This window comes from Aristolochia californica, unplaced genomic scaffold (genome assembly GCF_029961685.1).
Source record: "Aristolochia californica isolate CCGP_79_NKW_82.1479 unplaced genomic scaffold, dmAriCali1.0.hap1 SCAF_8, whole genome shotgun sequence".
In the NCBI taxonomy this organism is placed as follows: domain Eukaryota; kingdom Viridiplantae; phylum Streptophyta; class Magnoliopsida; order Piperales; family Aristolochiaceae; genus Aristolochia; species Aristolochia californica.
The window spans coordinates 31,566,998-31,701,366 of record NW_027182279.1 but is presented as its reverse complement, the minus strand read 5'-3'; the positions used below and the strand labels follow the sequence as shown (position 1 = coordinate 31,701,366).

The 134,369-nt window shown below is 35.3% G+C and overlaps 1 protein-coding gene and 2 pseudogenes across 1 annotated transcript; all 3 read left to right on the top strand.

Moving 5' to 3' along the window:
- LOC137938410 (general transcription and DNA repair factor IIH helicase/translocase subunit XPB1-like) overlaps positions 1–4,619 on the top strand; it is a 5,980-nt pseudogene extending 1,361 nt beyond the window's left edge.
- A 9,048-nt stretch (positions 4,620–13,667) lies between these two features.
- On the top strand, positions 13,668–93,490 carry LOC137938409 (protein transport protein SEC23 D-like; annotated as a pseudogene).
- A 13,123-nt stretch (positions 93,491–106,613) lies between these two features.
- LOC137938408 (uncharacterized mitochondrial protein AtMg00860-like) lies at positions 106,614–108,029 on the top strand. The gene is made up of 2 exons (XM_068783373.1): positions 106,614–106,664; positions 107,718–108,029. The coding sequence occupies exons 1-2, from the start codon at positions 106,614–106,616 to the stop codon at positions 108,027–108,029; spliced, it is 363 nt and encodes a 120-aa protein (XP_068639474.1).
- Positions 108,030–134,369: the final 26,340 nt, after the last annotated feature.

Sequence of the window (134,369 nt, the reverse complement as noted above, 5' to 3'; positions counted from 1 at the left end):
TTTTTCTGAGGTGTTATTCTGAGTTGTGCCTTTTTATTTTTAGTCTGTTCCCCATATCTTTTTGGTGAATGACATAAAATTTACATAGGAGTTTCTATGGATTCATCTATATGCCTATTCCTTACATATTTTACTATTATTCAAAATGGTTGCATTTACCATTTAAATCATGAAGTTGTTTGCTTGTTACAGTGGAAGAAAATAACTTCTGCTCTTTTTCTTTTTCATAGAAGGGAAGTGGAGTTTGAACATCTCTTTTGAAAAAAAAAATTGTGTTGTTAAATAATTTAATCATTTTTTGCCTGCATAGTGAATCAAAACTATCATCTCCAAAGCCACTATCACACTGCAGCATGGAAAGATTATTTGTCACTATGGCTAAAACTTCAGATAAATGGTTAAATTTCTATGATAGGTCATGAGAACTTTGACACAATTCTGATGGTGATGCAAACTCTTGATCTACTGTTTAGGGTTCACAAGGAAGTGATGTATTTACAGTTAGCAAAGCTTTGAGTGAAATGGATGGTGGTGGTCATCAAAAGTTGTTCACTGGTGCTGATGTGGCAGCACTAGCTGAAGAGAAAGAAACCCATTCTTTTGAAATAGATCCTGCTCAGGTAGGGTGGTCTATGAATGATGATGTATATTTAAGTGATTAGTGGTTATAATTTGTTTGACCTAGCTTAAACATTTACAGGTTGACAGTGTCAAGCAAAGGTGCTTACCAAATGCATTAAATTATCCCATGTTGGAGGAGTATGACTTCAGAAATGATACAGTAAGCTTTATTTCTCACAAATGCTTGATGTTCTGCCAGTTTTGTTCCTTCTCACACATCATGGGTATGTTGTTGACTTGATGTTGCTAACTGCAGGTGAACCCTGACTTAAACATGGAATTGAAGCCTCAGGCTCAGCCATGCCCATACCAAGAAAAGAGTCTTAGTAAAATGTTTGGAAATGGTGAGGCCTATTGTAAGACAATATTTTTCATGTCAATATAACTCTCCAGCAAAATAGTTGAGACTCTTGAAGACATTGTGCAGAATTCTCAGAGAGGCTACATTGGCTAGTGCACTAGAACTGGATATTACACACATTGGTTATCCATGATTTCTTCCAATTTCATGTATAATCTTACTTCATCTTGGTACTGATTGTCACATAGGCCAAACATAATCATGCTTACCAGTGGACATCTCCATCATGATAGGTGCAATTTCAACTGATTTTTCTATTACCAAAAATTTAAAGAATCATGTAGTTGGAAGTAGGCTGCTCTCTTTTGTAGTGTGGAATACCAAATGTCTAACATGGTCTATTTAAAGTAACTTATCAGGAACTTTGGTGGTGATGCTATTGGATGAAAAAATTTAAATTTCAGAACTTCCGTTGTGGTTGCCAGTCATTTGGAGTTGTTGTACTGACATAGTGCTTGGTGATATCTTATATCGCAATCTATATCATATAAGATTCTATATCAAGAATATATGTTAATGAAGCATAATATTATCATATCCATTCTTGATAATCCTTTTCTACATTTGCTTTCATTTTCTCCTATCAAATAGTCTGGTTGTTCCAGGTATTTCTTAATAAATTCTTTCTTTTTACTTGTTGTCGTTGAAAAAAAATTCTTGTTGTGCCTTGGTTTTTGTGTTTTCTGCCACAAATTAGTTGAACTACATTTGACTGATTGGTGTTCTGCATCTTGTCCAAGCATATTGATTTGTTGTACGTTTATATTTGAACTTTTCTTCTTATATTACTTGACCTTGTAGATGCAATGTCGAGAACCTATGTGGCTAGATTATTTGCTATTTTGAGGGTGCCAGCTTTGGATGTACCACCCAAGAGGTGGCCTAGAGTTGGTTGGTCAATGCTACCACATGCATGCACTTGCAAAGACATCATGCTGCTGAGTTATGTAGGAGTTTGTCCTATGTAGAGGATTGAATAATGTGGCAATGATGAGGCTGTCAATTTGCTCTAACATGAGCGAACCACTTCATGGTATGAGCCCTCAATTGGTGGGTGCAAGCTGTCGATTGTCAGTCACTTGTTAGAAATAATGTTGGTTTTGAAGAAGACCACCTTGGATGTGTATACCCAGAGGCTTTCATTTAAGAAATGATCTCTTAAATTGGATGCTAGGTTCACACCTTTCTTTAAACATTTGTGTATTAAAATTGAGATTTGATTATTTTCTTTACTTCTCTGTGTAGCTTGGTCTTTTCTGTTTCAATTATAGATTTTTCAGCATGAGGGTGAACTTGTAGTAAAGTGCAGGAAAAGCAAGATCTGGAATTATAGTTCTTCCTTGTGGGGCCGGGAAGTCTCTTGTTGGTGTCTCTACAGCCTGTCAAATATGAAAGAGTTGCCTCTATTTAGCAACAAATGTTGTTTCTGTAGACCAATGGGCCTTCCGATTCAAGTTGTGGTCTACTATTCGAGATGATCAGATATGTCGTTGCACTTCTGATAGTAAAGAGAGATTTCGTGGTAATGCTGGTGTGGTTGTACAACTTATAACATGGTTGCTTTTGGCGGGAAAAGGTCTGAAGAGTCTGAGAAGATAATTGAGGAGATAAGAAATAGAGAATGGGGTTTGCTTCTCATGGATGAGGTACATTTCTTGTGTAAAGCTATATTTTAGTTATGTGTGTATGCTTTGGAATTATAGTAGGTGTTTAATGGAAGAAAGGAAAAATTGATGTCAATGGCAAAAAGCGACATAAAATATGAAATAGAGTATGGGCTATGATCCAAAACTCTCACCTATTAGATAATTTTAGTTGTTAGACCATGAGGGAAAACGATTTTGAACTATGACCTAGACCCTCTTGCCTAGTACAGGTTCTTAAGTGGATGATTTTCGGAGCAACTGCTTCAGCGTAGCTAAGTTGTTTGTTGTATATACAAAGTGCATTTATGCAGCATCATTTCTTGATCATTTTGGTTAGTGAATTGTGTGTTGTCACTATTGGACGTGGATTGCACACTAGGCTTGTGAGGTTAAGCAGTTCCTGACATGGATATATGATCTTGGTGTTCTTAAATAAAGATTTCACTAAATTTAAACTCTTTCACACTGTTGATTTACACATTCTTTACTTTGGAGATTATCTACCTACTTCCTGTGCTTTCTAATTGAATTTTTCTTACTATTTCCTTTTATTTGGGTTTCAAACAGTGTTTTCAGGTGCATGTTGTCCCTGCACATATGTTTCAGAAGGTCATTAGTATCACTAAATCTCATTGTAAACTTGGGCTAACTGGTCAGTATTGGTATTTGATGGATTTTGGATCTGCCCTTCTTAAAGAATGTTGTCTTCACTCTTCATATTTTCTAGGAACTGACTTTTGAACTTCATACCACAGCAACCCTCGTGAGAGAGGATGAACGTATCACAGATTTGAACTTCCTTATTGGCCCTAAATTATATGAAGCAAACTGGTTGGATCTTGTAAAAGGAGGGTTCATTGCAAATGTTCAGTGTGCTGAAGTATGGTGTCCAATGACAAAAGAGTTTATTTTAGAATATTTGAAGAAAGAAAATTCTAAAAAAAAAAATAGGTTAGTTACATATGCTCTCTGCACTTGTTTGTATTTTCACCTTTCTAGATTATTCATAAATTTGGTTATGTAAAAAAACAGTTTCTGATTTTGATTGCCTTAACTATGAAATATGTTATGTCCTATATTTCTTTTTGACAGCTGTTATGCATTGTGAGAGCTTGTGCCTCTTAGCATATAGTAATTTTACATCTTTAAGTGTATATCAATTGACAATGCAATTTTTAGTGACATTACAATTTTCCAACAATTTCGAGGTGAAAATAATCCTGGTTCCTAGACTAATTTAAGTGAATTTACATTTTAAAATGACTAGCTAAATGTACTTTATTTTTTCAAGTGGATGGGTTTATTAATTTAATCTGCATGAAGCTGACTTCGTTAATGAATTGCCCATAGTGTTGAAGTAACTTGATTTTGACTTCAACCAACTTAGATCTCTCTTTTGGTAGGAGTCAGCATATGTAGAAGTTCACCCTTCAGATGAGTATGCCATGATTTTGGTATTGAACAAGTACAATCTTTGCAGTTTTATTTGTTGTATTGGGGAATTTCACACTGAAATCATGGAAATGCACCGTCATAAACTAATTGGATTGTTATTAAAAAAATACATTGATACTGTGTTTATGTCATCATGCACTTATTTTTAGGATGTTAACAGTCTGCTTCACCCAAAGAGTATTTCTATTAGTTACTCTTCTTTCCTGCTTAACTGTTCTTATATTTTATTTTCTGAATAAAATTGTGGTCTTATTTATTTCTTTGCAACGGTCTTTGTTCTTTCAGGCTTTATATGTAATGAACCCAAATAAATTCAGGGCATGTGAGTTTCTTATCTGGTTTCATGAACACGTAGTGATAAGATCATTGTGTTTGCTGATAATCTTTTTGCACTTACTGAGTATGCTATGAGAGAGAGAGAGAGAGAGAGAGAGAGAGAGAGAGAGAGAGAGAAAGAAAGGAATTTCAGAAGGGAGCAGACGGTAGAGGTGGGGCAGAAGAAGAAAGGGACAAGTCCCCCACCACTGAAAGCCTAGGGAAAAGAGCCATCACAAAAGCTAGCTCTGCATATTTTGGGTGAATTCTGCAACTGGATCAAGAAAATCGACAGTTCAACTTTTAGGGATTTTTAGTTCTTCCGATGAAAACCAAAAAGAAAACTTACATCCCAAAAACTCACTCTCCAGTCAAATTATGCGAAGTAAAGCCCAGAGACGTCTCAGCTTTTCAGTTGCAGAAGATTTTAACTCTCAGAGCAGGGGCGGGTAACAGATAATTGATCAAAGTCTCCTCTCGCTCTTGTTCTCACCCTCTCAGCCGAAGAAGAGGAAGAAGAAAAAAAACAAGGAGAAGAGGAGAAGATATAGGACAGAGAGGCTGCAGAAGAGGGGAAGATATAGGATTGAAGAGACTGTAGAAGATTACAGAGGAGGAGTCTGGTTTTGTTTCTGGTTTTGGTGGCAAGTGAGGTGGCCGGCCTTGCAATTGTCCTGATGTGGATGTTGGATTTTGTCTTGTAGTGAAAGGGAAGAAGGGGATTGGAAGTCTGTTTAGCTCACGGGCCAGGCCATATCATGAGCAAATCATTTGTAATTACTTTTAAGACACTTAGGGTTCCGCCGCTTTTGGGGCTGGATGGAGTTTATTCCACCATTTTGGAGTCTTCCATCTTTAAGCTCGTTTAGGTATCAATAGAGAAATCAGCCTCCCGTAGCTTGATTCAATTTTTTTTATTGACTAATCATATGAAGATGAAATTTATTTATCTAAATATACAATTCAACCCTCTTAAAATGTCATGTTGTAAAAAATCAACTTTGTGCATAAATAATTGATATTGAAATAATCAAGACCACATGTAGGACTTACATGAAATAGAGAAGGAGGTAGGCCCCTCCTCTCTTTGTGTGTTGACGAGAACATTGTCGATAGATGGGGTTGGCCTTCCCCTTCCTTATTTGAGGGTTGGGGTATGGGAACCCCCCCTAATGCTCGTTTGCATCAATAAAGCCAATTGGAGGGGAAGGCCTCCTTTTTTGGAATGTGATAATCAAGTAACATAACGGAATTTATGAGAAAATAATTTTTTTTCTTCTAAATTCCATTAGTAAAGTTATTTTAGTAGGTATATTATTTTGTTATCATATTCTTGCAATATATTTATTTCTCAAGACTAGAAATTCTCCTTTATTTTGTAAGTCAATTTATTATGATTTTGATTTAAAAGCTTCAAAACACATTTGAAATGAGTCAAATATTACTTTTTATTTTAACATTCTTATATTAGATGCATATTTGAAATGTGATACTTATCTCTAAAATCGGTTTTAGAGATAAGGCATGGTGTGTTTAGGGAGAACGAATGAACCATTGGGCAACCTAGAAAGAAAGTTCCCAAGGAAAATTGAATTCAGATAAAAACTCCATAGAAATCACTTATGATTGTTTATCATTATAAATAGGGGGAGATTGTAGATCTCAAGATCTTCATTGAGATATTTTTTTATTATAACAAATACTCAAGTTACTAATGATATACATAAAGTATGCCTCTTACCTCAAAAGGCCTCAAAAGAGATTTCTGGTAACATATCCTTTTGACCGGCCATGGTCTTCCCAAATGGCTCATACAAAAAGGGTTAGCAAGAAGTTCATCGTTAAACAACCTGCAACACCATTTGTCCAAATAAGAGAGAGAAGAGACTCTACTGAGGAATGTTTGCCCAAACTTCAGGATGACCAACCCAAAAGAGAGTAAAAGAGTAAAAATGATCAAAAAAGTTGACCACTGCAAAGATCAAGTTTAAGGTACAAAGGAGTCAAATTCTTCAATAGGAGGAAGTGAAAACATCATAAGAGGTCAAACACAATGAAAGAAGTTGGCCACATTCTAAAATTGTTGTTGTGTTGCACAAAAAATATATTCTACAATATTTCAAGCTCAGTTTTAGGAGCTTTAAGTTTCAAAATTTTACTAGTGACCTATTATTGTGTTCAACATCAAAAAAATAATTTAATATATTTTTTAAAAAAATTAACCTTTGTTAACCCATTATTTCTAAAATACAAAAAAAGTCATTTTCTAGCCATAATAACTAATTTTTTGAATGTTGGAACTCGTGCTATTTAACCCAAACACACCCCAAACAAACTTTCTCTCTCATCATAGTGAAAACCAAACCTCCTAAGCCCTCCCGCATGATTCAAGGAGTTTTTTACCTTCTCTAAAGCATGAAAGGAAGCCAAACTCGATAATTTTTTTCATTGACCTATGTATTTTTTTACTTGATCATTTAAATCCTTATCGAATGCTTATATTTCAGCTTTTTAAATGTGTGCAATGTAAGTTTAAGTTCATATTTGAATCAATCATAACATCGTGAATAGCTGTGCGGTTGACAACCATTTGAAATCAATTTTGGAGCATCAATAATATCAATACATGTTTGTATGTTGTTTTAGTGGGGTATTTGAAAGGGTCTTTCTTAAGTATTAAAATGTGGATCAAATCTAAGTATTTGACATGCATATACTTTGAGATATTTCAATCATTACATTAAGTAGTTGTATGTGCATTACCTAGTTTGCAATTAAAACCAATCTCGAATTTACATGGAGACTACACTTTTTAATCAAGTCATTGAAGATTATACTGACTTGATTATATTTTTAAATCTATCATTAATGGATATTTTAAGTTGCTAAGTACATGGGTAAGTACTTAGAGTTGGTGTACTTATTTGCTTGTGTTTAGATTGTTAAAATCTATCTATTAACATGTAATTTACATTGGACTATATTCTAAGCAAGTAATCATTTGCAATTGGGTCAAACTTTGAATAGGTAAAATCGTCCTAATTCCAAAATTATTTGAGAAAAATTATCGTGGTTGAGAATAGAAGTTGGAAAGTTGTGTTTGTTGTTGTGTGAGGCATAAGACCTTGTAGGTAGGCAGTGTTGAAAATCTTTTTGTAGGTTTAAGTTGATGTGCCTAGTGAGTTGTTGCAAATTTGTCAAAGTCTAGGCTAGACCACCCTAGTTAGCTATTGGAAAAACCCTTTGCGGGTTAGGCTAGTGAGCTTAGTGAATTGTTGTAAGTTCTTGCATGGATAGTATTATAATTGGCCTTAAAGACGATTTATTTTAAATATCATAGGCCAACCCCAACTTAACGGAGTTTCAAGGTGCTAAAACATCTTGGGAGGGGGACTAGCAATCTGTGAAAGAATTATGAACTACCTAAAAATATTGTATATGTGTACTTTCTATGTGATTACTCCGGCTTGTACCTTGATCACTATGCATAAATGTAAACTGTGAAATTGGTTTTAAACTATATATTTAGTTTTACACATTGGATTAATTGAAGAAACAAATACATACATAGGAATTAAGCAAAACCATTTAAAATTAAAAGCAAAAGTTAACAAACTTATTCACCACCCTTCTAAATTTGTTCCTTGTCAACCTTACAAACTATGCCTAATATATACAAAGCATGTGAGAGCATATAACATATTGTGGCCTTTTATCTCCAACTCTGTTTTTTTTTTCTAAATTTCACATCTATTAAAATCCCAACCCCAAAGTTAGGAGTCTCACAATGAGAATCTGCACCAGATAGAAAAAGGAACTATTGGCCATCTCTATGTAGGATCCCTTTTGTTCCAGGTTCATAATTGACTACTCAATCCCTCCCCCACCCCCCACCAAACACAAAAACCCTAGTTTCGATTCATCGTCATCTTTGATATCATCTGCGACTGAGTCCTGGGCCCAGACTGACATCTTCTTGTCGCTATCAGCCACCATCGCCAACCAGTGCCTGCATGCCTGGCCATGTGTGCGCCAAAGGGCACGTCCATGTCTTCTCACAGTTCTTCATTTCAGCTGCCCATAGAACGAATTAGACACTCCATCTTCAGTTGTTTTAAGTTCAGTAAATCCATATCTGAGCTCTCAGTGAGGTACATCTATGTCTGCATGGATATGGTAAACCTTGGGAATTGACGTAGTCAATACAACAACCACATGCAGAAGCAGCATATACTGATCAACAAACCCAGACGCATCACTAGCTCTGACTCCTGTGAGGGGTTCGGTTCTGGCATGCCATGTCCATGTCAACGATTCTGCTTTCACGGTGGGGTTGTTTCCAGCTCTGTTTCAGTTCCCCTCTACCTCCATTTGCAGGCAGTAGAGTTACTGCTACGATTCCATTCTTGACCAGTTCTTACAATGGATGCCTGAAATAGCATCGCTCCTTGCTCTGCTGCAGTAGGTACATAGACACCTCTGTTGGCATTTCACCATTACAAGAAAGAGAAAAAAAGGGGTCTTGATTCCATTTCCATGGAGATTACATTTTCCTTCTTTTGAGTGGCTGGTTTACAGTTCTTTCAATGAAGATCCAAGTATTGGAGGACGACAAAGGACAGAGATGTTGTTTTCTAACGTGGGTTATTCACACTGTAGAGATTGGCATCTGTATCAAGTCGAGACAAAAAGCCAAAATAAGAATGGTCAAGGAAGACAGGATTTATTGATATCTGAAACGCATGGAGCTCAAGGACAGTATAAGAAGAATCTCAAGCAACGCATATAATGAGAACGAGGTAAGTTAAAGCTGGAGAGTTTTTTTACTCTCTGTGAGAATTTTGAGGGTTTCTAAGCTTTTAGAAACAAGAGCTATTCTGGAGTTTCTTCAATGGGATTCTCCTGAATTTTATTTTAAAAGCCCCTGATGGGAGTAAGGAATGTTAGCATGTGCTCTCAGGATGCCCTTACTCAATTTGAATTGTGAACAAACTCGGGGCCTTATTTAAATGTGTTTTTGGAGTTCAACCAGTAGAGATGAAAGCCAAATAGTAGGACGTTTTTATCAAATTTTGAGCTTTTAGGGTTTGGAGAAGGAGACATTCTCTCTCTCTCTCTCTCTCTCTCTCTCTTTTTCCCGACTATATTTGTTTTAAATTCATGCAAGTTAAAATGCCAGTGAGGAGAACCCAATCATTGCAAGAGATTGGACTTTCTAATGTGGGTAGGAGGGGCTGTTCGAGGCACCTGAGGGTCCCAAGGAGGTGAATTCATTCCAAAGAATCTCATGTGGTACTAACTTAAAAGGCTCTATTCTTGGAAAGATTTTTTTTAATTGGTTTTCTGCTGTTAATTTTGCTGGCATTGGGCTAATTGAGGCATGGCTTGTTAATGGGCATTATATTTGGAAAAATTCAGATGACAAAATAAAGTTATGATATTTTGTTAATTAAGAACATAAAAAAATAAAGTAAGAGAGATGAGGATAAGAAAAAAGAAAGAAGTAAAGTAGTAGAAGACAAAGGAAGAAGAAGAAAGAAAAGAGAAACATTTAAAGAGGGCAAACTTGAAAAATTCGACTACACCTCACTCATGCATTGCATTTACTTAAATATGAGAGTGATTAAATGATTACAAAATTACCCCCAAGGTTCTCAATAAACTACACTCATACATATTTTAATTAAGTTTTAACACTCCTCCTCAAGCTATGAAATATGCATCAAATAATACCAGTTTGGAGCACGAGGTATCACACTAAGCTCCATGCAATGCCTTAGTAAATATATTTGTCAATTGATGTTCAATTCTCATATGAGGGTTATGATTCTTCCACTTAGTACACTTAATCTTTGGTGAAATGACCATATAATTTGATGAACTTCGTTCGTTCATAAAAAACAAGATTATTGGCTATAAAGATCAAGGCCTGATTATCACTTGATAACTATCAATCAAATTTACCTCCACACCAAATTTTGACAAAAGAGATTGTATCTAGATCATTTCACAAGTGATAGGTGCCATAGATTTGCATTCAGTCTCTGTACTTGATCTTGCTATTACTTTTTGTTCACTTACTTTTCAATGCTTCAAATGTTCCCAACAAAGGTACAATAACCAGTGCTTGACTTCATGTCACCTTTTATCCAACATAGTCTCTAGCATAGTAGTCCATCACTTTTATGTGATGCTAATACTTACAAAATATTTTCTCCCTGGTCCTCCTTTTAGATGCTGAAGTATTCAATGAACAACCTTTGCATGAACTTTCCCATAAACCTACTAACTAGTCCCACAACATACAATATATCGGCCTCATCACCAATAACATATATGAGCTTTCCAACTAAGCATATATAAGAAGTTAGATCTTTTAAAGGAGGAGAACTAGCATAAAATAAATCAAGATTAGGTTCTAGTGGTGTATCAACTAGTTTAGCTCCCAATAATCCAATTTCACTTAGAAGATAAATTATAGATTTCCTTTGAGACAAAATAATACATGATTTGTTTCTTGCCACATCTATTTCCAAAAAAAGTATTTAAGAATCCCAAAGTCTTTAATTTGAAAATGCTTTTGAAGATAGGCATTAATCTTAACAAGTCCACCTTTGTCATCTCCAGACAAAATTTTATCATCTACATAAAGTACTATCAATATCACACAACTTGTTACTCTTTCCAAAATAAATATAGATTGATCATAGTTACTTCTATAAAATCCAAACCCTAGAACAACACGATTGAATTGCTCAAACTATGATCGAAGGGTTTGTTTCAACCCATAAATGGCTTTATGCAATTTGCATACTTTACTTAACTCTCCCTAAGCAACAAAACTAGGTGGTTGTTCTATATAGACTTTTGCATTGAGATCACTGTATAAAAAATGTCATCCAATTGTTGACGTAAGCATCCCTTTTTCACAACCATAGATATCAAATTGGTTTGAATTTAATTTATCAACTCGGAAAAATCTCACATGATAGTCAATGCCATAAGTTTGTATGTAATCTTTAGTTACCAATTGAGCTTTGACTTGAATGGTAAAGACCCATATCCAATCCACATTTTTGGCATTTAGGGGAGGAATATAAAGAGATACCAAGTACTCTAAGACACAAGAGCAACACTTTCATCTTCAATTCTAGATTTTCGATGAGGACTCAAAAAAGCTTCGACACAACTAGTGGAACACATGAAACATCAAGAGTAGACAAAACAAACCTTATAGCAAGAAGAGAATCAATCAAATGACGACAAAAACATTGAGATGGGAAATCAAGTACATTGTCTAACTCCCTTCCTAATAACAACAAGCAAATGCAAATTAGGAAATAAGGAAGAGGAGCACTCTCCTCCGGAAGAAATGACTACAGGGAGCCTTGAAGAGGAGCATCACAATTCTCAACTCTGTCATTATCTGTATCTTCCAATGCATTCCTTGGTAGGACAATAAGTACTTCCCCATGAGAATGATCTTTGAACATGTTGGGCCGGTAGTTAAGGATTATCTTAAAAGAAGGAAACAAATGTCGAAACATACCAAGTTCTACTTTGAGGGTCATAACATCTATATACCCTTTCTCAAATCTAGGGTAACCCATGAAAAACACTGAATGGATCAATAATACATTTTTTTCTTGGATGGACTTGAATTATTGTTAAATTCCATGGTTTAATCCATACGAACTAGGTTTTATAACTTTTATATAAAATTTGACTTTTACAATCTTTAAGGTCTTCCACTTTACTTGCCATCTTCATAATAGTTTTCTTTCAATTTTTCCTTTGGGGTATTGACTCAACAAGTTAAATCTTCTATTTTCTCGCTCCAACTCTTACCATAGACCACTAGAGTGTGTTATAAAGGGTATGTATCTAACAACATCAATACTTTTCTTCACTTCAATTTCCAATTTAATGCACAATTGATGGCAATTCAGCTATTGTAAGAGATGATTTAGTTAATTTTGATAGTTGCATAAGACATTAACATCAACGCTTAAGGATCTTTTGTGTCGACTTAGGAAAATAAAACGGTGAGAAAATTATTTTTTCTTTTACTAATTTTCTCATTGGATGATGTTTTTATTGACAAATTCTCTTAGAAAATTTTCTTGCATTTGTGACGCCATTGAAAATAAAATAAAATAATAATTATGTAGCTGTAGTGTTTAAAATTGGAACAAAATAAGAAATTAAATATAGAAAATGAGCAATCAACATAAATCTTCTTGGCTTAATTTTCCCGTGATATCAGATTAAGCAATAAGAAACATAGTTATTTTTTTTAAAGACAAGAAGATCAAAAAGAAAAAAATTTCTATTCATTAAATAGTGCAAATATTAGAAAAACATTCAAAAAATAAATTCCTCTATTTATTTTTCTTATAATGTTCTATCGGCATATACACACCCTTAAATTTTTTATGACTCGTTACATGTAATCTCCATAACATAAGTAAAATATGTGCTAGCTAGGGTATACTTTGTTATGTTTCAATCATGTTTCTCATGACCTCCACAAACCTGAGGTTACATTGTCCTCATCAAAGACTCAGGTCCAACACATAATCAAAACTAGGAGTGTGCAAAAAAAAAAAAAACTTAAATTCACTCCGTTGGGTGGAGAAGGGATAGAAGGAAAGAACCCTAAGTTCTGGTCAAGTTTGGGACTTGAGGTCCAACACATAATCAAAGTTAGGAGTGGGCAAAAAAAAAAAAAACTTAAATTCACTCCGTTGGGAGGAGAAGGGATGGAGGGAAAGAAATCTAAGTTGGAGGTAGGCTTGGGTTTTCCCAAATTTGACCTAAACTTGATGGAAATACCTTATTGATATTTTTTTAAAATTAAAATAACATATATATAAAACTTATCTATTTTTTTATTTTTTATTATTTATATTTTTACATTGTATAATAATTTTATGCATTGTATTCTTTAATTATTTTTATATTTAAAAATTATTTTAATTGGAGAATTACTAGGTTGACTTGGGAATGAGACAATGGATAATGTTTGATTTCTAAACCGTTCGGTTTCCGAGTTGGGGTTTGGGTTCTCAAAACCCAACCCATGCTTTCCCATCTGAATTATCCCGCTTTTTCTTTGACCGGACCAGCTCAAACGGCGTTTACTAGATCGCTGGTTTAGACGAATCGAGCCAAGCAGGGTAAGAAGTTTGTGTGTTTTTTTTTCTCCCTCATTATTTGGGTTTTTATCGACCTCGCGACTCTGCAACTCTGTTGCTGTCTTCTCGTCGATGGCGGTTAGGGCGACAGTATCTCGTTTCCCGACCGATCCCGATGCACAGGAAGCCTTCGGCCTCCTTGGGGAGTCACCAGTTCCCCATTTTCTCCAGTTGACGAGCTTGGTAACCCCCCTGTTTTTGGGTCCAACGGTAACCTTGTTCCTCGCTGCGATAATTGTTGGGCTTATTTCAATTCCTACTGCGAGCTTGAACAATGGGCTTGGACTTGTTCTCTCTGTGGCACTCTTAATGGGTTAATGTCGGAAACAATCGCTCGTTACTCTTGACCGGAATTATGTGCAGAGATGTGCTCTTCCTTCATAGATCTCGAGCTACCTAGTAGAGTTCCGTTTTATTATAATTGAACCTGAGTTTTACTAGATCATTTAGCTGTGAGAATTTAAGTCTAATATCGTTTGATCTTACCAGATGACGGCGAGGAAGTTGTGAAGGCTCGGCCGGTTTATGTTGCAGCAGTGGATCTTGCATGTAAGATCCGATAGTCTTTGTGATCATACCCTTCATTTCATATGCGACCTTTGCTACATTTTATCTTTATCGATGTTACTACTGCATTTTGCTTTTTTTCGAAAGTGTTTATTAGTACCTTATATAGAGTTTGTATTTCCTAGATCGAGGTGTAAGTGTTGTAGGGGTGTCTTCTTTTGTTATTGTTAAATGTTTAACCATGGTTTACTGATAAGATGGCTCATGTATTGAGGTGATTATGTTGCTATGTTTGTATGTGTTTTCCTTGTCGAATCTGTATTGACTTGTACAATGGTACTAGTTATGCACTCGATGTATCCGAGTATTCAAATATTTTTATTGTATCATGTAAAATTTTTTTATGGTAAACAACGTGGGCAGGATTACATATTTATCCAGCCAAGATAAATGACGAATTCTTGATTCCCACTTTGGAGTGTTGTGTCCAGACGGAGTAATGGTAACTTATGCAATTGATGAAACTAGTTCAGTCAAGCTGCTTTATGTCCAATCATTTCCTGTATTACGTTACCTGTTAGGAGCCAAATGTTGCCTGAAGATTTATTGGGAGAAAAGATAATTGGCATTCTTGTTTTTTCTTTTTTGGTGTCATCAAGCATTAACAAATGGCTACTTCATTAAAGATACTGTTCATGTTTCAGGAACATTGTATAGTTCAATCAATTGAATGCTCATCCACTAAATAGTTATGAGGAGTTTTTGGAGTTGATCAAAAGTGCGCTACTGGCTGCTTTAGAAGGTGGGCAATTGTTTATCTCAGTATTGGCCTTCATAAGGTGATCAATATTTTAGACGATCACCCTCAGCTTTTCACACATTTGTGGTTGCATTGGTAATTATTATTCTTGTTTATGATAATGTTTTAATACCAATTACCTTTTACATTTGCAGCACTTGGGCCAGGTTCTCTGTTTGGGCTTGTTACATTCAGTCATAAGATAGGCTTATACGATGTGCAAGGACCCATACCAGTTGTCAAAAATGTCTTTATTCCCCCCAGATACAGATGCTTCATTTCCCTTTGAGCTTGAAGATGCCATGCCATTGTTTTCTTTCTTGGCTCCTGTATGTTTATGATGGACAATGTCAACATACCCTTGACTTCAAATTGTTAAAAAAAAAGAATCTCTACCAACACTACAATTAATTGGAAAATGGATTTTAATGAAGATTTGGTTCATTCTCCAACAGGTAGATACTTGCAAAGACCGAATAGCTGCAGCCTTGGAAACACTGAAACCTACAACTTCATGGGAAAGAACTATAGCTGTTGGACAAGGACATGATGGTATATTATTAGGTGGCAGAGGTTTTGAAGCTGCAATGGAGGCTCTAATTAGCTACCTCAGATCAGAATACGGAAATACATTTGCACTGGGTATGGTAAAGTCCAATTCTTACTTCCCTGTGCTTCTTTTACACTATCATGGACCAAAATAAATTAACTTATGTTTCTTTTATAGTCATCTTTGTTCTAACTATTTAGTGATGTTTGTTGAAAATCAAGTAAATGCATATTACCTGTAAATGGATTTACAAAATGACATTTTGTTTCTTAGGAAGTGGTCTTGAATTGCAAAGCCTCCATCCTTGGATGAGAAAAGGCTTCTGATTCCCATTGAGGATGGAGCAGTGCTATGAGGAAATTTCGGTTAATCTTTCAACTTATTGACATCTGGTGGCACCAGATTTAGATCATCAAACATTCTTGCAGTTACTACCACCAAAGTGTGTCATCCATGTTTGATGTCTTCCTCTTTTCTATGCACAAGATATATCTGGTTCTGTTTTCCTTATGGGTAGACTTATTCTTTCAACTAAAATCTATCATTAATTTTTTTTTAATAAAATCTTTTTCATTATTGAAAAAATGGCCTGTACCCCTTATTTCTGGATGCTCTCTCTTTAAAAAAGTTGAGTGTTTTCATTGTTCTTTTCCCATTGATGTTCATTAGTCATATGCATGCAACTTATTGTGAGGGATAAATCTGGAGAGTCATTCCTTGTTTTTCTATTCGTATTTTTGAAGATTTCTGCTTTGAATCTAGGATTGTCTTTATCCCTCACTATGAAAAGTATATGTTAATTCTATTAATTATGTCTTGTGAAACCATAATGGCTGGAAATGAGCTAAATGTTGCCAATTGAAAGAATTGGTTTTTCAATGGTTGATTATCGGTTTCCTGGAAAAGCATTGGTCACAATTTTTTTGGATACTTCCTCTTACGAGGTAATAACATGTTCTTTTCCTTGGGTGGAGTGTTTCCTCTCAAGGGCGACAATAGGGGCCTGGAAGAATATCTTGTCTCAATTTACCTTTTTGAATTTTGTTTTCTTAAAATTGATTGTACTAATTGCATTAGTATTTGTAAACATTCGTTTATTGGTTATGTGGCTCCAAAATCGACTGCATTAGTGACTATCAGCATTTGTTTATTAGATATTTATGTGGGTCAAAAATTGATTGCAGCTAGGGTTTTTACATTTTTGTCTGGTCCTCCTGATTATGGAGCCAGTCAATTAGATACAAGGCGTTATGGTGAGCAATATGCCAGTAAAGGAAAGGATGCAGACTGTGCACTGCTTCCTGAGCAGACACCCTTCTACAAAGAACTGGTAAATTGCCTTATGCCTCTATATACACCCAAGTGCTGAAATGGTTGAGTTTTGTAGAATCTACAGATCTTTGGAAAAATAATCCATGATGACTTTGCACAGGCAGCTGTTGCTGTTCAATCGGGGGTTTGTGTGGACATATTTGCTGTTACCAATGAATATACAGACTTAGCTTCATTAAAATTCCTTAGCATCGAGAGTGGCGGCTCACTGTTTCTGTACTCTAATACTGATGACTCTACACTTCCTCAGGACATGTAAGTTGATTTGCTTATATCCATCATTTTGAGAAATCATACTTTTTTTTTTTTTGTGAGTGAACGTGGAATCACTTTTTCTGAATGATTGAAGAATGACATTTTTTTTTAAATGATGTAGAATGACATTAACTGTTCATCTGCATTGAAGAGTAAAATTCACTCTTAATTACTCAGAAAATATTTTTTGAATAGGGATCATTTTTTTTTAAATCGATTTTGGTGAGACGACTTGGCCTGCTCATTCATTCATGGGGTGCCATACTGTGAAAAGATCATGCTTGTAATGTTAGAGCTTAGGTGTTGCATGGGTTCAGTTATGCAGTGGAAAGTTGAATTTACTTTTACCTGTGTCGGCCAAGTTGCATCCTTGGGATAACCCACACTAGTCAGCCTCCCTTGCATACAAATAGTTGGCACACAATAAAACTTTTCTCATATACACAAATCTGTCTACATACAAGATATCCGAGCACTCCTTTGAGTCTCTATGTCAATGTCTGATTGATTGGCACTCATCCAGCCCCCCTATATATAGTTGGGGAAATTGCTGGCCACATGCCTCTTCGAATGGTCATGTGCTTCTTGGCGCATGCCTCCTCATGTACAACCGCCCCAGCTAACACCCCATGGCCCACGTGACTAGAAACCATTTAGGAACCATTATAAGCTGAATTTTGATGGTAGCGCCTTTGGGAACCCGGGTTTGGATGGTTTTGGCGGGGTGATTTTTGATCCGGGCGGCACTGCCATACTCTCTTACTGTGGCCCTCTCGGAATTGCTGACTCAACCATTGCTGAGCTCTCAGGTCTCCTTCACGGCTTGTGTATTTTTAAGGATCGCTTTAGTGGCCTCCTTATCATGGAGGGAGAGTCCAAGGTTGTCATCGGATGGTGCTCCACCTCATCCTTCCCCTCGTGGCGTCACTGGCAGATTTTTCTTGATATTTTGGATATTGTATCCACCATTTCTTGTACTTCGTCTCATATACTTATCAGCCATTTCGGTTGCTGATTTGTGTGCCTAGGTCCCCCCTTCAATCTCTTATTGTTAGGGAAGGTCTCCCTTGATGTATCTTCCCTTTCTTTGAAATAAGTTTATCATCATTAAAAAAAAAAAGTTGGCTGCCACTAATCTGACTTGCCTCCATGCCTTGGTGTTCAGGCACTAGTCTGTATGTGCCCAGCCTATACGTGCAGTGCCTAGGGTGGCATCGAGTCGAATCGAGCCGAGTTTGAATCTGCATATGTTCAAGCTGGGCTTGATTTAAATACTTCGAACTCAAGCTAGAGCCGAGCCTAGCCTTAAGCTTAAAATTGGAATTGAGCTTGAGCTGGGTTCAAGCTCCAACCTACATTTAAAACTTTGCATAAAATACAAGTCAAATAAACTGTGCATAAAATTATGCATAAATTTTACTTAAAATTGGGCATGACCTTTGTACATAAACTCTGCATAAAATTGTGTATAAACTCTGCATAAAATTGTTTATAAACACTGCATAATATTATGCCAATGTGACTTATATAAAAACATGACCTATATACAAAATGTGACTTTTATATACATTTCCCACTCTCTTGAGCCTAGCCAAACTCGAACCTATATATGTTCGAGCTTTGCTTGATTTGAATACTTTGAACTTGAGTTTGAGCTCAAGCTTAGCTTTGAGACTAAAATTGGAATCGAGCTCAGGCCCAAGAATTTTAACCAAATTTGAGCTCAAGCTCGAGTCGGGTTTGAACTTTAACCTACATTTAAAACTTTCCATAAAATACATATTTAATATTAAGTTCAAAGAATCCTAAAAGTATGGAAAACAAATAGAGATAATCTTGCATATCAGAGTTATTAAGAAATGAAATATGACTAGATCTATAACTCATAAAGGATCTCAAAATAATTTGAATTGCATAAATTCTGTACTACATTGCATGGAGAGAATAAGGATGAAGGAGATCAAATGGGAGAAATGAGCTTACCTGTAGCTGACATATATTCCGTGACTTTCGTCTGCAACGCCCAGGTCAGCAATGTCTAAATGCGGTTGTGCGATGAAGAGATTGAAAGCGCTGATAATGGAACATGGCGGAAATAGGTTAAGGACTGAAATACGAAACTTCCCTAAAAATCTGAGCATGCATATTACTTGTGGTTGGTAATATGCATGCTCTATTTTCTTTTCTTTTCCATTTTCCTTGTGCATCCAAACAAGAGAAACCACATTTCTCTTTTTTTCTCTCTTATTTTTCATGGGCATCCAAACAAGAGAATCGATCTTTTAGTCCCATTCCTCTTCTTGGGTAAATCTTCCTCAACGTCTGTCATTTCTGAATAACTGGTGCGCCCAACACTGTCAATAATACCATACGGTTTGACTTTGTGCACAGCCCCTTTAGGGAAAACCCTCGCGGAAGGGAGCCAATCCTAGTTATGAAAAAGTTGAGTCTCATCCCGTTCCGACCACAGATCGTAGCCTCCAGAAAACTGAGACCTGTTAGCCAAAGCCTTCAACTGCTCGTCGGCTTTGATGGAAAAGAGAGTTGGGGCTCGCTCAACAACCTCCCACGGTCACTCAAGCTCAGAAACTGCAGCTCTAAGTTCTGCCCTCTGCCTCATTTTGTAAATCTGGCACTCACGGCAAAGACGGGCCTTTAGGAGCTGTTTGGCTTTTTTGGCCTGCATCCGCTTCCACTGCCATTTCGAGACTCTGCCGAGGTAGGTACAAGGCCCCCCACCTAGTTCGTCATGAGGTCAGATGAGCCTAAACTCACTTAGGCTAGCGGAACTCCAACTCCCGTGATGGCCTACCTTCAATTCGTCAAAGGTAGTACAACCTCTCACCCCTTAGATCAACGTTGCAAACTCCTTCCTCTCAAATGAAGCATGAGCAATGAAAAGATAGAAAGACAATGGAATAGGAAGAGAAAGTAACCTTGTATTAATACTAGAGAAGATTACAAGGAGTGACCGTCCAAGGTGGATGGCCAGCACTCTACAAAAACTCTCCCTCTCGTCTATGCTGAATGAATGTACAACGGTTGAATGCCTTGGTATTTATAGGCTTCAACCCCTCCCTTCTCTCATGCTTCTGTCCAATGAGAGTAGAGATCCTCCCTTATTAAATCTCCTTGATTTGATCCTCCATTCAAATCCCTTGATTTGCTCCTTTTTCTTAAAATTCGTCCTCCCCCTATCCAATTTCCAAGAAAGGACACCTCTTGCAACCCAAAGGAGCATTTCTCCTCCTTGACATACAACTGATTATTTCTCAACGTTTCGAACACCTTTTGAGGTGTTTCTTGTGCTCGTCCATACTCTTGTTGTACACCACAATGTCATCCAAATAAACAACGACAAACCTGTCCAAGTATTCGGAAAATACCTCGCTCATGAGAGTGCAAAATGTTGCAAGTGCATTGGTTAGGCCAAAGGGCATAACCATGAATTCGTAAGCCCCATATCTGGTTAAACAAGTAGTCTTCCCCTCGTCTCCTTCAGCAATCCGGACTTGGTAATAACCACTTCGAAAATCCAATTTGGAGAAAACTTGCGCCTCTTTCAATTGATCAAAGAGATCTGCAATAAGAGGAATAGGGTACTTATTCTTTATAGTTACCTTGTTGAGCGCCCTACAATCGATGCACAATCTCATTCTTCCATCCTTCTTAGTCTGAAACAGTATAGGGGCCCCATAAGTTGCTTTGCTTGGCCTTATGAACCCAACGTCCAGCAACTCACTGAGCTGTCTTCGCAATTCGTCCAGCTCTTTGGGCGCCATTCGGTATGGTGGTTGTGTTGGCTTTCTTGCTCCGGGCTCAAGCTCTATGCGATGGTCCATCCCTCTCCTATGTGGTAACCTCGTTGGAAGTTGTCCAGGCATGACATCTCTATATTCATGCAGTATAGCTTGTAGCTCTTTAGGGGTAGGCATGACCTCTACCTGCTCTATAGCACAAATAAAAGCAATGTAAGTAGAGCGGCCCTGTTTAAGACCTTTCTTAAGCAGGAGGGCTGATAGCATTAAGTCCTTTTTTGTTACATCTTTGTTGTCAAGTTCAGAAATAGTACAAGGACTTTGCTTGTCCATAATCCCCACTACCCCAACATGCGGCATTACAAATGCCTTACAAACCGTGAAAAACTCCATTCCCAAAATCACATTGAAAACATTCATGACAACAATAGTAAAATTCAGAAATCCAACCCACTTGCCTATCTCCACCGGGACGTTCTTGGCAATGCCTTGGACTTCACAAGCAGCAGAATTTACAGCTTTAATTTGGCTCCCATCTTTCTCTCCTCGTATATTTAGGCGCCTAGCCTCTTCCTCCGAAAGGAAGTTGTGGGTGGCGCCAGTGTCCACCACTGCTCGAACAATACGTCCAGCAAGTGTTAGAGAGATAAAAAGAAGTTCTCTTAAGGGTCTTACCGTAAGTGGAGCAACCTTCTCCTCCATTGAACGGACAACAACATGGAGAAGTGTTAAGGAGCCCAACCTAGGCTCAATTCCTCCATTGTTCACCTTAGTTTGAGCAGCATTGAGGAACCTCTTTCTAAGACAATCCCTCGCATATGAAACAATGGACCTTCTTTTTCTGTTTGTCCCCTTGTTTCTTCTCTTCCAGCCTAGCCTTGGCGTCCTTTGCCCATGACTTCTTCACCCCTTTCTCTTTCTTCTTAAAATTCGTTTTACCATTGTTATTTTCCTTAGGCACTTTGTTAGCCGAATAATTCTTTCTCTCATATTCGGTTAACTTTTCAGCAGTAGATAAAGCTGAAGCTAATGTCTTTACTTCCCGTCTTCTCAATTCTTGCTCAGCCCACAGGAAGTAAAGACATTAGCTTCAACTTTATCTACTGCTGAAAAGTTAACCGAATATGAGAGAAAGAATTATTCGGCTAACAAAGTGCCTAAGGAAAATAACAATGGTAAAATGAATTTTAAGAAGAAAAAGAAAGGGGAGAAGAAGTCATTGGCAAAGGACGCCAAGGCTAGGCCGGAAGAGAAGAAACGAGGGGACAAAAAGAAAAAGAAGGTCCATTGTTTCATATGTGAGGGATTGTCTTAGAAAGAGGTATACAATAATAAATTGGAAATTATGGGCAAAAAAATTTAAAACTGTGAGGCAGAAATAACTCTTCTCAAAGATAGATTAGATACAATAGGAAAAGATTCTTATGATGGTATCACTGTAGGATTAGAAGAACCAGAAACTTCCTACGTATGTAACCAAGATAAATCTTTTTCCAGTATCCTTGTTAGAGCAAAGATTATTTTCCCTAACAAAAAATCCCTCGTGTTAGATGCTTTAGTAGATTCCGGCTGTACCAAATGTATTATCCATAGAAGATTAGTTCCTCCTCAGTTCCTTAAGAAAACCAATAAACAAGTGTTTAGCCAACAGGTAGATGGTACCTATAACCCATATACAACCTATTTTGATGAAGGCAAAATCCAGTTCTTTACCAACTGTTCAACTTTTTCTGGATCTTATCCTTTACCTTTAACATGGGTTAGAGATCTCAAACTCAAAGTAGACTTAATTTTAGGTCCTAATTTTATTCATCATAACAATGGTTCTCTTTACTCCTTGTTTGCAATCTCCTTTTTACAACTATCTTTAGAATTAATGTTCTGTCTTTTAGGGCAAGTGTTGGCTAAGTGTTCTGTCTGACAGAACATTAAAAGACAGAAGCATTTTAGGAACTACCTTCTGGAAGTTTTTACAACTATCTTTTCCTTCTCTTACGATTGCTTTCATGCATATACTTTTCATAATATTAGGCATCGTTCTTGTTACCTTAATACTTACTGCTTTTATTGTGTGTTGAGTATTTTCGTTTTTGTTCATATTTAATACTTTATTTTAAGACGTTATTACAAAAACGTATATAAGGCTGGAAACTACTGGGTGAGGGCTAAGCCCTGACAAACGCCTCTCTCTCATTTGAGCCAAGCGTTACTCTTGGTTGTCACAACGCCGCTGTACCTTTTTATGTATATTTGGTTAATTAATAAGATAATAAAACAGTTTTTGAGACTTGTTTTGCGAATATTACCTATATATTACATATACTTAGGATTAATATACAATACCTTAAGAGATTATTATGCAATATCATATGAACTTATAACTACATATTGTTCTTGGTAATAATAACATAAGAATTATTTGGATATTTTATATTTCTCCCAGAACAAGTAGATAATCTTTTAGCCTATGATATATTCTTACTCCTTAATATTTTGGCCTGAATCATAGATAGAACCTTAGATACATGATTTTTATCTTTATAGCTTTAACAATAGTCTTCTGTAATTTTGTTATCTTTAGTTTTGTCTATTTTACCTTATCATTATATCCATAATGAAGATTTGTAGAGACTCTAGGCGAATATTTATACCTAGAAGACAAGTAATTAGAAAAACCCCAAATAGTTCACCTCTAAATACTCTAGATTAAAGCAGATTAAAGTAGTACCCCTCCGAATTGGTATCTAGAGGGAGGGAGGGAGGGAGGAGGGGAGGGTGGGAGGGTAAGGGTTTTGACAGAACATTAAAAGACAGAAGCGTTTTAGGAACTACCTTCTGGCTAAGTGTTCTGACAGAACATTAAAAGACAGAACTATTTTAGGAACTACCTTCTGGAAGTTTTTACAACTGTCTTTTCCTTCTCTTACAATTGCTTTCATGCTTATACTTTTCATAATATTAGGCATCGTTCTTGTTACCTTAATACTTACTGCTTTTATTGTGTGTTAAGTATTTTCGTTTTTGTTCATTTTTACTTCTTTATTTTAAGACGTTATTACAGAAAGGTATATAAGGCTGGAAACTACTGGGTGAGGGCTAAGCCCTGACAAACGCCTCTGCCTCAATTGAGCCAAGCCTTACTCTCGGTTGTCACAACGCTGTTGTACCTTTTTATGTATATTTGGTTAATTAATAAGATAATAAAACAGTTTTTGAGATTTGTTTTACGAATATTACCTATATATTACTTATACTTAGGATTAATATATAATACCTTAAAAGATTATTGTGCAATTTCATAGGAACTTATACTTACATATTGTTCTTGGTAATAATAGCATTAGAATTATTTGGATATTTTATATTTCTCCCTGAACAAGTAGATAATCTTTTAGGCTCTGATATATTCTTATTCCTTGATATTTTTGCCTGAATCATAGATAAAACCTTAGATACATGATTTTTTTGTTTATAGCTTTAACAATAGTCTTCTGTAATTTAGTTATCTTTAGTTTTGTCTGTTTTACCTTACCTTTATATTCATACAGAAGATTTGTAGAGACTTCTAGGCCAATATTTATACCTAGAAGACAAGTAATTAGAAGAACCCCAAATAATTCACCTCTAAATACTCCAGATTAAAGCAGATTAAAGTAGTACCCCTCGGGAGGGAGGGAGGGAGGGAGCCTAAGTGTTCTGTTTGACAGAACATTAAAAGACAGAAGCGTTTTAGGAACTACCTTCTGGAAGTTTTTACAACTATCTTTTCCTTCTCTTACAATTGCTTTCATGCTTATACTTTTCATAATATTAGGCATCGTTCTTGTTACCTTAATACTTACTGCTTTTATTGTGTATTGAGTATTTTTTCGTTTTTGTTAGTATTTTCTACTTTATTTTAAGACGTTATTACAGAAAGGTACATAAGGCTAGAAACTACTGGGTGAGGGCTAAGCCCTGACAAACGCCTCTGCCTCAGTTGAGCCAAGCGTTGCTCTTGGTTGTCACAACGCTGCTGTACCTTTTTATGTATATTTGGTTAATTAATAAGATAATAAAATAGTTTTTGAGATTTCTTTTGCGAATATTACCTATATATTACTTATACTGAGGAATATTATATAATACCTTAAGAGATTATTGTGCAATATCAAAGGAACATATTGCTACATTTTGTTCTTGGTAATAATAGCATTAGAATTATTTGGATATTTTATATTTCTCCCAGAACAATTAGATAATCTTTTAGACTCTGATATATTCTTATTGCTTAATATTTTAGCCTGAATCATAGATAGAACCTTAGATACATGATTTTTATCTTTATAGCTTTAACAATAGTCTTTTGTAATTTAGTTATCTTTAGTTTTGTCTGTTTTACCTTATCTTTATATTCATACAAAAGATTTGTAGACACTCCTAGGGAAATATTTATACCTAGAAGACAAGTAATTAGAAGAACCCCAAATAATTCACCTCTAAATACTCTAGATTAAAGCAGATTAAAGTAGTACCCCTCCGAATTGGTAGCTAGAGGGAGGGAGGGGGGAGGCTAAGTGTTCTGACAGAACATTAAAGACAGCAGCGTTTTAGGAACTACCTTCTGGCTAAGTGTTCTGAGAGAACATTAAAAGACAGAAGCGTTTTAGGAACTACCTTCTAAAAATTTTTACAACTATCTTTTCCTTCTTTTACGATTGCTTTCATGCTTATACTTTTCATAATATTAGGCATCGTTCTTGTTACCTTAATACTTACTGCTTTTATTCTGTGTTGAGTATTTTCGTTTTTGTTCATACTTACTACTTTATTTTAAGACGTTATTACAGAGAGGTATATAAGGTTGGAAACTACTGGGTGAGGGCTAAGCCCTGACAAACGCCTCTATCTCAGTTGAGCCAAGCATTGCTCTCGGTTGTCACAACGCCGTTGTACCTTTTTATGTATATTTGGTTAATTAATAAGATAATAAAATAGTTTTTGTGATTTGTTTTGCGAATATTACCTATATATTACTTATACTTAGGATTATTATATAATACCTTAAGAGATTATTGTGAAATATATCCTGAACTTATAGGTACGTATTGTTCTTGGTAATAATAGCATTAGAATTATTTGGATATTTTATATTTCTCCCAGAACAAGTAGATAATCTTTTAGCCTCTGATATATACATATTCCTTAATATTTTAGCCTGAATCATAGATAGAACCTTAGATACATGATGTTTATCTTTATAGCCTGTAACAATAGTCTTGTGTAATTTAGTTATCTTTAGTTTTGTCAGTTTTACCTTATCTTTATATTCATACAGAAGATTTGTAGAGACTCCTAGGCCAATATTTATACCTAGAAGATAAGTAATTAGAAGAACCCCAAATAATTCACCTCTAAATACTCCAGATTAAAGCAGATTAAAGTAGTACCCCTCCGAATTGGTATATAGAGGGTGGGAGGGGGGGAGGGAGGCTAAGTATTCTGACAGAACATTGAAGATAGAAGCGTTTTAAGAACTACCTTATGGCTAAGTGTTCTGGCAGAACATTAAAAGATAGAAGCGTTTTAAGAACTTCCTTCTGGAAGTTATTTCAACTATCTTTTCCTTCTCTTACGATTGCTTTCATGCTTCTACTTTTCATAATATTAGGCATCGTTCTTGTTACCTTAATACTTACTGCTTTTATTGTGCGTTGAATATTTTCGTTTTTGTTCATATTTACTACTTTTTTTTAAGATGTTATTACTGAAAGGTATATAAGGCTGGAAACTACTGGGTGAGGGCAAAGCCCTGTTAAACGCCTCTGCCTCAGTTGAGCCAAGCGTTGCTCTCGGTTTTCACAACGCCGCTGTACCTTTTTATGTATATTTTGTTAATTAATAAGATAATAAAACAGTTTTTGAGATTTGTTTTCCGAATATTACCTATATATTACTTATACTTAGGATTATTATATAATACCTTATGAGATTATTGGGCAATATCATAGGAACTTATAGCTACATATTATTCTTGGTAATAATAGCATTAGAAATATTCGGATATTTTATATTTCACCTAGAACAAGTAGATAATCTTTTAGCCTCTGATATATTCTTATTCCTTAATATTTTAGCCAGAATCATAGAAAGATCCCTAGATACATGATTTTTATCTTTATAGCTTTAACAATAGTCTTCTGTAATTTAGTTATATTTAGTTTTGTCTTTTTTACATTATCTTTATATTCATACAGAAGATTTGTAGAGACTCCTAGGCAAATATTTATACCTAGAGGACAAGTAATTAGAAGAAGCCCAAATAATTCACCTCTAAATACTTCAGATTAAAGCAAATTAAAGTAGTAGCCCTCCGAATTGGTACCTAGAGGGAGGGAGGGGCGAGGAAGGAGGCTAAGTGTTCTGATAGAACATTAAAAGACAGAAACGTTTTAGGAACTACCTTCTGGCTAAGTGTTCTGACAGAACATTAAAAGACAGAAGCGTTTTAGGAACTACCTTCTGGAAGTTTTTGCAACTATCTTTTTCTTCTCTTACGATTTCTTTCATGGTTATACTTTTCATAATATTAGGCATCGTTCTTGTTACCTTTATTCTTCCTGTTTTTGTTGTGTATTGAGTATTTTCGTTTTTGTTCATATTTACTACTTTATTTTAGGACATTATTACAGAAAGGTATATAAGGCTGGAAACTACTGGGTGAGGGCTAAGCCCTGACAAACGCCACTGCCTCAATTGAGTCAAGCATTGTTCTCGGTTGTCACAACGCCGCTGTACATTTTTATGTATATTTTGTTAATTAATAAGATAATAAAACAGTTTTTGAGATTTGTTTTGCAAATATTACCTATATATTACATATACTTAGGATTATTATATAATATTTTAAGAGATTATTGTGCAATATCATAGGAACTTATAGCTACATATTGTTCTTGTAAAAGTAGCATTAGAATTATTTGGATATTTTATATTTCTCCCATAACAAGTAGATAATCTTTTAGCCTCTGATATATTCTTATTCCTTAATATTTTAGCCAGAATCAAAGAAAGATCCCTAGATACATTGTTTTTATCTTTATAGCTTTAACAATAGTCTTATGTAATTTAGTTATCTTTAGTTTTGTCTTTTTTACCTTATCTTTATATTCATACAGAAGATTTGTAGAGACTCCTAGGCAAATATTTATACCTAGAAGACAAGTAATTAGAAGAACTCTAAATAATTCACCTCTAAATACTCCATATTAAAGCTGATTAAAGTAGTACCCCTCCAAATTGGTATCTAGATGGAGGGAGGGAGGGAGGCTAAGTGTTCTGACAGAACATTGAAAGACAGATGCGTTTTAGGAACTACCTTCTGGCTAAGTGTTCTGACAGAACATTAAAAGACAGAAGCGTTTTACGAACTACCTGCTGGATGTTTTTACAACTATCTTTTCCTTCTCTTATGATTGCTTTCATGCTTATACTTTTCATAATATTAGGCATCATTCTTGTTACGTTAATACTTACTGCTTTTATTGTGTGTTGAGAATTTTTCCTTTTTGTTCATATTTACTACTTTTTTTTAAGACGTTATTACAGAAATAGGATTAGATACAAGGTGAAGGATTTAATATAATAGATAGAATAACAGGAAGGAGAAGTGTAGACCAAAGAGATATACAATTAGACTAAATTATAGATATAGATCAAGACATTACTATATTTAGCAATAACCAATTAAACCTTCTTAACCCCTGACAATTATATAGAACTGGACCTTTAAACTTTAATACCGGATTATTTAGACATTACTGAGAAATCCAGATTAGTTGTGTAGGACAAGATTCTGTTAACATTAACTTAATAGCAGAACAAACCTTTAAAAAAATAGGGGTAAAATGATTCATTTAGGTCTGATTGTAATTGGGGGTAAAAGGATTCATTTAGGTCTGATTGTAATTGGGGGTAAAAGGATTAGGACGAAAAAATCTAGGAACTAAAACCTTACTTAGTATCTACGATGATAGATGGGCAGATCCTAAAAAGGCAATGTTAGGAATCACTGAGGTACATATGAATCAAAACGGAGTAATATTTTATTGCTCCCCAGACTTCCTTATTGGACTACAAGATTTTAGAAAATATATCAAAATAGGTATTCAGACAAAAGGATATGAATCCTTTGTAGGAAACAATCTTTTATTGTGTATTGAATTCTGAGGAAGGTGTACTTGTTCTAGCACTAGTAGATTCAAGGTTAAAATAGATGATGTAGTTAATTTAATAGGAAACAAAGGAATAAAATTAATTAAGCCTATTAAATATTCTCCAGACATTTTAGCAGGATTAGAATGGAACCTTAAATTTAGAGAAGAAAAAATAATCAGTCTTGAAGAAAGTATCATGTACACAGATACTAAAGGTAACATAAATATTATATTTAATAGTTATGAACAAAAGAATATAGAAGATACGGAATCAATCTGTAGTGAAAATTATGACCTAGTCAATATAGAATTAGAAACAGATGAGATAATATATCCTAAAGAATTATATATATATATATATATATATATATATATATAGAGAGAGAGAGAGAGAGAGAGAGAGAGAGAGAGAGAGAGAGAGAGAGAGAGAGTCTGGTCTGCAGCTTCTATACCTAGAGCTTTTAGACAAGGGATGCAAGCTTCTAGGGAACACAGATTGCATTTTAGCTCTTTGTTTTTTGCTAGGATACCAAGCACACTTAAAACAAGGATAACTATCTAACCCTGTATTCCATGACCACGCATGTACACATTCTGAAGTAGTGTCCACTCTTAAGGTTCTTAATTACTCAGAAAATATTTTTTTAATAGGGATGATTTTTTTTAAATCGATTTTGGTGAGACAATTTGGCCTGCTCATTCATTCATGGGGTGTCATACTGTGAAAAGATCATGCTTGTAATGTTAGAGCTTAGGTGTTGCATGGGTTCAGTTATGTAGTGGAAAGTTGAATTTACATTTACCTGTGTCGGCCTAGTTGCGTCCTTGGGATAACCCACACTAGACCGCCTCCCTTACATACAAATAGTTGGCACACAATAAACCTTTTCTCATATACACAAATCTGTCTTCATAGAAGATATTCGACCATTGCTGAGCTCTCTGGTCTCCTTCACGGCTTGTGTATTTTTAAGGATCGCTTTAGTGGTATCCTTATCATGGAGGGAGACTCCAAGGTCGTCATCGGATGGTGCTCCACCTCATCCTTCCCCCCGTGGCGTCACTGGCAGATTTTTCTTGATATTTTGGATATTGTATCCACCATTTCTTGTACTTCATCTCATATACTTAGATCAGCCATTTCGGTTGCTGATTTGTGTGCCTAGGTCCCCCCTTCAATCGCTTATTGTTAGGGGTGGTCTCCCTTGATGTATCTTCCCTTTCTTTGAAATAAGTTTATCATCATTAAAAAAAAAGTTGGCTGCCACTTTTCTGACTTGCCTCCATACCTTGGTGTTCAAGCACTAGTCCGTATGTGCCCGGCCTATACGTGCAATGCCTAGGGGTGGCATCGAGTCAAGTCGAGCTGAGTTTGAATCTGCATATGTTCAAGCTGGGCTTGATTTAAATACTTCGAACTCAAGCTAGAGCCGATCCCAGCCTTAAGCTTAAAATTGGAATTGAGCTTGAGCAGGGTTCAAGTTCCAACCTACATTTAAAACTTGGCATAAAATACAAGTCAAATAAACTGTGCATAAAATTATGCATAAATTTTACTTAAAATTGGGCATGACCTTTATATATAAACTCTGCATAAAATTGTCTATAAACTCTGCATAAAATTTTTTATAAACACTGCATAATATTATGCCAATGTGACTTATATAAAAACATGACCTATATACAAAATGTGACTTTTATATACATTTCCCACTCTCTTGAGCCAAGCCAAACTTGAACCTGTATATGTTCGAGCTTTGCTTGATTTGAATACTTTGAACTTGAGTTCGAGCTCAAGCTTAGCTTTGAGACTAAAATTGGAATCGAGCTCAAGCCCAAGAATTTTAACCAAATTTGAGCTCAAGCTCGAGTCGGGTTTGAACTTTAACCTACATTTAAAACTTTCCATAAAATACATATTTAATATTAAGTTCAAAGAATCCTAAAATTATGGAAAACAAATAGAGATAATCTTGCATATCAGAGTTATTAAGAAACGAAATATGACTAGATCTATAACTCATAAAGGATCTCAAAATAATTTGTATTGCATAAATTCTGTACTACATTGCATAGAGAGAATAAGGATGAAGGAGATCAAATGGGAGAAATGAGCTTACCTGTGGCTGACATATATTCCGTGACTTTCGTCTGCAACGCCCAGGTCAGCAATGCCTAAATGCGGTTGTGCGATGAAGAGATTGAAAGCGCTGAAGATGGAACATGGCGGAAATAGGTTGAGGAAGAACTGAAATACGAAACTTCCCTAAAAATCTGAGCATGCATATTACTAGTGGTTGGTAATATGCAGGCTCTCTTTTCTTTTCTTTTCCATTTTCCTTCTGCATCCAAACAAGAGAAACCACATTTATCTTTTTTTCTCTCTTATTTTTCATGGGCATCCAAACAAGAGAATCGATCTTTTAGTCCCATTCCTCTTCTTGGGTAAATCTTCCTCAACGTCCGTCATTTCTGAATAACTGGTGCGCCCAACGCTGTCAATAATACCATACGGTTTGACATTGTGCACAACCCCTTTAGGGAAAAACCTCGCGGAAGGGAGCCAGTCCTGGTTATGAAAAAGCTGAGTCTCATCCCGCTCTGACCACAGATCGTAGCCTCCAGAAAATTGAGACATGTTAGCGAAAGCCTTCAACTGCTCGTCGGCTTTGATGGAAAAGAGAGTTGGGGCTCGCTCAACAACCTCCCACTGTCGCTCAAGCTCAGAAACTGTGGCTCTAAGTTCCGCCCTCTGCCTCATTTCGTAAATCTTGCACTCACGGCAAAGACGGGCCTTTAGGAGCTGTTTGGCTTTTTTGGCCTGCATCCGCTTCCACTACCATTTCGAGATTCCGCTGAGGTAGGTACAAGGCCCCCCATCCAGTTTGTCACGAGGTCAGATGAGCCTAAACTCACTTAGGCTAGCGGAACTCCAACTCCCGTGATGGCCTACCTTCAATTCGTCAAAGGTAGTATAGCCTCTCACCCCTTAGATCAACGTTGCAAACTCCTTCCTCTCAAATGAAGCATGAGCAAGGAAAAGATAGAAAGACAATGGAATAGGAAGAGAAAGTAACCTTGTATTAATACTAGAGAAGATTATAAGGAGTGACCGTCCAAGGTGGAAGGCCAGCACTCTACAAAAACTCTCCCTCTCGTCTATGCTGAATGAATCTACAAGGGTTGAATGCCTTGGTATTTATAGGCTTCAACCCCTCCCTTCTCTCATGCTTCCGTCCAATGAGAGCAGAGATCCTCCCTTATAAAATCTCCTTGATTTGATCCTCCATTCAAGTCCCTTGATTTGCTCCTTTTTCTTAGAATTCGTTTTACCATTGTTATTTTCCTTAAACACTTTGTTAGCCGAATTATTCTTTCTCTCATATTCGGTTAACTTTTCAGCAGTAGATAAAGTTGAAGCTAATGACTTTACTTCCCGTGGGCTGAGCAAGAATTGAGAAGATGGGAAGTAAAGACATTAGCTTCAGCTTTATCTACTGCTGAAAAGTTAACTGAATATGAGAGAATGAATTATTCGGCTAACAAAGTGCCTAAGAAAAATAACAATGGTATAACGAATTTTAAGAAGAAGGCGGAAGGGGAGAAGAAGTCATGGGCAAAGGATGCCAAGGCTAGGCCGGAAGAGAAGAAATGAGGGGACCAACAGAAAAAGAATGTCCGTTGTTTCATATGCGAGGGATTGTCTTAGAAAGAGGTTGCTCAATGCTGCTCAAACTAAGGTGAACAACGGAGGGATTGAGCCTAGGTTGGGCTCCTTAACACTTCTCCATGCTTTTGTCCGTTCAAAGGAGGAGAAGGCTGCTCCACTTCCGATAAAACCCTTAAGAAAACTTCTTTTTATCTCTCTAACACTTGCTGGACGTACTGTTAGAGTAGTGGTGGACACTGGCGCCACCCACAACTTCCTTTCGTCGGTGGAGGCTAGGCGCGTAAATATACGAGGAGAGAAAGATGGGAGCAAAATGAAAGCTGTAAATTCTGCTGCTCGTGAAGGCATTGCCAAGAACGTCCTGGTGGAGATAGGCAAGTGGGTTGGATTTCTGAATTTTACTATTGTTGTCATGGATGATTTCAATGTGATTTTGGGAATGGAGTTTTTCACGGTTTGTAATGTATTTGTAATGCCGGTTGTTGGGGTAGTGGGGATTATGGATAAGCAAAGTCCTTGTACTATTTCTGAACTTGACAACAAAGATGTAACAAAAAAGGACTTAATGCTATCAGCCCTCCATCTTAAGAAAGGTCTTAAGCAGGGCCGCTCTACTTACATTGCTTTTATTTGTGCTATAAAGCAGGTAGAGGTCATGCCTACCCCTAAAGAGATACAAGCCGTACTGCATGAATATAGAGATGTCATGCCTAAACAACTTCCAGCGAGGTTACCACCTAGGAGAGGGGTGGACCATCGCATAGAGCTTGAGCTCGGAGCAAGAAAGCCAACACAAGTACCATACCGAATGGTGCCCAAAGAGCTGGACGAATTGTGAAGACAACTCAGTGAGCTGCTGGACGCTGGGTTCATAAGGCCAAGCAAAGCACCTTATGGGGCCCCTATACTGTTCAAGACTAAGAAGGATGGAAGTATGAGACCGTGCATCGATTGTAGGGTGCTCAACAAGGTAACTATAAAGAATAAGTACCCTATTCCTCTTATTGTAGATCTCTTTGTTCAGTTGAAAGAGGCGCAAGTTTTCTCCAAATTGGATTTTCGAAGTGGTTATTACCAAGTCCGGATTGCTGAAGGGACTAGTTGTGTAACCAGATATGGGGCTTACGAATTCATGGTTATGCCCTTTGGCCTAACCAATGCACCTGCAACATTTTTCACTCTCATGAGCGAGGTATTTTTCGAATACTTGGACAAGTTTGTCATTGTTTTTTTGGATAACATCGTAGTGTACAACAAGAGTAAGGACGAGCACAAGAAACACCTTCGAAACATTGAGAAATAATCAGCTGTATGTCAAGGAGGAGAAGTGCTCCTTTGGGTCGCAAGAGGTGTCCTTTCTTGGACATGGGATAGGGGGAGGACGGATATGGATAGACAGTAAGAAGGTGGAGGTTGTGCGTGACTGGTTGATCCCTTCCAAGGTGATTGAGCTTAGGAGTTTCCATGGTCTTGCAAATTATTACAGGAGGTTTATCAAGGGCTTTTCAGCTATAGCAGCCCCCTTGACCGACCTTCTCAAGAAAGACCAAAAGTGGCAATGCACGGAGTCATGCCAAAGAGCATTCCAACGGCTAAAGGACACAATGGGGGCTGAACCAGTGCTGCACCTTGCTGATTTCAGCAAGTCGTTTGAGGTAAATATAGATGCCTCCAAACAAAAGGAAATGAATCCTTTGTAGGAAATAATCTATTATTATGTATTGGATTCTTAGGAAGATGGACTAGTTCTAGTACCACCAGGTTTAAAGTTAAGGTAGATGATGTAGTAAATGTAATAGGTAATAAAGGAATCAAATTACTTAAACGTATTAAATATTCTCCAAATATTTTGGTAGGACTAGAATGGAATCTTAAATTTAGAGGAAAAAAAAAATAATTAGTCCTGAAGAAAGTATCATGTATATAGACACAAAGGGTAACATAAACATTAGATTTAATAGCTACGAACAGAAAAATATAGAGGACACTGAATCAGTCTCCAGTGAGAACTATGATTTAGTTAATATTGAATTAGAAATAGATGAAATAATATATCCTAAGGAACTAGAATTAAAACTGGTAGAAAGAGAACTTCTTCACCTGGAAGAAGATCTGATAAAAAACAAGAGGATAAAAGAAGAAGAATACTTGTATTACGACAGTGAAATGAACATTAGAATAGGAAAAATGCCTTTAGAACCAAAAGAAGATGAAACCTTTAGTATCAAAGAATATATGGATGAAGAAAGTTCTACTAATATTCCCGGAAGTAGTTACACTACGTATCCAAGACCTCCACCTAGAGAAGTATATTATTCAGGCAACATGCCTAGGATTCCTTATAGTGAACCCATAAATTTGGATAGAAAAATACATCCAAAGGGAAAACAGAAAAGAAATAGAAAGACCTATAACTTTTCAGGAAAAGGGCAAAGGAAAAATTCTTAATCTTTCAGCCCATGATCCTCAAGAATGGACAACTGTATTAGACCTTTGGAAAAACCAAGTAGTATCAAATTATATCCAGAACTTTTCATCCCAAGATGTAGAAGAAATGTATAGGTACTTAGAAACACTCCTAGGAGAAAGCATTAAAGCTTTACAGGAAAGCTACAAAAGAAGTAATCCAGAAGAATTTGGTCATTTAATGGGCCTAGGATCCAACCCTTATAATTTTGTTAACAAAGTTTACCAGTTAGTAACAGGAGATGACCCTAATTTAGGTTCTATAACACTATAGAAAGATGTTGTAGTTTACTTAGAACAACTTAGTTTACATAATCATAAATATGTTAAAAAATTCCTACAAGACTACTTTTATTATACCTGCATTTCAAGTAATGCCTTTAACAAAGACTTAGGAATCAAATTATTTAGAAAACTACCTGGAGCTTTAGGAAAAGAAATTTATGACAAATGGCAAAACATAGAATCAGCAAACCCTACATCGGTATACTCCATCGGATAGAGAACAAAATTCATTATGACAGTTCTCTAAGAAAAATGTACAGATATCTAGATACAAAGACAGCTTAAGGGAAATGACTTTGGCTTCTGCAAACAGATATATACTACTCAAGCTTATGGTCTAAAAGATTCAAGACAAAAACCTAGAAATAAAAGATATTTTAAGAAAGGATATTTTATCCGAAGATCTAAGAGTAGAAAGCCTTACCTGAACAAAGATAGACATGTCAGAAGATTCAACCCAAAAAGAACTTATAAAAATAAATTATCTTGTTATATTTGTGGTCAGACAGAACACTTAGCCAACAATTGCCCTAAAAGACAGAACATTAATTCTAGAAGATCCACCCTTGTAGAAAACGTACAACAAGATCTTATAGAAGTAGATGAATATATGTCAGACACAGAATTCATCTATAGTATTGTAAGCATACCCAGTGCTCCTTTAGATCCATCAGAATCTGATGAAGATCTTGTCCAAGACCTTAATATTGAAGAAAACCTTGACCTTATGGATACAGTAATAGAATGTACCCATACCTGGTCCTGGAATACTGGTTTAGACAGTAACCCCTGCTTTAAATGCTCCTGGTATCCTAGTAAGAAACAAAGAGCAATATGCACTCAAAGTTTTCTAGAAGCTTGTATTCCTTGCTTAAAACTCTTAGGTATTGAACATGTAGAATCCCCTAATCATAATAAGGTATACAATACTAAATTGGAAATTATGGCCAGAAAAATAGAAAACTGTGAGGCAGAAATAACTCTTCTCAAACATAGATTAGATAAAATAGAAAAAGATTCTTATGATGGTATCACTGTAGGATTAGAAGAACCAGAAACTTCCTATGTATGTAACCAAGATAATTCTTTTTTCCAGTATCCTTGTTAGAGCAAAGATTATTTTCCCTAACAAACAATCCCTCGTGTTAGATGCTTTAGTAGATTCCGGCTGCACCAAATGTATTATCCATAGAAGATTAGTTCCTCCTCAGTTCCTTAAGAAAACCAATAAACAAGTGCTTAGCCAACAGGTAGATGGTACCTATAACCCATATACAACCTATTTTGATGAAGGCAAAAATCCAGTTCTTTACCAGCTGTTCAACTTTTTCTGGATCTTATCCTTTACCGTTAACATGGGTTTGAGATCTCAAACTCAAAGTAAACTTTATTTTAGGTCTTAATTTTCTTCTTCATAACAATGGTTCTCTTTACTCCTTGTTTGCAATGTCCTTTTTACAACTATCTTTAGAATTAATGTTCTGTCTTTTAGGGCAAGTGTTGGCTAAGTGTTTTGTCTGACAGAACATTAAAAGACAGAAGCGTTTTAGGAACTACCTTCTGGAAGTTTTAACCACTATCTTTTCCTTCTCTTATGATTGCTTTCATGCTTATACTTTTCATAATATTAGGCATCGTTCTTATTACCTTAATACTTACTGCTTTTATTGTGTGTTGAGTATTTTCGTTTTTGTTTATATTTACTACTTTATTTTAAGACGTTATTACAGAAAGGTATATAAGGCTGGAAACTACTGGGTGAGGGTTATGCCCTGACAAATGCCTCTGCCTCAGGTGAGCCAAGCGTTGCTCTCGGTTGTCACAATGCCGTTGTGCCTTTTTATGTATATTTGGTTAATTAATAAGATAATAAAACAGTTTTTGAGATTTGATTTGCGAATATTACCTATACATTATTTATACTTAGGATTATTATATAATACCTTAAGAGATTATTGTGAAATTTCATACAAACTTATAGCTACATATTTTTCTTGGTTATAATAGCATTAGAATTATTTGGATATTTTATATTTCTCCTAGAACAAGTAGATAATTTTTTAGCCTCAGATATATTCTTATTCCTTAATATTTTAGCCAGAATCATAGATAGAACCTTAGATACATGATTTTTATGTTTATAGCTTTAACAATAGTCTTCTGTAATTTAGTTATCTTTTGTTTTATCTGTTTTACTTTATCTTTATATTCATACAAAAGATTTGTAGAGACTCCTAGGCAAATATTTATACCTAGAAGACAAGTAATTAGAAGAACCCCAAATAATTAACCTCTAAATACTCCAGATTAAAGCATATTAAAGTAGTACCCCTCCGAATTGGTATCTAGGGGGAGGGAGGGAGGGAGGGAGGCTAAGTGTTCTGACAGAACATTAAAGACAGAAGCATTTTAGGAACAACCTTCTGGCTAAGTGTTCTGACAGAACATTAAAAGACAAAAGCGTTTTAGGAATTACCTTCTGGAAGTTTTTACAACTATCTTTTCCTTCTCTTATGATTTCTTTCATGCTTATACTTTTCATAATATTAGGCATCGTTCTTGTTACCTTAATACTTACTGGTTTTATTGTGTGTTGAGTATTTTCCTTTTTGTTCATATTTACTACTTTATTTTAAGACGTTATTACAGAAAGGTATATAAGGCTAGAAACTACAGGGTGAGGGCTAAGCCCTGAAAAACGCCTCTACCTCAGTTGAGCCAAGAATTGCTCTCGGTTGTCACAAGGTCGTCGTACGTTTTTATGTATATTTGGTTAATTAATAAGATAATAAAACAGTTTTTGAGATTTGTTTTGCGAATATTACCTATATATTACTTATACTTAGGATTCTTATATAATACCTTAGGAGATTATTGTTCAATATCATAGGAACTTATAGCTACATATTGTTCTTGGTAATAACAGCATTAGAATTATTTGGATATTTTATATTTCTCCCAGAACAAGTAGATAATCTTTTAGCCTCTGATATATTCTTATTCCTTAATATTTTAGCAAGAATCATAGATAGAACCTTAGATACATCATTTTTAATTTTATAGCTTTAACAATAGTCTTCTGTAATTTAGTTATCTTTAGTTTTGTCTATTTTACATTATCTTTATATTCATACAGAAGATTTGAAGAGACTGCTAGGCCAATATTTATACCTAGAAGACAAGTAATTAGAAGAACCCCAAATAATTCACCTCTAGATACTCCATATTAAAGAAGATTAAAGTATTACCCCTGCGAATTGGTATCGAGAGGGAGGGAGGGAGGGAGGCTAAGTGTTCTGACAAAACATTAAAGACAGAAGCATTTAAGGAACTACCTTTTGGCTAAGTGTTCTGACAGAACATTAAAACACAGAAGCGTTTTAGGAACTACCTTCTTGACGTTTTTACAACTATCTTTTCTTTCTCTTACAATTGCTTTCATGCTTATACTTTTCATAATACTAGGCATCGTTCTTGTTACCTTAATACTTACTGCTTTATTGTGTGATGAGTATTTTTGTTGTTGTTCATATTTACTACTTTATTTTAAGACGTTATTACAGAAAGGTATATAAGGCAGGAAACTACTGGGTGAGGGCTAACCCCTGACAAACGCCTCTGCCTCAGTTGAGCCAAGTGTTGCTCTCGGTTGTCACAATGCCGCTGTACCTTTTTATGTATATTTGGTTAATTAATAAGATAATAAAACAGTTTTTGAGACTTGTTTTGCGAATATTACCTATATATTACTTATACTTAGGATTATTATATAATACCTTAAGAGATTATTGTGAAATATCATAGGAACTTATAGCTACATATTGTTCTTGGTAATAATAGCATTAGAATTATTTGGATATTTTATATTTCTCCCAGAACAAGTCAATAATCTTTTAGCCTCTGATATATTCTTATTCCTTAATATTTTAGCCAGAATCATAGATAGAACCTTAGATACATGATTTTTATCTTTATAGCTTTAACAATAGTCGTCTGTAATTTAGTTATCTTTAGTTTTGTCTGTTTGACCTTATCTTTATATTCATATAGAAGATTTGTAGAAACTCCTAGAAAATATTTATACCTAGAAGACAAGTAATTAGAAGAACCCCAAATAATTCACCCCTAAATACTCCAGATTAAAGTAGATTAAAGTAGTTCCCTTCCGAATTGGTATCTAGAGGGAGGGAGGGAAGGAGGGAGGCTAAGTGTTCTGACAGAAGCGTTTTAGGAACTACCTTCTGGCAAAGTGTTCTGACAGAACATTAAAATACAGAAGCGTTTTTGGAACTACCTTCTGGAAGTTTTTACAACTATCTTTTCCTTCTCTTACGATTGCTTTCATGCTTTTACTTTTCATAATATTAGGCATCGTTCTTGTTACTTTAATACCTACTGCTTTTATTGTGTGTTGAGTATTTTTCGTTTTTGTTCATATTTACTACTTTATTTTATGAAGTTATTACAAAAAGGTATATAAGGCTGGAAACTACTGGGTGAGGGCTAAGCCCTGACAAATGCCTCTGCCTCAGTTGAGCCAAGCGTTGCTCTCAGTTGTCACAATGCCACTGTACCTTTTTATGTATATTTGGTTAATTAATAAGATAATAAAACAGTTTTTGAGATTTGTTTTGCGAATATTACCTATATATTACTTATACTTAGAATTATTATATTATACCTTAAGAGATTATTGTGCAATATCTTAGGAACTTATAGCTACATATTTTTCTTGGTAATAATAGCATTAGAGTTATTTGGATATTTTATATTTCTCCTAGAACAATTAGATAATCTTTTAGCCTCTGATATATTCTTATTCCTTAATATTTTAGCCCGAATCATAGATAGAACCTTAGATACATGAGTTTTATCTTTATAGCCTTAACAATAGTCTTCTGTAATTTAGTTATCTTTAGTTTTGATTGTTTTACCTTATCATTATATTCATACAAGTGATTTTTAGAGACTCCAAGGCAAATATTTGTTCCTAGAGGACAACTAATTAGAAGAAGCCTAAATATTTCACCTCTAAATACTCCAGAGTAAACCAGATTAAAGTAGTACCCCTCCGAATTCGTATCTAGAGGGAGGGGGGCTGGGAGGGAGGGAGGGAGGGAGGGAGGCTAAGTGTTCTAACAGAACATTAAAAGAAAGAAGTGTTTTAGGAACTACCTTCTGGCTAAGTCTTCTGACAGAACATTAAAAAAATGAAGCCTTTTAGGAACTACCTTCTGGAAGTTTTTACAACTATCTTTTCCTTTTCTTACGATTGCTTTCATGCTTATACTTTTCATAATATTAGCCATCGTTCTTGTTTCGTTAATACTTAATGCTTTTATTGTGTGTTGTTTCGTTTTTGTTCATGTTTACTACTTTATTTTAAGACGTTATTACAGAAAGGTATATAAGGCTAGAAACTACTGGGTGAGGGTTAAGCCCTGACAAACGCCTCTGCCTCAGTTGAGCCAAGCGTTGCTCTCGGTTGTCACAACACTGCTGTACCTTTTTATGCATATTTGGTTAATTAATAAGATAATAAAACAGTTTTTGAGATTTGTTTTGCGAATATTACCTATATATTACTTATTGTTAGGATTATTGTATAATACCTTAAGAGATTATTGTGAAATATCATAGGATCTTATAGCTACATATTGTTCTTGGTAATAATAGCATTAGAATTATTTGGATATTTTATATTTCTCCCAGAACAAGTAGATAATCTTTTAGCCTCTGATATATTCTTATTCCTTAATATTTTGGCCTGAATCATAGATAGAACCTTAGATACATGATTTTTATCTTTATAGCTTTAACAATAGTCTTTTGTAATTTAGCTATCTTTAGTTTTGTCTGTTTTACCTTATCTTTATATTCATACAGAAGATTTGTAGAGATTCCTAGGCAAATATTTATACCTAGAAGAAGAGTAATTTGAAGAACCCCAAATTATTCACCTCTAAATACTCCAGATTAAAGCAGATTATAGTAATACCCCTTCGAAGGGAGGGAGGGAGGCGTAGTGTTCTGTCTGACAGAACATTAAAAGACAAAAGCGTTTTAGGAACTGCCTTTTGGAAGTTTTTACAACTATATTTTCCTTCTCTTACGATTGCTTTCATGCTTATAATTTTCATAATATTAGGCATCGTTCTTGTTACGTTAATATTTACTGTTTTTATTGTGTGTTGAGTATTTTTGTTTTTTTTAATATTTACTACTTTATTTTAAGACGTTATTATAGAAAGGTATATAAGGCTGGAAACTACTGGGTAAGGGCTAAGCCCTGACAAACGCCTCTGCCTCAGTTTAGCCAAGCGTTGCTCTCGGTTGTCACAACGCCGATGCACCTTTTTATGTATATTTGGTTAATTAATAAGATAATAAAACAGTTTTTGAGATTAGTTTTGCGAATATTACCTATATATTACTTATTCTTATGATTATTATATAATACCTTAAGAGATTATTGTGCAATATCATTGGAACTTATAACTACATATTGTTCTTGGTAATAATAGCATTAGAATTATTTGGATATTTTATATTTCTCCCAGAACAAGTAGATAATCTTTTAGCCTCTGATATATTCTTATTCCTTAATATTTTGGCCTTAATCATAGATAGAACCTTAGATACATGATTTTTATCTTTAAAGCTTTAACAATTGACTTCTGTAATTTAGTTATCTTTAGTTTTGTCTGGTTTACCTTATCTTTATATTCATACAGAAGATTTATAGAGACTCCTAGGCAAATATTTATACCTAGAAGACATGTAATTTCAAGAACCCCAAATAATTCACCTCTAAATACTCCAGATTAAAGCAGATTAAAGTAGTACCCCTTGGGAGGGAGGGAAGGAGGCTAAGTGTTCTGTCTGATAGAACATTAAAAGACAAAAGGTTTTAGGAACTACCTTCTGGAAGTTTTTAAAACTATCTTTTCCTTCTATTACGATTGCTTTCATGCTTATACTTTTCATAAAATTAGGTATCGTTCTTATTACCTAAATACTTACTGCTTTTATTGTGTGTTGAGTATTTTCGTTTTTGTTCATATTTACTACTTTATTTTAAGACGTTATTACAGAAAGGTATATAAGGCTGGAAACTACTGGGTGAGGGCTAAGCCTTGACAAACGCCTCTGCCTCAGTTGAGCCAAGCGTTGCTCTCGTTGTCACAACGCCGTTGTACCTTTTTTTGTATATTTGGTTAATTAATAAGATAATTAAACAGTTTTTGAGATTTGTTTTTCGAATATTACCTATATATTACTTATAGTTAGGATTATTATATAATACCTTAAGAGATTATTGTGCAATATCATAGGAACTTATAGCTACATATTGTTCTTGGTAATAATAGCATTAGAATTGTTTGGGTATTTTGTATTTCTCCCAGATCAAGTGGATAATCTTTTAGCCTCAGATATATTCTTATTCCTTAATATTTTAGCCTGAATCATTGATAGAACCTTAGATACATGATTTTTATATTTATAGCTTTAACAATAGTCTTCTGTAATTAGTTATCCTTAGTTTTGTCTATTTTACCAGATCTTTATATTCATATAGAAGATTTGTAGAGATTCCTAGGCAAATATTTGTACCTATAAGACAAGTAATTTGAAGAACCCCAAATAATTCACCTCTAAATACTCTAGATTAAAGCAGATTAAAGTAGTACCCCTCCGAATTGGTATCTAGAGGGAGGGAGGGGAGGGAGGGAGGCTAAGAGTACTGACAGAACATTAAAAGACAGAAGCGTTTTAGGAACTACGTTCTGGCTAACTGTTTTGATAGAACATTACAAGACAGAAGACTTTTAGGAACTACCTTCTGGATTTTTTTACAACTATCTTTTCCTTCTCTTACGATTACTTTCATGCTGACACTTTTCATAATATTAGGCATCGTTCTTGTTACCTTAATACTTACTGGTTTTATTGTGTGTTGAGTATTTTTTTTTTTTGTTCATATTTACTACTTTATTTTAAGACGTTATTACAGAAAGGTATATAAGGCTGGAAACTACTGGGTGAGGGCTAAGCCCTGACAAACGCCTCAGCCTCAGTTGAGCCAAGCGTTGCTCTCGGTTGTCACAACGCCGTTGTACCTTTTTATGTATATTTGGTTAATTAATAAGATAATAAAACAGTTTTTGAGATTTGTTTTGCTAATATTACCTCTATATTACTTATACTTATGATTATTATATAATACCGTAAGAGATTATTGTCCAATATCATAGGAACTTATAGCTACATATTGTTCTTGGTAATAATAGCATTGGAATTATTTGGATATTTTATATTTCTCCCAGAACAAGTAGATAATCTTTTAGCCTCTGATATATTCTTATTCCTTAATATTTTGGCCTGAATCATAGATAGAACCTTAGATACATGATTTTAATCTTTATAGCTTTAACAATAGTCTTCTGTAATTTAGTTATCTTTAATTTTGTCAGTTTTACCTTATCTTTATATTCATACAGAAGATTTGTAGAGACTCCTAGGCAAATATTTATACCTAGAAGACTAGTAATTAGAAGAACCCCAAATAATTCATTTCTAAATACTCCAGATTAAAGCAGATTAAAGTAGTAGCCCCCCGAATTGGTATCGAGAGGGAGGGTGGGAGGAAGGGAGGGGAAGGAGGGAGGGAGGGAGGCTAAGTGTTCCGACAGAACTTTAAAAGACAGATGCGTTTTAGGAACTACCTTCTGGCAAACTGGTCTGACAGAACATTAAAAGACTGAAGCGTTTTAGGAACTACCTACTGGAAGTTTTTACAACTATCTTTTCCTTCCCTTACGATCACTTTCATGCTTATACTTTTTATATTATTAGGCATCATTCTTGTTACCTTAATACGTACTGCTTTTATTGTGTGTTGAGTATTTTCATTTTTGTTCATATTTACTATTTTATTTTAAGACGTTATTACAGAAAGGTATATAAGGCTGGAAACTACTGGGTGAGGGTTAAGCCCTGACAAATGCCTCTGCCTCAGTTGAGCCAAGCGTTTCTCTCGGTTGTCACAACGCCGTTGTACCTTTTTATGTATATTTGGTTAATTAATAAGATATTAAAACAGTTTTTGAGATTTGTTTTACGAATATTACCTATATCATACTTGTACTTAGGATTATTATATAATACCTTAAGAGATTATTGTGAAATATCGTAGGAACTTATAGCTACATATTGTTCTTGGTAATAATAGCATTAGAATTATTTGGATATTTTATATTTCTCCTAGAACTAGTAGATAATCTTTTAGCCTCTGATATATTCTTATTCCTTAATATTTTAGCATGAATCATAGATAGAACCTTTGATACATGATTTTTATCTTTATAGCTTTAACAATACTCTTCTATAATTTAGTTATCTTTAATTTAGTATGTTTTACCTTATCTTTATATTCATACAGAAGATTTGTAGAGACTCCTAGGCAAATATTTATACCTAGAAGACAAGTAATTAGAAAAACCCCAAATAATTCACCTCTAAATACTCCAGATTAAAGCAGATTAAAGTAGTACCCCACCGAATTGGTATCTAGAGGGAGGGTGGGAGGGGGGGAAGGGAGGGAGGGCGGGAGGCAGGCTAAGTGTACTGACAGAACATTAAAAGACAGAAGTGTTTTAGGAACTACCTTCTGGCTAAGTGTTCAGACAGAACATTAAAAGACAGAAGCGTTTTTGGTACTACCTTCTAGAAGTTTTTGCAACTATCTTTTCCTTCTCTTACGATTGCTTTCATGCTTATACTTTTCATAATATTAGGCATCGTTGTTATTACCTTAATACTTACTGCTTTTATTGTGTGTTGAGTATTTTCGTTTTTGTTCATATTTACTACTTTATTTTAAGACGTTATTACAGAAAGGTATATAAGGCTGGAAACTACTGGGTGAGGGCCATGCCCTGAGAAACACCTCTGCCTCAGTTGAGCGAAGCGTTGCTCTCGGTTGTCACACCGCCGTTGTACCTTTTTGTATATTTGGGTAATTAATAAGATAATAAAACAGTTTTTGAGATTTGTTTTGCGAATATTACCTATATATTACTTATACTTAAGATTATTATATAATACCGTAAGAGATTATTGTGCAATATCATTGGAACTTATAGCTACATATTGTTCTTGGTAATAATAGCATTGGAATTATTTGGATATTTTATATTTCTCCCTGAACAAGTAGATAATCTTTTTGCCTCTGATATATTCTTATTCCATTGTATTTTAGCCTGAATCATAGATAGAACCTTAGATACTTGATTTTTATGTTTATAGTTTTAACAATAGTCTTCTGTAATTTAGTTATCTTTAGTTTTGGCTGTTTTACCTTATATTTATATTCATATATAATATTTGTAGAGACTCCTAGGCAAATATTTATACCTATAAGACAAGTAATTAGAAGAACCCCAAATAATTCACCTCTAAATATTCTAGATTAAAGCAGATTAAAGTAGTACCCCTCCGAATTGGTATCTAGAGGGAGGGAGGGGAGGGAGGGAGGCTAAGTGTTCTGACAGAACATTAAAAGACAGAAATGTTTTATGAACAACCTTCTGGCTAACTGTTCTGATAGAACATTACAAGACAGAAGCGTATAAGGAACTACCTTCTGGAAGTTTTTACAACTATCTTTTCCTTCTCTTACGATTGCTTCCATGCTGATACTTTTTTATAATTTTAGGCATCGTTCTCTTTACCTTAATACTTACTGGTTTTATTGTGTGTTGAGTATTTTCGTTTTTGTTCATATTTACTACTTTATTTTAAGACGTTATTACAGAAAGGTATATAAGGCTGGAAACTACTGGGTGAGGGCTAAGCCCTGACAAACGCACCTTAAGAGATTATTGTGCAATATCATAGGAACTTATAGCTACATATTGTTCTTGGTAATAATAGCATTACAATTATTTGGATATTTTATATTTCTCCCAGAACAAGTAGATAATCTTTTAGCATCTGATATATTCTTATTCCTTAATATTTTAGCCGGAATCATAGATAGATCCTTAGATACATGATTTTTATCTTTATAGCTTTAACAGTAGTATTCTGTAATTTAGTTATCATTAGATTTGTCTGTTTTACCTTATCTTTATATTCATACAGAAGATTTGTAGAGACTCCTCGACAAATATTTGTACCTAGAAGAGAAGTATTTAGAAGACCCCCTAATAATTCACCTCTATATACTCCATATTAAAGCAGATTAAAGTAGTACCCCTCCGAATTGGTATCTAGAGGGAGGGAGGGAGGCTAAGTGTTCTGACTGAACATTAAAAGATAGTAGCATTTTAGAAACTACCTTCTAGCTAAATGTTCTGACAGAACATTAAAAGACAGAAGCGTTTTAGGAACTACCTTCTGGAAGTGTTTACAACTATCTTTTCCTTCTCTTACTATTGCTTTCATGCTTATACTTTTCATAATATTAGGCATCGTTTTTGTTACCTTAATACTTACTGCTTTTATTGTGTGTTGAGAATTTTTCGTTTTTCTTCATATTTACTACTTTATTTTAAGACGTTATTACAAAAATAGGATTAGATACAAGGTGAAGGATTTACCTCAAAAATAGGAAGTTCTTCTAGAAATCTTAATATAATAGAAAAAATAACATGTAGGAGAAGTGTAGACCAAAGAGATATACAATTAGACGAAATAATAGATATTGATCAAGACATTACTATATTTAGCAAGAATCAATTAAACCTTCTTAACCCCAGACAATTATATAGAACATGACCATTAAACTTTAATACCGGATTATTTAGACATTACCGAGAAATCCAGATTAGTTGTGTAGGAGAAGATTCTGTTAACATTAACTTAATAGCAGAACAAGCCTTTAAAGAAATAGGGGTAAAAGGATTCATTTAGGTCTGATTGTAATAGGGGTAAAAGGATTAGGACGAAAACATCTAGGAACTAAAAGCTTACTTAGTATCTACGATGATAGATGGACAGACCCTAAAAAGGCAATGTTAGGAATCACTGAGGTAGATATGAATCAAAATGGAGGAATATTTTATTGCTCCCTAGACTTCCCTATTGGACTACAAGATTTTAGAAAATATATCAAAATAGGTATTCAGACAAAAGGATATGAATCCTTTGTAGGAAACAATCTTTTATTGTGTATTGAATTCTAAGGAAGGTGTACTTGTTCTAGCACTACTAGGTTCAAGGTTAAAATAGATGATGTAGTTAATTTAATAGGAAACAATGGAATAAAATTAATTAAGCCTATTAAATATTCTCCAGACATTTTAGCAAGATTAGAATGGAACCTTAAATTTATAGAAGGAAACATAATCAGTCCTGAAGAAAGTATCATGTATACAGATACTAAAGGTAACATAAATATTAGATTTAATAGCCATGAACAAAAGAATATAGAAGATACGGAATCAATCTCTAGTAAAAATTATGACCTTGTCAATATAGAATTAGAAACAGATGAGATAATATACCCTTAAGAATTATATATATATATATATATATATATATATATATATAGAGAGAGAGAGAGAGAGAGAGAGAGAGAGAGAGAGAGAGAGAGAGAGACAGACAGAGACAGAGAGAGACAGAGACAGAGAGAAAGAGAGAGACAGAGAGTCTGGTCTGCAGCTTCTGTACCTAGGTCTTTTAGACAAGGGATGCAAGCATCTAGGGAACACTGATTGCATTTTAGCTCTTTGTTTTTTTCTAGGATACCAAGCACATTAAAACAAGGATTACTATCTAACCCTGTATTCGATGACCACACATGTACACATTCAGAAGTAGTGTCCACTCTTAAGGTTCTTAATTACTCAGAAAATATTTTTTTAATAGGGATCATTTTTTTTAAATCGATTTTGGTGAGACGATTTGGCCCGCTCATTCATTCATGGGGTGCCATACTGTGAAAAGATAATGCTTGTAATGTTAGAGCTTAAGTGTTGCATGGGTTCAGTTATGCAGTGGAAAGTTGAATTTACTTTTACCTGTGTCGGTCTAGTTGCGTCCTTGGGATAACCCACACTAGTCTGCCTCCCTTGCATACAAATAGTTGGCACACAATAAACCTTTTCTCATATACACAAATCTGTCTACATATAAGATATTCAAGCGCTCCTTTGAGTCTTTATGTCAATGTCTGATTGATTGACACTCATCCAGCCCCCCTATATATAGTTGGGGAAATTGCTGGCCACATGCCCCTTCGAATGGTCATGTGCTTCTTGGCGTATGCCTCCTCATGTACAACTGCCCCAGCTAACACCCCATGGCCCACGTGACTAGAAACCGTTTACGAACCATTATAAGCTGAATTTTGATGGTAGCGCCTTTGGCAACCCGGGTTTGGATGATTTTGGCAGGGTCATTTTTGATCCGGGCGGCACTGCCATACTCTCTTACTGTGGCCCTCTCGGAATTGCTGACTCGACCATTGCTGAGCTCTCTGGTCTCCTTCACGGCTTGTGTATTTTTAAGGATCGCTTTAGTGGTCTCCTTATCATGGAGGGAGACTCCAAGGTCGTCATCGGATGGTGCTCCACCTCATCTTTCCCCCCGTGGCGTCACTGGCAGATTTTTCTTGATATTTTGGATATTGTATCCACCATTTCTTGTACTTCGTCTCATATACTTAGATAAGCCATTTTGGTTGCTGATTTGTGTACCTAAGTCCCCCTTTCAATCTCTTATTGTTAGGGGAGGTCTCCCTTGATGTATCTTCCCTTTCTTCGAAATAAGTTTATCATCATTAAAAAAAAAGTTAGCTGCCACTAATCTGACTTGCCTCCATGCCTTGGTGTTCTGGCACTAGTCCGTATGTGCCCAGCCTATACGTGCAGTGCCTAGGGGTGGCATCGAGTCGAGTCGAGCCGAGTTTGAATCAGCATATGTTCAAGCTGGGCTTGATTTAAATACTTCAAACTCAAGCTAGAGCCGAGCCCAGCCTTAAGCTTAAAATTGGAATTGAGCTTGAGCAGGGTTCAAGCTCCAACCTACATTTAAAACTTTGCATAAAATACAAGTCAAATAAACTGTGCATAAAATTATGCATAAATTTTACTTAAAGTTGGGCAAGACCTTTGTACATAAACTCTGCATAAAATTGTGTATAAACTCTGCATAAAATTTTTTATAAACACTTCATAATATTATGCCAATGTGACTTATATAAAAACATGACCTATATAAAAAATGTGACTTTTATATACATTTCCCACTCTCTTGAGCCTAGCCAAACTCGAACCTGTATATGTTCGAGCTTTGCTTGATTTGAATACTTTGAACTTGAGTTCGAGCTAAAGCTTAGCTTTGAGACTAAAATTGGAATCGAGCTCAAGCCCAAGAATTTTAACCAAATTTGAGCTCAAGCACAAGTCAGGTTTGAACTTTAACCTACATTTAAAACTTTCCATAAAATACATATTTAATATTAAGTTGAAAGAATCCTAAAAGTATGGAAAACAAATAGACATAATCTTGCATATCAGAGTTATTAAGAAACGAAATATGACTAGATCTATAACTCATAAAGGATCTCAAAATAATTTGTATTGCATAAATTCTGTACTACATTGCATGGAGAGAATAAGGATGAAGGAGATCAAATGGGAGAAATGAGCTTACCTGTGGCTGACATATATTCTGTGACTTTCATCTGCAACGACCAGGTCAGCAATATCTAAATGCGGATGTGCGATGAAGAGATTGAAAGCGCTGAAGATGGAACATGGCGGAAATAGGTTGAGGAAGGACTGAAATACGAAACTTCCGTAAAAATCTAAGCATGCATATTACTAGTGGTTGGTAATATGCATGCTCTCTTTTCTTTTCTTTTCCATTTTCCTTGTGCATCCAAACAAGAGAAACCACATTTCTCTTTTTTTCTCTCTTATTTTTCATGGGCATCCAAACAATAAAATCGATCTTTTAGTCCCATTCCTCTTCTTGGGTAAATCTTCCTCAACGTCTGTCATTTTTGAATAACTGGTGCACCCAACACTGTCAATAATACCATACGGTTTGACATTATGCACAACCCCTTTAGGGAAAAATCTCGCGGAAGGGAGCCAGTCCTGGTTATGAAAAAGCTGAGTCTCATCCCGCTCCGACCACAGATCGTAGCCTCCAGAAAACTGAGACCTATTAGCCAAAGCCTTCAACTGCTTGTGGGCATTGATAGAAAAGAGAGTTGGGGCTCGCTCAAGCTCAGAAACTGTGGCTCTAAGTTCCGCCCTTTGATTCATTTCGTAAATCTGGCACTCACGGCAAAGACGGGCCTTTAGGAGTTGTTTGGCTTTTGTGGCCTGCATCCGCTTCCACTGTCATTTTGAGGCTCCGCCGAGGTAGGTACAAGGCCCCCCACCCAGTTTGTAACGAGGTCAGATGAGCCTAAACTCACTTAGGCTAGCGGAACTCCAACTCCCGTGATGGCCTACCTTCAATTTGTCAAAGGTAGTACAGCCTCTCACCCCTTAGATCAAAGTTGCAAACTCCTTCCTCTCAAATGAAGCACGAGCAATGAAAAGATAGAAAGACAATGGAATAGGAAGAGAAAGTAACCTTGTATTAATACTAGAGAAGATTACAAGGAGTGGCCGTCCAAGGTGGAAGGCCAGCACTCTACAAAAACTCTCCCTCTCGTCTATGCTGAATGAATCTACAAGGGTTGAATGCCTTCGTATTTATAGGCTTCAACCCCTCCCTTCTCTCATGCTTCCGTCCAATGAGAGTAGAGATCCTTCCTTATCAAATCTCCTTGATTTGATCAACCATTCAAATCCCTTGATTTGCTCCTTTTTCTTAAAATTCGTTTTACCATTGTTATTTTCCTTAGACACTTTGTTAGCCGAATCATTCTTTCTCTCATATTCGGTTAACTTTTCAGTAGTAGATAAAGCTGAAGCTAATGTCTTTACTTCCCGTCTTCTCAATTCTTGCTCAGCCCACGGGAAGTAAAGACATTAGCTTCAGCTTTATCTACTGCTAAAAATTTAACCGAATATGAGAGAAAGAATGATTTGGCTAACAAAGTGCCTAAGAAAAATAACAATGGTATAAAGAATTTTAAGAAGAAGGAGAGAGGGGAGAAGAAGTCATGGGCAAAGGACGCCAAGGCTCGGCCGGAAGAGAAGAAACGAGGGGACAAACAGAAAAAGAAGGTCCATTGTTGCATATGCGAGCGATTGTCTAAGAAAGTGGTATACAATACTAAATTGGAAATTATGGCCAGAAAAAATAGAAAACTGTGAGGCAGAAATAACTCTTCTCAAACATAGACTAGATACAATAGAAAAGGATTCTTATGATGGTATCACTATAGGATTAGAAGAACCAGAAACTTCCTACGTATGTAACCAAGATAAATCTTTTTCCAGTATCCTTATTAGAGCAAAGATTATTTTCCCTAACAAACAATCCCTCGTGTTAGATGCTTTAGTAGATTCCGACTGTACCAAATGTATTATCCATAGAAGATTAGTTCCTCCTCAGTTCCTAAAGAAAACCAATAAACAAGTGTTTAGCCAACAAGTAGATGGTACCTATAACCCATATACAACCTATTTTGATGAAGGCAAAATCCGGTTCTTTACCAACTGTTCAACTTTTTCTGGATCTTATCCTTTACCTTTAACATGAGTTAGAGATCTCAAACTCAAAGTAGACTTTATTTTAGGTCTTAATTTTATTCTTCATAACAATGGTTCTCTTTACTCCTTGTTTGCAATGTCCTTTTTACAACTATCTTTAGAATTAATGTTTTGTCTTTTAGGGCAAGTGTTGGCTAAGTGTTCTGTCTGACAGAACATTAAAAGACAGAAGCGTTTTAGGAACTACCTTCTGGAAGTTTTTACAACTATCTTTTCCTTCTCTTACGTTTGCTTTCATGCGTATACTTTTGATAATATTAGGCATCGTTCTTGTTACCTTAATACTTTCAGCTTTTATTGTGTGTTGCGTATTTTCGTTTTTGTTCATATTTACTACTTTATTTTAAGACGTTATTATAGAAAGGTATATAAGGCTGGAAACTACTGGTCGAGCGCTAAGCCTTGACAAACGCCTCTGCCTCAGTTGAGCCAAGCGTTGCTCTTGGTTGTCACAACAGTGTTGTACCTTTTTATGTATATTTGGTTAATTAATAAGATAATAAAATAGTTTTTGAGATTTGTTTTGCGAATATTACCTATATATTACTTATACTTAGGATTATTATATAATACCTTAAGAGATTATTGTGCAATATCATAGGAACTTATAGCTACATATTGTTCTTGGTAATAATAGCATTAGAATTATTTGGATATTTTATACTTCTCCCATAAAAAGTAGATAATCTTTTAGCCTCTGATACATTCTTATTCCTTAATATTTTAGCAAGAATCATAGATAGTACCTTAGATACATGATTTTTATCTTTATAGCTTTAACAATAGTCTTTTGTAATTTAGTTATCTTTAGTTTTGTCTGTTTTACCTTATCTTTATATTCATACAGAAGATTTGTATAGACTCATAGGCAAATATTTATACCTGGAAGACACTTAATTAGAAGAATCCCCAATAAATCACCTCTAAATACTCCAGATTAAAGCAGATTAAAGTAGTACAAGTTGGGAGGGAGGGAGGAAGGGAGGCTAAGTGTTCTATCTGACAGAACATTAAAAGACAGAAGCGTTTTAGGAACTACCTTCTGGAAGTTTTTACAACTATCTTTTCCTTCTCTTACGTTTGCTTTAATGCTTATACTTTTCATAATATTAGGCTTCATCATGTTACCTTAATACTTACTGCTTTTATTGTGTGTTGAGTATTTTCGTATTTGTTCCTATTTACTACTTTATTTTAAGATGTTAGTACAAAAAGGTATATAAGGCTAGAAACTACTGGGTGAGGGCTAAGCCCTGACAAACGCCTCTGCCTCAGTTGAGCCAAGCGTTGCTCTCGGTTGTCACAACACCGCTGTACCTTTTTATGTATATTTGGTTAATTAATAAGATAATAAAACAGTTTTTGAGATTTGTTTTGCGAATATTACCTATATATTATTTATACAGGATTATTATATAATACCTTAAGAGATTATTGTGCAATATCATAGGAACTTATAGCTACATATTTTTCTTGGTAATAATAGCATTAGAATTATTTGGATATTTTATATTTCTCCCAGAACAAATAGATAATCTTTTAGCCTCTAATATATTCTTATTCCTTAATATTTTTGCCTGAATCATAGATAGAACCTTAGATTATGATTTTTATCTTTATAGCTTGAACAATAGTGTTCTGTAATTTAGTTATCTTTAGTTTTGTCTGTTTTACCTTATCTTTATGTTCATACAGAAGATTTGTAGAGACTCCAAGGCAAATATTTATAGCTAGAGGACAAGTAATTAGAAGACCCCAAATAATTAACCTCTAAATACTCCAGATTAAAGCAGATTAAAGTAGTACCCCTCCGAATTGGTATCTAGAGGGAGGGAGGGAGGGAGGGAGGCTAAGTGTTCTGACAAAACTTTAAAAGACAGAAGCGTTTTAGGAACTACCTTCTGGCTAAGTGTTCTGACAGAACGTAAAAAGACAGCAGCGTTTTAGGAACTACCTTCTGGAAGTTTTTACAACTATCTTTTCCTTCTCTTCCGATTGCTTTCATGCTTATACTTTTCATAATATTAGGCATCGTTCTTGTTACCTTAATACTTACTGCTTTTATGTGTGTTGAGTATTTTCGTTTTTGTTCATATTTACTACTTTATTTTAAGACGTTGTTACAGAAAGGTATATAAGGCTGGAAACTACTGGGTGAAGGCTAAGCCCTGACAAACGCCTCTGCCTCAGTTGAGCCATGCGTTGGTCTCGGTTATCACAACGCCGCTGTACCTTTTTATGTATATTTGGTTAATAAATAAGATAATAAAACAGTTTTTGAGATTTATTTTGCGAATATTACCTATATATTACATATACGTAGGATTATTATATAATACCTTAAGAGATTATTGTGCAATATCATAGGAACTTATAGCTACATATTGTTCTTGGTAATAATAGCATTAGAATTATTTGGATATTTTATATTTCTCCCAGAACAATTGGAAAATCTTTTAGCCTCTGATATATTCTTATTCATTAATATTTTAGCCTGAATCATAGATAGAACCTTAGATACATGATTTTTATCTTTATAGCTTTATCAATAGTCTTATGTAATTTAGTTATCTTTAGTTTTGTCTATTTTACCTTATCTTTATATTCATACAGAAGATTTGTAGAGACTCCAAGACAAATATTTATACCTAGAAGACAAGTAATTAGAAGAACCCCAAATAATTAACCTCTAAATACTCCAGATTAAAGCAGATTAAAGTAGTACACCTCGGGAGGGAGGGAGGGAGGCTAAGTGTTCTGTCTGACAGAACATTAAAAGAAAGAAGCGTTTTAGGAACTACATTCTAGAAGTTTTTACAACTATCTTTTCCTTCTCTTACGATTGCTTTCATGGTTATACTTTTGATAATATTAGGCATCGTTCTTGTTACCTTAATACTTACTGTTTTTATTTTGTGTTGAGTATTTTCGTTTTTGTTCATATTTACTACTTTATTTTAAGTCGTTATTACAGAATGGTATATAAGGCTGGAAACTACTGGGTGAGGGCTAAGCCCTGACAAACGCCTCTGCCTCAGTATAGCCAAGCGTTGCTCTCAGTTGTCAGAACGCTGCTGTACCTTTTTATGTATATTTGTTTAATTAATAAGATAATAAAACAGTTTTTTGAGATTTGTTTTGCGAATATTACCTATATATTACTTATAGTTAGGATTATTATATAATACCTTAAGAGATTATTGTGCAATATCATAGGAACTTATAGCTACATATTGTTCTTGGTAATAATAGCATTACAATTATTTGGATATTTTATATTTCTCCTTGAACAAGTAGATAATCTTTTAGCCTCTGATATATTCTTATTCCTTAATATTTTAGCCAGAATCATAGATAAATCCTTAGATACATGATTTTTATCTTTATAGCTTTAACAATAGTCTTCTGTAATTTAGTTATCTTTAGTTTTGTCTGTTTTTCCTTATCTTTATATTCATACAGAAGATTTGTAGAGACTCCTAGGCAAATATTTATACCTAGAAGACAAGTAATTAGAAGAACCCCAAATAATTCACCTCTAAATACTCCGTATTAAAGCAGATTAAAGTAGTACCCCACCGAATTGGTATCTAGAGGGAGGGAGGGAGGGAGGGAGGGAGGCTAATTGTTCTGACAGAACATTAAAGACAGAAGCGTTTTAGGAACTACCTTCTGGCTAAGTGTTCTGATAGAACATTAAAAGACCGAAGGGTTTTAGGAACTACCTTATGGAAGTTTTTACAACTATCTTTTCCTTCTATTACGATTGCTTTCATGCTTATACTTTTCATAATATTAGGCATCGTTTTTGTTACCTTAATACTTACTGCTTTTATTGTGTGTTGAGAATTTTTCATTTTTGTTCATATTTACTACTTTATTTTAAGACGTTATTACAGAAATAGGATTAAATACAAGGTGATGGATTTACCTCAGAAATAGGAAGTTCTTCTAGAAATCTTAATATAGTAGACAAAATAACAGGAAGGACAAGTGTAGACCAAAGAGATATACAATTAGACGAAATAATAGATATAGATCAAGACATTACTATATTTAGCAAGAATCAATTAAACCTTCTTAACCCCAGACAATTATATAGAACAGGACCATTAAACTTTAATACCGGATTATTTGGACATTACCGAGAAATCCTGATTAGTTGTGTAGGACAAGATTCTGTTAACATTAACTTAATAACAGAACAAGCCTTTAAAGAAATAGGGGTAAAAGGATTCATTTAGGTCAGATTGTAATAGGGTAAAAGGATTAGGACGAAAACATCTAGGAAGTAAAAGCTTACTTAGTATCTATGATGATAGATGGGCAGACCCTAAAAAGGCAATGTAAGGAATCTTTGAGGTAGATATGAATCAAAATGGAGGAATATTTTATTGCTCCCTAGACTTCCCTATTGGACTACAAGATTTTAGAAAATATATCAAAATAGGTATTCAGACAAAAGGATATGAATCCTTTGTAGGAAACAATCTTTTATTGTGTATTGAATTCTAAGGAAGGTGTACTTGTTCTAGCACTACTAGGTTCAAGGTTAAAATAGATGATGTAGTTAATTAAATAGGAAACAATGGAATAAAATTAATTAAGCCTATTAAATATTCTCTACACATTTTAGCAGGATTAGAATGGAACCTTAAATTTAGAAAAGAAAAAATAATCAGTCCTGAAGAAAGTATCATGTACACAGATACTAAAGGTAACATAAATATTAGATTTAATAGCTATGAACATCAGAATATAGAAGATACAGAATCAATCTCTAGTGAAAATAATGACCTAGTCAATATAGAATTTGAAACAGATGAGATAATATACCCTAAAGAATTATATATATATATATATATATATATATATATATATATATAGAGAGAGAGAGAGAGAGAGAGAGAGAGAGAGAGAGAGAGAGAGAGAGAGCGAGAGAGAGAGAGAGAGAGTCTGGTCTGCAGCTTCTACACCTAGGGCTTTTAGACAAGGGATGCAAGCTTCTAGGGAACACTGATTGCATTTTAGCTCTTTGTTTTTTGCTAGGATACCATGCACATTAAAAAGAGGATTACTATCTAACCCTGTATTCCATGACCATGCATGTACACATTCTGAAGTAGCGTCCACTCTTAAGGTTCTTAATTACTCAGAAAATATTTTTTTAATAGGGATCATTTTTTTTTAAATCGATTTTGGTGAGACGATTTGGCCTGCTCATTCATTCATGGGGTGCGATACTGTCAAAAGATCATGCTTGTAATGTTAGAGCTTAGGTGTTGCATGGGTTCAGTTATGCCGTGGAAAGTTGAATTTACTTTTACCTGTGTCGGCATAGTTGCGTCCTCGGGATAACCCACACTAGTCAGCCTCCCTTGCATACAAATAGTTGGCACACAATAAACCTTTTCTCATATACACAAATTTGTCTACATACAAGATATTCGAGCGCTCCTTTGAGTCTCTATGTCAATGTCTGATTGATTGGCACTCATCCAGCCCCCCTATATGTAGTTGGGGAAATTGCTGGCCACATGCCACTTCGAATGGTCATGTGCTTCTTGGTGCATGCCTCCTCATGTACAACCGCCCCAGCTAACACCCCATGGCCCACGTGACTAGAAACCGTTTAGGAACCATTATAAGCTGAATTTTGATGGTAGCGCCTTTGGCAACCCGGGTTTGGATGATTTTGGCGGGGTGATTTTTGATCCGGGCAGCACTGCCATACTCTCTTACTATGGCCCCCTCGGAATTGCTGACTCGACCATTGCTGAGCTCTCTGGTTTCCTTCACGGCATGTGTATTTTTAAGGATCGCTTTAGTGATCTTCTTACCATGGAGGGAGACTCCAAGGTCGTCATCGGATGGTGTTCCACCTCATCCTTCCCCCCTGTGGCGTCACTGGCAGATTTTTCTTGTTATTTGGATATTCTTGTACTTCGTCTCATATACTTAGATCAGCCATTTAGGTTGCTGATTTGTATGCCTAGGTCCCCCCATTCCTCTTCTTGGGTAAATCTTCCTCAACATCTGTCATTTATGAATTACTGGTGCGCCCAACACTGTCAATAATACCATACGGTTTGACATTGTGCACAACCCTTTTAGGGAAAAGCCTCGCGGAAGGGAGTCAGTCCTGGTTATGAAAAAGCTGAGTCTCATCCCACTCCGACCACAGATCGTTGCCTCCAGAAAATTGAGACCTGTTAGCCAAAGCCTTCAACTGCTCGTCGGCTTTGATGGAAAAGAGAGTTGGGGCTCGCTCAACAACCTCCGACAGTCGCTCAAGCTTAGAAACTGCGGCTCTAAGTTCCACCCTCTGCCTCATTTCGTAAATCTGGCACTCACGGCAAAGACGGGCCTTTAGGAGCTGTTTGGCTTTTTTGGCCTACATCCGTTTCTACTACCATTTCGAGACTCCGCCGAGGTAGGTACAAGGCCCCCCACCCAGTTTGTCACGAGGACAGATGAGCCTAAAGTCACTTGGGCTAGCGGAACTCCAACTCCCGTGATGGCCTACCTTCAATTCGTCAAAGGTAGTACAACCTCTCACCCCTTAGATCAACGTTGTAAACTCCTTCCTCTCAAATGAAGCACGAGCAATGAAAAGATAGAAAGATAATGGAATAGGAAGAGAAAGTAACCTTGTATTAACACTAGAGAAGATTACAAGGAGTGGCCGTCCAAGGTGGAAGGCCAGCACTCTACAAAAACTGTCCCTCTCGTCTATGTTGAATGAATCTACAAGGGTTGAATGCCTTGGTATTTATAGGCTTCAACCCCTCCCTTCTCTCATGCTTCCGTCCAATGAGAGCAAAGATCCTCCCTTATCAAATCTCCTTGATTTGATCCTCCATTCAAATCCCTTGATTTGCCCCTTTTTCTTAAAATTCGTTTTACCATTGTTATTTTCCTCAGACACTTTGTTAGCCGAATCATTCTTTCTCTCATATTCGGTTAACTTTTCAGCAGTAGATAAAGCTGAAGCTAATGTTTTTACTTCCCGTGGGCTTAGCAAGAATTGAGAAGACATGAAGTAAAAACATTAGCTTCAGCTTTATCTATTGCTGAAAAGTTAACCGAATATGAGAGAAAGAATTATTCGGCTAACAAAGTACCTAAGGAAAATAACAATGGTATAACGAATTTTAAGAAGAAGGAGAAAGGGGAGAAGAAGTCATGGGCAAAGGACGCCAAGGCTAGGCCGGAAGAGAAGAAACGAGGGGACAAACAGAAAAAGAAGGTCCGTTGTTTCATATGCGAGGGATTGTCTTAGAAAGAGGTTCCTCAATGCTGCTCAAACTGAGGTGAACAATGGAGGGATTGAGCCTAGGTTGGGCTCCTTAACACTTGTCCATGTTGTTGTCCGTTCAATGGAGGAAGGCTGCTCCACTTCCGGTAAGACCCTTAAGAGAACTTCTTTTTATCTTTCTAACACTTGCTGGACATATTGTTAGAGTAGTGGTGGACACTGGCGCCACCCACACCTTCCTTTCGTCGGTGGAGGCTAGGCGCCTAAATATACGAGGAGAGAAAGATGGGAGCAAAATGAAAGCTGTAAATTCTGTTGCTCGTGAAGTCCAAGGCATTGCCAAGAACGTCCCGGTGGAGATAGGCAAGTGGGTTGGATTTCTGAATTTTACTATTGTTGTCATGGATGATTTCAATGTGATTTTGGGAATGGAGTTTTTCATGGTTTGTAAGGCATTTGTAATGCTACATGTTGGGGTAGTGGGGATTATAGATGAGCAAAGTCCTTGTACTATTTCTGAACTTGACAACAATGATGTAACAAAAAAGGACTTAATGCTATCAGCCCTCTAGCTTAAGAAAGGTCTTAAGCAGGGCCGCTCTACTTACATTGTTTTTATTTGTGCTGGTAGAAGTCATGCCTGAACAACTTCCAGCGAGGTTACCACCTAGGAGAGGGGTGGACCTTCGCATAGAGCTTGAGCTCGGAGCAAGAAAGCCAGCACAAGCACCATACCGAATGGCGCCCAAAGAGCTGGACGAACTGCGAAGACAACTCAGTGAGCTGCTGGACGCTAGGTTCATAAGGCCAAGCAAAGCACCTAGTGGGGCCCCTATACTGTTTCAGACTAAGAAGGATGGAAGTATGAGACTGTGCATCGATTGTAGGGCACTCAGCAAGGTAACCATAAAGAATAAGTACCCTATTCCTCTTATTGCAGATCTCTTTGATCAGTTGAAAGAGGCGCAAGTTTTCTCCAAATTGGATTTTCGAAGTGGTTATTACCAAGTCCGGATTGCTGAAGGAGACGAGGGGAAGACTACTTGTGTAACCAGATATGGGGCTTACGAATTCATGGTTATGCCCTTTGGTCTAACCAATGCACCTGCAACATTTTTCACTCTCATGAGTGAGGTATTTTCTGATTACTTGAACAAGTTTGTCGTTGTTTATTTGGATGACATCGTGGTGTACAACAAGAGTATGGACGAGCACAAGAAACACCTTCGAAACGTTGAGAAATAATCAGCTGTATGTCAAGGAGGAGAAGTGCTCCTTTGGGTTGCAAGAGGTGTCCTTTCTTGGACATTGGATAGGGGGAGGACGGATATGGATGGACAGCAAGAAGGTGGAGGTTGTGCATGACTGGTCGATCCCTTCCAAGGTGATTGAGCTTAGGAGTTTCCATGGTCTTGAAAATTATTAATGGAGGTTTATCAAGGGCTCCTCAGCTATAGCAGCCTCCTTGACCGACCTTCTCAAGAAAGACCAAAAGTGGCAATGGACGGACTCATGCCAAAGAGCATTCCAGCGGCTAAAGGATAGCGTGGTGGCTGAAGTGCTGCACCAGTTCTGCACTGGTGCAGCACCTTGCTGATTTCAGCAAGCCGTTTGAGGTAAATACAGATGCCTCCAAACAAAAGGATATGAATCCTTTGAGGGAAATAATCTATTATTATGTATTGGATTCTTAGGAAGATGGACTAGTTCTAGTACCATCAAGTTTAAAGTTAAGGTAGATGATGTAGTAAATGTAATTGGTAATAAAGGAATCAAATTACTTAAACCTATTAAATATTCTCCAGATATTTTGGTAGGACTAGAATGGAATCTTAAATTTAGAGAAAAAAAATAATTAGTCCCGAAGAAAGTATCATGTATACAGACACAAAGGGTAACATAAACATTAGATTTAATAGCTACGAACAGAAAAATACAGAGGACACTGAATCAGCCTCCAGTGAGAACTATGATTTAGTTAATATTGAATTAGAAACAGATGAAATAATATATCCTAAGGAACTAGAATTAAAACTGGTAGAAAGAGAACTTCTTCACCTGGAAGAAGATCTGATAAAAAACAAGAGGATAAAATAAGAAGAATACTTGTATTACGACAGTGAAATGAACATTAGAATAGGAAAAATGCCTTTAGAACCAAAAGAAGATGAAACCTTTAGTATCAAAGAATATATGGATGAAGAAAGTTCTACTAATATTCCCGGAAGTAGTTACACTACGTATCCAAGACCTCCACCTAGAGAAGTATATTATTCAGGCAACATGCCTAGGATTCCTTATAGTGAACCCATAAATTTGGATAGAAAACTACATCCAAAGGGAAAACAGAAAAGAAATAGAAAGACCTATAACTTTTCAGGAAAAGGGCAAAGGAAAAATTCTTAATCTTTCAGCCCATGATCCTCAAGAATGGACAACTGTATTAGACCTTTGGAAAAACCAAGTAGTATCAGATTATATCCAGAACTTTTCATCCCAAGATGTAGAAGAAATGTATAGGTACTTAGAAACACTCCTAGGAGAAAGCGTTAAAGCTTTATGGGAAAGCTACAAAAGAAGTAATCCAGAAGAATTTGCCCATTTAATGGGCCTAGGATCCAACCCTTCTAATTTTGTTAACAAAGTTTACCAGTTAGTAATAGGAGATGACCCTAATTTAGGTTCTATAACACTACAGAAAGATGTTGTAGTTTACTTAGAACAACTTAGTTTACATAATTATAAATATGTTAAAAAATTCCTACAAGACCAGTTTTATTGTACCTACATTTCAGGTAATGCCTTTAACAAAGACTTAGGAATCAAATTATTTAGAAAACTACCTGGAGCTTTAGGAAAAGAAATTTATGACAATGGCAAAACATAGAATCAGCAAACCCTACATCGGTATACTCCATCGGAAAGAGAACAAAATTCATTATGACAGTTCTCCAAGAAAAATGTACAGATATCTAGATACAAAGACAGCTTAAGGGAATGACTTTGTCTTCTACAAACAGATATATACTACTCAAGCTTATGGTCTAAAAGATTCAAGACAAAAACCTAGAAATAAAAGATATTTTAAGAAAGGATATTTTATTCGAAGATCTAAGTGTAGAAAGCCTTACCTGAACAAAGATAGACATGTCAGAAGATACAACCCAAAAATAACTTATAAAAATAAATTATCATGTTATATTTGTGGTCAGACAGAACACTTAGCCAACACTTGCCCTAAAAGACAGAACATTAATTCTAGAAGATCCACCCTTGTAGAAAACGTACAACAAGATCTTATAGATGGAGATGAATATATGTCAGACACAGAATCCATCTATAGTATTGTAAGCATACCCAATGCTCCTTTAGATACATCAGACTCTGATGAAGATCTTGTCCTAGACCTTAATATTGAAGAAAACCTTGACCTTATGGATACAGTAATAGAATGTACCCATACCTGGTCCTGGAATACTGGTTTAGACAGTAACCCCTGCTTTAAATGCTCCTGGTATCCTAGTAAGAAACAAAGAGCAATATGCACTCAAAGTTTTCTAGAAGCTTGTATTCCTTGCTTAAAACTCTTAGGTATTGAACATGTAGAATCCCCTAATCATAATAAGGTATACAATACTAAATTGGAAATTATGGCTAGAAAAATAGAAAACTGTGAGGCAAAAATAACTCTTCTCAAACATAGATTAGATACAATAGAAAAAGATTCTTATGATGGTATCACTGTAGGATTAGAAGAACCAGAAACTTCCTACGTATGTAACCAAGATAAATCTTTTTCCAGTATCCTTGTTAGGGCAAAGATTATTTTCCCTAACAAACAATCCCTCGTGTTAGATGCTTTAGTAGATTTCGGCTATACCAAATGTATTATCCATAGAATATTAGTTCCTCCTCAGTTCCTTAAGAAAACCAATAAACAAGTGTTTAGCCAACAGGTAGATGGTACCTATAACCCATATACAACCTATTTTGATGAAGGCAAAATCCAGTTCTTTACCAACTGTTCAACTTTTTCCGGATCTTATCCTTTACCTTTAACATGGGTTACAGATCTCAAATTCAACGTAGACTTTATTTTAGGTCTTAATTTTATTCTTCATAACAATGGTTCTCTTTACTCCTTGTTTGCAATGTCCTTTTTACAACTATCTTTAGAATTAATGTTCTGTCTTTTAGGGCAAGTGTAGGCTAAGTGTTCTGTCTGACAAAACATTAAAAGACAAAAGCGTTTTAGGAACTACCTTCTGGAAGTTTTTACCACTATCTTTTCTTTCGCTTACGATTGCTTTCATGCTTATACTTTTAATAATATTAGGCATCGTTCTTGTTACTTTAATACTTACTGCTTTTATTGTGTGTTGAGTCTTTTCGTTTTTGTTCATTTTTTTTTTGAAAAAAGTGTGAATATACTACTAAGACAGAATAATACAAACCTTACTAAACAGGACCTTCCTCCACAACAAGCTGTTGGAGAAAAACACCTTTTTTAGCCTAACTATCCGCCAAGTGATTTGCGGATCTAGGAATATAATTCCACTTACATTGTATTTGGGAAATTAAAGTACATATATCATCAAAAAGATTCCAATGCCGCCATGGGGGTTTGCAAGTCTTCTTACACCAACTGATAACAGCTTGTGAATCGCATTCGACAAGTAAAGGTCTGTCCATTCTCTGATGAAACAGCTTAAGGCCATTGAACAACCCAGATAACTCGGCAGTTGTTGAGTTTGATATGCCGAGTGGCCCGCAAAAAGAGAGGAGCAATTTTCCTTGGTCATCATGGATAACCCCCCCCCCCCCCCCCCCCCCATATCCAGCTAACCCCGGACAACCTAATGCACTTCCATCAAAGTTTAGTTTAAAAAAGCCAGCCGGAGGAAGAGACCAAGTCTCCATAGTCGGAGGGCGGGGGGGAAAGGACAATTTTGCAATAAGATCCCAATTCTCATGAAGAATGATCCCTCCAAAACTTTTGAATTCTTTTCTCATCCGAATCCAAGAGATGACTTGCCCCACAATCTGATTACAGAGAATGTAGTCAGGAAGGGATTTGTTATTAAACCTTCTGTTATTCCGTTCTTTCCAAATGCCCCAGATAATGTGACCGACGTTGCAGGAGATTAATAACTTTCCCATTTTAGGGAGATTAACCTTAGTAATCGTGTGGATTGTAGAAACAAGATTTTGGGATGAGCAATAGTGCAAGCCAATTTTGTTGATGAGATTTGTCCATACCGAGTGCACATAATTATAATGCAGAAGTACATGATCCGCAGTTTAAGTGGAGGACATGCAGAACGGGCAAAGAGGATCCAAAACGTGCGTTCCCCGACGAATTAGCACATCCGATGTTAGGATTTTGTTTTGACATGCAGTCCAGATAAAATTTTTTGCTCTCGGGGGTACATGTAGGGACCACGCAATGGCTGATGGGTGACAGGATTGAGTATGGGAGGGGGGTAGAAGAGCTTTATAGGCAGATGAGACAGAAAACATACCTTTGGGACAAAGTGTCCATATCAAGGTGTCCGGGCCATTTTTGGCACGGGCCAAAGAAAGACTCGTAATGAGTTCGACGACTTCAATAGTTTCTGCTTCTGTGAGCCCTCTACGGAGATTTAGGTTTCAATCACAAGAATTTTGTCCAACAGTAGAAATATAAGCCTCCTTGTTTCTGGCGAGAGAGTAGATTTGACCATAGCAAGAGTTTAGACTTGCCTGACCTATCCACCAATCCGTCCAAAACCTTGTCGTACTTCCAGATCCAATATAACACTTGACAACGGTTTTGAAGACAGGCAACAACTTAGCAATTTTTTTCCAGATAGGAGAATCTTTTATACCTTTCTCCTTCAGTCCACCATCCCAAGAATTTATCTGCTTTACTCGCCACCATGTTTCGCCAAACTAAAGATGGGGTCATGTTGAATTTCCAGATCCACTTCAAAAGCAGGGCCGAATTTGTTGTTGCAGTGTTGCAAATTCCAAGGCCACCCTCAGCAAAAGGTTTACATATGTCAACCCATTTTACAAGGCAATATTTTTTTTCACCATTTTGCCCACCCCATAAAAATCTTCTTTTTAAAAACTCTATTCTCTTCCTTACAGAGGTTGGGCAATAGTACAATGATAAAAAATAAGATGGAATACCATGTAAACATGACTTAATCAGAGTGAGTTTACCAGCTTTAGACAAAAACTTCCCTCTCCATGAAGCGAGCCTACCTTCAAGCCGTTCAATTACTGGGTGCCAAGAAGATTTTTGGGTAATAAAGGAGAAAGGGGGAGGCCCAAATACGTACCCAGTGAGGAGGCAACTTTACAACCCAAATAGTTTGCCATGGAATTAAGAACCAAAGGATCAATATTGAAACCTAGAATGGAAGATTTAGACCAACTTACCTTTTGCCCAGAAGACAACTCAAAGAGGTTCAATAGAGCTTTCAAGTGGGATACTTGAGAAAGTGAACCTTCTCCAAAAAATATAGTGTCATCAGCATATTGCAATAGAGGAATGTCCTGGTCAGAATCAGTCGAGATAGGCTTAAGCCAACCAGTCCGTTTGGCAAATCCTCGTTTTTGTTCATATTTACTACTTTATTTTAAGACGTTATTAAAAAAAAGTATATAAGGCTGGAAACTACTGGGTGAGGGCTAAGCCCTGACAAACGCCTCTGCCTCAGTTGAGCCAAGCGTTGCTCTCGGTTGTAACAACGTCGTTGTACCTTTTTAGGTAAATTTGGTTAATTAATAAGATAATAAAGCAGTTTTTAAGATTTGTTTTGCGAATATTACCTATATATTACTTATACTTAGGATTATTATATAATACCTTAAGAGATTATTGTGCAATATCATAGGAACTTATGGCTACATATTGCTCTTGGTAATAATAGCATTAGAATTATTTGGATATTTTATATTTCTCCTAGAACAAGTAGATAATCTTTTAGCCTCTGATATATTCTTATTCCTTAATATTTTAGCCAAAATCATAAATAGAACCTTAGATACATGATTCTTATGTTTATTGCTTTAACAATAGTCTTCTGTAATTTAGTTATTTTAGTTTTTTCTGTTTTACCTTATCTTTATATTCATACAGAAGATTTGTAGAGACTCCTAGGCAAATATTTATACCTAGAAGACAAGTAATTAGAAGAACCCCAAATAATTCACATCTAAATACTCCAGATTAAAGCAGATTAAAGTAGTACCCCTCCGAATTAGTATCTAGAGGGAGGGGGGAGGCAGGGAGGGAGGGAGGCTAAGTGTTCTGACAGAACATTAAAGACAGAAGCGTTTTAGGAACTACCTTCTGGCTAAGTGTTCTGACAGAACATTAAAAGACAAAAGCGTTTTAGGAACTACCTTCTGGAAGTTTTTACAACTACCTTTTCCTTCTGTTATGATTGCTTTCATGCTTATACTTTTCATAATATTAGGCATCATTCTTGTTACCTTAATACTTACTGCTTTTATTGTGTGTTGAGTATTTTCGTTTTTGTTCATATTTACTACTTTATTTTAAGACGTTATTACAGAAAGGTATATCAGGTTGGAAACTACTGGGTGAGGGCTAAGCCCTGACAAACGCCTCTGTCTCAGTTGAGCCAAGCGTTGCTCTCAGTTGTCACAACACCGCTATACCTTTTTATGTATATTTGGTTACTTAATAAGATAATAAAACATTTTTTGAGATTTGTTTTGCGAATATTACCTATATATTACTTATACTAAGGATTATTATATAATACCTTAAGAGATTATTGTGCAATATCATAGGAACTTATAGCTACATATTTTTCTTGGTAATAATAGCATTAGAATTATTTGGATATTTTATATTTCTCCCAGAACAAGTAGATAATCTTTTAGCCTTTGATATATTCCTATTCCTTAATATTTTAGCCAGAATCATAGATAGAACCTTAGATACATGATTTTTATCTTTAAAGCTTTAACAATAGTCTTCTGTAATTTAGTTATCTTTAGTTTTGTCTGTTTTACGTTCTCTTTATATTCATACTGAAGATTTGTAGAGACTCCTAGGCCAATATTTATACCTAGAAGACAAGTAATTAGAAGAACCACAAATAATTCACCTCTAAATACTCCAGATTAAAGCAGATTAAAGTAGCTCCCCTCCGAATTGGTATCTAGAGGGAGGGAGGGAGGGAGGCTAAGTGTTCTGACAGAACATTAAAGACAAAAGCGTTTTAGGAACTACCTTTTGGCTAAGTGTTCTGATAGAACATTAAAAGACAAAAGCGTTTAAGGAACTACCTTCTTCATGTTTTTACAATTATCTTTTCCTTCTCTTACGATTGCTTTCATGCTTATACTTTTCATAATATTAGGCATCGTTCTTGTTACATTAATACTTACTACTTTTATTGTGTGTTGAGTATTTTCGTTTTTGTTCATATTTACTACCTTATTTTAAGACGTTTTTACAGAAAGGTATATATGGTTGGAAACTACTGGATGAGGGCTAAGACCTGACAAACGCCTCTGCCTCAGTTGAGCCTAGCGTTGCTCTCGATTGTCACAACGCCGCTATACCTTTTTATGTATATTTGGTTAATTAATAAGATAATAAAACAGTTTTTGAGATTTGTTTTGCGAATATTACCTATATATTACTTATAATTAGGATTATTATATAATACCTTATGAGATTATTGTTCAATATCATTGGAACTTATAGCTAGATATTGTTCTTGGTAATAATAGCATTAGAATTATTTGGATATTTTATAATTCTCCCAGAACAATTAGATAATCTTTTAGCTTTGATATATTCTTATTCCTTAATATTTTAGCCTGAATCATAGATAGAACCTTAGATACACGATTTTTATCTTTATAGCTTTAACAATAGTCTTCTGTAATTTAGTTATCTTTAGTTTTGTCTGTTTTACCTTATCTTTATATTCATACAAAAGATTTGTAGAGACTCCTAGGCAAATATTTATACCTAGAAGACAAGTAATTAGAAGAACCCCAAATAATTCACCTCTAAATACTCCAAATTAAAGCAGATTAAAGTACTACCCCTTAAGAGGGAGGGAGGGAGGGAGGCTAAGTGTTCTGTGTGACAGAACATTAAAAGACAGAAACGTTTTAGGAACTACCTTCTGGAAGTTTTTTCAACTATCTTTTCCTTCTCTTACGATTGCTTTCATGCTTATAATTTTCATAATATTAGGCATCGTTCTTGTTACCTTAATACTTACTGCTTTTATTATCTGTTGAGTATTTTCAATTTTGTTCATATTTAGTACTTTATTTTAAGACATTATTAGAGAAAGGTATATAAGGCTGGAAACTACTGGGTGAGGGCTAAGCCCTGACAAACGCCTCTACCTCAGTTGAGCCAAGAGTTGCTCTCGGTTGTCACAACGCCGCGGTACCTTTTTATGTATATTTGGTTAATTAATAAGATAATCGAATAGTTTTTGAGATTTGTTTTGCAAATATTACCTATATATTACTTAGACTTAGGATTATGATATAATACCTTAAGAGATTATTGTGCAATATCATAGGAACTTATAGCTACATATTGTTCTTGGTAATAATAGAATTAGAATTATTTGGATATTTTATATTTCTCCCAGAGTAAGTAGATAATATTTTAGCCTCTGATATATTCTTATTCCTTAATATTTTTGCCTGAATCATAGATAGAACCTTAGATACATGATTTTTATCTTTATAGCTTTAACAATAATCTTCTGTAATTTAGTTATCTTTAGTTTTGTCTATTTTACGTTATCTTTATATTCATATACAAGATTTGTAGAGACTCCTAGGCAAATATTTATACCTAGAGGACAAGTAATTAGAAGTACCCCAAATAATTCACCTCTAAATACTCCTGAGCAAACCAGATTAAATTAGTATCCCTCTGAATTGGTATCTAGAGGGATGGAAGGAGAGAGGGAGGGAGGGAGGGAGGGAGGCTAAGTGTTCTGAAAGAACATTAAAAGACAGAAGCGTTTTAGGAACTATCTTCTGGCTAAGTGTTCTGATAAAACATTAAAAGACAGAAGCGTTTTAGGAACTACCTTCTTCAAGTTTTTACAACTATCTTTTCCTTCTCTTATGATTGCTTTCATGCTTATACTTTTCATAATATTAGGCATCGTTCTTGTTACCTCGATACTTACTGCTTTTATTGTGTGTTGAGTATTTTCGTTTTATTTCATATTTACTACTTTATTTTAAGACGTTATTACAGAATGGTATATAAGGCTGGAAACTACTGGGTGAGGGCTAAGCCCTGACAAACGCCTCTGCCTCAGTTGAGCCAAGCGTTGCTCTCGGTTGTCACAACGCCGTTGTACCTTTTTATGTATATTTGGTTAATGAATAAGATAATAAAACAGTTTTTGAGATTTGTTTTGCGAATATTACCTATATATTACTTATACTTAGGATTATTATATAATACCTTAAGAGATTATTGTGCAATATCATAGGAACTTATAGGTACATATTGTTCTTGGTAATAATAGCATTCGAATTATTTGGGTATTTTATATTTCTCCCAGAACAAGTAGATAATCTTTTAGCCTCTGATATATTTTTATTCCTTAATATTTTAGCCAGAACCATAGATAGAACCTTAGATACATGATTTTTATCATTATAGCTTTAACAATAGTCTTCTGTAATTTAGTTATCTTTAGTTTTATCTGTTTTACCTTATCTTTATATTCATACAGAAGATTTGTAGATACTCGTTGGCAAATATTTATACCTAGAAGACAAGTAATTAGAAGAACCCCAAATAATTCACCTCTAAATAATCCAAATTAAAACAAATTAAAGTAGTACCCCTCTGAATTGGTATCTAGAGGGAGGGAGGGAGGGAGGCTAAGTGTTCTGACAGAACATTAAAGACAGAAGCGTTTTAGGAACTACCTTCTGGCTAAGTGTTCTGACAGAACATTAAAAGATAGAAGCGTTTTAGGAACTACCTTCTGGACGTTTTTACAACTATCTTTTCTTTCTCTTATGATTGCTTTCATGCTTATACTTTTCATAATATTAGGCATCATTCTTGTTACCTTAATACTTACTGCTTTTATTGTGTGTTGAGTATTTATGTTTTTGTTCATATTTACTACTTTATTTTAAGACATTATTATAGAAAGGTATATAAGGCTGGAAACTACTGGGTGAGGCCTAAGCCCTGACAAACGCCTCTGCCTCAGTTGAGCCAAGCCTTGCTCTCGGTTGTCACAATGCCACTGTACCTTTTTATATATATTTGGTTAATTAATAAGATAATAAAATGGTTATTGAGATTTGTTTTGCGAATATTACCTATATATTACTTATACTTAGGATTATTATATAATACCTTAAGAGATTATTGTGCAATATCATAGGAACTTATAGCTACATATTGTTCTCTGTAATAATAACATTATAATTATTTGGATATTTTATATTTCTCCTAGAACAATTAGATAATCTTTTAGCCTCTAATATATTCTTATTCCTGAATATTTTAGCCTGAATCATAGATAGAACCTTAGATACATCATTTCTATCTTTATAGCTTTAACAATAGTCTTCTGTAATTTAGTTATCTTTAGTTTTGTCTGTTTTACCTTATCTTTATATTCATACAGAAGATTTGTAGAGACTCCTAGGCAAATATTTATACCTAGAAGACAAGTAATTAGAAGAACCCCAAATAATTCACCTCTAAATACTCCAGATTAAAGCAGATTAATGTAGTACCCCTCCGAATTGGTATCTAGAGGGAGGGAGGGAGGGAGGGAGGGTGGGAGGCTAAGTGTTCTGACAGAACATTAAAGATAGAAGCGTTTTAGGAACCACCTTTTGGCTAAGTGTTCTGACAGATAATTAAAAGACAGAAGCGTTTTTGGAACTACCTTCTGGAAGTTCTTACAACTATCTTTTCCTTCTCTTACGATTGCTTTCATGCTTATACTTTTCATAATATTAGGCTTTGTTCTTGTTACCTTAATACTTACTACTTTTATTGTGTGTTGAGTATTTTCGTTTTTCTTCATATTTACTACTTTATTTTAAGACGTTATTGCAGAAAGGAATATAAGGCTGGAAACAACTAGGTGAGGGCTAAGCCCTGACATACGCCTCTGCCTCAGTTGAGCCAAGCGTTGCTCTTGGTTGTCACAACGCCGTTGTACCTTTTTATGTATATTTTGTTAATTAATAACATAATAAAACAGTTTTTGATATTTGTTTTGCGAATATTACCTATATATTACTTATACTTAGGATTATTATATAATACCTTAAGAGATTATTGTACAATATCATAGGAACTTATAGCTACATATTGTTCTTGGTAATAGTAGCATTAGAATTATTTATATATTTTATATTTCTCCCAGAACAAGTAGATAATCTTTTAGCCTCTGATATATTCTTATTCCTTAATATTTTAGCCAGAATCATAGATAGAACCTTAGATACATGATTTTTATCTTTATAGCTTTAACAATTGTCTTATGTAATTTAGTTATCTTTAGTTTTGTCTGTTTTACCTAATCTTTATATTCGTACAGAAGATTTGTAGAGACTCCTAGGAAAATAATTATACCTAGAAGACAAGTAATTAGAAGAACCCCAAATAATTCCGCTCTTAATACTCCAGATTAAAGCAGATTAAAGCAGTACCCCTCTGAATTGGTATCTAGAGGGAGGGAGGGAAGGAGGGAGGGAGGGAGGGAGGCTAAGTGTTCTGACAGAACATTAAAGATAGAAGCGTTTTAGGAACTACCTCCTCGCTAAGTGTTCTGACAGAAAATTAAAAGACAAAAGCGTTTTAGGAACTCACTTATGAAGTTTTTACAACTATCTTTTCCTTCTCTTACGATTGCTTTCATGGTTATACTTTTCATAATACTAGTCATCGTTCTTGTTACGTTAATACTTACTGCTTTTATTGTGTGTTGAGTATTTTCGTTTTTGTTCATATTTACTACTGTATTTTAAGACGTTATTATAGAAAGGTATATAAGGCTGGAAACTACTGGGTGAGGGCTAAGCCCTGACAAATGCCTCTGCCTCAGTTGAGCCAAGCGTTGCTCTCGGTTGTCACAACGCCACTCTACCTTTCTATGTATATTTGGTTAATTAATAAGATAATAAAACAGTTTTTGAGATTTGTTTTGCGAGTATTACCTATATATTACTTATACTTGGGATTATTATATAATACCTAAAGAGATTATTGTGCAATATCATAGGAACTTATAGGTACATATTGTTCTTTGTAATAATAGCATTAGAATTATTTGGATATTTTATATTTCTCCTCGAACAAGTTGATAATCTTTTAGCCTCTTATATATTTTTATTCGTTAATATTTTAGCCAGAATCATAGATAGAACCTTAGATACATGATTTTTATCTTTTTAGCTTTAACAATAGTCTTCTGTAATTTAGTTATCTTTAGTTTTGTCTGTTTTACCTGATCTTTATATTCATACAGAAGATTTGTAGAGACTCCTAGGCAAATAGTTATACCTAGAAGACAAGTAATTAGAAGAACCCCAAATAATTCACCTCTAAATACTCCAGATTAAAGCAGATTAAAGTAGTACCCCTCCAAATTGGTATCTAGAGGGAGGGCGAGAGAGAGGGAGGGAGGGAGAGAGAGAGTGAGATGGAGAGAGAGAGAGAGCAGCCTATCCATAATAGGATACATAACACTAAGTTAGAAATTATGGCCAGAAAAATTGAAAACTGTGAATTACTCTCCTCAAACATAGATTAGATACAATCGAAAAAGACACCTGTGATGGGATTACAGTAGGCATAGAAGACCCAGAAACTTTCTACCTCTGCAACCCAGACAAATCTTTTTCTAGCATACTTGTCAGGGCCAAGATTGTTTTCCCTAATAAACAATCCTTAATATTAGATGCCTTAGTAGACTCTGGCTGTACAAAATGTATCATCCATAGAAGACTTGTTCCCCCTCAGTTTTTCAAGAAAACAACTAAACAAGTTTTTAGCCAACAAGTAGATGGTACTTATAACCCATATACCACCTATTTCAATGAAGGAAAGATCCAATTCTTTACCAACTGCTCCAGCTTTTCTGGATCTTATTCTTTACCTTTGACATGGGTTAGAGCATTGCTAATATACTTTTATGTATTATGTATTAAACACACACCATCTATAAAACTTAGGAAACAATAAACGCAGTAAGTACTATAGCGATAAGAACAATTCCTAAGGTTATGAAAAGCACAAGCATAGAGAATCTTTTAGGTTCCTATATATTCTTAATTATTAATATTATAGTTAGAATCGTAGATACATGATCTTTGTCTTTATAGCCTTAGTAATATTTTTCTGTAATTTGGTTATTTTTAGTTTTATCTGTTTTACTTTGTCTTTATATTCTTATAGAAGAGTAGAAACCCCTAGGCAAATCTTTATACCTAGAAGACAAATAGTAAGGAGACCTGCAAATCATTCAGCTTTAAATACTCTAGATTAATCACTACCCCCTCCAAATTGGTATCAGAGCCCTGAGTCCTGGAACCCTCCAAAAAGCTAGATCATTTAGACCTTAGACTTCCATCAAGATTTGAGATAAAATATATAGGACCTAATTCCCTTAGGTGTCATTTCAACAATGAAGAACATATTTTACACGGGAATAATCCCCAATTAAATACTATCATAGATCTTATTATAAGTCTAGGTAATATTCTTCAAACAAAGTAACTGAAAAAGAATTCACTTTAACTAAGATACACGACGAAATTAAGACTTTAAAAATAAAAACAGAAAAACCCTCTGAGAATTTAGACTATCTAAAAAGTAGTAAAGGATCGCAACAAAATATTGATAAAGAAATAGATTTAATATCCCAGAAATTGAAAGGTATCACAATAGAACCTAGAACCTCCTTAGCTAAAAAACCATGGCACTTTCACAGCAAGGTGAAGGATTTACCTCGGAAATAGGAAGTTCTTCTAGAAACCTTAATATAATAGACAAAATAACAGGAAGGAGAAGTGTAGACCAAAGAGATATACAATTAGACGAAATAATAGATATAGATCAAGAAATTACTATATTTAGCAATAACCAATTAAACCATCTTAACCCCAGACAATTATATAGAACAGGACCATTAAACTTTAATACCTGATTATTTAGACATTACCGAAAACTCCAGATTAGTTGTGTAGGACAAGATTCTGTTAACATTAACTAAATAGCAGAACAAGCCTTTAAAGAAATAGGGGTAAAAGGATTCATTTAGGTCTGATTGTAATAGGGGTAAATGGATTAGGACGAAAACATCTAGGAACTAAAACCTTACTTAGTATCTACGATGATAGATGGGCAGACCCTAAAAAGGCAATGTTAGGAATCACTGAGGTAGATATGAATCAAAATGGAGGAATATTTTATTGCTCCCCAGACTTCCTTATTGGAATACAAGATTTTAGAAAATATACCAAAATAGGTATTCAGACAAAAAGATATGAATCCTTTGTAGGAAACAATCTTTTATTGTGTATTGAATTCTTAGGAAGGTGTACTTGTTCTAGCACTACTAGGTTCAAGGTTAAAATAGATGATGTAGTTAATTTAATAGGAAACAATGGAATAAAATTAATTAAGCCTATTAAATATTCTCCAGACATTTTAGCAGGATTAGAATGGAACCTTAAATTTAGAGAAGAAAAAATAATCAGTCCTGAAGAAAGTATCATGTACACAAATACTAAAGGTAACATAAATATTAGATTTAATAGCTATGAACAAAAGTATATAGAAGATACGGAATCAATCTCTAGTGAAAATTATGACCTAATCAATATAGAATTAGAAACAGATGAGATAATATACCCTAAAGAATTATATATATATATATATATATATATATATATATATAGAGAGAGAGAGAGAGAGAGAGAGAGAGAGAGAGAGAGAGAGAGAGAGAGAGAGAGAGAGAGAGAGCGAGAGAGAGAGTTTGGTCTACAGGTTCTATACCTAGGGCTTTTAGACAAGGGATGCAAGCTTCTGGGGAACACTGATTGCATTTAGCTCTTTGCTTTTGCTAGGATACCAAGCACACTTAAAACAAGGATTACTATCTAACCCTGTATTCCATGACCACGTATGTACACATTCTGAAGTAGTGTCCACTCTTAAGATTCTTATTTACTCAGAAAATATTTTTTTAATAGGTATCATTTTTTTTTAAATCGATTTTGGTGAGACCACTATCTAACCCTGTGTTGGCCTAGTTGCTTCCTTGGGATAAACCACACTAGTCAGACTCCCTTGCATACAAATAGTTGGCACACAATAAATCTTTTCTCATATACACAAATCTGTCTACATACAAGATATTTGAGCGCTCCTTTGAGTCTCTATGTCAATGTCTGATTGATTGGCACTCATCCAGCCCCACTATATATTGTTGGGGAATTGCTGGCCACATGCCCCTTCGAATGGTCATGTGCTTCTTGGTGCATGCCTCCTCATGTACAACCGCCCCAGCTAACACCCCATGGCCCACGTGACTAGAAACCGTTTAGGAACCATTATAAGCTGAATTTTGATGGTAGCGCCTTTGGGAACCCGGGTTTGGATGGTTTTGGCGGGGTGATTTTTTATCTGGGCGGCACTGCCATACTCTCTTACTGTGGCCCTCTCGGAATGGCTGACTCGACCATTGCTGAGTTATCTGGTCTCCTTCACGGCTTGTGTATTTTTAAGGATCATTTTAGTGGTCTCCTTATCATGGAGGGAGACTCCAAGGTCGTCATCGGATGGTGCTCCACCTCATCCTTCCCCCCGTGGCGTCACTGGCAGATTTTTCTTGATATTTTGGATATTGTATCCACCATTTCTTGTACTTCGTCTCATATACTTAGATCAGCCATTTAGTTTGCTGATTTGTGTGCCTAGGTCCCCCCCCCTTCAATCTCTTATTGTTCGGGGAGGTCACCTTTGATGTATCTTCCCTTTCTTGAAATAAGTTTATCATCATTAAAAAAAAAAGTTGGCTGCCACTAATCTGACATGCCTCCATGCCTTGGTGTTCAGGCACTAGTCCGTATGTGCCCAGCCTATACGTGCAGTGCCTAGGGGTGGCATCGAGTCGAGTCGAGCCGAGTTTGAATCTGCATATGTTCAAGCTGGGCTTGATTTAAATACTTCGAACTCAAGCTAGAGCCGAGCCCAGCCTTAAGCTTAAAATTGGAATTGAGCTTGAGCAGGGTTCAAGCTCCAACCTACATTTAAAACTTTGCATAAAATACAAGTCAAATAAACTGTGCATAAAATTATGCATAAATTTTACTTAAAATTGGGCATGACCTTTGTACATAAACTCTGCATAAAATTGTCTATAAACTCTGCATAAAATTGTTTATAAACACTTCATAATATTATGCCAATGTGACTTATATAAAAACATGACCTATATACAAAATGTGACTTTTATATACATTTCCCACTCTCTTGAGCCTAGCCAAACTCGAACCTGTATATGTTCGAGCTTTGCTTGATTTGAATACTTTGAACTTGAGTTCGAGCTCAAGCTTAGCTTTGAGACTAAAATTGGAATCGAGCTCAAGCCCAAGAATTTTAACCAAATTTGAGCTCAAGCTCGAGTCGGGTTTGAACTTTAACCTACATTTAAAACTTTCCATAAAATATATGTTTAATATTAAGTTCAAAGAATCCTAAAAGTATGAAAAACAAATAGAGATAATCTTGCATATCAGAGTTATTAAGAAACGAAATATGACTAGCTCTATAACTCATAAAGGATCTCAAAATAATTTGTATTGCATAAATTCTGTACTACAATGCATAGATAGAATAAGGATGAAGGAGATCAAATGGGAGAAATGAGCTTACCTGTGGCTGACATATATTCCATGACTTTTGTCTGCAACGCCCAGGTCAGCAATGCCTAAATGCGGTTGTGCGATGAAGAGATTGAAAGCGCTGAAGATGGAACATGGCAGAAATATGTTGAGGCAGGACTGAAATACGAAACTTCCCTAAAAATCTGAGCATGCATATTACTAGTGGTTGGTAATATGCATGCTCTCTTTTCTTTTCTTTTCCATTTTCCTTGTGCATCCAAACAAGAGAAACCACATTTCTCTTTTTTTTCTCTCTTATTTTTCATGGGCATCGAAACAAGAGAATCGATCTTTTAGTCCCATTCCTCTTCTTGGGTAAATCTTCATCAACGTCCGTCATTTCTGAATAACTGGTGCGCCCAACACTGTCAATAATACCATACGGTTTGACATTGTGCACAACCCCTTTAGGGAAAAACCTCGCGGAAGGGAGCCAGTCCTGGTTATGAAAAAGCTGAGTCTCATCCCCCTCCGACCACAGATCGTAGCCTCCAGAAAATTGAGACATATTAGCCAAAGCCTTCAACTGCTCGACGGATTTGATGGAAAAGAGAGTTGGGGCTCGCTGAACAACCTCCCACGGTGCTCAAGCTCAGAAACTATAGCTCTAAGTTCCGTCCTCTGCCTCATTTCGTAAATCTGGCACTCACGGCAAAGACGGGCCTTTAGGAGCTGTTTGGCTTTTTGGGCCTGCATCAGCTTCCACTGCCATTTCGAGACTCCGTCGAGGTAGGTACAAGGCCCCCCACCCAGTTTGTCACGAGGTCAGATGAGCCTAAACTCACTTGGGTAGCGGAACTCCAACTCACGTGATGGCCTACCTTCAATTCGTCAAAGGTAGTACAACCTCTCACCCCTTAGAACAACGTTGCAAACTCCTTCCTCTCAAATGAAGCACGAGCAATGAAAGATAGAAAAAAAATGGAATAGGAAGAGAAAGTAACCTTGTATTAATACTTGAGAAGATTACAAGGAGTGACCGTCCAAGGTGGAAGGCCAGCACTCTACAAAAACTCTCCCTCTCGTCTATGCTGAATGAATCTACAAGGGTTGAATGCCTTGGTATTTATAGGCTTCAACCCCTCCCTTCTCTCATGCTTCCGTCCAATGAGAGCAGAGATCCTCCCTTATATAATCTCCTTGATTTGATCGTCCATTCAAATCCCTTGATTTGCTCCTTCTTCTTAAAATTCGTTTTACCATTGTTTTTTTCCTTAGACACTTTGTTAGCCGAATAATTCTTTCTCTCATATTCGGTTAAATTTTCAGCAGTAGATAAAGCTGAAGCTAATGTCTTTACTTCCCGTGGGCTGACAAAGAATTGAGAAGATGGGAAGTAAAGACATTAGCTTCAGCTTTATCTACTGCTGAAAATTTAACCGAATATGAGAGAAAGAATTATTCGGCTAACAAAGTGCCTAAGGAAAATAACAATGGTAAAACGAATTTTAAGAAGAAGGAGAAAGGGGAGAAGAAGTCATGGGCAAAGGACGCCAAGGCTAGGCCGGAAGAGAAGAAATGAGGGGACAAACAAAAAAAGGTCCATTGTTTCATATGCGAGGGATTGTCTTAGAAAGAGGTTCCTCAATGCTGCTCAAACTGAGGTGAACAATGGAAAGATTGAGCCTAGGTTGGGCTCCTTAACACTTCTCCATGCTGCTGTCCGTTCAAAGGAGGAGAAGGTTGCTCCACTTCTGGTAAGACCCTTAAGAGAACATCTTTTTATCTCTCTAACACTTGCTGGACGTATTGTTAGAGCAGTGGTGGACACTGGTGCCACCCACAACTTCCTTTCGTCGGAGGAGGCTAGGCACCTAAATATACGAGGAGAGAAAGATGGGAGCAAAATGAAAGCTGTAAATTCTGCTGCTCGTGAAGTCCAAGGTATTGCCAAGAACGTCCCGGTGGAGATAGGCAAGTGGGTTGTATTTCTGAATTTTACTATTGTTGTCATGGATGATTTCAATGTGATTTTGGGAATGGAGTTTTTCACGGTTTGTAAGGCATTTGTAATGCCGCATGTTGGCGTAGTGGGGATTATGGACGAGCAAAGTCCTTGTACTATTTCTGAACTTGACAACAAAGATGTAACAAAAAAGGACTTAATGCTATCAGCCCTCCAGCTTAAGAAAGGTCTTAAGCAAGGCCGCTCTACTTACATTGCTTCTATTTGTGCTATAGAGCAGGTGGAGGTCATGCCTACCCCTAAAGAGATACAAGTCGTACTTCATGAATATAGAGTGTCAAGCCTGAACAACTTCCAGCGAGGTTACAACCTAGGAGAGGGGTGGACCATTGCATAGAGCTTGAGCCCGAAGCAAAAATGCCAGTACAAGCACCATAACGAATGGCGCCCAAAGAGCTGGATGAACTGCGAAGACAACTCAGTGAGTTGTTGGACGCTGGGTTCATAAGGCCAAGCAAATCACCTTATGGGGCCCCTATACTGTTTCAGACTAAGAAGGATGGAAGTATGAGACTATGCATCGATTGTAGGGTGCTCTACAAGGTAACTATTAAGAATAAGTACCCTATTCCTCTTATTGCAGATCTCTATGATCAGTTGAAAGAGGCGCAATTTTTCTCCAAATTGGATTTGCGAAGTGGTTATTACAAAGTTCAAATTGCTGAAGGAGACGATCTGAAGAATCTAAAGGTGCATTTTGGATACTTACTATGCTATAAATAGATTTCGTATCTGACATGTATTCATCTACTTCTATGAGATCTTGTTGGACATTTTCTACAAGGTTGGATCTCTTAGAGTTAATGTTTTGTCTTTTGGGACATGTGTTGGCTAAGTGTTCTGTTTGGCCACAAATATAGCAAGAAAGTTTATTCTTATAGGTTCTTTTTGGGTTAAATCTTCTAACATGTCTATCTTTGTTTAAATATGGTTTCCTACTTTTGAATCTACGGATAAAGTATCCTTTCTTGAAGTATTTTTTATGTTTTCTTAGTTTTTGTCCGAGTCTTTTAGACCATAAGCTTGGGTAGTATATATCTGCTTACAGAACCCATAATCATCTCCTTTAAGTTGTCTTTGTATTTGAATGTCTGTAAATTTTTCTTGAAGGATGGTCATAATAAACTTGGTTCTTTGTCCTATTGAATACACTGCTATAGGATTTGTTGTTTCTACGTTTTGCCATTTATCATATATTTCTTTTCCTAGTGCTCCTGGTAATTTCCTAAATAACTTTGTGCCTAAGTCTTTGTTGAAAGAATTTCCTTAAATACAGGTATAATAAAAGTAATCTTGGAGAAATTTCTTAACATATTTATAATTATGTAAACTAAGTTGCTCTAAATAAACTACTGCATCTTTTTGTAATGTTCCAAATCCTAGATTAGGGTCATCTCCTGTTACTAATTGATAAAATTTATTAACAAAATTATAGGGATTGGATCCTAGGCTCATTAGATGGCCAAATTCTTCTGGATTCCCTCTTTCATAACTTTCCCATAAAGCTTTTACGCTTTCTCTTAAAAATGTCTCCAAGTATATGTACATTTCTTCTACATCTTGAGACTGAAAGTTCTGAATATAGTCTGACACTACCTGATTTTTCCAAAGGTCTAATACTGTTGTCCATTCTTGGGGATCATGGGCTGAAAGATTAAAAAAATTTCCTTTGCCCATTTCTTGAAACTTTATAGGTCTTTCTATTTCTTTTCTTTTTCCTTTGGGACGTATCTTGTGATCAAAAGTTACTGGGTCACTATAAGGAATCCTTGGCATATTACCAGAATAATATACTTCCCTAGGAGGAGTTCGTGGATAAGTGATATAACTATTTCGGGGAATAGTATTAGAGCTTTCTTCATCCATGTATTCTTTGATACTTATAGTTTCTTCATCTTTTGTTGGCTCTAGAGGCATTTTTCCTATTCTGATGTTAGTTTCTTGGTCATAGTACAGATATTCTTCCTCTTGGATTTTTCCATTTTTAATTAAGTGTTCTTCTAAATGAAAAATTTCTTTTTCTGTTAATTTTAATTCTAGTTCTTTAGGGTATATTATTTCATATGTCTCTGATTCTCCTTCTATGTGAACTAAATCGTAATTTTTCGCTAGAAATTGATTCTGTGTCCTCTGTATTCTTTTGTTCATAACTATTAAATCTAATATTTATATTACCTTTTGTATCTGTATACATAATACTTTCTTTAGGACTAATTATTTTTTCTTCTCTGAATTTAAGGTTCCATTCTAATCCAGCTAAGATATCTGGGGAATATTTGATAGGCTTAATTAATTTAATTCCCTTGTTACCTATTAAATTAACTACATCATCTATTTTAACTTTAAACCTAGTAGTACTGGAGCAAGTACATCTTCCTAAAAATCCAATACATAATAAAAGATTGTTTCCTACAAAGGATTCATATCCTTTTGTTTGAATACCTATTTTAATATATTTTCTGAAATCTTGTAGTCCTATGAGGAAATCAGGGGAGCAATAAAATATTCCTCTGTTCTGATTCATATCTACTTCAGTGATTCCTAACATAGCTTTTTTAGGATCGGCCTATCTATCATCATAGATGCGGAGCAGAGTTTTGGTTCCTAGGTGTTTTCGTCCTAATCCTTTTACCCCTATGACAATTAAACCTAAATGAATTAAAGTATATAATTTCTTAATTTCTTTGAAAGCTTGTTCTGCTATTAAGTTTATGTTGACGGAATCCTGCCCTACACAACTAACTTGAATTTCCCTATAGTGTCTGAATAATCCAGTATTAAAATTCAAAGGTCATGTTCTATATAACTGTCTAGGATTAAGGAGATTTAATTGATTATTACTGAAGAAAGTAATATCTTGGTCTATGTCGATTATTTCGTCTAACTGAATATGTCTTTGGTCTACACTTCTTCTTCCTGTTATTCTATCTATTATATTAAGATTTCTAGAAGAATTTTTCCGAGGTAAATCCTTCACCTCACTGTGAAAGTGCCATGGTTTTGTTGATGATGAAGTTCTAGGTTCTATTTTGACAGCTTTTAATTTCTGAGTTATTAAATCTATCTCTTTATCAATATTTTGTTGCGATCCTTTACTAGTTTTTAGATAATCTAAATTTTCAGAGAGTTTTTTTGTTTTTACTCTTAAGGTTCTTAATTCGTCTTGTAGTTTGTTCAAAGTAAATTCTATTTCTATTACTTTGCTTTGTAGATTATTGCCTAGACTTATAATTAGATCTGCGATAGTATTTAATTGTGAATTATTTCCGTGTAATATGTGTTCTTCACTATTAAAATGACACCTAAGACAATTAGGTCCTATGTATTTTATATCAAATCTTGATGAAATTCTTAAGTCTAAATAATCTACTTTTTTAAAAGGTTCCAGGTCTTAAGGCTCTGATACCAAATTTAGGGGGTACTAATTTAATTTAGTCTGGAGTATTTAAAGGAGAATTATTAGGAGATCTTCTTATTACTTGCCTTATGGGAAAAAAAACTTGCCTAGGGGTTTCTACTATTCTCCTATAGGAATAGAGAGATAAAGTGAAACAGATAATACTAAATATGAAAAAGTTACAAATAACTATTGTTAATGCTATAAAAACAAAGATCATGTATCTAGGATTCTTCCTATAATATTAGCAATTAAAAATATAAAGGAGACTAAGAGGTTTTCTAGTTGTTCTGGTAAGAAAACAAAATAGTTAAATAACTCCACAACTAATATAAATAAAAATATATAGGAGACTAAGAGGTTTTCTAGATGTAAGGTTCTGTTTGGACGGAAACTTGAACTAAGCTTGTATGTACTACTGCTTCAGGAAAAGTTTGGGAGTGTTGGATAGGAACTTCTGTTAGAGCTTCATCTATTTCTTCGTAGCATAACAATTTATTATCTAATTTGACTATGGAGTTGTCTATCTATTGTTCAAGGGCAAGAATTGTAGAATTATTGGGTTGTTTACAGCTTCCTAGAACTTTACAGGGACAAGATGTTGATTCTGATACCAATTTAAAGGGGGTACTAATTTAATTTAATCTAGTCTGGAGTATTTAAAGGTGAATTATTAAGAGATTTTCTTATTACTTGCCTTCTAGGTATAAATATTTGCCTAGGGGTTTCTACTAGTCTTCTGTAGGAATAAAGGATAATATAAGACTGATAATACTAAATATGAAAAGATTACAAATAACTATTGTTAATGCTAGAAAAACAAAGATCATGTATCTAATATTCTACCTATAATATTAGCAATTAAAAATATGTAAGAAACTAAAAGGTTTTCTAATTGTTCTGGCAGGAAAACAAAGTAATTAAATAATTCAACCACTAATATAAATAAAAACAGGATACTAGTATAAGTTCCTATATTTTAAATCTTCTACCATAATATATGGAGTTGTAAAAAAGAGCTAGATATATATAGTATATAGGTAATATGGGTAAGATTATTCTAAAAAATTGTCTTAATATTTTATTAACTAACCAAATAAACATAAAAGTATAGCAGCGCTGTGGCTTCCGGGAGCAACGCTTGGCTCCGAAGAGGCAGAGGCGTTTGTTAGCCCTCACCCAGTAGTTTCCAGCCTAATATACCCTTATGTATAAACACAAAAACAAACACCAAGCCACACAATCTATAAAACTTAGCAGACAATAAAAGCAGTGAGGATTAAACAGATAAGAACTATACCTAAAGTTATAAAAAGCACAAGCATGGAGATGATTACGAAAAATAAGTAAGAAGTGTAATTCCCGAGGGGTTTATCTTTAGATCAAAGCTGTTTAGATCTTTATGCTTACTCCTTCAGGTATGGGAAACCCAAGACACCGAGAGGTGTGCAATTTCCTAGCATTAAGCTTCTGCCACGGGCTCCAACATTTAGTCCCAAGAAAACAAACCCCTGAAACCTCCTTGGGTATAAACGGGCAGAAACAAGGGACACATGGACCGTGAAGCATCAAAGGAATACCGCAATGCTTTTACTCTGTGCTTGGGATTAACCCTGGGTTAGAGGAGGAAGGTACAGATCTAAATAGACAGAGATATTCTTTGATTAAATATCTTTGGGTTTGAGGATCTTCCTCTTGATCAATGTTCTTAAGCACAAGTTGTTGTTCATTCGTAAGAACATTAATCTGATGCATTTGTGCCATAGATTGTAGATGAGAACAGCTACAATCTTGGTCTTCTTCTGATTGGCTAGATGAGGCATAATCAATATCATCCCCAGAATCAGAGTTTAAGAGAATTTTGGCCAACTGAATTCGTAATCCTTCATCAATCTGAAGTTTGTTAAGTTTCTCTTTAGTTTTGCATCTATTTGAATAGTGGCCTAATTTACCACATTTGTAACAGACAATTTTCTTTTTGTCTGGAGGATTTCTTCTAGGAGGTGGTCTCTGACGAGGAGGAGGTCTCCTAGATTCATGACGAGTCTTTTGATGAGACTGTCTTTTTGGATATCTCCTACTCTGGTGTGAATAGGGTTCATGTCTCTTAGAGTGAGAGACTTTACCTTTTCCCTTCCTTTGATTGGAAGGTGATGGACCTGTGTCACAAGCAAATTGTTCACAGAATTCACCAAGCTCACGCTTTCCAATAAGATTTTGTTTCTTAAGCTGAGCTTGAAGCTTTAAATCATTACATAAGGTCAGCCCTTCTTGGATGATAGCACTGGTAAGGAGACCATATGTATATTGATGGTAGTTTATAATTCCTACCTCATTACCTAACCTTTTTCTTACCTTGCTGACAAAAAGAGTTGGTAAACCATCAATAAATTTTGCTTTCCAATATTAATTATTGGCATCTGGTCTTTGCATAACCTTAGTGAGGAAAGCATCTTTATACCAGCAAAACTGGCTAAGTGTTCGACACCTAAGATTTTGCAAAACCTCTCTTCCCTTATCTGATTGGGAAGTCAGATTTCCAATGAAATGATGAACAATATAGGAAATCAAGGTATAAACTGCATCGTCCTCACCTAGGTAGGCTTGGCCAGATTCAGTTTTGATAACCTTCTTTGAATTATAAATTTCCTGATGTTGTTCAGGGGTGAGGATGTTATCCCACCAACCTTTGAGAGTTCCAGAAAACCCTGCAGTAAGCATATCTGCAATTCCTTGATCGAAATTCTTATGTTGCCGACAGATTGTACAATACATAAGCATTCGGTGACAATGTTCCAATATCTGATATTCAGATAATCCATCTATATTCCATCCATAAATGGATTTGCCATCATAAGATTTTTTATCTAAATAAACATTCTCTTCATACAATAGGTCTTGAGGTGTAGGCCTATGGTAATAGAGTTTGTTAGGTAGATCCCATTTCTGAGTAGACTTTTTCTCATAATCCAATTTTTGGATACTCGGATCTTGTATCATGTCTTGAAAAATTTCTTCAGTCTGATTGACATTGGTTAAACCTAAATCTTTGAGATTAGAGTTTGACCAATATCAGAATCAGAATATGCTGAAGGAGTTAAATCCTCAGAATTTTGAGATGAAAAATCTTCATTTAGATCTTCGTGAGATTCTAATGTTTGAATACTTTTTAGAACCTTCACAGCTTTTGCTTCTTTGGCTTGTTTTAGTTGATCTACAGAAAGATTCAATCTTCCAAGCTGAGATAATAATTCATCAACAACTTCAAAATTATTATCCCATTTAAAGTTCCTAATAGGAACGGGTGGTTTGATGAGCGGTTTATTGTTCATCAACAAAGGTAATTTTTGAGAAGATAAGTCATTAGGATTTTGACAATATTTCTCTGGATTTTACCTTTATCCCAAAAATCTTCAATACGAATTAGCTGTTGGCCAATTGTTTTGAGATTTAAATTGGTAAAATTGTTTTGTGTCCTGACTTGACCCATAGGATTAAGAGTGGAGAGAGAGAGAGAGAGATGCTCGTGCTTGTCAGCCAACCAGATGATTATTGTCGGAGAGTAGACAGTTAATGACCCTATGTGCTGTCTTTCCAAACCATGAGGTCAACAACCTGTCCTAAGAATGTATCTGTTCTCATGGTGGTTAAGAAGGTTTCTTGCCTCATCCATCCCAGTGTTGGTCAAAGCACGCCTCTGATTAAGGTCTCAAGGACAAAATGTACCACTGTGATGAAGGGAATTTTGGACCTTAATTTGAGTGTGTTTGGCATATGCATGTAGACCTCTGACCCAGGATCAAGCAAACATCTGGTGAAGTTATCTTTCTGGACATCAATTCGTAATCCACTAAAAAAACTGAGTGAGCTTGCAGATGGATTTCATAGCACTAAATGCAGAGTGAGGGAGGGGATGTGGAGGAAACCATGAGACTGTTCAAGCATTGTAGCCTCTGCTTCATGGTTTGAGGCTGTCTAGAGATTGTTTTTTCATCTTGCTTAGACTTGAAGGAGCCTCTTCAAATGTCACCTAGTGGGCTGAGGCTAGATCCCTCCATTTTGGAAGCTCTCACGTATGTTTAAGGAGATCGATGACAAGTTTTTTTAAAAAAAAGTTCTCTTGCTGTTTCTTGGGTATGCACCCCTTGCTCAGCAATTCTCCATGATATTTCTTTCGTTGGGAGTGGCTACAGCAGTCAATCCTATAATGGGTGATTGCATTCCCCTTGTATAGATGGACTGGCGATGATGGGCTCCTTGCAGTCATCTAATGTTTTTAGTAGCCAGCTCATGTATCTATTTCTCTACTATCTAAAATAAAAATGACAGAGAGAAGGAAAAGGAAGTGTTGTGCAGTGATGGGGAAGATGCAGTCATTAGATTTTGTTGGTTCTCTTATAAATGTTTCTTGGGAAGGGGCTTAGAAGCTCTGTTTGTGCACCAATTGGTGTATTGGTCTTTGTTTCACCCTTATGATGTTATTTGTGGTTGTGATTTGGAGCTTGGATGCAGGTGGTATGAAGCTGAAAGCTGCTTAGCCTCTGCATGCATCCGTTCTTTGCCCTTGATTTCTCATAGTGGAAGACATAAAAGTAGATTATGTTGTTGTTTTTTCTATTGAATTTCTTTAATATTACATAAAAAAATTATGGGAGAGGAAGGGAGGAGGGGAAATTAACAGATTAGTGTCTGGAGTGCCAAAAAATGTAAAAAAGGGCTTGTCGTCTTTGCTGCCTGCCACAATGGCAATGAGGCTCTGTGCTTTCATGGACATTTTGATTGTGTGGTCACTACCTTCTCCATTGATTACATGAAAATTTTGTGTTATCTTTATTCTTAAATAAAACATCTATGAGTAAGTTGATTGGTAGTGAGTGATAGATTACCCTCAAACTGGTTTGTTTGACTGTTTTATTAATTGAAAGAGGGTGAAGCTTTATTCCGATATTAAATGTATGACTCAACACAAGTATATGACTCATAATGGGCAAGGATAAGCTATAGTCCACTACTGTCTATATTTTGACAGTTTCATGGGTAGCTTAATCTAAGTTCATTTTTGAAAATATAATTGATGTTTCAGATACCGGATGCTTAGCCGTTCATATGCCTTTTGATGCATACTAAGATTGAGAACATCCTCTGATTTCCAGCCAGGACGCTCGGTATGGTCTTGGAGATCTTCAAAAACATTTAAGTTTTGCTTCTGATTCATATCTAACTAAGAGCTGCTCTTATGTGGTCTGATTTACTTTTTTCTTCTATAGTATGGTCATTTCTTTGCAGATCCTCAGTATGAGAACGTTCAGCACATTATATGTTGAGACCCTTATGCCACTTATGGTTATGACTTTGATTTTTCTAATTCTGTGGGATTCTCGAGGTATTCAGATCCTGTCTTGATGTCATATACTGAGAAGGATGGGTCTTTATTTTAGAAATATGAAACAATATGTCTTAAATCATGTACAGACACACAGAACCTCCTGTGATACAAATTGCTTTCCAGTGTACTGTCATTGTGCCACCTGAGGAATCTTCAGTTTCAGGATCAAGTGCTGAAAACAAGTACGTATAACCAGCTGCCATGTGCTAGGAAGTCCTTGTCTTTTCATTTGTGGTCATTCTGTGTTTTAATCGACTCTAAAATTTATAATTGCTCTTACCTACAGTTAAAGTTGTGTAAACATCAAAGTTTTTTTAACCCAGAATCATATGTATTTTAGGTTTCTTGTGATTTCTCTGGTTTTTCATATTATATTGTAATTAGTATTATAGAAGCAGTGTATGGAGATCAGAAATTGGTCTAATATTAGAGTTTCTTGGGAAGAGGAGTAATAAGCTGTTCTCTATCTCTTTTTTCTTTTTTTGTATAAAAGCGAGATAGTAATTTATTAGTAGAGAGAGGTACAAGATGTTAAAAGCAAACTTAAAAAGCATACAACTGAATAGTTATTAGAGGACATTAAAGAAAACAAATACAATAGCACAACCAATCTATTACAATGTTAAGCAATGGGAAGGGAATCTCCCACAATGAGTTGTTGTTCCAAGAAATCAGTTAGATGATTCACATCCCCATAGAGTGGCATCCAGCTCTTCCATCAAATGCCTATAAAGGTCGACAATTTTCTCAAAAATCAGAATTAAGCATCAAGGTGAGGACTTCCCTGAACATCCTGCTTGAAACAACAGCCAAATCACCTCAATGATGGCAGGATTAGAAAAAAGAGTTGGTAAATACTCTTAAGGCCTATGAGGAGGATCAAAAACTCTGCCTCAAAGGGTCACACTGCATCCACCAGCTAGGCTAGGATTGCTCTGAGATCAAAATTGTGTTTTTACCACCTATTCTATGGTGGTGTCTACTCCTTGATTGTCTCCATTCTAGCAGTCAAATGTGAGGCAATCAGCTTTCTGTTTCTCTCTGAATGGATCCAAGGAGATGAAAAAGGTCAAGAATTTCGCTGGACCAAAATTTTATGTAGTTCTAAATATTAGTTGATTAGTCAGTTTGGGAGGTCCACTCCTCAACCTGTAGACCTTACTGTTTTCAAGGCTAAACTTATCGGGACTTATTCTTCTCTCTCTGACCGGACCTAACATCTTATACTGAGATGAAGAATATCTTGGCAACTAATTCAACTCTAGCCCTCATAGAGCAATAAACAACATTGTTATGCTGGAAATTTGCTGCCATTTTCATCATTACTTTGTTTCTCTTATTCATTCAAACCTTTTTTTAGGGGATTGTTTGACTTTCTTCAAGCATTTTCTAGGGGGTTTTGTTGGCAAAGAAATGAGTTTTGCCAGCCTCAAACAGCAGCTGCAGCATTTGATAATTACTCTTTGCTTTGGTCAATGCTCTTGTTAAAGTCACGAAAAAGATCTTGGTCATTGTTATTGTAAAATAATCAGATATGAGAAAGATGAAGTTTTGGAGTGAAGAATAGCCAATTCTGGGAAGTCTCACTTTGCGTCAACATTGATCAACCCCTATATAAAGATGTCATCGAGTTGATGTACAGAGCAAACATACCATGTTATAATCTTGCCACTCATAATTGCATCGTGAATGAAATGACAATTTGCTTCAATGTATTTAGTTCTCTCATGAAATATTGGATTGTTAACAATAAAACTAACAGCCTGATTGTCACAAAATATTGCCATAAGTTTTCAATTGAGAACCCAAACTCTATTGCTAAAGACTTAATCCACATTATTTCACAAGCTGCATACGCTTGACCTTGCTAGTATAGTTTGTTTTGGTACTTTTTCTAGGTCACAAGGTTACTGCTCATAAATGTGCAATAAACACTTACTGAGGTTCTACTAATTTTAGACTTTACATTGTCAATATTTTGAAAACCTCATTATTTCTAGATTATGGTGTGGTTTATGAAACAATCCCTGTCCACATTTTAAATACCTTAATATCTGTTTCACAACTTCAACTCCTCAGGTTTTCCATAAACTGACTGACAACACCATCAACATAGGAAATATTAGGTTGAGTCTTAAATCAGCTTACCAACAAGTCTTGTAGTATTGGGTCTTATCTTTAGGTATTGGAGTCTGACATTATCAACATAGGAAATGTTAGGTTGAATCATTGGATCGTTATTCAGTTTGCTAACAAGTTGTCTATACTGGGTCTTATATTTAAATATTGGGTTTTGTTCATCATGCAAATTTGCATTTTGTTTGCATCAGACTCTCAGTTGACTTTGCTCCAAATAAACCTCTCTCAGCTTATCTTAGTCTACATATCAGTTGTATATTTCCTTTGTGTTTGTATAATTCTCTCCTTGTTTCGTGCAACATCAATATTGAGGAAGTAATTCAGGTGTCTTAAATCCTTGGTTTGAAAATGTTGTTTGATATTCTCACTTTCTTGTTGTGTAGTCATCTACATAGACTATTAAGATAACAATACTTTTGTCCCTCTGGAGAACAAAGATAAAGTGGTATGAATGGCTCTTTTTAGACCCCAAGCCTATCATCGTTTGACTGAATTTATCAAACCAAACTCTTGGCTCGATTTTAGACCATATATTGTCTTTCCAATCTACGAGCCCTATATTTCTCCCCTTGAGTAACATATCTAGGATATTACTTGATATAGGCCTTTACAATAATATCTTCATAACAAAAAGACATTTTTAATGTCCTACCCTTTATTAACAGTAATAGAATTGGATGAAATTTAATTTGACATTAGGAGAGAATGTTTCATAAAAACCCAGTGACAACTACAACAATGTGGCTCTGATACCATTAAAATAATCAGAATTAGGAAAGATGAGGTTTTGGAGTAAAGAATAGCCAACTACAGGAATTCTCTCTTTGCGTTATTCTGAGATTAGGATTTATATCGAACCTTCATCCCTTAATAAATTTTTCTTATGAGTTTTTACAAGATGAGACTAAAATACCTGTGAGTAAAAGCCTACCTATCACTCAGAATAAGTTGAGGGACTGAACTACCATTAACTTAAAAAGCATGCTCTAAGCATAAACCACAATAACAGGAATGCCCCTGAATTATAAGAAACACCTGTCCACAGTTGTTAAGAAAATCTTATTTGCCTTTTAGAAAGAAAAAAATATGAACATAGATGTTAACAATATTTTGTGGAATTGGATTCTTTTGACTGATGATTGATAGGTACTAGTATTTAATTACTCGAGGAAAAAAAATTTTGAAACTGTTTCTTTTTTTTTTTAATTTAAAGATGTTTGTTGGTAACTACTCCGTGAAAACTTTCTCGTATATTGTTCCACTCATAAAGAGGAGTGTTTTGGCCTTTTTCATTGTTGAAATATGGTTGTCAATGCCTTCCCCTAACTGTCAACATTCTTCTCACTGCATGTTTTATGGCATAACAATGTACTTTCTTTAGGTCCAGATACTCCCTTAAGCGGCACTTAAGGATAAGGACATTTCAATATGCTACAACTGCAAATATGAATGAACTTTACGACAGCGTTGATCCTGAAGTTGAGTTGTCAATCCTTGTTCATAAGGTTGTTTCGTATCAAATTTTTTTTGCTGTATTTTATTATTAGATTTCATTTGTTTCTTAGTGTAGAACAAGCTAGTTTTATTGAGAGTTTGGAATATCTTGGTTGAGTAAGACACTTCTGTATTTGAGAGGCCTAATATGCATCACCATTCTGAATGGCTTTTTGAGCATTGGCGGGAAATTTGGTTTAACGCAACAATCTATACATGAAGCTCATCTAAACGTTTTGGGTCCAAAACAGTTAGTGTTGTTGGATTAAAAAATTGGACCAGGGGCTATGGATGAACTAGAGTAAAGTAAACTCTTAAAATGGCAGGCTGAACTCAAGTACACATGAGCATTATCTAGGTAAAAGGGGTGTTACATCTTTTAGGTAAGCTAGAGATTGATGCATTAGTGCCTTTTCCGTGTGATACATTCTGTAAATTGTCACTGTTGATGAGTGTGTGTGTGTAGATATATATATTTGGTTTTGTTTTCTCATTAGCATTTTTTTCTTTGTATGCATTTAATAATATGGAATTGACCATTTCAAAAAAAAAAAAGGGAATTTGTCAAATGCTTAGCTATCTGCAGTATTTTTTTGACTTGATTGTGGTAATATGGTTTGTGAACATGATTTCTCTGCCATTGATGTTGAATCATAAATTTCCTGTGCCAAATATGCCTTCTTGTTTACTATACTTCTTAAAGTTCCATTACATGTGGAGAAGGGAAAAAGAAGGAAAACTGTTGTGTTTTCAAGTCAATTAAACTAGTCAAAAACATTAAGGTCAGTCCTGACTGGAGACTTGAGTACCACAATCTACTTTATATTGATCCTTCCTGCTCATTTGCCCTTGTTTGGCACAAATTTTCAGGTAATTTCAGCTTCTTTGGAGCAAGGAATTAGGGAGGGAGGCATAACAGCAGATCCAGCACTCCCCTTTCCTCCTCCACTAGACTGTAAGTTATTTCCTTTTTGGTTCTTCAAATACTGATGCTAGGAGGAAGACATAAAATTTGGGTTTACATTCCAGGTTATGGAATTTGATTCCTACCTATAGCCTGTAATTAGGATTTAAAAAATCCTTTAGTTGTTAAGTTTGATTATGAGCTCATAAATATTTAACCAAGTTATTCCAACTGCACTGTCACAAGAAATGTGTTTCCTTTTTGTGGTTCATCAAGTAATCATACCAGGAGAAGGCCCTAAAATTTAAACATAAGATTTGGGGGTTAGAATCCAGTCATTCTGTTTGTCAAGTCCCGTAAGGATGTTGTGTGACATCCTTGTGCAGAAACAGATCGATATGTGATCTTAACTGGGGTCATATTCTTGCAATCACATGTTAAATAGATTATGTTTGTTGAGTCTAATGGTGGGTTTGGAAATATTTAGCTCAAATGCTGCAGGGTTATCGGAAAGTAATCCTGACATGATGGGGCCACCGAGTGGAAATCAAGGATCATCTGATTGCTCATCTTTCTTAGATTATATGCATAATCTTTTTGGAATGACCAGCCAGATGGACCCTACTCTCTCCTTTGGGTTCTAGACCTTTTTTAGTTAATGATTTCAATAACAGTGTTTAGATTGTTTTGATTCACCTACTAATACTAATGTTATTTGGTGCAGGCCTCTTGCGAACAACAATTAACAAACTGAAACAAGACAAAAGTATCACTCCAAAGCTCACATTTATTCAAGGGGGACAGGACGATGCCACTGTGTTCGAAAACTATCTCATAGAAGAGAAGGATGTTGATGATAATGGTTTAACAAGTGTGGTAGGCTTTGTATCCTTCTAGGATGAAGTGACTCAGTGGGTGGCGGACTATCTTGCATAAATGAGTTAGCTAGATAAATGTTCTTGCAATACCAAATCATGCTTTGTGTCAAACCCCATGGAGCAGCCTTTGATATCGCATTGGTATTCTGCTTCCTCGTCTTTTAGTTTCTGCTCTTTCCAGAGGCGGTAGTCAGAAGGGGCAACGAACGAGTCGTCCACCCCTATAATCACTTTCGAGTGAAGAAAGAAATAGGTCCCTCATCTGTGTCCCTTAGAGTGAGCGATAGAGAACTAATTAGTATCGAGAATACTGAAACCGAAAAGTATTTCTTCCCTTTTTAGAAGCAACTCGTTCATTTTGACCGTTACTACATCAAACTGTGGGACTCATAAAATATGGCTGGACATGGTACTACTTTCTTTCTTTCTCCTAATTATTCAATCCTATGGTTCAATTCTCTGCGAGCTGAAATGTCTTCATGTCTCTTCATTTGCAAGGGAAAAAGGTCGGCCTAGTAAGAAGCTCAGGACTTCCACTAAGGTTTTATAATTTTGAAAACCCCAACTCTCGCCATGTATTTGGTTGCTCTCCTGTTCTTCCCCTGATTGTTTTTTCTTGGCAGGAGGATTATCGAATTGCTGTTGTTGATGATGATGTTGATTATGCCGAAGATTTTGATGAGGATCGTCGTGAAGGTATTACTTTTGCTCATTTTTTCGTTTTGTTTTAGCTTTTTTTTTTTTTAGTTCACTTTAGGTGCTTGAATTGTGTTTATGGGTACGGAATATGGATTATGAAGATGAAAGCGAACTGACGAAGAGGGATTTTTCTAAACTCGAATTAAAGCATGATCATGCAAACCGCCCTTTATGGGCTTGCGCTGATGGCCGGATCTTTCTTGAGACATTCTCACCGTTGTATAAGCAAGCCTATGATTTCCTCATTGCAATTGCTGAGCCCTTCTATTTTCTTCTACTTAAAACTCTGTGTGGTTGCTCATTTTCATTTTGTTGGAAAAATGTTGTGCAGGCCAGAGTCTATGCTTGAGTATAACTTGACGCCTCATTCCTTATATGCTGCTGTTTTTGTTGGGTTCGAGACTGAAACAATAATTACTGTTTTGAACAAGCTATCAAATACTAAGCTCCCTAAAGAAATGATTTATTTCATTTATGCTTCAACTTCTAATTATGGGAAAGTAAAACTTGTACTGAAGAAGAACCGGTACTTTTTGGAACTTATGCTTTACATGATACTTGCAGGTGGTGCGAATTTGGCCTCGTATTCTATCACAAGTGGTTTATTATTATTATTGATGTTGTTATTATCATTATTATTATTCTTATGGTGATGAGGGGAATTTGGAACTTATGCTTTACATGATACTTGCAGGTGCTGAAGACTTTGCTGAAGGACGAGGTTATATCTAAAGCGAGAATTTATTCCAATGAGATAATTTATTTTGCTGTTATTTTCTTCATGCATGTCCACTTTATTTTTCTGAGTTGTGCCTTTTTATATTTTGTCTTTTATCTTATCTTTTTGGCGAGTGACAGAAAATTTACATAGGAGTTTCTATGGATTCATCTATATGCCTATTCTTTATATATTTTATTATTATTCAAAATGGTTGCATTTACCATTTAATTATTGAAGTTGTTTGCTTGTTACAGTGGAAGAAAATAACTTCTGCTCTTTTTCTTTTTCATAGAAGGGAAGTGGAGTTTGAACATCTCTTTTGAAAAAAAAAACTGTAATTTAATCATTTTTTGCCTGCATAGTGAATCAAAACTCATTTGAATTGAAATTATGAAATCATCTCCAAAGCCACTATCACACTGCAGCATGGAGAGATTATTTGTCACTATGGCTAAACCTTCAGATAAATGGTTAAATTTCTATGATAAATCATGAGAACTCTGACACAAGTCTGGTGGTGATGCAAACTCTTGATCTACTATTTAGGGTTCACAAGGAAGTGATGTATTTACAGTTAGCAAAGCTTTGAGTGAAATGGATGGTGGTGGTCATCAGGAGTTGTTCATTGGTGCTGATGTGGCAGCAATAGCTGAAGAGAAAGAAACCCATTCTTTTGAAATAGATCCTACTAAGGTAGGGTGGTCTATGAATGATGATGTATATTTAAGTGATTAGTGGTTATAATTGTTTTGACCCAACTTAAACATTTACAGGTTGAAAGTGTCAAGCAAAGGTGCTTACCAAATGCATTAAATTATCCCATGTTGGAGGAGTATGACTTCAGAAATGATACAGTAAGCTTTATTTCTCACAAATGCTTGATGTTCTGCCAGTTTTGTTCCTTGTCACACATCATGGGTATGCTGTTGACTTGATGTTGCTTACTGCAGGTGAACCCTGACTTAAACATGGAATTGAAGCCTCAGGCTCAGCCACACCCATACCAGGAAAAGAGTCTCAGTAAAATGTTTGGAAATGGTGAGGCCTATTGTAAGACAATATTTTTCATGTCAATATAACTCTCCAGCAAAATAGTTGAGATTGTTGAAGACATTGTGTAGAATTCTCAGAGAGGCTACATTGGCTAGTGCACTAGAACTGGATATTACACATAAGGGTGGCTTCGAACCGAGCCGGCTCGCGAGCCGCTCGAGTTCGGCTCGGTTTCGGCTCGGTTTGAAACGTTATATTTCGAGCTCGAGCCGAGCTTGAACTCAGGGATGGGCTCGTTTACATTAACGAGTCGAGCTCGAGCAGAGCCCGGTTCGGCTCGTCGGCTCGTGAGCCGACTCGTTAATATAACGATCAATTCGGGGATCGGGGATCGGGAGACCTCTTCGATTCAAGAAATCTCTCTGCGAAACCCATACCTCCCTCTGCCATTTCCATGCCGTTTCAGCGTGATTTCTTGTGGAAATCGCTGTCCGTCAGCAGGTATTCAGGGGAAATGGGGGATTTGGTCTTCAAATCCCTCGTTCTCCCTCTCCCTCTTCGATTCCTCGATTTCTTCCTCTACAATTTCTCTCTCTTCTTCCTCAACGATTTCTTTCTCTTCTTCCTCTTCGATTTCTTCATCCAAGTTTTTCCTTGCCGACAAGACAACGGTCCGACGGAAGGAGGTAAGATTTTTATTTAATCTTCATTTCTCAACATTGCTCCTTCATTATTGGAAAGTCTTTATGGATATCCGAACGGCACACTCTGTTTTTGTAAGCAAACTCAGCTCTGTTTTTTCTTTTTTCCGATATTTCCAGCTAACTGTTCAAAGTACACTCGGGAAGAAATCATTGGAAGAAAACTGGTATGAATTTTATTTCATGATTTTGAGTGTTGATAATGTTTGATTTTTTGAAACGGTGAGTTCTTGATTTAAGGGTAGAATGTAAGAAGATCATTTTATACAGATTGTATAAGGTTGACCTATTTTATTCTCTTAATTTTTTTTTTGCTTGAGTGTGCCATCAATTGCATTCTAACTGGCTGAGAGCCCGGAAACTTCATACTGAGCTAACATTCAAGAAGGAAAGGAAGGGTGGGGGAGAAATCCCCCACCTTGTCAATTGTTATGTTTTTGTATATCTCAGAATGACTTACTAAGCTCAAGTGCTATAATGTTTGAAAATAGTTGGTTGGTTGTCAATGATTTTTTTGTTCAAATTCCATTGTTCTTCATAAATGAAGTTATTATTCTAGACTTTCAAATATTTTTATGTTGTGGGATCTTGTTTCTTTTTTGCCTTCTTATTTTTAGGTGTCTGGCCTCTTATAAAATTTTGTACGTTTATCATACATTTCAGCAATAAACAGCAATGGTATTCAAATTGTTACTTGATATATTTTAGCAATGGAATTTTATTTCATGATTTTGAGTGTTAATAACATATTCTGTTCAATAATACTCTATTATAGTTAATGGAATTAGGAGCTTTCTTAATTGCATCCAACTTCTCTTTATTATAAAAAAGAATAAAAAAATTTAGTTTTTGTCCTTCTTTCTTAATTCTCATTGAACTTATATCTACTGCTGTTCTCAAATGTTATATGGCTTGATGTATTAGCAAAAGTGATTTGATAGTTCCTTTTCTATCTTTTGGAAATTGAGATCTTGTGTGTGAACCTTTGATGTCTTAAATTTACTCATTGGATGATATATGATGCCTAAACCTCGTCAAATGTTCATATTTCGTTGAATTGATACGTTAGATATAGACGGATGTAAATTATCTCTCTTTTTTACAATCTATTTTTATCCTTCCTCTTCGATTTCTTCATCCGAAGTTCTTCCTCGCTGACGAGACGAAAGCGACGGTCCGATGGCAGGTAAGATTTTTATTTAATGTTTTGTTTTTTTTTTGTCACCGACCTAACCCTACTAAATTTCTAACTCTCGCTTCGTTTCAGCAGTGCTCCTTCATTCTTGGAAAAGCTTTTGGAGATATCCCTGAACGGCAAACATACTTTCAGGTTCTGTAATTGTTGATTTTTTTTTTCATTTTTATCATTAATTTATTGGTATTGAGGTTGAATTTCATCAGAATATTAGAAGAGAATGTTGGTGTGCTTATTTCCTTATCTTAGAAGTTTTTAAATTTATATATAAAAAAGGGTTCGGTATATTGGACTGGAAACTATTAGGTGCAGGGCTACTGGCTCAAAGAGACCCCGCAGAATTGAAAGACAAGGGTCGTTCCCGATTGTCACAATGTCACGTACCTTCCTCTAAGAATAAACAAGTATCTTAAATTATGTGTAGGATCTTTGTTGTTCGGATAACTTTCTTTTCTTTATGTTTTTAATTTGTAATTTTATTTTTTTGTAGAAGTAAGAATGTCACACCTCCTCAATTGACATCAATAATTAACACTAGTTTTAGTGTGACTATAAATAGTGACTCAACTCCACCAGAGTCACTACCCTTTGTCATAGAAGTGGGCCCAGATGAAATTACCATAAATGAGGATGAAGGTGATTCTACTCATACTTCAAAAAGACAAAAAAAGTCTCATGTGTGGTTGGAATTCAAAGAAGTATCACTTAATGGTACAAAAAAGGCTCAATGTGTTCATTGTAAAATCAATTTGAGTGTTATTAGTAGTGGAGTGACCACACATATGATTCGGCATTTGAAACGTTGCACTAGTAGAAAAGTGGCAATGAGAAAACAAAAAACCTTAAAATTTCAACCAGTGGGAGCGGGGTCTAATGTTGATCAGAGTCCATCTGGACTTCCTTTTATGGATTTTGGAGGAAATTATGATCAAGCTAAAATGAGAGTACTCATTGCTCATTGGATTCTTATGCATGAGCATCCATTCATGATAGTAGAAGAGGAGGGATTTAATTTTGTAATGAAGATGGCAAATATGAATTATGAGAAAATATCCCGGAAGACTATTAAGGAGTGTATGGAGGTGTATGAGGCAGAGAAAAAGAATTTGAAAATTTTGTTAAAAGAGATTAACAAGATTAGTCTTACCACGGATCTTTGGAAGTCTCAAAATCAAAAAATTGAATACATGGTTATTACTGGGCATTTTATTGACAGTAATTGGAAGCTACAAAAACGAGTCTTGAGTTTTGTGCATGTTCCTCCTCCTCGTCGTGGCGTTGATATAGCAGATACTATTTACAAGTGTTTGAAAGAGTGGGAGATTGAAAATAAAGTTTTTAGTATTTCAGTTGATAATGCTGCATATAAATGATGTTTGTATCAAAGTTTTGAAACAAGATTTTTCAAGGAAAAAAAATTTGGTGTGTGGTGGAAAGTTGTTTCATGTGCGTTGTTGGGCTCATATTTTGAATTTATTAGTCCAAGATGGTCTTGTTCAGATTAAAGATATCATTGATAATGTGCAACTCGTTGGAACTAGACTTCGCACTTTTTCTGAAATTGTACAACAATTAGAACTTGGTGAAAAGAGGTTGGTTATTGATTGTCCAACTCGCTGGAACTCCACTTATGACATGTTGTCTTTTGCATTAAAATTCAATGCATTCTCTAGATTTAAAGTTAGAGAACCAACATATGATTGTTTGCCAAGTTTTGATGAATGGGAAAAGGTTGACATGGTGTGTGAGATTTTAGAAGTTTTTTAAGCAGTTACTAATATAATTTCTGGGAGTGACTACCCTACTTCTAATTTGTACCTTAGTGAGGTATATATAGGGTAAAAGAAGTTCTAGATTTTCATTCTACAAATGAAAATGTTTTCATTAGGACAATGGTTAGTAGAATGAAAGAGAAATTTGAGAAGTATTGGGGTGAATGCAATTTATTGATGGTTGTTGCTTCAGTTTTGGATCCAAGGGTCAAATTAAAGTTGATCGAAATGTGTTTTCCAGTGATATATTCTATGGAGGAAACTACAATGAATATAAATTTAGTTCGACGCACCTTATATGAGGTCTACGATGAATATGTATCCTTATATAATGTGGATATTAGAAATGAAGAGATATTTTCAAGTACTAGTAGCTCTATGGGTGTTTCCAGAAGTCGTAGGCCTTCATCAAGTTCAGGTTGGTCAAAGTTGATGAGTTATATGAAACAAAAGGATGTAGTTAATTCACCAAGGTCAGAATTGGAAATTTATCTTGAAGAGGGTGTATATAGTTGTGAGGAAACTTCACAATATGATTTTGATGTTTTAGAATGGTGGAAAGTGAATCATATGAAATTTCGAGTATTATCTAAGATGGCAGCAGACATCCTTGTAATTCCCATATCCACAGTAGCTTCAGAGTCTACATTTAGTGTTGGTGGTAGAGTAATAGACTCATATCGTTCTTCCTTGGCACCAAGTATAGTTCAAGCTTTGATTTGTGGCAGTGATTGGATTTGGGTTCTTCACGGTGTAAAGAAAAATCAAAAGGTGAATTTCTTTGATCAATTCTTTATTATGATATTTTTTAGTTTTATTTATTAAAATTTTGTTTTATGATTACAGCCTGAGAAGAAGAGTGTAGAGATAATGCTACCAACTACATGATTTTTCATGTTTCTCCCATCATGGTAATTTTAATATTTTTAACAACATTAAGTAACTAGTAATGGAAGAGTATTTTTTTATCTGACAATAACTAATTTTTTTTTTTTTTTTTTGTCGTAGGTGGAGATTTTGCTCATGCAAGGACGTATATTATTTTCTATCATTAAGAGAAACAATTATAGTTTGTAATTTTATAATGGATTTATAGTTTTTATTTGGGTGATTGTAAATTGATAGTGATATTTCATTTAATTTTGTTGCGTTTGATTATTGTATGAAGTTTATTTATAATATTATGCAGTGTATAAAGTGTTTAGACTATTTTATGGAGTGTTTATGGAATGTATAGATAATTTTATGGAGTGTTTATGGAGTATTTATGGAGTGTTTATGGAGTATTTATGAAGTGTTTATATAGGTATTATGTATATTGATTATGCCCAATTTAAAGTAGAGGCCATGCCGAATTTTATACAGGTATTATATACATAAATTATTCTCAATTTTAAGAAGAGCTTATGCCTCAATCTTATACATGTATTATATATATAGGTTATGCCTAATTTTTTGTAGAGGTCATGTCCAATTTTATGTAAAATGTATGTATAATTTTATATATAATTTATTTGATATATATTTTTTGAAAATTTTTAAATGTATGTTGAGGCTCGAAGCTCGGCTCGAGCTTGGTTAAAATTTTTGGGCTCGAGCTTGATAACAATTTTAGGCTCGAGACGAGGCTCGGCTCGAAGCTCAACTCAAAATATTTAAATCAAGCTCGACTGGAACATAGGCAGGTTCGGGATCGGATCGGATCGATGCCACCCCTAATTACACACATTGGTTATCCATGATTTCATCCAATTTCATGTATAATCTTACTTCAACTTGGTACTGTGATTATACTGATTGTCACATAGGCCAAACATAATCATGCTTACCAGTGGACATCTCCATCATGATAGGTGCAATTTCAACTGATTTTTCTATTACCAAAAATTTAAAGAATCATGTAGTTGGAAGTAGGCTGCTCTCTTTTGTAGTTTGGAATACCAAATGTTTGACATGGTCTATTTAAAGTAACTTATCAAGAACTTCGGTGGTGATGCTATTGGATGAAAAAATTTAAATTTCAGAACTTCCGTTGTGGTTGCCAATCATTTGGAGTTGTTGTACTGACGTAGTGCTTGGTGATATCTTATATCGCGATCTATATCATATAAGATTCTATATCAAGAATTTGTTAATGAAGCATAATATTATCATATCCATTCTTGATAATCCTTTTCTACATTTGCTTTCATTTTTCTCCTATCAAATAGTCTGGCTGTTCCATGTATTTCTTAATAAATTCTTTCTTTTTTCTTGTTGTCATTGAAAAAAAATTCTTGTTGTGCCTTGGTTTTTGTGTTTTCTGCCACAAATTAGTTGAGCTGCATTTTACTGATTGGTGTTCTGCATCTTGTCCAAGCATATTGATTTTTTGTACGTTTATATTTGAACTTTTCTTCTTATATTACTTGACCTTGTAGATGCAATGTCGAGAACCTGTGTGGCTCGATTATTTGCTATTTTGAGGGTGACAGTTTTGGATGTACCACCCAAGAGGTGGCCTAGAGTTGGTTGGTCAATGCTACCACATGCTTGCACTTGCAAAGACATCATGCGGCTGAGTTATGTAGGAGTTTGTCCTATGTAGAGGATTGAATAATGTGGCAATGATGAGGCTGTCAATTTGCTCTAACATGAGCGAGCCTCTTCATGGTATGAGCCCTCCATTGGTGAGTGCAAGCTGTCGATTGTCAGTCACTTGTTAGAAATAATGTTGGTTTTGAAGAAGACCACCTTGGATGTGTATACCTTGAGGATTTCATTTAAGAAATGATCTTTAAATAGGATGCTAGGTTCACACCTACATAAGATGTATGAGTCCATGTTAAAAGTCAGTTTTCTACAAAGACAACCATATATATGATTTTTTTAATATTATATTGGTATTTATCAAATAAATATTTATTTTCTTCTATTTTAAAAGAAAAAAACCCTCTTTGGATATGTGCTTAATGATGATCAGTTCTTCTCTATTAAGGGTAAAACAAAGCATCAATTATGGCTTGATAGATAGATATATAGATAGATAAATGTTCTTGCAGTACCAAATCATGCTTTGTGTCAAAACCCATGGAGCAGCCTTTGATATCGCATTGGTATTCTGCTTCCTCGTCTTTTAGTTTCTGCTCTTTCCAGAGGCGGTGGTCAGAAGGGGCGACGAACGAGTCGTCCACCCCTGTAATCACTTTCGAGTGAAGAAAGAAATAGGTCCCTCTTCTGTGTCCCTTATAGTGAGCGACAGAGAACTAATTAGAATCGAGAATACTGAAACCGAAAAGTATTTTTTCCCTTTTTAGAAGCAACTCGTTCGTTCATTGTCTAACTCCCTTCCTAATAACAAGAAGCAAATGCAAATTAGGAAATAAGGAAGAGGACTCTCCTTCGGAATAAATGACTACAGGGAGCCTTGAAGAGGAGCATCACAATTATCAACTCTGCCATTATTTGTATCTTCCAATGCATTCATTGGTAGGACAATAAGTACTTCTCCATGAGAATGATCTTTGAACATGTTGGGCCGATAGTTAAGGATTATCTTAAAAGAAGGAAACATATGTCGAAACATACCAAGTTCTACTTTGAGGGTCATAACATCTATATACCCTTTCTCAAATCTAGGGTAACCCATGAAAAACACTGAATGGATCAATAATACATTTTTTTTCTTGGAAGGACTTGAATTATTGTTAAATTCCATGGTTTAATCCATATGAACTAGGTTTTATAACTTTTATATAAAATTTGACTTTTACGATCTTCTATTTTCTCACTCCAACTCATACCATAGACCACTAGAGTGTGTAATAAAGGGTATGTATCTAACAACATCAATACTTTTCTTCACTTCAATTTCCAATTTAATGCACAATTGATGGCAATTCAGCTGTTGTAAGAGATGATTTAGTTAATTTTGATAGTTGCATAAGACATTAACATCAACGCTTAAGGATCATTTGTGTCGACTTAGGAAAATAAAAATGTGAGAAAATTATTTTTTCTTTTACTAATTTTCTCATTGGATGATGTTTTTATTGACAGATTCTCTAAGAAAATTTTCTTGCATTTGTGACGCCATTGAAAATAAAATAAAATAATAATTAAGTAGCTATAGTGTTTACAATTGGAACAAAATAAGAAATTAAATATAGAAAATGAGCAATCAACATAAATCTTCTTGGCTTACTTTTCCCATGATATCAGATTAAGCAATAAGAAACATACTTTTTTTTTAAAGACAAGAAGATAAAAAAGAAAACTTTTTCTATTCATTAAATAGTGCAAATATTAGAAAAAAATTCAAAAAACAATTCCTCTATATATTTTTCTTATAATGTTCTATCGGCATATACACACCCTTAAATTTTTTATGACTCGTTACATGTAATCTCCATAACATAAGTAAAATATGTGCTAGCTAGGGTATACCTTGTTATTTTTCAATCATGTTTCTCATGACCTCCACAAACCTGAGGTTGCATTGTCCTCATCAAAGACTCAGGTCAAACACATAATCAAAACAAGGAGTGTGAGAAAAAAAAAAAAAAACTTAAATTCACTCTGTTGGGTGGAGAAGGGATAGAAGGAAATAACCCTAAGTTCAGGTCAAGTTCTGGACTCGAGGTCCAACACATAATCAAAGTTAGGAGTGGGCGAAAAAAAAAAACTTAAATTCACTCCGTTGGGAGGAGAAGGGATGGAGGGAAAGAGCCCTAAGTTGGAGATAGGCTTGGGTTTTCCCAAATGGGGCCTAAACTTGATGGAAATACCTTATTGATATTTTTAAAAAATTAAAATAACATATAAATAAAACTTATCTATTTTTTATTTTTTATTATTTATATTTTGACATTGTATAATAATTTATGCATTGTATTCTTTAATTATTTTTATATTTAAAAAATATTTTAATTGGAGAATTACTAGGTTGACTTGGGAATGAGACAATGGATAATGTTTGATTTCTAAACCGTTCGGGTTTCCGAGTTGGGGTTCGGGTTCTCAAAACCAGACCCATGCTTTCCCCTCTGAATTAACCCACTTTTTCTTTGGCCGGACCAGCTCAAACGGCGTTTACTAGATCGCTGGTTTAGACGAATCGAGCCAAGCAGGGAAAGAAGTTTGTGTTTTTTTTACTTCCTCATTATTTGGGTTTTTATCGACCTCGCGACTTTGCAATTCTGCTGTTGTCTTCTAGTCGATGGCAGTTAGGCCGACAGTATCTCATTTCCCGACCGATCCCAATGCACTGGAAGCCTCCGACCTTCCTTGGGGAGTCACCGTTACCCCATATTCTCCAGTTGACGAGCTTGGTAACCCCCCTGTTTTTGGGTCCAATGGTAACCTTGTTCCTCGCTGCGATAATTGTTGGGCTTATTTCAATTCCTACTGCGAGCTTGAACAATGGGCTTGGACTTCTTCTTAATTCTTACTCAGCCCACGGAAAGTAAAGATATTAGCTTCAACTTTATCTACTGCTGAAAAGTTAACCGAATATGAGAGAAAGAATTATTCGGCTAACAAAGTGTCTAAGGAAAATAACAATGGTAAAATGAATTTTAAGAAGGAGAAAGGGGAGAAGAAGTCATGGGCAAAGGACGCCAAGGCTAGGCCGGAAGAGAAAAAACGAGGGGACAAACAGAAAAAGAAGGTCCATTGTTTCATATGCGAGGGATTGTCTTAGAAATAGGTTCCTCAATGCTGCTCAAACTAAGTTGAACAATGGAGGGATTAAGCCTAGGTTGGGCTCTTTAACACTTCTCCATGCTATTGTCCGTTCAAAGGAGGAGAAGGTTGCTCCACTTTCGGTAAGACCCTTAAGAGAACTTCTTTTTATCTCTCTAACACTTGCTGGACGTACTGTTAGAGCAGTGGTGGACACTGGCGCCACCCACTACTTCCTTTCGGAGGAGGAGGCTAGGCGCCTAAATATACGAGGAGAGAAAGATGGGAGCAAAATGAAAGTTGTAAATTCTGCTGCTCGTGAAGTCCAAGGCTTTGCCAAGAACGTCCCGGTGGAGATAGGCAAGTGGGTTGGATTTCTGAATTTTACTATTATTGTCATGGATGATTTCAATGTGATTTTGGGAATGGAGTTTTTCACGGTTTGTAAGGCATTTGCAATGCCGCATGTTGGGGTAGTGGGGATTATGGACGAGTAAAGTCCTTGTACTATTTCTGAACTTGACAACAAAGATGTAAAAAAAAAGGACTTAATGCTATCAGCCCTCCAGCTTAAGAAAGGTCTTAAGTAGGGCTGCTCTACTTACATTACTTTTATTTGTGCTATAGAGCAGGTAGAGGTCATGCCTTCCCCTAAAGAGATACAAGCCATACTGCACGAATATAGAGATGTCATGCCTGAACAACTTCCAGCGCGGTTACCACCAAGGAGAGGGGTGGACCATCGCATAGAGCTTGAGCCCGGAGCAAGAAAGCCAGCACAAGCTCCATACCGAATGGCACCCAAAGAGTTGGACTAACTGTGAAGACAACTCAATGAGCTGCTGGACGCTGGGTTCATAAGGCCAAGCAAAGCACCTTATGGGGCCCCTATACTGTTTCAGACTAAGAAGGATGGAAGTATGAGACTGTGCATCGATTGTAGGGCGCTCAACTAGGTAACAATAAAGAATAAGTACCCTATCCCTCTTATTGCAGATCTCTTTGATCAGTTGAAAGAGGCGCAAGTTTTCTCCAAATTGGATTTGCGAAGTGGTTATTACCAAGTCCGGATTGCTGAAGGAGACGAGGGGAAGACTACTTGTGTAACCAGATATGGGGCTTACGAATTCATGGTTATGCCCTTTGGCCTAACCAATGCACCTGCAATATTTTGCACTCTCATGAGCGAGGTATTTTCCGAATACTTGGACAAGTTTGTCATTGTTTATTTGGATGACATCGTGGTGTACAACAAGAGTATGGACGAGCACAAGAAACACCTTCGAAAGGTGTTCAAAACGTTGAGAAATAATCAACTGTATGTCAAGGAGGAGAAGTGCTCCTATGGGTTGCAAGAGGTGTCCTTTCTTGGACATTGGATAGGGGGATGACGGATATGGATGGACAGCAAGAAGGTGAAGGATGTGCGTGACTGGTCGATCCCTTCCAAGGTGCGTGAGCTTTGGAGTTTCCTTGGATGTTCAAATTTTTTTTCAGATCCAAAACTAGCTCTCCTATTTTTCTCGTAAACAAAAAAGATATGAGGCATAACAAAATGAAAATTTTATGCAAAAAAATTTTGAAAATTATAATAAATGTAAGAGAATGCACTAAAAATGAACTCCAAAGTTTTGTTATCCATGTTTGGGAAATTCGACAAGTACAACCCCTAATAATAAGTTTGGTGGAATTTTATAGGAAAGGACTTCTAACTGATCCAAACATGCTTTAAATGTGGTGGACATGCATGCCAGAAACATGTTGAGGATGCAAGTGACCTAATGATCCAAAAATTTCAAGGAGTAGAAAAAATCAAATTCTCAAGTGGTTGGATATTTACCAGAGCCAAACAACCCACTTTTAACCTATCCTTAAAAATCACAGATACATTTTGGGATTGTCTCTCTCAGCATTTGTGCATTTCCATTTTGGATGTTCAAATTTTTTTTCAGATCCAAAACTCACTCTCCCATTTTTCTCGTAAACAAAAAAGATATGAGGCATAAAAAAAAATGAAAATTTAAGAGTTCATGTGTGAAATTTTTTTTGAAAACTATAATAAATGTAAGTGAACGAACTAAAAATGAACTCCAATGTTTTGTTATCCATGTTTGGGAAATTCCACTAGTACAACCCCTAATAATAAGCTTGGTGGAATTTTATAGGAAAGGGACTTCTAACTGATCCTAACATGCTTTAAATGTTGTGGACATGCATGCCAGAAACATGTTGAGGATGCAAGTGACCTAATGATCCAAAAATTTCAAGGAGTAGAAAAAATCAAATTCTCAAGTGGTTGGATATTTACCAGAGCCAAACAACCCACTTTTTGCCTATCCATAAAAATCACAGATACTTTTTGGAATTATCTCTCTTAGAATTTGTGCATTTCCATTTTGGATGTTCAATTTTTTTTTCAGATCCAAAACTCACTCTCCCATTTTTCCGAATACTTGGACAAGTTTGTCGTTGTTTATTTGGATGACATCGTGGTGTACAACAAGAGTATAGACGAGCACAAGAAACACCTTCGAAAGGTGTTCGAAACGTTGAGAAATAATCAGCTGTATGTCAAGGAGGAGAAGTACTCCTATGGGTTGCAAGAGGTATCCTTTCTTGGACATTGGATAGGGGGAGGACGGATATGGATGGACAACAAGAAGGTGGTGGTTGTGCATGACTGGTCGATCCCTTCCAAGGTGCGTGAGCTTAGGAGTTTCCTTGGTCTTGCAAATTATTATAGAAGGTTTATCAAGGGCTTCTCAGCTATAATAGCAGCCCCCTTGACTGACCTTTTCAAGAAAGACCAAAAGTGACGATGGTCGGACTCATGCCAAAGAGCATTCCAACGGCTAAAGGACACCATGGTGGCTGAACCAGTGCTGCACCTTGCTGATTTCAGCAAGCCGTTTGAGGTAAATACAGATGCCTCGAACTTTGCCATTGGAGGTGTACTAGAACAAGACAGACACCCAATCGCTTATGAGAGTAGGAAGCTGAATGAAACTGAGCAACGCTGTATTGTACAAGAGAGAGAGATGACGACTGTAGTACATTGTTTACGTCTTTGGAGGCACTATCTTTTAGGCTCCAAATTTACTGTAAAAACTGACAACGTCGTATCTAGCTACTTTCTTACGCAGAAAAAGCTCAATCCAAAGCAGGCTCGGTGGCAAGATTTCTTGGCCGAGTTTGACTTTCAGATGATGTATAAAGCAGGGAAGGCCAATGGTGCTACAGACGCACTGAGCAGGATGGTGGACGCACCTAACTCTTACGAGGAAGAGACTAGCCTAAGCTTGGCGCACATGGTGCAACTAGCACCAGCAAGTGCAGTCTTGGCGCACGCAGCAACCCTTCCAACTTGTGCGGCAACCAGGTGCAAATGAAAAGGGCGCAGCAGCCGCTGGCAAGGGCACAGACGCACACGGTGCAGCAAACTGGAGCAACATGCGTGTGCACGACTAAGGAGGAAACGCATGCGGCACCTTGCTTTCGAGCGGCTGCAACCCCGCATACCGCAGCAAGCGGCACTTGCTTCACGGGTGGTGCAGTAGCATCAGAACATGAAGAGGCGCGATGAGAAGGACCGGGGAAGCATGGTAGTTGTCACACTCCCTGCCTTCCAAAGGTGCCTAGAGGACGGGCCAGATGCAGCAGAGCGACGACCCGGGAGCGGATTCCCCACCGGCAATGGGACAGGAGACGGCCATCTCGAGGCACATCACGACCTACCGGCAACACCGGCGAGACCCAGTTTGGCAACCCGATTGGGAGTCAGTGGATCCATAGTACCCGCTGCCTCCCGAACTTCATCTTAATCATTTTGAAATGCGGGGGTAAGGGAACCCGTGTTGGCTTTTATAGAGAGGCAGTTGACATGTATGTTGACAAAAGAATGTCACTATCACTCTATTTGGAAAATCTTTTTATATTTCCAACAACACATGAGATTTGGCCGCTTGCTGCCATAATAATGGAAGACAGCTGGTTCAAAGCAATTGGCCCTCCGGCAGTACCAAAGACAGCTAGATATATAATAATGGCAAGGTCCACTTAGAGAACCTACAACCTCAATAATGGAGGCATACTTCGGCCGCCTCAATAATGTAGGCATCATGTTACATTTTTATTGGTGGACTTGTAAAAAAGTTGTATCCACCTTTGCAAGCTCCATCTATATAAGGAGCGTTGTTTTATTGTAGAAGGTATCATTTGGAAAATAATTTTCTCTGTCTCCAAGGTTGCTTAGCAGTGTGCTTGTTTTTTGCAGTTTAAATTGTAAGTTTGTTTTCCTTCTTTTCTTGTTGTTTTTAAAGTTGAATTTCCTTTGCTTTCTGTGTATTCATTTTTTGTTGAATTCGATATTCAACTAATTGTGAATTCTTCACAGATCTTCTACTACTAGAAGCCATTGGAACTAAATTGAAATGAATGTTCTATATGACTATTGATGTTTTATGAAATTTATAAAATAAGAGGAAGTGTGTTAATCAAAGCATAGCAAATTAAACCTCTATTCTACTATTCATTATACAGTACATGTCTATCAATGATTTAAGAGTATGCACAACTTTCAACGCCTTTCTAGCAACACGGCCTAACTCAACTCGACTTGGGTGACGTCCCATACTTTCTCAGGAAGATGGTGAGCAGAAGAAACGATGTTTAAGCAACAAGCTTGAATAAACAAATTACTAATTATGATACAAGAAACCTAGAACATCATAGAGTCATATAGAAACATTCTTATGTAGCCAATCATGACTCTGATATCATACACGAAAAGCGAAGGAAATTCAACTTTAAAAACAACAAGAAAAGAAGGAAATCAAACTTACAATTTAAACTGTAAAACACAAACACATTGCTAAGCAACCTGGGAGACAGAGAAGATTATTTTCCAGGTGATGCCTTCTATAGTAAAACAATGCTCCTTATATAGATGGAGCTTACAAAGGTGCATTCAAATTTTTTACAAGTCCACCAATAAAAATGTAACACGATGCCTCCATAATTGAGGCGGTTGATGCCTCTATTACTGAGGCGGCAGGTTCTTTGAGTGGACCTTGCCATCATTATATATCCAACTGTCTTTGGTACTATTGGAGGGCTAGTTGCTTTGCACCAACTGTCTTCCATAATTATGGCGACTAGTGGCCAAATCCCTTGTGATGTTGGAAATATAAAAGGATTTTCCAAATAGAGTGATAGTGACATTCTTTTGTCAACATACAGGCCAACTGTCCACTAGTTGTGGATAAGATTTTTTCTTTTTTTCTTTGAGAGAGAGAGAGAGAGAGAGAGAGAGAGACTTTAAATATTCTCTGTTTTTTTTTTTTTTTGTCTTTTTAGTCTTTTCTATCCAGTCTCTTTTCTAAAGTACTATGTCTTTTAGTCTTTTCTATCCAGTCTCTTTTGTAATGAAGTGTCTTATTTGCCATCAAGTGTAGTGAAATTATGGATGGCCTCTGAGTCATAATCAAAATCTTCGTCTTCATCTTGTGAATAGCATTGGAGAGTCTGGGTATCGGTTCCAGTGGAGCCAATTTTTCTAGAAGTGTCTGAATTATTCTTTTCATACCCTTGTTCTTTAAGATATTCTTGAAAATAGTCTTGCATCATCTTCTTGATGTCTGCTGAGTCTGTATACTATTTTTCTTCAGTCTTTTCTTGCTTCTTGTCTTTTGACATTTTTGGCAAATGTCCAGCCATCAACGGACTTGATGTGTCTTTACCGACTGCCGTTTTAGCCGGACTAGCTAGTGAAAACCCTTCACTAGTAGGGATCTAGGTACAAATAGTACTTGTTGTCTTTGCCTTAAGTCTTCTATTCTCTTCTTCTAAAGTCCTGATATATTATTTCTGGAAGTCATTTTTCTCTTCTAGTAATCTTCTCTTCTCATTGAGTCTTTGAATAGTCTTGGCCAGGGTATCACAATGTTCACAAAATATAATTCTTTTTGTATCCTTGGCAACATCGTAGGATACTTGGTCTTCTCTCATATGTCTTAAGGAAGGGGCTATGTAGTAATTGGTGCCAATAATTAATTTGGCTGCCTCTAGTGCTTCTTGAAGGTTATTAAAGCCTTTGTAAATCGGCCTTTTAAAATTCTGGATACTTTCAACAACTTCTGTCCAGGAATGACAAACTCCTAGAGTGTGACCTTGGAAAACAACATAAAAATTAAAAATTTTCTTTTTTTGTGAAAAATATTCTGAAAGTTCGTTAATGATAGCTAAAAAATATTTCTAGTCTTTGGGAATTCTCTGGTAAGAAAGCCATAAGTTATCTAATAAACATTGTTTTTCTTTTGTAATTGAAATACTTGGTAAAGTCTTAAAAGTAATATTAGATTTTGGAAAAACTACTAATTTCTTATTACCAAAGCTGAGAAATTCTTGTCCATAATTATTGAATCTGGAGGAAGATGATCTGGAAGAGCTGTGGTCTAGAAAATCCATCTGTTCAATTAGTCATAATATGTGTGTCAAAAAATCTTCTACTAAGAGTATCTGCAAGGCTATTATTTTTACCTTTAATCTGTTCAAATTCAATCTTGTACCCATTACCTGTAATAATATCGACAAGGTTTAACCATCTTCTCCTACTTATCTTATTTTTTTTGCTTCTTTGGAAATATTTTACTATAGCTTCGTAGTCTGTTCTTAGGGTAAATTCTTGTTTGTTAATAATAAACAATCTAAAAGATTTTAAGGAATAAATTACTGTTAAAATCTCAGAATCTATGCTACTCATGTTGCCTTTTTCTTTAAATTTTCCACTAGCGTAGCTATAGATTTTTTCTTCTTCTTTTTCACTATATTTGTTGGGTTTGGCAATATGGACTCCACCCCATCCAAGATTACTACCATCTGTCTCTATGATTAGATAATCTAAATCTAAAGGTATTTGTAATTTGGATAATGTCTGGATTTTCTCTTTAACCTTTTTAACCAGATTTTTATCTTCTTGGTTAAAGAATTTTTGGCATGTTGGAGATGTTTTTCCACACAAAGGGCCAATAATTTTTCCTATGTCTTTAATAAAAGGTCTGGCATAATTGACCAAACCTAAAAACCTGTGTAATTGTTTTGTATCTGATAAATCATCTGGTATTTCTAATATTTTCTTAGAAATATCATATTGTAATTCTATCTGTCCTTGTCCTATATTTACTCCTAAGAATTTTATATATTCTTTGAATAATTCAATTTTTGTTTTGCTAATAATGATTCCTTCTTGCATAAAGGTGGCTAAAGAATTAGTAAATGACCTATATGTTCTTCAATAGTTTTGCTAAACACTAAGATGTCATCTGTATATACTAGCACAAATGTATCATATTTCTTGAATATATTATCCATTTTTCTCTAGAAAATAGCTGGTGCATTTTTTAATCTAAAAGGCATTACTAACCATTCGAAATGTCCTTCTGGACATGTGAATGCGGTCCATTCTATGCTATCTAGATGCATTTTTACCTGCCAAAATCCTGATTTACAATCAAATTTACTAAATATTTTTTTATCTTGAATCCTATTAATTAACTGAGACTTATCTGGTATGTTATAACTATCTGTGACTGTATTATCATTTAGTCTTTTTTAATTAATAACCATTCTAGACTTTCCTCTTTTTTGTTCACTATGTTTTCTAACTATAAAGGTTGCTGATCTATGGGGACTTATGGATTTTCTAATAATTCCTAGGTTTAATAATTCTGTGATATGAAGTTTAAAGTCTTCTTTGTCTAAATTTGTAGCTTCTATGTTGGCTGTTTTTACTATGTAATTAGGATTTAATAATTCTAGCATGCACTGTATATGATTATTTTCCCAATGTTTTAAGGGATTTTCTCCGAAATATTCTAATTGATCTAATTTGTCTATGATCTGTTGTAAGTATTGTTTATCTTTATGATGGACATTAATTATTTCTAAATAAATTTTTTCTGTATCTAAAAAGGTGTAATCTAGGTCTATCATTCGTTCTATCCAATCATCAAAGTCTTCATTTTCTCCCATTATTTCTTCTGGATAATCCTGTGGACTTGGTAATGGTTGGATATAAGGTTCTGGTTGGACTGAGACTTGGACTAAGCCTGTATGTGCTACTGCTTCAGGAAAAGTCTGGGAGTGTTGGATTGGAACTTCTGTTAAGTCTTCATCTATTTCTTCATAACAGAAGAGCTTATTATCTAATTTAACAATATTATTATCTAATTGTTGTTCTAAGGCTAAAATTGTAGGATTGTTAACTTGTTTGCAGCTTCCTAAAATTTTACATTGACAACTAGTTTCTTTTGCTTTGTCAGTTTCTGTATCTAGGGGACCACCACGCTCTGATGTAGAGGTGAGAGTTGGTGAATAAGTGGCTTGGACAGGAATAGTACTAGAGTTCTTGTGAAATTGTAAATAGTCTCGGGAAATAGTAAGGAAGCCATTATTATGTAAGATGAAATTAAGACCTAAAATAAAGTCTACTTTAAGTTTGAGGTCTCTAACCCATGTTAAGGGTAAAGAATAAGATCCAAAAAAGGTAGAGCAATTAGTAAAAAATTGGATCTTGCCTTCATCGAAATAGGTGGTGTAAGGGTTATAAGTACCATATACCTGTTGGCTAAATACTTGCTTAGTTGTTTTCTTAAGAAACTGAGGGGGAACTAGTCTCCGGTGAATAATACATTTTGTGCAGCCAGAGTCTACGAGAGCATCTAATATGAGGGATTGTTTATTAGGGAAAAGGATCTGAGCCCTAACAAGTATGCTGGAAAAAGATTTATCTTTACAGATGTAAGAGGTTTCTGGGTCTTCGATGCCTATAGTAATCCCATCGTAGGAGTCTTTTTCGATTGTATCTAATCTATGCTTGAGGAGAGTAATTTATGCTTCACAGTTTTCTATTTTTCTAGCCATGATATCGAGTTTAGTGTTATGTATCCTATTATGGATAGTCTGGTCGACGGGTTCTATTCCTAAGATTTTGAGGCAAGGGATACAGGCTTCTAAGAAACATTGATTGCACTTTGCTCGTTGTTTCTTACTGGGATACCAGGCACACTTAAAACAAGGGCTGTTGTCTAACCCAGTATTCCAAGACCAGGTATGTGTGCATTCTGAAGTTGTATCCATAAGATCAAGGTTTCCTTCTATGTCTAAGACTAAGTCTTCATCGGAATCTGATAAGTCTAGAGGAGCATTTTGTATGCTTACAATGATGTAAATGGATTCTGTGTCTGACATATATTCGTCAACTTCTATAAGGTCTTATTGGACATTCACTACAAGGGTAGATCTTCTAGAGTTAATATTTTGTCTTTTAGGCAAGTGTTGGCTAAATGTTCAGTTTGTCCGCAAATATAGCAAGATAATTTATTCTTATAGGTTCTTTTTGGGTTAAATCTTCTAACATGTCTATCTTTATTTAAATATGGTTTTCTACTTTTCAATCTTCGGATAAAATATCTTTTGTTTTTTCTAGGTCTTTGTCCTGAGTCTTTTAAACCATAAGCTTGGGTGGTATATATCTGTTTACAGAACCCAAAGTCATCTCCTTTGAGTTGTCTTTGTATTTGGATATCTGTACATTTTTCTTGAAGGATAGTTATTATGAATTTTGTTCTTTGTCCTATTGAATAAACTGTTGTAGGATTTGCAATTTCTAAGTTTTGCCATTTATCATAAATTTCTTTTCCTAATGCTCCTGGTAATTTTCTAAACATTTTAGTACCTAGATCTCTATTGAATGCATTTCCTGAAATGCAGGTATAGTTGAAGTAATCTTGGAGAAATTTCTTCACATATTTGTAATTGTGTAAACTAAGTTGTTCTAGATAAACTACAGCATCTTTTTGTAATGTAACAAATCCTAGATTAGGATCATCTCCTATTACTAATTGATAGACTTTGTTAACAAAGTTATATGGGTTAGATCCTAAACTCATTAAATGACCAAATTCTTCGGGATTACCTCTTTTATAGCTTTCCCATAAAGCTTTTACACTTTCTCCTAAAAATGCTTCTAAGTACCTATACATTTCTTCTACATCTTGGGATTGAAAGTTTTGAATGTAGTCTGAAACTACTTGGTTTTTCCAAAGGTCTAGGACTATTGTCCACTCTTGAGGGTCATGGGCTGAAAGATTAAGAATTTTTCCTTTGCCAATTCTTGGATTTTTATAGGTCTTTCTATTTCTTTTCTTTTCCTTTGGGATGTATCTTTCGATCATAAGTTGCTGGTTCACTATAAGGAATTCTTGGCATATTACCTGAGTAATATACTTCCCTAGGAGGGGTCATTGGGTAAGTTGTATAGCTACTTCTGGGAATTGTGTAAATTAAGGTTTCTTCTCTTTCTATTTTTTCATCTTCTTTTGGTTCAAAGGGCATTTTTTCTATTCTAATATTAGCTTCATTATCATAATATAGGTATTCTTCTTCTTTTATTCTTCTATTTTTTATCAGATCTTCTTCAAGATGAAGAAGTTCTCTTTCTGATAATTTTAATTCTAATTCTTTAGGATATATTATCTCATCTATGTCTAATTCTATATTGAGTAGAAATTGATTCAACATCTTCTATATTCTTTTGGCCATAGCTATTAAATCTAATATTGATGTTACCCTTTGTATCTGTGTACATAATACTTTCTTCAGGACTAATTATTTTTTCTTCTCTAAATTTAAGATTCCATTCTAAGCCTGCTAAAATGTCTGGGGAATACTTAATAGGTTTGATTAATTTAATTCCTTTATTCCCTATTAAATTAACAACATCATCTATTTTAACTTTGAACTTAATAGTACTAGAACAAGTACATCTCCCTAAGAATCCAATACATAGTAAAAGATTATTTCCTACAAAGGATTCGTATCCTTTTGTCTGAATGCCTATTTTTATATATTTTCTAAAATCTTGTAATCCAATAAGGAAGTCTGGGGAGCAATAAAATATTCCTCCATTCTGATTCATATCTACTTCAGTAATTCCTAACATTGCTTTTTTAGGATCTGCGCATCTATCATCGTAAATGCTAAGTAAAGTTTTGGTTCCTAGATGTTTTCATCCTAATCCTTTTACGCCTATTACAATTAAACCTAAATGAATTAAAGTATTTAATTTTTTAATTCCTCTAAAAGCTTGTTTTGCTAGTAGGTTAATGTTAACAGAATCTTGTCCTACACAACTAATCTGGATTTCTTTGTAATGTCTGAATAATCCTGTATTAAAGTTTAATGGTCCTGTTCGATATAATTGTCTAGGGTTAAGGAGGTTTAATTGATTTTTGCTGAATAAGGTAATGTCTTGGTCTATATCTATGATTTCATCTAATTGTATATTTCTTTGGTCTATACTTCTTCTTCCTGTTATTCTATCTATAATATTTAAGTTTCTAGAGGAACTCCCTATTTTTGAGGTGCATCCTTCACCTCGTTGTGAAAGTGCCATGATTTTTTAGGCTGGGTTGTTCTAGGTTGTTCTATTTTAACAGCTTTTAATTTTTGAGTTATTAAATCTATTTCCTTATCAATGTTCTGTTGGGATCCTTTACTAGTGTTTAGATAGTCTAAATTTTCGGCTAATTTGTCTATTTTTATTCTTAAGTTTCTTATTTCTTCTTGTGTTTTACTTATACTAACTTCTATTTCTATTATTTTACTCTGTAGATTATTTTCTAAACTTATAATAAGATCGATAATACTCTTGAGTTGAGGGTTATTTCCGTGTAGACTATGTTCTTCACTATTAAAGTGACACCTAAGAGTATTAGGTCCTATGTATTTTGTGTCAAATCTTGTCAGAAGTCTGAAGTCTAAATAATCTATTTTTCTAAAGGGTTCCGGGTCTTATGGCTTTGATACCAAAATGAGAGGGGTACTAATTAAGGTTCTAATTAACCTAGAGTATTTAAAGATGAATTATTTGCAGGTCTCCTTACTATTTTTCTTTTGGGTATAAAGATTTGCCTAGGAGTCTCTACAAATCTTCTATAAGAATATAAAGACAAAGTGAAACAGATAAAACTAAAAATAACCAGATTACATAAAACTATTATTAAGGCTATAAAGACAAAGATCATGTATCTATAATTCTGACTAAAATATTAATAATTAAGAATATATAGGAAACTAAAAGATTCTCTAGTTGTTCTGGGAGGAATACAAAATAGCTGAATAATTCTACTGCTATTACTAATAAAAACAGAATGTAAGTATATGTTCCTATAGCTTAAATCTTAAGGTGTTGTAAAATAGACCTAGATATAAGTAATATATGGGTAATATGCGTAGAATAATTCTAAAAACCTGTCTTAATATTTTATTTACTAACCAAATAAACATAAAAGTACTGCGGCATCGTGGCTTCAGGGAGTAACAATTGGCTCCGAAGAGGTAGAGGCGTTTGTCAGGGCTTAGCCCTCACCCAGCAGTTTCTAGCCTAATATACTTTTATGTAAAAACACAAGCACACACAATCTATATAATCTTAGCAGACTATAAAGGCGGTAAGAATCAAACAGGTAAGAACGATGCCTAAAGTTATGAAAAGAACAAGCATGAGATTAATACGGAAAAGAGATAAGAAGTGTAATTCCCGAGGAGTTTTACTTTAGATCAAAGCTGTTTAGATCTTTATGCTTCCTCCTTCAGGTATGGAGAACCCAAGACACAGAGAGGTGTGTAGTTTCCTAGCATTAAGCTTCTGCCACGGGCTCCAGCATTTAGTCCCAAGAAAAAACAAAGCCCTGAAACCTCCTTGGGTATAAACGGGCAGAAACAAGGGACACATGGACCGTGAAGCATCAGAGGAATACCACAATGCTTTTACTCTTTGCTTGGGATTAACCCCGGGTTAGAGGAAGAAGGTACAGATCTAAACAGACCAAGATCTAAAGCTTCCCCTTAGGGAAGTCCCGAAAACTGAACGAAAAATGCGGACAGTAACACTTACTTTAAAAACAGGGGTGTTCGTGAGGAAGACGTAGGTTGAGAAGAAGATGGAATTCATGGGTTGAAACAAGATGATACTCTGAAACACTCTTTCATTCATATCCTTTGTAATGTACAAGGGGGGCTATTTATAAGCAAACTCTGCCGACACACTTGGAAAAAGAGGTGTTTATCCCGGTGCTCATTGGGCCCCATCGACAATAAACTTTCCCTAGAATCTTTGAAGTGGACGGTGAGAGTTATTCCAAGCCAAAAAATGAAAAAGTACACTTTTTACAACTAGTGTGCGGAAATTAAAAAACAGCGGGCGGAAATTAAAAACCACTATCTTTTACAAAACCATGGGTTATAAACCATGGGCTGAAACTATGTGTCTGCAAACCGGAGATCTGGCAAATAGTAGATTTCAAAAACCATGTGCTTTTGTAAACCAGTGTGCTGGAGAGTACCGGGTTGCTTTTTGGAGAGCCTTCTAGTGTTCTGAGTTCTTGAGTTCTTGAGTTCTTGAGAGTTCTTCTTTTTTTTTTTTTTTCTTGAGAGAGAGAGAGAGAGAGAGAGAGCAGCCTATCCATAATAGGATACATAACACTAACTTAGAAATTATGGCCAGAAAAATAGAAAACTGTGAATTACTCTCCTCAAACATAGATTAGATACAATCGAAAAAGACTCCTATGTGGGATTACAGTAGGCATAGAAGACCCAGAAACTTCCTACGTCTGCAACCAAGACAAATATTTTTTTAGCATACTTGTCAGGGCCAAGATTATTTTCCCTAATAAACAATCCTTAATATTAGATGCCTTAGTAAACTTTGGCTGTACAAAATGTATCATCCATAGAAGACTCGTTCCCCCTCAGTTTTTTAAGAAAACAACTAAACAAGTTTTTAGCCAACAAGTAGATGGTACTTATATAACTCATATACCACCTATTTCGATGAAGGAAAGATCCAATTCTTTACCAACTGCTCCACCTTTTCTGGATCTTATTCTTTACCTTTGACATGGGTTAGAGCGTTGCTAATATACTTTTTTGTATTATGTATTAAACACACACAATCTATAAAACTTAGCAAACAATAAACACAGTAAGTACTAAAGCGATAAGAACAATTCCTAAGGTTATGAAAAGCACAAGCATAGAGAATCTTTTAGGTTCCTATATATTCTTAATTATTAATATTATAGTTAGAATCGTAGATACATGATCTTTGTCTTTATAGACTTAGTAATAGTTTTTCGTAATTTAGTTATTTTTAGTTTTATCTGTTTTACTGTCTTTAAATTCTTATAGAAGATTCGTAGAAACCCCTAGGCAAATCTTTATACCTAGAAGACAAATAGTAAGGAGACCTGTAAATCATTCAGCTTTAAATAGTCTAGATTAATCAGTACCCCCTCCAAATTGGTATCAGAGCCCTAAGATCTGGAACCCTCCAAAAAACTAGATTATTTAGACCTTAGACTTCCATCAAGATTTGAGATAAAATATATAGGACCTAATTCCCTTAGGTGTCATTTCAACAATGAAGAACATATTTTACACGGGAATAATCCCCAATTAAATACTATCACAGATCTTATTATAAGTCTAGGTAATAATTTTCAAACAAAGTAACCGAAATAGAATTCACTTTAACTAAGATACAAGACGAAATTAAGACTTTAAAAATAAAAACAGAAAAACTCTCTGAGAATTTAGACTATCCAAAAAGTAGTAAAGGATCGCAACAAAATATTGATAAAGAAATAGATTTAATATCCCAGAAATTGAAAGGTATCACAATAGAACCCAAAACCTCCTTAGCTAAAAAACCATGGCACTTTCACAGCGAGGTGAAGGATTTACCTCGAAAATAGGAAGTTTTTTTTGAAACGTTAATATAATAGACAGAATAACAGGAAGGAGAAGTGTAGACCAAAGATATATACAATTAGATGAAATAATAGATATAGATCAAGACATTACTATATTTAGCAATAACCAATTAAACCTTCTTAACCCTAGACAATTATATAGAACAGGACCATTAAACTTTAATACCGGATTATTTAGACATTACCGAGAAATCCAGATTAGTTGTGTAGGACAAGATTCTGTTAACATTAACTTAATAGCAGAACAAGCCTTTAAAGAAATAGGGGTAAAAGGATTAGGTCGAAAACATCTAGGAACTAAAACCTTACTTAGTATCTACGATGATAGATGGGCAGACCCTAAAAAGGCAATGTTAGGAATCACTGAGGTAGATATGAATCAAAATGGAGGAATATTTTATTGTTCCCCAGACTTCCTTATTGGACTACAAGATTTTAGAAAATATATCAAAATAGGTATTCAGACAAAAGGATATGAATCCTTTGTAGGAAACAATCTTTTATTGTGTATTGGATTCTTAGGAAGATGTACTTGTTCTAGCACTACTAGGTTCAAGGTTAAAATAGATGATGTAGTTAATTTAATAGGAAACAAATGAATAAAATTAATTAAGCCTATTAAATATTCTCCAGACATTTTAGCAGGATTAGAATGGAACCTTAAATTAGAGAAGAAAAAATAATCAGTCCTGAAGAAAGTATCATGTAGACAGATACTAAAGGTAACATAAATATTAGATTTAATAGCTATGAACAAAAGAATATAGAAGATACAGAATCAATCTCTAGTGAAAATTATGACCTAGTCAATATAGAATTAGCAACAGATGAGATAATATACCCTATATATATATATATATATATATATATATAGAGAGAGAGAGAGAGAGAGAGAGAGAGAGAGAGAGTCTGGTCTGCAGGTTCTATACCTAGGGCTTTTAGACAAGGGATGCAAGCTTCTAGGGAACACTGGTTGCATTTAGCTCTTTGTTTTTTGCTAGGATACCAAGCACACTTAAAACAAGGATTACTATCTAACCCTGTATTCCATGACCATGTATGTACACATTCTGAAGTAGTGTCCATAAGGTCAAGGTTTTCTTCTAGGCTTATGACTAAATCTTCATCTGAATCTGAAGAATCTAAAGGTGCATTTTGGATACTTACTATGCTATAAATAGATTCCGTATCTGACATGGATTCATCTACTTCTATGAGATCTTGTTGGACATTTTCTACAAGGGTGGATCTCTTAGAGTTAATGTTTTGTATTTTGGGACAGGTGTTGGCTAGGTGTTCTGTTTGGCCGAAAATATAGCAAGAAAGTTTATTCTTATAGGTTCATTTTGGGTTAAATATTCTAATATGTCTATCTTTGTTTAAATATGGTTTCCTACTTTTGGATCTACGAATAAAGTATCCTTTCTTGAAGTATTTTTTATGTTTTCTTAGTTTCTGTCCCGAGTCTTTTAGACCATAAGCTTGGGTAGTATATATCTGCTTACAGAACCCATAATCATCTCCTTTAAGTTGTCTTTGTATTTGAATCTCTGTACATTTTTCTTGAAGGATAGTCATAATAAACTTGGTTCTTTGTCCTATTGAATACACTCCTGTAGGATTTGTTGTTTCTACGTTTTGCCATTTATCATATATTTCTTTTCCTAGAGCTCCTGGTAATTTCCTAAATAACTTTGTGCCTAAGTCTTTGTTGAAATCATTTCCTGAAATACAGGTATAATAAAAGTAATTTTGGAAAAATTTCTTAACATATTTATAATTATGTAAACTAAGTTGCTCTAAATAAACTACTGCGTCTTTTTGTAATGTTACAAATCCTATATTTGGGTCATCTCTTGTTACTAATTGATAGACTTTATTAACAAAATTATAGGGATTTGATCCTAGGCTAATTAGATGGCCAAATTCTTCTGGATTCCCTCTTTTATAACTTTCCCATAAAGCTTTTACGCTTTCTCCTAAAAATGTCTCTAAGTATCTGTACATTTCTTCTACATCTTGAGACTGAAAGTTCTGAATATAGTCTGACACTACCTGATTTTTCCAAAAGTCTAATATTGTTGTCCAGTCTTGGGGATCATGGGCTGAAAGATTAAAAAAATTTCCTTTGCCCATTTCTTGAAACTTTATAGGTCTTTCTATTTCTTTTCTTTTTCCTTTGGGACGTATCTTGTGATCAAAAGTTACTGGGTCACTATAAAGAATCCTTGGCATATTACCAGAATAATATACTTCCCTAGGAGGAGTTCGTGTATAAGTGGTATAACTATTTCGGGGAATAGTATTAGAGCTTTCTTCATCCATGTATTCTTTGATACTTATAGTTTCTTCATCTTTTGTTGGCTCTAGAAGCATTTTTCCTATTCTGATATTAGTTTCTTAGTCATAGTATAGATATTCTTCCTCTTGGATTTTTCCATTTTTAATTAAGTGTTCTTCTAAATGAAAAAGTTATTTTTCTGTTAATTTTAATTCTAGTTCTTTAGGGTATATTATTTCATCTGTCTTTGATTCTCCTTCTATGTGAACTAAATCGTAATTTTTGTTAGAAATTGATTTGGTGTCCTTTGTATTCTTTTGTTCATAACTATTAAATCTATTATTTATATTACCTTTTGTATCTGTATACATAATACTTTCTTCAACACTAACTATTTTTTCTTCTTTGAATTTAAGGTTCCATTCTAATCCTGCTAAGATATCTGGGGAATATTTGATAGACTTAATTAATTTAATTCCCTTGTTACCTATTAAATTAACTACATCATCTATTTTAACTTTAAACCTAGTAGTACTGGAGCTAGTACATCTTCCTAAAAATCCAATACATAATAAAAGATTGTTTCCAACAAAGGATTCATATCCTTTTGTCTGAATACCTATTTTAATATATTTTCTGAAATCTTGTAGTCCTATGAGGAAATCAGGGGAGCAATAAAATATTCCTCCGTTCTGATTCATATCTACTTCGGTGATTCCTAACATAGCTATTTTAGGATCGGCCCATCTATCATCATAGATGCTGAGCAGAGTTTTGGTTCCTAGATGTTTTTGTCCTAATCCTTTTACCCCTATGACAATTAAACCTAAATGAATTAAAGTATATAATTTCTTAATTTCTTTGAAAGCTTGTTCTGCGAATAAGTTTATGTTGACGGAATCATGTCCTACACAACTAACTTGTATTTCCCTATAGTGTCTGAATAATCCAGTATAAAAATTCGAAGGTCTAGGATTAAGGAGATTTAATTGATTATTACTGAAGAAAGTAATATCTTGGTCTATGTCGATTATTTCATCTAAAGGAATATCTCTTTGGTCTACACTTCTTCTTCCTGTTATTCTATCTATTATATTAAGATTTCTAGAAGAACTTCCTTTTTCCGAGGTAAATCCTTCACCTCGCTGTGAAAGTGCCATGGTTTTGTTGATGATGTGCTAGGTTCTATTTTGACAGCTTTTAATTTCTAAGTTGTTAAATTTATCTCTTTATCAATATTTTGTTGCGATCCTTTACTAGTTTTTAGATAATCTAAATTTTCAGAGAGTTTTTTTGTTTTTACTCTTAAGGTTCTTAATTCGTCTTGTAGTTTGTTCAAAGTAAATTCTGTTTCTGTTACTTTGCTTTGTAGATTATTGCCTAAACTTGCGATAGTATTTAATTGTGAATTATTTCCGTGTAATATGTGTTCTTCACTATTAAAATGACACCTAAGATAATTAGGTCCTATGTATTTTATATCAAATCTTGATGGAATTCTTATGTCTAAATAATCTACTTTTTTAAAAGGTTCCAGGTCTTAAGGCTCTGATACCAAATTTAGGGGGTACTAATTTAATTTATTCTTGAGTACTTAAAGGAGAATTATTAGGAGATCTTCTTATTACTTGCCTTCTGGGTAAAAACTTGCCTAGGGGTTTCTACTATTCTCCTACGGGAATAGAGGGATAAAGTGAAACATATAATACTAAATATGAAAAAGTTACAAATAACTATTGTTAATACTATAAAAACAAAGATCATGTATCTAGGATTCTCCAGCCAAATAAACATAAAAGTACGGCGGCGTTGTGGCTTCCAGGAGCAACGCTTGGCTCCGAAGAGGCAAAGGCGTTTGTCAGGGCTTAGCCCTCACCCAGCATTTTCCAGCCTGATATACCTTTATGTATAAGCACAAAAAACAAACACAAGAACACAATCTATAAAACTTAGAAAACAATAAAAGCGGTAAGTATTAAACAGATAAGAACAATACCTAAAGTTATAAAGAGCACAAGCATGGAGAGGATTTCAGAAAATAAGTAAGAAATATAATTCCTGAGGGGTTTGACTTTAGATCAAAGCTGTTTAGATCTTTATGCTTACTCCTTTAGGTATGGGGAACCCAAGACACAGTGAGGTGTGCAGTTTCCTAGCATTAAGCTTCTGCCACGAGCTCCAGCATTTAGTCCCAAGAAAAATAAAGCCCTGAAACCTCCTTGGGTATAAACGGGCAGAAACAAGGGACGCATGGACCATGAAGCATCAGAGGAATACCACAATGCTTTTACTCTGGGCTTGGGATTAACCCCGGGTTAGAGGAGGAAGGTATAGATCTAAACAGACATAGATCTAAAGTTTCCCCTTAGGGAAGTCCCGAAAACTAAACGAAAATGGCAGAGAGTAACACTTATTGTTTAAAACAGGGGTGTTAGTGAGGAACGCTTAGTTTGGAAGAAGATGGAACTCATGGGTGGAAGACGAAGGATGCTCTGAAAGACACTCTTTCATTCATATGGTTTAAATGTACACAAGGCTATTTTTAGCCAAGAGTTGCTGACACTAGGAGACAATGAGAATCACCTGGGTGCTCATTGGGCCCCATCGTCAGTGGTGTGTCTCATGATGCTTTCCAAGTGTGCGGTTTACAAAATAATCTTTAAAAAAGAGGTACAAATAGTCAAAAAGTACAAGATATTATCTTGAAAAACCATGTGTTGTCTTGAAAACTGTGTGCCGAAACTGGGTGCTGGAGAAACTGCTTCTGGAAACCTGTGTGCCGAAACTGGGTGCTGGAAAAACTGCTTCTGGATACCGTGTGCTTAGTGGTCTTTCGAATAATCTTTTGTGTTGTTTTTTTTTATTATCTTGTCTCTTTTCTAAGTTTTTCTTTTTAGTCTTTTCTATCCTGTCTCTTTTTTATAGTACAGTCTTACTACTTTATCTATTTGCCATCAAGTGTTATTAAATTATGGATGGCCTTTGAGTCATAATCAAAGTCTTCGTCTTCTTCTTGGGAATAACATTGGAGAGTCTAAGTATCAGTTTCGGTGGAGCCAGTTTTACTGGAAGTGTCTGAATTATTCTTCTCATAACCTTGTTCTTTCAGATATTCCTGAAAATAGTCTTGCATCATCTTCTTGATTTCTTTTGGGTCTATGTATCTTTTTTCTTTACTGTCTTCCTACCATTTGTCTTTTTTCTTGTCATTTGACATTTTTGGCAAATGTCCAGCCATCAACGGACTTGATTTGTCTTTACCGGCTACCGTTTGAACTGGACTAGCTAGTGAAAACCCTTCACTAGTAGGGATCTGGGTACAAATAGTACCTGTGGTCTTGGCTTTGAGCCTTCTATTTTCTTCTTCCAAAGTCTTAATATATTCTTTTTGAAAGTCATTCTTTTCTTTGAGCAGTCTTCTTTCTTCATTGAGTCTTTGAATGGTCTTGGCTAGAGTATCACAATGGTCACAAAATATAATTCTTTTATTATCGTTGGCAACACCATAGGATACTTGGTCTTCTCTCATATGTCTCAAAGAAGGAGCTATGTAATAATTAATGCCAATAGTTAACTTGGCTGCCTCTAGTGCTTCTTGAAGATTATTAAAGCCTTTGTAAATAGGTCTATTGAAATTCTGAATACTTTTGACAACTTCTGTCCAGGAATGAAAAACTCCTGGAGTGTGACCTTGGAAAACTACATAAAAATTAAAACTTTTCTTTTTCTGTGAAAAATATTCTGAAAGTTCGTTAATACTGGCTAAAAAGTATTTCTGATCTTTGGGAATTCTTTGGTAAGAAAGCCATAAGTTATCTAATAAACATTGTTCTTCTTTTGTAACTGAAATGCTAGGTAAAGTCTTAAAAGTAATATTAGATTTTGGAAAAACTACTAATTTCTGATTGCCAAAACTAAGAAATTCTTGTCCATAAGTATTGAATCTGGAGGACATCGGTCTGGAAGAGCCGTGGTCTGGAAAATCCATCTGTTCAATTAATCATAATATTTGTGTCAAAAAATCTTCTAATTAGAGTATCTGCAAAACTATTATTTTTACCTTTAATATGTTCAAATTCAATCTTGTACCCATTTCCTGTAATAATGTCTACATGATTTAACCATCTTCTTCTACTTATCTTATTTTCTTTGCTTATTTGGAAATATTTTACTATAGCCTCACAGTCTGTTCTTAAAGTAAATTCTTGTTTATTAATAATAAACAGTCTAAAAGATTGTAGGGAATAAATTACTGCTAGAATCTCAGAATCTATGCTACTCATGTTTCCTTTTTCTTTAAATTTTCCACTAGCATAACTACAAAATTTTTCTTGTTCTTTCTCACTATATTTGTGGGGTTTGGCTATAAGAACTCCACCCCATCCTAGATTACTCCCATTTGTTTCAATGATTAGATAATCAGAATCTAAGGGCATTTGTCAATTTGATAATGTTTGAATTTTTTCTTTAACTTTTTTAACCAGATTCTTATCTTCATTGGTTAAAGAATTTTTGGCCAGTTGGAGAAGTTTTTCTGTATAGAGGGCCAATAATTTTTCCTATGTCTTTAATAAAAGGTCTGGCATAATTGACCAATCCTAAAAATCTTTGGAGTTGTTTTGTATCTGATAAATCATCTGGCATTTCTAATATTTTCTTAGAAATATGATCTTGTAGTTCTATCTGACCTTGTCCTATATTTACTCCTAAGAATTTTAAGTATTCTTTAAATAGTTCAATTTTTGTTTTACTAATAATGATTCCTTCTTGCATAAAGGTGGCTAATACTAATTGTAAGTGACCTAAATGTTCTTCAAAGGTTTTGCTAAACATTAAGATATCATCTATGTATACTAGTACAAATGTATCATATTTCTTGAATATATTATCCATTTTTCTCTAAAAAATAGCTGGTGCATTTTTTAACCCAAAAGGCATTAATAACCATTCAAAATGTCCTTCTGGACATGTGAATGTTGTCCATTCTATACTATCTGGATGCATTTTTACCTGCCAAAAATCCTGATTTGCAATCAAACTTACTAAATATCCTTTTATCTTGAATCCTATTAATTAGCTGAGACTTATCTGGTATGTTGTAACTATATATAACTGTATTATCATTTAGTCTTTTGTAATTAATAACCATTCTAGATTTTCCCCTTTTCTGTTTGCTATTTTTCTAACTATAAAGGCTGCAGATCTATGGGGGTTTATGGATTTTCTAATAATTCCAAAATTTAATAATTTTGTGATATGAAGTTTAAAGTCTTCTTTGTCTAAATTTGTAGCTTCTATGTTGGCTGTTTTCACTATGTAATTAGGATTTAATAATTCTAACCTGCACTGTATGTGATTATTATCCCAGTGTTTTAAGGGATTTTCTCCAAAATATTCTGATTGGTCTAATTTGTCTATAATTTGTTGTAAGTGTTGTTTATCTTTACGTTGAACATTAATTATTTCTAAATAAAGTTTTTTAGTATCTAAGAAGGTATAGTCTAAATCTATCATTCTTTCGATCCAATCATCAAAGTCTTCATTTTCTCCCATTACTTCTTCTGGATAATCATGGGGACTTGGTAATGGTTGGATATAAGGTTCTGGTTGGACGGAAACTTGAACTAAGCCTGTATGTGTTACTGCTTCAGGAAAAGTCTGGGAGTGGTGTATAGGAACTTCCGTTAAAGCTTCATCTATTTCTTCATAACATAATAACTTATTATCTAATATAACAATATTGGTTTCTATTTGTTTTTCTAAGGCTAGGATTGTAGGATGATGTATTTGTTTGCAGCTACCTGGAACCGGACATTGACAACTAGTGGTTTCTTTGTCTTTTGCTTCTAGGGGACCACCACGCTCCGCTGAAGAGGTGAGAGTAGGAGAATAGGTGGTTTAGACAGGAATAGTACTAAAATTCTTATGAAATTGAAGATAATCTCGGGAAATGGTAAGGGAGCCATTATTATGTAAAATGAAATTACGGCCTAGGATGAAGTCTACTTTAAGTTTAAGGTCTCTAACCCATGTTAAGGGCAACGGATAAGATCCAGAAAAGGTAGAACAGTTGGTATAGAATTGGATCTTGCCTTCGTCAAAATAAGTAGTATATGGGTTATAAGTACCATCTACTTATTGACTAAATACTTGTTTAGTAGTCTTCTTTAGGAACTGAGGAGGGACTAAGCGTATGTGGATAATGCATTTAGGACATCCAGAGTCTACTAGGGCATCTAAAATTAAAGAGTGTTTATTAGGGAAAATGATTTTGGCTCGAACAAGGATACTAGAAAAGGATTTGTCTTGATTACAGACATAAGAAGTTTCTGGGTCTTCTAAACCTACAGTAATCCTATCATAGGAATCTTTTTGTATTGTATCTAATCGGTGTTTTAGGAGGCTAATTTCTGCTTCACAATTTTCTATAAAAAGAGTGATAGTGACATTCTTTTGTCAACATACAGGCCAACTGTCCACTAGTTGTGGAAAAGACTTTTGCTTTTTCTCTTGAGAGAGAGAGAGAGAGAGAGGGGTTTGGCTATAAGAACTCCACCCCATCCGAGATTACTACCATCTATTTAAATGATTAGATAATCAGAATCTAAAGACATCTAATGGTTGGATGTAAGGTTCTATTTGGACGGAAACTTGAACTAAGCCTGTATGTACTACTGCTTCAGGCAAAGTCTGGGAGTGTTGGATAGGAACTTCTGTTAAGGCTTCATCTATTTCTTCGTCGCATAACAATTTATTATCTAATTTGACTATGGAGTTGTCTATCTATTGTTCAAGGGCAAGAATTGTAGAATTATTTAGTTGTTTACAACTTCCTGGAACTTTACAGGGACAAGATGTTGATTCTGATACCAATTTAAAGGGGGTACTAATTTAATTTAATCTTGTCTGGAGTATTTAAAGGTGAATTATTAGGAGATCTTCTTATTACTTGCCTTCTAGGTATAAATATTTGCCAAGGGGTTTCTACTACTCTTCTATAGGAATAAAGGATAATGTAAGACAGATAATACTAAATATGAAAAGATTACAGATAACTATTGTTAATGCTATAAAAACAAAGATCATGTATCTAATATTCTACCTATAATATTAGCAATTAAAAATATTTAAGAAACTAAAAGGTTTTCTAATTGTTCTGGCAGGAAAACAAAGTAATTAAATAATTCAACCACTAATATAAATAAAAACAGGATACTAGTATAAGTTCCTATATTTTAAATCTTCTACCATAATATATGGAGTTGTAAAAAAGAGCTAGATATATATAGTATATAGGAAATATGCGTAAGATTATTCTAAAAAACTGTCTTAATATTTTATTTAAGACATAAAAGTATAGCGGCGTTGTGGCTTCTGGGAGCAACGATTGGCTTCGAAGAGGCAGAGGCGTTTGTCAGGGCTTAGCCCTCACCCAGCAGTTTCTAGCCTAATATACCTTTATGTATAAATACAAAAACAAACACCAAGCCACACAATCTATAAAACTTAGCAAACAATAAAAGCAGTAAGGATTAAACAGATAAGAACAATACCTAAAGTTATAAAAAGCACAAGCATGGAGATGATTACGGAAAATAAGTAAGAAGTGTAATTCCCGAGGGGTTTATCTTTAGATCAAAGCTGTTTAGATCTTTATGCTTACTCCTTCAGGTATGGGAAACCCAAGACAGAGAGGTGTGCAATTTCCTAGCATTAAGCTTCTGCCACGGGCTCCAGAATTTAGTCCCAAGAAAAACAAAGCCCTGAAACCTCCTTGGGCATAAACGGGCAAAAACAAGGGACGCATGGACCGTGAAGCATCAGAGGAATACCGCAATGCTTTTACTCTGTGCTTGGGATTAACCTTGGGTTCGAGGAGGAAGGTACAGATCTAAACAGACAGAGATCTAAAGCTTCCCCTTAGGGAAGTCCCGAAAACTAAACGAACATGGCGGAGAGTAACACTTACTTTTTTAAAACAGGGGTGTTCGTGAGGAATGCTTAGGTTGAGAAGAAGAGGGAACTCATGGGTGAACCACAAAGGATGCTCTGAAAAACACTCTTTCATTCATGTATTCTTTGATACTTATAGTTTCATCTTTTGTTGGCTCTAGAGGCATTTTTCCTATTCTGATGTTAGTTTCTTGGTCATAGTACAGATATTCTTCCTCTTGGATTTTTCCATTTTTAATTAAGTCTTCTTCTAAATGAAGAAGTTCTCTTTCTGTTAATTTTAATTCTAGTTCTTTAGGGTATCTTATTTCATCTGTCTCTGATTCTCCTTTTATGTGGACTAAATTGTAATTTTCTCTAGAAATTGATTATGTGTCCTTTGTATTCTTTTGTTCATAACTATTAAATCTAATATTTATATTACCTTTTGTATTTGTATACATAATACTTTCTTCAGGACTAATTTTTTTCTTCTCTAATTATTAAAGAACTAGAATTAAAATAATTAGAGAATAAAAAATAATTAGTCCTGAAGAAAGTATTATGTATACAGATACAAAAGGTAATATAAATATTAGATTTAATAGTTATGAACAAAAGAATACAGAGGACACATAATCAATTTCTAGCGAAAATTACGATTTAGTCTACATAGAAGGAGAATCAGAGACAGATGAAATAAGATACCCTAAAGAACTAGAATTAAAATTAACAGAAAGAGAACTTCTTCATTTAGAAGAAGACTTAATTAAAATTGGAAAAATCCAAGAGGAAGAATATTTGTACTATGACCAAGAAACTAACATCAGAATAGGAAAAATGCCTCTAGAGCCAACAAAAGATGAAACTATAAGTATCAAAGAATACATGAATGAAAGAGTGTTTTTCAGAGCATCTTTTGTTGTTCACCCATGAGTTCCCTCTTCTTCTCAACCTAAGCATTCCTCACGAACACCCCTGTTTTAAAAAAGTAAGTGTTACTCTCCGCCATTTTCGTTTAGTTTTCGGGACTTCCCTAAGGGAAAGCTTTAGATCTCTGTCTGTTTAGATTTGTACCTTCTGTCTAGATATGTACCTTCCTCCTCTAACTCGGGGTTAATCCCAAGCACAGAGTAAAAGCATTGCGGTATTCCTCTGATGCTTCACGGTCCATGCATCCCTTGTTTCTGCCTGTTTATACCCAAGGAGGTTTCAGGGCTTTGTTCTTCTTGGGACTAAATGTTGGAGCCCGTGGTAGAAGCTTAATGCTAGGAAATTGCACACCTCTCTGTGTCTTGGGTTTCCCATACCTGAAGGAGTAAGCATAAAGATCTAAACAGTTTTGAACTAAAGATAAACCCCTCGGGAATTACACTTCTTACTTATTTTCTGTAATCGTCTCCATGCTTGTGCTTTTTATAACTTTAGGTATTGTTCTTATCTGTTTAATCCTTACTGCTTTTATTGTCTGTTAAGTTTTATAGATTATGTGGCTTGGTGTTTGTTTTTGTGTTTATACATAAAGGTATATTAGGCTGGAAACTATTGGGTGAGGGTTAAGCCCTGACAAACGCCTCTGCCTCTTCGGAGCCAATTGTTGCTCCCGGAAGCCACAACGCCGCTGTACTTTTATGTTTATTTGGCTAGTTAATAAAATATTAAAACAGTTTTTTAGAATAATCTTACGCATATTACCTATATACTATATATATCTAGCTCTTTTTTACAACTCCATATATTACGGTAGAAGATTTAAAATATAGGAACTTATACTAGTGTCCTATTTTTATTTATATTAGTGGTTGAATTATTTAATTACTTTGTTTTCCTGCCAGAACAATTAGAAAACCTTTTAGTTTCTTACATATTTTTAATTGCTGTTATTATAGGTAGAATATTAGATACATGATCTTTGTTTTTATAACATTAACAATAGTTATCTGTAATATTTTCATATTTAGTATTATCTGTCTTACATTATCCCTTTATTCCTACAGAAGAGTAGTAGAAACCCCTAGGCAAATATTTATACCTAGAAAGCAAGTAATAAAAAGATCTCCTAATAATTCACCATTAAATACTCCAAACTAGATTAAATTAAATTAGTACCCCCTCTAAATTAAATCAGGCCAACTGTCCACTAGCTGTGGATAAGATTTTTTCTTTTTCTCTTGCGAGAGAAAGAGAGAGAGAGTGAGATCCTTAGATACACCAGGTTAAGTAGGTATCCCCCTGAATTGGTATTATTCAGAGCCAAAACGATCAACAAAGGCACATGTCAGGGCTTAGCCCTCACCCAAACCAAATAAACATAAAAGGTACGTTGGCGTTGTGGCTTCCGGGAGTGACGCTTGGCTCAGCAGAGGCGCCTATCAGGGCTTAGCCCTCACCCAATAGTTTCCAGCCTGAAATACCCTTTGTTTTTCTTTTTTTTTGTAACAAACTATAAAATCTATAAGAGTAAGACTAACAAATACAATAGCAATTACGACTAATAAGATAAGCATAGCAAGAGGAAAGACAAGAAGGGTGTAAAATCGATTTGTAAAAACTTCCAGAAGGTAGCTCCAAAAACATTTACTATTTAGATCTTTGTCTGGTTTTTGACAAGTCTGAAACACTCAAGACACACAGAGGTGTGTGCTTCCCTAGCATATAGCTTTAGCCATGAGCTCCGTCTATGTTCCGAAAATTCAAGAATCCCTAAGTCTTTGTGGACAACAACGGGCATATAATTGGAACTCTGGACCAAGCAACTTCAGAGGGTTACACAATGCTTTTTCTAAGCACTTGAAATGAATCCAAAGTAAGGGAAACCCATTACAAATCTAAACAGAAAAATTTTGAGGAGTTCCCTTTGGGAAGACCCCTAAACTGTAGAAATTAAAAGAGAAAGAAAAGACTTACTTTGAAAACGTTGCAGCTAAAGTGTTTAGGAGAGTTTCGGGATGGAAAAGGTAGAAGACATCGGAAGCAAGGAGTTGGGAAAGCTCACTCTTTCATTCATATCCTTTGTAATGTACAAGGGGGGCTATTTATAAGCAAACTCTGCTGACACACTTGGAGAAAGAGGTGTTTATCCGGGTGCTCATTGGGCCCCATCGGCGATAAACTTTCCCCAGAATCTTCCAGGTGGACGGTGAGAGTTATGCAAAGCCAAAAAAGGAAAAGTACACTCCTTTTTACAAGTCAAAAACCAGGTGCCCAAAACAGCGGACAAAAATCAAAACCACAACCTTTTACAAAACCATGGGTATAAACTATGGGTGTCTAATGATCTGGAAAGCGGTCTTCTCAAACCGTGTGCTTGTCTTGTCGTTTGGAATTTTTCGTCCTTGTGCTGAAACCATGGGCTGAAACCATAGTTTTGTCTGGCTGAAACCGTGGGCTGAAACCATGGTGTTGTTGAGATTATTCTATGTTATCATAGTCTTTTGTATTTTCTAACTTTATTATTCTTTTTGAAAATAATCTTATTTTCTATTTTAGTCTTCTCATTGCTTTTGTCTATTTGCCAGCCAGCGTTGTGAGATTATGAATGGCTTCTGAGTCAAAATCAAAATCTTCATCTTCTTCTTGGGAATAACACTAAATGGTCTGAGTACCTGTAGATCCAGTCTTACTAGATGTTTCTGAGTCATTCTTCTCATATCCTTGGTCTTTGAGATATTCTTCAAAATATTCTTTCATCATTCTTTTAATTTCGTCAGGGTCTGTCTGCTGATTTTCTTTCTTTTTATCATCTGACATTTTTGGCAAATGTCTAGCCATCAACGGATTTGTTTTGTCTTTACCAACTACCATTTGAGCTGGACTACCTAGTGAATAACCAACACTAGTAGGTATCTAGGTAGAGAAACTACTTGTCAATCTTGCTCTGAGTTGGCGATTTTCTTCTTCCAAAGTGCTAATATATTATTTCTGGAAGACATTCTTTTCTAAGAGGAATCTTCTCTTTTCATTTAATCTTTGAAATAGTCTTGGATAAAGTCTCACAATGCTCACAGAAAATAATCTTTGTAGGAGTATCTTTGGCAACTCCATAAGATACTTGGTCTTCTTTGATAAATCTTAGTGAAGGGGCTATGTAGTAATTAGTACCAATAGTT

What these genes read in the sequence shown, in the direction of transcription:
- LOC137938408 (XM_068783373.1), top strand. Translation starts at nt 106,614, where the DNA reads ATGGACAGCAAGAAGGTGAAGGATGTGCGTGACTGGTCGATCCCTTCC. An exon ending in ACTGGTCGATCCCTTCCAAG is followed by an intron (nt 106,665 to 107,717) that starts GTGCGTGAGCTT and finishes GTGTACAACAAG; the next exon opens with AGTATAGACGAGCACAAGAA.